The sequence below is a fragment of the Chelon labrosus genome, assembly GCF_963514085.1.
Source record: "Chelon labrosus genome assembly, chromosome: 2".
Classification (NCBI taxonomy): domain Eukaryota; kingdom Metazoa; phylum Chordata; class Actinopteri; order Mugiliformes; family Mugilidae; genus Chelon; species Chelon labrosus.
The window spans coordinates 4,507,163-4,636,015 of NC_140338.1; the positions used below are offsets into that span (position 1 = coordinate 4,507,163).

Sequence of the window (128,853 nt, forward strand, 5' to 3'; positions counted from 1 at the left end):
TAAAGATGCTCATGTTTGAGCTACAAGAGCTCCGGTTGTTGTGACTCCTCAGGCAACAGATGTTAGCTGGTGGCCCATGAATGTCACTTTTATATGTCCGTGGATCTCATTAAAGTTGACCTCCACCTGTCATAACTATAGATTTAAACATTTAAAAATCTCAAAATTAATTTGGAACTCGGGTCAAATCGTGTTTCTTTAACACAAGTGTCAGCCTGAACACACACAGACTCATCTATGCATCCAGACACCAGACGTCCTTCACAAAGCTGAGCTCAGCATTAGTCACGCTCCACCACAGTGTTATTACACAAAACATGATGGTACCGAGATATCTGATTACATTACAGTCTGAATACGTGCTATCAGCAATTTAACCTTGATTTAACATTAGATTCTCTTTGTGTCTACACATACAGTTTATTTTTTTTCCAATCATTTAACAAGAATATTGATGGATGTTATCAGAAGTTAGAATCGCCTCCATCAGAAGAAATTACTTCTTCAACAAGTTTTGCATTAAGTTTTCCTTCAGCCTCTGACACCAGTTTTATGAACTTTTTGACCACACTTCCTGCAAACGTCCTTCATGAAACATGATGTTTGAGGTTTTCTCTGCACGTTCTGCCTCCAACACATTTCAAGGGTTAAGACTATTGTTAGTAGCCTGACGAGCCAGACCCACATTAAATGTAGGGTCTGGGCACTCTCCATAGACAGGGCTCAACCGGAGGGGTGGGATAAACGGTTGTCTTTCAAACTCCCTCTCCACGCAATAGGATAGCGCTACAAGCAATCAGAGAAACGAAGAAGGTGACGTAGTCAGAGCGACGGAAAAGAGAGTTCCTTGCATGTGTTGTGGAAAAAACTTATTCTAATAGATATTAAATAGTTCTTGTTGCATCCTGTTTTGTTTTTTTTATGAGTTCGCCTACAGGTTGAGTTTCTCCTGCATTAATCATTTTTAAGCTGTGGATCAAACTTTTGCCGTATCCGGTTGGCAAAACTCCAAATACATCCTTCTTTTGTTAGAATGACCTCAGTGCAGTTTCTTGTTCTTTTCTCAGAGAAAAGCTTAACTTCAAGTCTTTCAGAGTGGCGGCCAAAGCCGATTCGAAAGAAAGTTGTTCACTAGCAGCAGCCATCGCTCTGGTAGTTCTTGCAGGATGGGGAATTCACGCGTAATTCACGGAACTTATGGTCGCAGGTCAGTCGTCATCATGTTAAGCCCGCCCACCGACTCGTGATTGGCCCGGTCCATCTTGGATTTTTTGAAATCTCAAGTCAACGGAGAGTAACTAGACTGCCCCTGGAAGCAAATGTAATTTGCTGCCGCTAGGGGCGCGTCTAGATTCTAGGCTATATTGTTAGTCCTTCTTTGGTGGATTTGTCGATGTGAATGTGTCCCGCTGAAAGCTCCACTTCAGGTTCATCCATTGGACTGATGGCCTCACATTGTCTTCATCTCTTTGATATGATCAGAGGTGGGTAGAGTAGCCTGAAACTGTACTTAAATATAATAGTACTTGAGTAGAAGTAAAAAGTAGCTATCCAATTTTACTCATGTAACAGTAAAAAAGCATGTGATGAAAAGACCAATCGCAATGTCAGATTTCCTTTTTAGAAATAATGTAATTAGGCAGACAGGAACATAAAATGATATGCAAATAATATACAATACACACTGTATACTGTATATTTACTAGCACTGGACACAGTTGCCTCTGCTATTCTACGTGTGATTTGATTCCCTGTCTGCTACATGTGAAGAGTTTGTGCCGCTAAGCCGCCACAATTTGTGTTTGGTTGTGTGACTGCATGGCTACGTCTGAGTCATGTAATTATTTTTGCTGTGTCTGGTGTCTTGTGGTAGATCTACTGGTGCCATTTCTCTGGCAAAAATAACACATATTTAATGTGCAGAATAGATGGTAAAAAAATAAAAAATAACAAGTAGTTAGTCCAATGTAGCAGAGTAAGAGTAACGTTTCTTCTTCACAAATCTACTCAAGTAAAAGTAAAATGTACAGTGCAGTAAAACTACTCTTCAAAGCACATTTTTTTCAAAACGTTTCTCAAGTAAATGTAACAGAGCAAATATAACTCATTACTACCCACCGGTGGAGAATTGAGAGTTAAGTCAGGAAGTGAACACCGTCCAGTCTCTGAGGCAGAGGAGCAACCACACCAGAATATTTCCACCACCGTGCTTCACAACTGCTCTGAAGTTCTTCTCCAGAAAAGCTCCTAACATGTCGACTGTTACTTCTGAACAAACAGGCCTGCTCCTTGTCTCCATGTAGACTTTTTGGACAGGACAGACTTCCTTCTCCTCAGGTCAAATTGTCAGAATCTCTTTCTGATTGTAGATGCAGCTCTTTGACACCAACTGCTGCTGTGCACATCCTGCACTGGTCTTATTTTAGAATCCTGGGCTGATCTTTTGCTGTAACAAACTGTCCTGGACAAACTGTCAGTCAGTTTAGATGATGGTTATACCACACACTTCAGTATCATAGAGCAGCACAGGTTCAAATAAAGAACTTTTAGCAGTTAAATGATAAACATGAGTACAGAATGTGGTTCTCGTGTTCTTGTTTTTAATAGGTTCCGTTTAACAGAGGGTAAAATGTCAGAAGCCTAAAGGTTCCATTGGATGTTATTTTTTTCACAGGATATGTGCTCTCTCCTCTCAAAGCCTCTGTTTGCATTGTCTACTTTTTATTGATTCAAGGGAGTCTGACAGGTTTTACAAAGAAGGCCATTGAACGACTGCCTTATGCCAACATTATTTGTTTGTCTTTAGCTTCATGAGCAAACTAAGATAAGTGAAGCAGACACAGTGGCAGCGGTTGATGCTATTCAAAGACGCTAGTGTGCAGTCGCACTCTATTAATTGCAACGAAATGTGGTTGAGTCTCAGAATATCACATCAGTAAAAACACATTTCATCTATGCAGGGATTGTTTTAGTTGCAGGGTTGTGTGAGCAAATATTTGCATGAGCAAACTGTCTCTAGGCCTGCTTGTCCTGACACATGAAGATCATCAATGTTTTTCATATCAGTCCACAGTCCACAGGGAAGTTGGGACTGTAAATCCCCCTCTTCCTGTTTTTAACCTGAACCACTGACTGCAGAGTGCAGGAGAGAGGAATCAAATGAGAAGGGAACACACAGCTCTCCCTTCTGTTCATGTGATGTCTTTACTGAGTCAAAGTCACGCAGGTAGAATTCACTTGTATTTTATTGACAAAAAAAATTACACATTTGAATGAATTCCTTTTCATTGTATTTATTTGTTAAACAGTTGTACATCATCGCCAGTTTTTCTGCAACTGCACTTCTGACCTCAGAGATTCAGAGTCTCCAGTCTACAGAGTGGACTCTTCTTAATATCATGCAGCTGCTTCACCACTGAATTCTGCAGCTTGTTTCCACTCAGGTCCAGATGTTTCAGATGGGAGGGGTTGGACTGCAGAGCTGAGACCAGAGAATAACAGCTGATCTCTGACACACTGCAGGACTCCAATCTGAATAAAGCATGAAAGATAAATCACCTATAGTCATTTGTGTTCAGGTTCATCATGACATAATCTCACAAAACTTTTTTGAAGACAAATAAAAAAAAAATAATAAAATAAACTAAGTTTTGAAACCTAGCAGAATGATTTAAAAGTATGAAACTAATTCGGATGTAGAAAGAATTCAGATGTCTATGGAATTTTCTTTCTCCACAGCTGCATAAGTCTTTTTCTAGTTTCTTCAAAATGTTTTCAGAGTGTCTCTGTTTTACAGAGCAGGAATTGTCCTCTTCTAATGAGTGACATTTTATTTTTTATTTTTTTTTTGTGTGTGTGTGTGTGGTGGGGGGGTAAAGACCATGTCCTTGTCTCTTGTTTTTTTTTTTTTCAGATTTCAGTCTAAAATGGAGCAGAGTGAGACGCTGCTAAAAATCACATGATCCAAACCTCCCAACTTTGTGGTCAAATGTCAACCTTTTAAGACAGAAGGGAAACTCTGATATAAAATAATATTTACAGGGCTCTGAATGTTTTACAGACTTTCTAAAACATTATCCAAGCTTTCGCTGAGTTTCAAACTTTTGAAACATTTGTCATATTTTCAGATTACAGCATGATTGCCATAGAAATTTACAGCTTTATGGATGAAAGTTCTGGATGAACATACATGAGGTTCACTTGGTCATTAAACATATCAGATCTACAACAGTAACAGACAGTCAGTGAACTGACCTCAGAGTCTCCAGTCTACAGTCTGGACTCTCCAGAAAATCACACAGCTGAATCACTCCTGAATCCTGCAGAGTGTTTTCACTCAGGTCCAGATGTTTCAGATGGGAGGGGTTGGACGTCAGAGCTGAGACCAGAGATTCACAGCTGATCTCTGACAAACTGCAGCCATTCAATCTGAATAAAGAATAAAAGATGTAGATAAAATCTAATCAGATATATTATTGTGGATCATCATCATGCCGTCTACAGACAGTAATATGTGACAGTGTGAAGAGTGTGAGCTCCTTCCAGCAGCTGTGGTTCAGTGAGAATGGACTGATACATGGATCACAGCAGGGTTCACTCCAAATCAAATGTGGCTGAATGATGATGAAACAACAGGAAGCTCAGACACTAAACACACCTCAAACACCTGCACCTGAACACATGATCTAATCTGTGTGAATTGGCCATGAATACAACGATCAACATTATAAAGTTATTTAAATGTGTTTGTATTTGTCTTCAGTCCGAGAAACAATAAAGTTATACATGAAAATGAATGAGGTTCAGTTGTGGAAAGAAGATGTAAAATCTAAAATAGTAAAAGTCAAAGAACTGACTCCAGAGTCTCCAGTCTACAGAGTGGACTCTCCAGAAAATCACACAGCTGAATCACTCCTATATCCTGCAGCTCATTGTAACTCAGGTCCAGATGTTTCAGATGGGAGGGGTTGGACTTCAGAGCTGAGACCAGAGAATCACAGCTGATCTCTGACAAACTGCATCTCTTTAATCTGAATAAAGAACAAAAGATGTAGATTAATCATGAATAGTTAGATGTGTTCAACTTTTTTCAAAAAGAAATCGAATTAAAAAAAGTGAACTAAGTTTTGAAGGCTTACAGAATGATTTAAAAGTATTAATAGAATTCAAATGTCTGTAAATGTTATTTTGTTTTAGAGTTTTCTTTCTCCACCGCTGCATAAGTCTTTTTCTAGTTTCTTCAACATATTTTCAGAGTGTTTCTGTTCTCCTGAAACATCATTTTGTTTTCCAGGTCAAAATCCTGAATCCTTGAAAATGCTGGCCTGAAAATGTGAGCAAAACAGTTTACATAGCTGGAATCTTCCTCTTCTAATGAGTGACTGTTTTTTTTTTTTTTGGGGGGGGGGGGGGGTGATAGAGATCATGTCGTTGTCTCTTATTTTTTTTCAGGTTTCTGTCTAAAATGGATCAGAGAGAGAATGCTGCTAAAAATCACATGATCCAAAGCTCCTAACTTTGTGGTCAAATCTCTGAAAAGTGTGTTTTGTAGTGAGCTTTGAAATATGACTGCAAATGTACTTGCTTCAGAGTTTCAAAATAAAATGTCAACCTTTTAAACAGAAGTTTACAGATTTCAGAACTTTTTATACTCATTCACAGCAGTTTTCAGATCAGAGTTTAAAACCTGGAAACAAACTAATGCACCAGGAGAACAGTGATGAATTTGAAACTCTGAAAACATGTTGAAGAAACACTGTAAAAAGAAGAAGGGAAACTCTGATATAAAATAATATTTACAGGGCTCTGAATGTTTTACAGACTTTCTAAAACATTATCCAAGCTTTCGCTGAGTTTCAAACTTTTGAAACATTTTTCATATTTTCAGATTACGGCATGATTGCCATAGAAATTTACAGCTTTATGGATGAAAGTTCTGGATGAACATACATGAGGTTCAGTTGGTCATTAAACATATCAGATGTATAATAGTAACAGACAGTTAGTGAACTGACCTCAGAGTCTCCAGTCTACAGAGTGGACTCTCTAGAAAATCACACAGCTGAATCACTCCTATATCCTGCAGCTCATTGTAACTCAGGTCTAGATGTTTCAGATTGGAGGGGTTGGACTTCAGAGCTGAGACCAGAGAATCACAGCTGATCTCTGACAAACTGCATCGCTTTAATCTGAATACAGAACAAAAGATGTAGATTAATCATGAATAGTTAGATGTGTTCAACTTTTTTCAAAAACAAATCGAATTAAAAAAAAGTGAACTAAGTTTTGAAGGCTTACAGAATGATTTAAAAGTATTAATAGAATTCAAATGTCTGTAAATGTTATTTTGTTTTACAGTTTTCTTTCTCCACAGCTGCGTAAGTCTTTTTCTAGTTTCTTCAACATGTTTTCAGAGTGTCTCTGTTCTCCTGAAACATCATTTTGTTTTCCAGGTCTGAATCCTGAATCCCTGAAAATGCTGGCCTGAAAATGTGAGCAAAACAGTTTACATAGCTGGAATCTTCCTCTTCTAATGAGTGACTGTTTTTTTTTTTTTTTGGGGGGGGGAGTGATAGAGATCATGTCGTTGTCTCTTATTTTTTTCAGGTTTCTGTCTAAAATGGATCAGAGAGCGAATGCTGCTAAAAATCACATGATCCAAAGCTCCTAACTTTGTGGTCAAATCTCTGAAAAGTGTGTTTTGTAGTCAGCTTTGAAATATGACTGCAAATGTACTTGCTTCAGAGTTTCAAAATAAAATGTCAACCTTTTAAACAGAAGTTTACAGATTTCAGAACTTTTTATACTCATTCACAGCAGTTTTCAGATCAGAGTTTAAAACCTGGAAACAAACTAATACACCAGGAGAACAGTGATGAATTTGAAACTCTGAAAACATGTTGAAGAAACACTGTAAAAAGAAGAAGGGAAACTCTGATATGAAATAATATTTGCAGGGCTCTGGATGTTTTACAGACTTTCTAAAACATTATCCAAGCTTTCACTGAGTTTCAAACTTTTGAAACATTTGTCATATTTTCAGATTACAGCATGATTGCCATAGAAATTTACAGCTTTATGGATGAAAGTTCTGGATGAACATACATGAGGTTCAGTTGGTCATTAAACAGATCAGATCTATAATAGTAACAGACAGACAGTGAACTGACTCCAGAGTCTCCAGTCTACAGTCTGGACTCTCCAGAAAATCACACAGCTGAATCACTCCTAAATCCTGCAGCATGTTTTCACTCAGGTCCAGATGTTTCAGATGGGAGGGGTTGGACTTCAGAGCTGAGACCAGAGATTCACAGCCGATCTCTGACAAACTGCAACCATTCAATCTGAATAAAGAATAAAAGATGTAGACAAAATATTGTGTTGAAATGAACAGATTGACTTTGTCCTTCTGTCTCAGAAACTTGGAGATACTGAACATACATGAACTAAAGAACATTTGACACATGATTTAAACTGGATAAATAAAGAAACTCTACAACAGCCCCAGTCAGTGAACTGACCTCAGAGTCTCCAGTCTACAGTGTGGACTCTCCAGAAAACCCCACAGCTGAATCACTCCTAAATCCTGCAGCTTGTTTTCACTCAGGTCCAGATGTTTCAGATGGGACTGGTTGGACTTCAGAGCTGAGACCAGAGCATCGCAGCTGATCTCTGACAAACTGCAGCTCTTCAATCTGAATAAAGAATAAAAGATGCAGATAAAATCTAATCAGACATGTTTGACTGACTTTGTCCTTCTGTTATTGTGGATCATCATCATGTCTTCTACACACAGTAATATGTGACAGTGTGAAGAGTGTGAGCTCCTTCCAGCAGCTGTGGTTCAGAGAGAATGGACTGATACATGGATCACAACAGGCTTCACTCCAAATCAAATGTGACTGAATGATGATGAAACAACAGGAAGCTCAGACACTAAACACACCTCAAACACCTGCACCTGAACACATGATCTCAATTGTGTGAGTTGGCCATGAATACAGCTATCAACATTATAATGTTATTTAAATGTGTTTGTATTTGTCTTCAGTCCGAGAAACAATAAAGTTATATATGAAAATGAATGAGGTTCAGTTGTGGAAAGAAGATGTAAAATCTAAAATAGTAAAAGTCAAAGAACTGACTCCAGAGTCTCCAGTCTACAGAGTGGACTCTCCAGAAAATCACACAGCTGTATCACTCCTGAATCCTGCAGCTCATTGTAACTCAGGTCCAGATGTTTCAGATGGGAGGGGTTGGACTTCAGAGCTGAGACCAGAGAATCACAGCTGATCTCTGACAAACTGCATCTCTTTAATCTGAATAAAGAATAAAAGATGTAGATTAATCATGAATAGTTAGATGTGTTCAACTTTTTTGTGTTCAACAAATCGAATTAAAAAAGTGAACTAAGTTTTGAAAGCCTGCAGAATGATTTAAAAGGCTTAATATAATTCAAATGTCTGTAAATGTTATTTTGTTTTAGAGTTTTCTTTCTCCACCGCTGCATAAGTCTTTTTCTAGTTTCTTCAACATGTGTTTAAGAGTGTCTCTGTTCTCCTGAAACATCATTTTGTTTTCCAGGTCAGAATCCTGAATCCTTGAAAATGCTGGCCTGAAAATGTGAGCAAAACAGTTTACATAGCTGGAATCTTCCTCTTCTAATGAGTGACTGTTTTTTTTTTTTTTGGGGGGGGGGGGGGGGGGTGATAGAGATCATGTCGTTGTCTCTTATTTTTTTTCAGGTTTCTGTCTAAAATGGATCAGAGAGAGAATGCTGCTAAAAATCACATGATCCAAAGCTCCTAACTTTGTGGTCAAATCTCTGAAATGTGTGTTTTGTAGTGAGCTTTGAAATATGACTGCAAATGTACTTGCTTCAGAGTTTCAAAATAAAATGTCAACCTTTTAAGACAGAAGTTTACAGATTTCAGAACTTTTTATACTCATTCACAGCAGTTTTCAAATCAGAGTTTAAAACCTGGAAACAAACTAATGCACAGGAGAAACAGTGATGAATTTGAAACTCTGAAAACATGTTGAAGAAACACTGTAAAAAGAAGAAGGGAAACTCTGATATAAAATAATATTTACAGGGCTCTGAATGTTTTACAGACTTTCTAAAACATTATCCAAGCTTTCGCTGAGTTTCAACCTTTTGAAACATTTGTCATATTTTCAGATTACGGCATGATTGCCATAGAAATGTACAGCTTTATGGATGAAAGTTCTGGATGAACATACATGAGGTTCAGTTGGTCATTAAACATATCAGATCTACAATAGTAACAGACAGTCAGTGAACTGACCTCAGAGTCTCCAGTCTACAGTCTGGACTCTCCAGAAAACCACACAGCGGATTCACTCTTGAATGCTTCAGGTTGTTGAGACTCAGGTCCAGATGTTTCAGATGGGAGGGGTTGGACTTCAGAGCTGAGACCAGAGATTCATAGCTGATCTTTGACAAACTACAGCCATTCAATCTAAATAAAAATAAAAGATGTAGACAAAAATCTAATCAGACATGTTTGACTGACTTTGTCCTTCTGTTATTGTGGATCATCATCATGTCTTCTACACACAGTAATATGTGACAGTGTGAAGAGTGTGAGCTCCTTCCAGCAGCTGTGTTTCAGAGAGAATGGACTGATACATGGATCACAGCAGGGTTCACTCCAAATCAAATGTGACTGAATGATGATGAAACAGCAGGAAGCTCAGACACTAAACACACGTCAAACACCTGCACCTGAACACATGCTCTCATCTGTGTGAGTTGACCAGAATACAGCTATCAACATTATACAGTTATTTAAATGTGTTTGTATTTGTCTTCAGTCCGAGAAAAAATAAAGTTATACATGAAAATGAATGAGGTTCAGTTGTGGAAAGAAGATGCTTTCAGAATGATTTAAAAGTCTTAATAGAATTCAAATGTATGTAAATGTTATTTTGTGTTAGAGTTTTCTTTCTCCACAGCTGCAGAACTCTTCTTCTAGTGTTTTCTCAACATGTTTTCAGAGTGTCTCTGTTCTCCTGGTGAATCAGTTTGTTTTCCAGGTCTGAATCCTTGTAAATGCTGGTCTGAAAACTGCTGAGAAAATGTGAACAAAACATTTTCGAGAGCTTGAATCTTTCTTTTCTAAAGAGTGACATGTTATTTTGGAAAAAAAATGATAAAGACCACGTCCTTGTATCCTGCTTTTCTCAGGTTTCAGTTTCAAAATGGATCAGAGAGAGAACGCTGCTAGAAATCACATGTTCCAAAAGCTCCTAACTGTGTGTTCAAATCTCTGAAAAGCGGGTATTGTAAAGTCAGCTCTGAAACACGACTGCAAATATACTTCCTTCAAAGTTTCAAAATAAAATGTCAACCTTTTAAAACAGAAGCTTCCAGATTTCTGAACTTCTTACACTCATTCACATCAGTTTTCAGGTTACAGTTTAAATCCTGGAAACAAACTAATACACCAGGAGAACAGTGATGAATTTGAAACTCTGAAAACATGTTGAAACATATCAGATCTACAATAGTAACAGTCAGTGAACTGACCTCAGAGTCTCCACTCTACAGTCTGGACTCTCCAGAAAACCACACAGCTGCTTCACTACTGAATCCTGCAGCTTGTTTTCACTCAGGTCCAGATGTTTCAGATGGGAGAGGTTGGACTTCAGAGTTGAGACCAGAGAATCACAGCTGATCTCTGACAAACTGCAGTTGAAATACTGGACATTTATCAACTAAATAACATTTCACACATCAGTGATTTCAACTGGATAAATGAAGAAAACAGTTACAGTCAGTAAACTGACCTCAGAGTCTCCAGTCTACTGTGTGGACTCTCAAGTCCAGCAGACAGCAGCTTCACTCCTGAATCCTGCAGGTTATTATCACTCATGTCCAGCTCTGTCAGATAGGAAGGGTTGGACTTCAGAGCTGAGGCCACAACTTCACAATCAGTCTCTGAGAGTCCACGTCCAGCAGGTCTGTGATTAGAAAACATATAGAATCTGTTAGTGTTGTAGTCAAGACCACCTAACCTGAGACCGAGTCAAAACCAAGACCAGGGCATACCAAGCAAGACAAGACCAAGACTTTGAGGGGGCGAGACCAAGTCAAGATTAAGACCGAGGAGGGGCGAGACCAAGTCCAAGACCAGGACCAAACGAAATAAACAGAAGCATTAGTCTATTTGTCATATTGAAAAATGAATTTATTTCAAACTGTTGGTAAGGCCATCTGGCCAATCTTCAAACACACTTCACCCCACTTCACCCCGTCAAAAAAAAACAAAAAGAAAATCTCAGTCCAAGCTAAATTCATAACTTGACAGCCCTGGATATAACCAAGTTTTTAAGATGGTTATACACACACTTAGCCTTATACATTGGTTGAACAATTTTAATTATCATTGCTTTGTATTAGGGATGCACCTAAATGAAAATTCTTGGCTTAAAGTTGCTGCAGTTTTGTTTAACGCTGACAAAAAAGTTTGGGAACCAGAACGTTTAGAATGTGTGGAACTCAGTGAACAGTTACAGTTGGAAACATGATCTCTCTTTGCTCCCTACTGCTGTCAGCTACAACTGTTCACGTCCATGTGCAGGAAAAGTCTGCTGAAATGAAACTAGTCACTGGACAATAAAGATTCTTCTGATATCATATGATTTAGGTTGAGGTTCTCGACTCTTTCTGGTGCAGATGGTCAGTGAACAGTCAGTGTTGGTGTACTTACTGTATTTCTTGGCTGACTTAAATAGAGCCCTGGTCTTGTTTGCAAGAAATCACTGCAGCGCGACCAAGATGGCTGCCGAGTGGTGAGACTGACCTGTGAGGACTTTGCTGGGATACCCTGAAATAATCTCTTCATCTTCTTCCATTTGCCGCATATCAGCGCAGACAGTTACTGTTTAATTGACAGAATAGTGATTGTCTCTGAGATTAGCAGAATACATTCCACCTCTCTCTTTACTGATGGACTTATATTTATTTGTCTCTTTATAGTTAAATTGTTCTTAAAATGAAACTAGTTGGTCAACATTTTAAATGGTAAAAAGGATAGAATTCTAATTTCTTATTTTTCATCTCATGTGGAGGAATATTTAAGTTGAGCTGGTTGTCTATGAACCAGAGGATTAGTGGTTCGATCCCTGGAACATAAACCACATGTTTACACGTCCTTGAGCAAGACACTGAACCCAGAGTTGGTTCCAGTTTTGGTACTGCTGTGTGAATGTGTTCGAACAGGTGAGTAGATGTGTCGGCTTGTCAACATGCAAGGCAGGGAACTGCTTGGAGCCAAAGGGCGACTTACACAACAGTGGTAGAAATGCTATGATTTCTATTCTATTCTTCAACTTCACATTAATTCATTCATCTTCTGTAACCACTTGTTCCTGTTAAGGGTCACGGGGTCTGCTGGAGCCTATCCCAGCTGTCATCGGGCGAGAGGCAGGGTTCACCCTGGACAGGTCTCCAGTCTATCTCAGGGCTAACACAGAGAGACAGACAACCATTCACACTCACACCTACGGCCAATTTAGAATCACCAATGAACCTAACCAGCATGTCTTCGGACGGTGGGAGGAAGCTGGAGTACCTGGAGAGAACCCACGCAGACACAGGGAGAACACGCAAACTCCACACAGAAAGGAACCAGTCGACCCATGGATTCAAACCTGAGACCTTCTCGCTGTGAGGCATCAGTGCTAACCACCTTGCCACTGTGCTGCCCATATTTAATGTTCAAACTGATAAATCTTATTGTTTGTTTGTTTTTAGTTTTTTTGCAGATATTCACTCATTTTGAATTTGATGCCTGCAACACGTTCCAAAGAAGCTGGGACAGGGGCAACAAAAGACTGGGAAAGTTGAGGAAAGCTCAAAAAAACACCTGTTTGGATCAGTCCACAGGTGATCAGGTTAACTGAAAACAGGCGAGTGTCATTATTGGGTGTAAAAGGTACAAGGTATAAAGTTAAAAGGTATAAAATCCCCAAAAGGCTCAGTTTTTCACAAACAAGCATGTGGCGGGGTTAACCACTCTGTGAGCAAATAGTCCGACAGTTTAAGAACATCGTTTCTATCTTAGTTTTATAGTAGTAGCAATTATTTATTAAAGTTTTCAACCACCACATTGTACATACAGAATGTTTTTATATTTCTATTTTTCTCTATATACTTTTCAGTGTTGTTATTTTTTGTATATATTCCTTTTCCCAAATTTGTATTTGTATTTTATTTTTTATAATTTTCCCATCGAATAAGAAATTTTTTTTTTTTTTTTGTATTTCTGTCTAATTCCACGCTACTGTGACAAGGAAATTTCCGATACGTGGGATAAATAAACTATGTCTTATGTACAATTGCAATGATTTTTGCACATCTGTGAAGGCTCCATTAATGCTGAAAGGTACTTACAGGTTTTGGAGCAACATATGCTGCCATCCAAGCAACGTTTTTTTCAGGGACGTCCCAGATTGTTTTATCGAGACCATGCCCAGACACATTCTGCACGTATTGTAGTGTATTCAATTTATTAGAAGTTGAGAAAGATTTGAAAATCATTGTATTCTGTTTAATTGTACGTTCAGAAACCTTGTTCTTAAACTGGACTATTTGCTCACGGAGTGGTGAACCTTGACCCATTCTTGTTTGCGAACCACTAAACCCTTTGGGGGAGACTTCTTTTATATCCACTTATGACTCTCGCCTGTTTCTAATTAACCTGTTCAACTGTGGACTGCTCCAGACACATGTTTTTTTTGAGCATTCCTCAACTTTCCTCGTCTTTTGTTGGCCCTGTCCCAGCTTCTTTGGAAGGGGTTCGTAGAACCTGATTTCACCTGGTGACTTTTAACGCCCTTTTAAAACCATTCTATTGAAATGAAAGAGCTCACATTCACAAAATGTCTTTAAGAATGAAAAATATTATATTTAACGTTAGTCTAATGTGTTCCTTTGGATGATTTTCCAGTAACAGACTAGTCTGATCAGAGTCACTCTGACTGAGAACAGAACAGGAAGTGACACACACTCACAGTTTAATGTAAGCAGCCAGAACTGAAAGTGATCACTCACGAGTTTGTGTGAATGTTTGAATTAAACTGTTCTGGATCTTCTTCTCTCTACAGTCTCTACACAAAGAAAATTAATGTTAACACTCACACTGCATCAGTCTACAGTTCTCCTCCTCCTGTTCTGTCTCTTAAAATGGAGTTTGAACAAACACACTGAAGACTTTCATTTCTGTAGCTCCTCCTTCACTTGGAACTGTGTGTGTGTGTGTCATTCTTTGTGCCCTAGAAGATTTGGGGGAGGAAAAGTCAATGTTGCATTAACGGCATCCCTGCAAACATTTCGACGTCTAATAAACGTTGAAACGACGTCTAAACGTACACGTCGCCAGGAGGTCTAAAAGTAATGCTGAAATGCAAATTGAAACGACGTCGCGTTGCAACCTCGACGTCTTTTGGTCGTAAACAACGTCTCCACAACGTCACGTTGTAACACAGATGTCTTCTAAACGCGCATTATTCACCTTCTAAAAATGATCCAGTGTAAATATTCTGATATATATATTTTTACAGCTGTAGCCTATGTGTCGAGTTTTAGATGTTGTTTCTGCAGTGAAGTGGGAGTTAAAAAGAGGTTGACAAATGCAGGTAGAGAAGATGTTGACGTTGCGATCTGACGTCTTTTCAACCTGCATTTCAGCATTACTTTTAAAGCCCCTGGCTGCGTCTAGGTCTCGACGTCGTTTTAACGTTTGTTCAACGTCGAAATGTTATCTGTTAAAATTGACTGATTAACTGTAAAAACAATTACAGTGTTTACATATAGATAATACATTCAATGAATAATAAATTATATTATAAATATTTTTTGCTATAAATTAACACATTTATATAAATACATTGTATTAACAGAACCTACCTTTGGGGGGAAATTATAAGTTTGAAAACACAAAAGTGCAATTTCTTTAAAGTTTTATTACACAATTAGAACAGTAAAAAATAATGAGACCAACATGATTCTTACACATACAGCTCTGGAAAAAGTTGAGACCACTTCAAAATGATCAGTTCCTCTGGTTTTACTATTCATAGCTGTGTTTGAGTAAAATGAACACTTTTGTTTCATTCTATAACCTACTGACAAAATTTCTCCCAAACTGGAAATAAAAATATTGTCATTTAGAACATGTATTTGCAGAAAATGGCAACAGGTCAAAATGACAAAACAATTCTGGTGTTTTCAGACGTTGTATAATGCAAAGAAAACAGGTTCATATTCATTTTAGAACACAACACTACTTTTCAAACTTAGGAGGAGTTTAGACATCAACATTGGTGGAATAATCCCAATTTTTAATCGCAGCAGTGGTCTTTTTATTTTTAGCTGTATGTGCAATAAACATATTAAAAAAAAAAATGAGACCAAAACTGTTAACACCAACACAGTTGAAAAACACTTTGTAGGCGATCACAATCTCCTCTGGCCCCCTCTCCCCCCTATCAATGGCTCCTTCACCTGGAGTGGAGATCCTCACTCTGTCATGTGAAGCTGGAAAAACATTTGAAGTATATTACTTAACAATTCTTAAACACATCTTGGGAAATTGTACACTGTTTTACCATCTAATTCACCTACGTACATACTACATACATCACATGAATGTTAAGTCATGAAACAGACATAAATTGCTTTTTGGTTATATTTACATAGGCCATAAAGTCCCAGATAATGATAAAATAAAAACATTACCTGATTTTAAATAGAAGAAGCATTGTTGATTAACAAAGCAGACAATTAGGCATTTCACTGGGAGTCAATTTTTTATATTCACAATTCGCTGAATGTTAACATTTTAACAGCTAATCAATAGATTAGGCTACCATTGTATTTTTATGAAGATAAATTCACATTTTCAAATTATCTTGGGGAAAAAATGCATTTTCTGGACACCTCCATGTCAGCTCGTCTGTATAAGTGCTTCACTGATTTATGTCTGGATTTCTAAACTCCAATAGTCCAAAAATATCAGAATATTAGACAGAAAGCACACTGCAGAGGCCTGTTTTATGTTAGCCGAGTGAGCAGCTAGCTTGAAATCCACTCGACAGTTAAACACATAACGCACGGTCGGTCAATGACACTTTTTAAAACACAGAAAGTTGCATATGAACCTACAGTCTATGATATGAACACATATAAACCGTCTCTGATGTTTTATGTCAATGAACTTACCGAAAAAACTGTTCGGTACGTGCCGTGCTTCTCTGCAGTCGTGTTCCGCTGCCAGGTTTGAAGTAGAAGGTCCCGCCCTTTTCGCCTCTGATTGGTTAGAAGGGCTCTCACCCGATTGGTTGTATACATTTATTTTTTTCATCTAGTTGGTTTGTGGTCGAGGCGCGACCTAGACCTATTTTAAACTCGTTTCACGGTAGAGGTCGCCCCTTAGACCTGCCGTCAACCCCCAGGTTGATGAAATGTTTGCAGGGATATTGTTATAACGCTGGATAAACTTTTTTGTAGTTGTTGATATCAGGTTTGGATGCCATGGAAACCACTCCTTGGAAATACCAGAGAATCTGTGCCATAATAATATAATAATGTTTAAAATGTCAGCTCACCCTGATTCTGAATCGATTTAATAGTTTCATAGTTTGAATCGTAGTTCTGGGAAAACATTTCCATCACAAACAGGACAAATTATAGGTTTACACTGAAAAACATATGGCATATCATGTTAATTCATTCCTTAGTGGTCAACCAAGGGAGTTCAAAGACTTCTGAGGACAAAGCTGGAGAAAGAAATAAGTATTCACCAAACCTTAGCAATCAAAGCACCTCTCGTACTTACAGTCTACGTACACGCTACTCTACTTAACAGCGTCAGACGTCCCGTCATTTCCATGTCCCTGGTGGTCTAGTGGTTAGGATTCGGCGCTCTCACCGCCGCGGCCCGGGTTCGATTCCCGGTCAGGGAACACACTTTTGGTTTGTGCAAATCTAAGTTTTAATTATAGCGTATAAATGTCTGTGAAGGTTCTCAGTCATCCAGGTCATGGTATATCCAAAAAAGGTTAAAAAAGGCAACTGGACTTGTAGAGTTTTTTCAGAAGACGTTTATATAGTGTATAAAAAAAATATTACAATGATTCGACCTTCAGTTTTTGTCGTCAATTGGGCCCTGGGGCGCGGCTGTATATATCATGGCTGTGCAATGAGGACTGGGACATTTACTGTTTTCATGAAGAACGTTTGTTGAGATTTTATTATTTATGGAAAAAACAAACGAACAACAACAAAAAAAAAAAAACCTATGGGAGGGAACGCAAAAGACAACCTCCTTCGAGCCGGATTCGAACCAGCGACCTAAGGATTCCAGCTTGTTAGCATCTACAGTCCTCCGCTCTACCAACTGAGCTATCGAAGGGGCACAGCTGCGAGTCCAGATTGTGTCCTTTTTGAACAACAGCGACCTCTCCTGTTTTGGTATTAATGTTGATAATATCCTTCAGGTTTCACTTTTTTTAGGATGAATACACAGAAAAAAAAAGTGTCGACAACACAACGAGTAAGTTTCATTCATTCTTTATTTTTCTTCTTGTATTAATCATTCACACTCCAGCAATTAATTTGCAGTATTTACACGTTTCATGTTTCTGCTGCTCTCTGTCTCGTCCCTGCAGGCATCTTCACATCTTCCCAACCCTTCACTTCTTATAAGGACAAAGAGGACGAGGCCACAGAAGGCCAGAAGGTGAAGGGGAAAGACATGTTGGCCTGGCTTCAGACACTGCACACGGCACGGATCAACGCCAACATTAGATCAATTCAGAAAGAAAAGTTTGACCACACGGAATCAATTTGTCCCCCAGGTCAGTATGCAGAGTTTGAGCCAGATTATGACTTTAAGACATTTAATTTTTCTTTTCTTTTGTTTTTTAATTTCCTGCTAAATGAGGAACGGACAAAAACCAACATGTCCGCCAACAGCTCTGCTGGCAGGACACATGATATGCGGAAAACAAAAAAGTGTATTTCTATTAAACTGTACCACTCAGATAAAAAGTCTACCATCGGATTCCTTTTCCAAAGAAATGAGGAAGTAAATCAGCTTAACTTCTGTACGCAGAGAAAAATAAAGACATTATTTAATAATACTGTCTTTGTAAACAAGTCATGAAAAACATGTACAAAATAATGGTGGGGGAGGGGAAAGGCAATTAACTCTATGATAGTGAGAGAAACAATGCTACTAGAAAGCAAAAGGTGTAACTAGATTTCATAAAAAACATAATAAAAGACGTCACCATCAGCTACAGGATGTGATCCCCACGGAGTACCAAAATAAAAGCCTAAACTGGGAGCGTGTTGGTAGTATACACAGTACACACACACACACACACACAGTCGTAACCTTAAAGGGGTCATTTAAAGACCCAACTCAGAGACTGGGCAGAATATGATCAGTCGGTGGAGGTCGATAAGAAGAGGTAAGATCAACGATCCAAGGTATTGACGACATTAAAGCTCTTGTATTCAGCTTCTTTCCTCGAGTTAATCGTCGCTGGAGTGTTTTCCCTTCTCTATGTTCCCATTAATGTACTCAGAAACACAAGATCTTATTTGGGGGGGGTCTCACGACTACAATTCCCATGAGCCTCTGTGGCCACCGGGAACGAGGGAAGCAAGAGGCCGCAGCTGCAACGGAATTTTTAGCCGCTGATGTTTTTGTAACAGATTTTTAATGTTTTGCGCCGCAGATTTAAGCAGGAGGGTGTCGACCAGAGGGAAACGCAGAGCAGAGTACGACGAGGGGCCTTTACACTCGTTTGCCAGTTCATTAGGTACACTAGTGAATGCATTCTAATCTAAATAATGTCCAGTTGATGTTGAAACGGCGTCAGAAAGGTGGTAATTCAAGTGCGATAATCATTTTGGAGGACGTAGTTTGTGGTGCTGTCAGACTTTATAGATCTAAGTGGAACTAATCCTGAACACCAGGACCTTCATGAAGACAAGATTCAGAGCAGGACTGTTTCCACTAGTGTACCTAATAACCTGGAAAGTGAGTGTAATCCAAGCACAAAGGTGTTTTGGAGTTTTTTATTTTTTTTTTTTACAAATCATTTTAAACGTTTGACGCTCTGAGGTTGGCTGTCTGCAGGAAAACAGCTGAGGGTGGGCTCCTGCCGAAAGCTGCATCAGACCATTTTGATGAAAATGGAGTTGAGCCGTAAGGTGTAGGCTTTCGATTTACCGGCCATTCTACGTTGCAGCCTTCACCGATGGTCACGAACTTTTGGTAGTGGCCGAAAGAACAGATAGCGGAGGCTGAAATTAGCCTTGGACTTAGGGGCGGGGACTCTTTTGTGTTGAAGGCGTCCAGTTGAGGTGGTTGATCTGGTGAGGACTCCTCCAGGGTTTACCAGGTACAACCGGATGGGAGGAGACCCAGAATTCATTATATACCTCAACTGGCCTGGGAAGGTCTTGGGATCCCCCAGGAGGAAATTAAATTTGTTGATAAGGATATCGCCAACGCAACCCTATCTCAGGTAAGTGGAGGAAAATGGTTGGGTGGCTGTAAGGATGGACTTTTGGCTCAGATCATTGGGATTTTCAGTTAAATTCATTCATTTGCCTCTTGTCCTCTCCACTTTCCCCAACCTTCTGACCCTCTATCCAGTCTGAGAATACAAGCGGCATGGCGAGCCATCAGACACAATTAGCATAAAGAACACTGGCACCTGTGCAACTAAGGTTAAACGTGAGCCACAGTGTGGCCTCGGCGGTAAGACTTCACAGAGGCCCCAACGATGGTGGGCCGTCAGTTTGGTCTTTTGTCATTTCAACACTCAATAAACAGTCTAGCTCATCTCATATTTAAAAAAAAAAAAAAAAACAACCATCAAGTTGGAGGTAAAGTACGGAATGACGTTAAATGAGGACTACATGACAAACAGGTGGATAACAAAGGTCGTTTTCTTTTCTTTTTTTTGTACCCACAAGGAGGCGCAACAGCACCACAATCAGGCAGGAGGTTTGTACCAAGCCAGCTCTCGGTCTGTCTCCTTCCACTCTTGGTTTCTTCTACTCCAGCGCCTAAGAAGTACCACACAAGTTAATTTTACTCTACTCCTATGCTATGCTACGTTCGTGCTCCATCCTCCACTCTTCCTGCGACACCCTTCCTCCTCTCTCCTCCCATCCCACCACTCACAGCTCCGTCGTCTTCCTCTCCATTGTCCTTCCTCTCCCAGTTTTTACTGAACTGCCCGAACATTTGACCATCTCATTTATTTCTCTCTCTCTCACTGTAAAGTAAACTTGTTTTTTTTTTAATTTGTCCTGAACATTAGTACCGATTCATTCTCACTTTTGTCATTTTAGTACCTATCGGATTAGTCGCTAAAACCACCTCCTCCTCCTCCTAACGTCTGGCTTTTCTTTCTTTCTCCTCAAACGTCCTCCCGCCTGTTGCTGTGCCGCTGGTTTGCATTGACAGGCGAATCCAGCAATGACTCATTCAACATCTCAGAAAGTGGTGAAAACAAAATGTCTCCCAGAAGCCAAAATGTTCCCCCGCCCCTCCTCTGCACCCCGTCTAAGTGCTGGCGGAGAGAGTCTCTTCCTCCACGGTAAGTCCCACTTCTCTTCATCTGCTCTTCCGTTCTCCTCCTCCTCCTCCTCCTCATCTGGTCGCTTCGCCCTCTCACTTTTCCATCAGCCCGTCGTCCTCCGTGATGCCCTGAGCTCGCAGCTCTTCCAGGACGTTGTCGAGGTGTCCGGGGTCGGGGAAGCCGTGGCCCGTCAGGTTGGAGCCAAACTCCGTCTTATGGTGGACCTTAAAGGGAGAGGATTAGTGAACCAACTGCTCCGCAAACCGAGTCAGATTTACTCCTAATCCCGGAGTCTGGAGTTACCTCGTTCCAGATGACGGTGTCGGACTCTCCCGTAGTGCTCGAAGTACCGACTGAGAAGATCAGCCTGCGATCCCACGCTACCAGGAGGAGCCTCAGAACCTGAAAAGAAAACGCTCATTTAGAGAAGAAAAGATCTACAGTGTCGCTTTTGCACTCCTTCTGAATTTTCTGTAAAACAGGTCGGCGGACTGCGTTCACCTTGCGTCCTTTCTCACTGTCGGGGAGGTAGCAGTGTCGGGGAAAGCCTCTGGCAGTGAAGGGCTTCCCTGGGTTCGGATGCTCTGTTCCCTGGAAGGTTAAAGGTCAGCGGGTTAAAGTCCTGATCACACGTTGGCATCAAAGCGTGACTTGGCGGCGCTGGACGTACCTGAATGCCCGGTGGTATGTTGTAGATGATGCGTATGGTTTTGCAGTCAGGGTGCCCCGGCAGAGAGTGAGGGATGACGTGGTACTCCATCTTCCCCGCCGGCTGGTTGCCCGTCTTCACGCCGTAGATGGTTTTACAGGTGGGACACTGAAGGCTGGAGACAGGGAGGACGACACGGATCCGTTTCAGACACGATCGCCTTCGAATGTGCGAGACAGCGAAGTGGACTCTCAGGTCCTGACCTACCTGCCGTCCTTGTTGCCGTTATTGTACATGGCCACCAGGCACTGGAAGTGATACTGGTGTCCACACTGTGCGAGACGGCCGACTGACTCCGCCCTGGAAACAGGCCCCACCCCCGGGCCCTTGTATCCAGACGGCCCCCCCAGAGGCTCCATGCAGATGGTACAGTCCTAGGAAACAGAAAAACAATATGAAACACTTGTTCTTTTATCTGGAGGAGGAAGAGGAGAAGGAGGAAATGACAAAGTAAGAGGAGGAGACAAGGAAGAGGAGGAGGAGGAGGAGGAGAAGAACAAGGAGACGAGGACGGAGATGAGGAGGAGAAGTAGGAGAAGACGGAGAAAGAGGAGGAGGAGTAGAAGAAAACAGGAGGAGAAAGAGGTAGATGAGAAGAACAAGGAGAAGTAGAAGAAAGAGGAGGAGGAAGAAATGAAAGAGTAGGATGAAATAACAAAGTAGAAGGAGGAGGAAACAATGAACGAGAAGGAGGTGGAGGAGAAGAAGAAGGAGAAGAAGAAGAAGGAGGAGGAAGAGGAGGAAATGAAAAAGTAGGAGACGGACAAGGAAGAGAAAGAGGAGGAGGAGGAGAAGAATGAGGAGAAGAAGAACGAGATAAGGAGGAGGAGAAGTAGGAGATGAAGAAAAAGGAGGAGGAGGAGAAGTAGAAGAAGTTGAAGAAAAAAGGAGAAGGAGGTGGAGGAAAAGAACAAGGAGAAGTAGAAGAAAGGAGGAGGACGAAACAAAACAGTAGGATGAAATCAAAAAGTAGAAGGAGGAGGAGGAGGAGGAGGAGTGCTTGTGTGAGTTGACAAAGACCTGGTCGTACCTCCTCTGGGGGGCTCTTTACTTTCTGCAGGTACTTCTTCACCACCTCCTCTGGAGTTTTACCTGCACACACACAGACAGACAGCGGTTGGTAATCGGTATCTGGAGCTCACCTCCTTCCCGACATGAAGGGTCAACGGCGCTGACCTTTACGAGCCTGTTTCTTGGTCGTCTTTCTGCAGCAGTGGCCGAAGCCCGGCACCGGTTTGATGTCGCTCTTACTGACGGGAGGAGGATGGAGGACGAGCTTCGGAGGTCTGGTCAGGCAAACGGGTAGAGCTGCAGCGCTCATCAGGATCCCCGTGATACCTGAGACATGACAGAGATAGTCAGGAGGAGGAGCGAGAAAAAGAGAAGAAGAAGAAGAAACAAGAAACATGAAACAAAAAGAAGAAGAACAACAACAAATGAACAAGGAGAAAAGAAGAAGAAACAATACGAAAAATAAGAAAAGCGAAGAAGAAAAAGAAAAAGAAAGAAACAAGAAGGAGAAAAAAAAAGAAAAAAGACAGGAAAGAAGAAAAGAGAAGAACAAATAAACAAGAAGGAGAAAAGAAGAAGAAACAAGAAAAATAAGAAAAGCAAAGAAGAAAAAGAAAAAGACAAGAAACCAGAAAGAAGAAAGAAAAAGGAGAAAAGAGAAAGAAGAAAGAAGAAAAAGGAAGAAGAAGAAAGAAGGAAGAAAAAGAAGGAGAGAAACAAGAAGAACATGAAATAAGAAACAAGAAGAAAAAGAAGAATGAGAGGAGGAAGAAGAAGAGTGTTCTTACCAGCCAGCGCTGGATGAACAGGACTGGATCCGTTGAGGTTCTTCACCGGGACGGTGGGAACGCTGCAGGAGAGAACATAAAACATGGTCAGTGTGTTTTAATTGGTTGCTGGATCTCAGGAGGACACCAGGAGGACACCAGAAAGGACTTACTCAGAAAAACGGATGATGGTCATTTTCACAGGCGAGTGAAAACCAAAAGACGGAAAAACTAATAAATATCACGAGTGAGGAAACTCCCGGGTGGAAGGAAACTGGAGCAGAAGTGTGGTTTCTCCTTCTCTGTCTGTCATGTATCTGAGAGTCTGAGCAGCGTCTGAGGGTTTATGAACGCTAATCCACAGAGTTTCCATCTGCTCAGTGACACCGACGTCACAGTAGCTGCTCTGTGGGGATTACCTGCCTCTTCATCACCATCATCATCATCATCACCATCATCATCATCATCATCTTAAGAGACATGGATCGCACGTACAGGTTCAACGTCTCTAGCTCTTACTGAGTCACGATGAAAGTTTCCCGGTTAAACGTCAGGTGACGAGTATCCTGAATGAACCGTTTCCATGGAGACCAGATCAAATGATGTGATCGGACACATTAAAACGTCAGTCACGTTACTGATGAAGAGGTTCTGATGATGAGGAGGAGCAGCACATCTACCTGAATGTGAACAGAAGTTTCCCCCTGGTGGGTCAAACCTCTCTACATCTCTACTACCTCGTCAGAGTCACGTCATGTTTCCATCGAGAGATTTCCCGGTGACACCGATGAACGTTAAAATAACCTGCGGGCTGATGACGGACAGGAAGCAGCTGACATTAGATCCATATTAGAGAGGATGACCCGGCTCTGCTGTGTTAGCATGGGCGGCTTTACGCCGAGAGGAGGACTGATCCTGGATAAAGCTCAGGGAGCTCACGTTATCAACACGCTCCTTTGTTAGCAACGGGAGACAGCTGTTGGTAGACATGTAGCACCCACCTAGACCAGACCAGGCACCCCCACCCCATAGCAATGACACTCCTTGATGGCAGCAGTGAAAAGGGTTTAGGAACAACTAAAAAAAAAACATGAAGAACAGCACAAGGTGTTGACCTGGCCTCCAAATTCACTAGATCCCAAACTGATCAAGTATCTGTGGGATGATCCGCAGAGGCCCCTCCCCTCAAAGCCCCCCCCACTAACAACATCCTGTTGCCAGACACCACAGGACACCCTCAGAAGGCCCATGTTCATTCTCTGATGAGTCACCACAAGGGAGACCTACACAATATTAGGTAGGTGGTCATAATGTTATGTGAATCATGATGGACCCAGGACAGACGTCTCTTTGTCTGGTATCAAGACGACACTTATGCTGGCCATTTCATTAGGAACACTAGTGAATGCATTCTAATAGAACAGTCTTGCACTAAATCTTGTCTTAGGAGTTCCACAGGGCTCTATTTAAGGTCCTCTTATTTTGTTTTACCTTTAAGATTATGTAGACTGATTCATCTGTCAGTTCCTTCCTTAAACTAAATCCCTTTGTCTCTTGTTCATTCTAAAGAAGCCAGTGTTAGCTGCTATGTTAGGATAAACAAGCTAATGTTAACTGCTATTTTAGGCTAAATAAGATAACGTTACCTGCTATGTTAGCAAAAAATCTACTCTTAGTTATTTAAAGGTCCCGTAGGCAGGATTGCGAAGATCCAGGACTTAGCCAAAAAATTTGAACATCGACAACTCAGTCCCTCCCCCCTTTCCGCTAAAGCCCAAAACGGTCTCCCAAGCCCCTCCCCCCACAAGGGAGAGCTGTGCACGATAGAGCGCGTGCATATTGGCCCTGGAATACTGTGCACGAGCAGAGAACCGAGAGAGAGCGAGTAAACAAACTAGCATTGAACACACCGACGTAAGATAGAACAACAAAATTGTTTTTATAATACCCTTCGTTATTGCTAAATAATTTGACCTAAAGTACAACGATACAGTCGTTATACTTTTAGGTCGCTATGAAATGCGTGTGCATGAGCAGTGATTGACACACTGTAGATACACCCCTGGGCTTGATTGGTGCATCTGAATATGGAGCGTTGGATGTCTTGCAAATCGTGCTACAGGCTCTAGGTGGGGCCAGAGGAGCCGAATTTTTTTTTAAAATGACCTGCTTCATGCAGTTATACTTGAACATAGGGTCTGTTTCAGCAAATATGACAGAAAGTTAGTTTTATAAGGCTTCCCTACTGCACCTTTTATTTAGCCTAAACAAACAGCCTGTTAACTTGAACAAGCTTATGTTAGCCATTTAATTAGCTTAAAAAGGATAACGTTAGCTGCTATATTAACCTAAACATGATAATATTAGCCACTTTATTAGCCTATAAAGCTAACAGTAGCCTGTAAAAGATGACATAAGCAACTATATTGGCCTGAACAGCATAAGAAAAGTCTTGAATCTCAAGTTGAGCGCATTTACATTATTTAAGATCAAGATTAGAAGATCGATATCGGATTGGGGTGCAAAAAATTGCTTTATCGGGACATCCCTATCACAAAGCTGTGAGGTCTAGGAACGACAAAATGGCCTCACAACATTAGTACTCCCTGAAAAAGTTGGCTCCCACACAAAAACCAAGACCACCCTCCCCCAACTCATTCATGCCCTTTGTCTCATTCCCATAATCCCACCCCGCCCCACTGGAGAGAGAGCGCTCATTCTTGTCTGCATCTCCTGCTCAGATCGTCAATATTTACTTTCACCGTGTGTGTGTGTGTGTGTGTGTGTTGGTTAAATGCCTCCACAGCCATGCAGCGCCATGCATGAGTGTGTGTTGGCCTCATTTCTTGCAGCACGGCGTGATCAATCTTTGACAGTTTGCTGACTCGTTTCTTTGTCTCGACTCCCCGCCACCCCTTTCCCTCGGCCCCTCGTCTCGGACGTCTGAGTCGGAGACTGTCTGCACAAACACACATATAAATATATAAATATACATCTACAGGCCCCTCCCGTCATGTCTGGTGGTGGCGGCCAATGACAATGCTTTCTGAAAAAAGGACTATTGTGTTTCACTCCCCCAACCTAAAAAATATTATGAATATGTGGTTAAATCAGGAGGGGTACATGAAGGGTCGCTCCACAACACCCACAAGATATTATTAAGTGTCTTTATTAAATGTGATCATTCTGTTTTAAATAGCTCAGAAAGTAGCCCCACTGTAGGATAATCATCTCATTGCATCTTATTTTATTTAATCTCATTTTATCTCATTGCATCTATTCTCATCTTAGTTTATCTTATCTCATCTCATTTCATCTTATTTTATCTAATCTAATTTTATTTTATCTTATCCCATCTCATTTTTTATATATATATATCTTATCTCATATTATTGTATCTCATCTCAACTCATCTAATTTTATCTCTTCTTATTTTATCTCATTTGATCTCATTTTATCTTATCCCATCTCATCTTTTTTTATCTTATCTCATCTTATTTTGTCTTAGCTCATTTGATGTTATCTCAGTTTATCTCATCTCAGTTCATCATATCTCCACTCATCCCATCTCATTTTATCTCATCTTAGTTTATCATATCTCCTCTCATCTCATTTCACCTCATCTTATTTTATTTAATCTAATTTTATTTTATCTTATCCCATCTCATTTTTTTATATATCTTATCTCATCTCACCTCATCTCATTTGATCTCATCTTATTTTGTCTTAGCTCATTTGATGTTATCTCAGTTTATCATATCTCTTCTCATCCCATCTCATTTTACTTATCTCATTTGATCTTATCTCATTTTATCTCATCTCAGTTCATCATATCTCCTTTCATCCCATCTCATTTTATCTCATCTTAGTTTATCATGTCTCATTTTATCTTATCCCATCTCATCGTTTTTTTTAACCTTATTTCATCTCACCTCATCTAATTTTATCTCATCTTATTTTAACATATCTCCTCTCATCTCATTTTATCTCATCTTATTTTATCATATCTTATCTCATCTCATATTATTTTGTCTTATCTTCTTTGATCTTATCTCATGTCACCTCACCAAATCTCAAAAAAAGCAAGAGAGACGAAAAAAGACAGGGGGAGAGCAGCAGAGGCTCAGCATTGTGCTGCTAATGCGGCCCAGGCTTGAGGAATCCAACAAAGGTTACTGTGGAGACCAACAATGAGGGGCCGTGAGGGGCCCAGACTGCCGAGACGCGACGATGGGGGAGGAGGAAGAAGAAGAAGGCGGCGGGGGGACAATCTAAAAAAAACAAAAAAAAAAAACATCTGACCTCTCTTTCAGACGGAATGTGAGTATCTGCGAGAACCGCCGTTTGCTGCCGAAGAACTGAAACTGAGAAGGCATCACTTCCTGAGCTTTATGACAGCACAGAAAGATGGAAAATGTCACCGAGTGGTTTCTGGTTCCAGGTCAGATGAAGAATCAGTTTTACAGAAAACTCTCAGTTGTTACTGGAAGAAGATTTAAAGCGCTGAGCAGCACTTTCCCTTTTTCTCGGCTCAACTCAAGCCCCCTGGTGGAAGTAGTTAATATTCAATGTATGACATGAAGGAGGAGGAAGAGGAGGAGAGGGAGAAGAAGAAGTTAGAAGAAGAGATGGAGAAGGAGGAGAAGAAGGAGGAAGAAAAAGAGGAAGACCACTTTCCCTTCATGACAGGAACCCTCAGTCAGCTCTGGGTGGAACTCGGTCTCTGATACTAATGTTGTGTTTTCAGGCAGTTTTCAATAGAAGCTGATGTGAAGCTAGTGAAGGTGTGGCCTAGCAGTTTAAGATGTGGACTTGTTTTTATTACATCTTGTGTAACTGTTGCATATTGTGCGACATGAGAGAACACCGTCACTGCCTCCATCTTCCTCAAACTTTTAAATGAATCTTGGTTTGTGTGCGCTTCATTTACTCACCCCGACGCTATGAGCGCTCTGGACTGCGCCATAGCAATCCTCTGTAACGCCGGTCGGCTCAGGCCGGCTAAGCTCGATCGCTGTGGTAATGGAGCGTGGCACACGGTCGACGCGGACGACGGCGTTCGCTGTGGCTTCATCACCACTTGGGATGGAGATGGCACCGGAGAAGGGGGAGTGGTCACATTGCTGGCGGGTGTGATTAGTGTGGCGGTTGGCACTGTATCGTTGGCTGAGGAGGAGGATTGCTTGGCTGGCAGGGACGGCGGGTTCATATTCGGGTTGGACGTGGGAGGCTGAGGGGGCGGGAGGGACGGCGGAGGCGGCCTGTTGGAAGACGCAGAGATGCCCAGAGAGGAGGTTCCGGCGGTGAGGGCGGCCAGCGACTGGGCAAAGAGCTGGGCGTTCCTTCTCGGAGAGGCGTTGTTTTTGGAGATGGCGAGGCCGTGCGGCAGCGTCTGGTAGTAGTTGGAGTTGGCGTTGGCGTTCTGCTGCGGTCCTCGTTCCAGAGTGGCCGATTTGGACGGACTCAGAGGTTTGGAGACCGCCAGTGTCAAGTTCTTGGGCCGCTGCATGGTTAGAGAGCGCCGACCCAGAGTCTGGATCCCTGCCCCTCCTGTGTTGGTCTTCACGCTTAGGACCAGCATGCATTGCTGGCAGGAACACGGCTGGCCTAGCCCAGAAGCCTGTAAACCTCCGTTGGGGTAGACGGAGCTTCCAATCCCCATACTGGCCCCTGATACCCCAACACCCAACAAGGCTCCTGTTAGCCCTCCACCTCCTCCCACGCCGCCTCCTTTGGGGACAGGGAGTGGACCGGACACGAGCGGGTAGGCCAGGTCAGAACGCCTCTGGATCCTCCGACACCTCTGGCTCTGTCTGTTCACCTGAAGGACAAAAAAACACATGTTAACAATGTTTGGAAGTCCTTCTTGAAATCTTAAAAATGTTTTGCTGCTAGCTTAGCTGCAGATGCAGCGACGGAGACAGGCATTGATTGGATCTTGTTGAAAAAAAGCCACTGTCAATTCTGCTCATCAGTTCAATTCACTATCGATCCCCTCCATCAACTCCCGATTAGTATTTTTGTGTACAATGACAACATAACGGAAATACGTCGTTAATTGAGACATGTAAATCTATTTTCGATTGGTTAGACTAAAAAAAGTGGACGCCATAACGGCTCCTCTGAAGTGAAGCCAAAGAAGTTGGGGTTCTTCCTGGTGGCTGGCTGCATTTTGGGCCATAAGCTCCGCCCCCTCCATGTTTGTAGGAAACTAAACCACTAAAACACATAAAATAATTCTTTTTTGTTTTTCAAACACGACTTCTGTCATTTTATTTAGTTAACATAATGCAGATGCATGTTCAAGAGCGCATCTTTCTGAAAGCAACTAAATGAGTGGTTGTGCAGTAAACTAACTGAACTCAAGGATCTGAAGGATTAACAATGTTAGCTCCTTGAGGAAAACTCTCTCGTAGCCTGTAATTCTAGCATCAGTCTGGAAGGAAGTGGAGACGTGTCCATATCAACAGCTGAAACAAACCTGCGTCATGTTCTGAAAATCGATGAGGTAGCAGAAACCGAGAGGTGTCAGGTCGAGGCAGGGCTGCTGCCGGTTGTGGGCGCTCTCGACAGCGATGGCCACCTCCATGTCATACGGCGTCCACGTGCCCGCATCGTTTTCCCACTCCCACTGCCAGCCCTGACCCGGGGCCGAGGTCGGATCATAAAAGCTCCTCCGCACCGGACGGATGGTACCTGAAAGAAAACGAGGGGTTAATAAATTTTCTCCACCAGATGAAAAATATGAAAAAGAATCGGGTCTTGCCAATAAAAACCCAGAGGTAAAGAATCACGTTGAGCAGCATGTGTCCGGATTATAATGAGGACGGACCAGGTCAGTGCTCAATGGCAAACTTAATGTCATCATATGCAGCAGTAGCCTGCAGCTCAGACCAGATGTCACGAGAATAACATCTCCTTTAAATACTTTTATGTGAATGTGCAAAGACAAATCAGTCTTTGCACATTCACTAGAATGGTTTGGGTTGGCTCCATGCTACAGTGACTGATCATGAAAATACAGTGTATACTCTAAGCGAATAGTCGTATCATTTTGACTTGTAGAGTTTCTTGTTGCATCCAAGTCTTTAGTTCTAAAACACTGGCTGGGAGTTGGGCTTTAAACAGGAACATGTGTGGGTGTTGCCCGCCGTAAAACAGCATGACTAGGCTCAGTTAACGGCCTGAAACTCATCTGTAATTAATCTGTTCAGATGCTTTTTACCAATGAGAAAAAGCTGGATCAAAACAGTTTCCTCCAGCTACAGGTTGGCTGAATGTAAGTAAAGAGCTTTTAAACTGTTCCCGCTTCTGCAGGAAGGCTGGTATCCACCTTCCCAGTGTGCCGAAACAAAGACAACTGGACTTGTTGAGTTTCTACAAGATGATTCCGTTTAAGTTTTCAGTTCTAAGTGACTGGATTTTGGTTTCAATAGAACAGAAAACGTGATCAAGATAACATCCTCCAACTACAGGTTAGTATCTGGTCTTTAACCACCTCTAAGGTCATGTGAGTTTCTGATGGACAACACCCACAGATGTTCCTATTTAAACCCCAACTCTTGATCAGTCTTTAAGAAGTGAAGACGTAGATGTAACCTCTTCAAGCAGCCATATGAGTCCAAAAGCCCTTGTTTCTGCAGCGCAACTGGACCTGTTGGGTTTCCAGAAGACCTTCTATCCAAATCTTCAGTTCTAAATGACTGTTGCAGAGTTCAGGTTCAACATCTGATGAAGCTGAACCAAAACCGAAGAAGCCACTTGCATAAAACGTCTTCTAGAAACCCAACAAGTCCGGTTTTCTTTGTTTCAGCACGAAGGGAAGATGGATGCCAGCCTTTCTGCATAGTGGTGGCAGTTTAAAAAGCTCTTTTCCTTAATTACATTATACTTGCATTTTCTCTTGCAGTCCAGCAAACAAGCTGCTAAACGGACTTAGCACAAACATTTAAAACTACTACTAAATAACCAGAACAATGTCTCTCTGTGTCCCGGTGGGGCGGAGGGCAGGCAGGAGGGTCCCTGAAGCAACCAACCAGAAACTACCTCTGTCTCCTGGGGTAACGAGCTATTCAGTGAATGAATGTGAATATGTGAGAGGGGGACTATTACAGAGAGAATATGTTGGGAGAGCGGCATGACTGCACAGACATCAAAAACTCAGGGATGAACAAATGGGAGGGGAGTTGTTGAACAGTTTGGTGGGGACAGATAGACGGATAGGTAAGAATTCAGAGAATGGATTATCAGTGCTAGAAACAATGCGGCTGTTACTGTGTCTGATTAATTTGTCATAAACTAAAGGAGAAAACCACATTTTTATCCCACCCTTAAATATCTTCCAGATTAGATAGTAGAACACACCCCGATAGCAATGATATCATGAACAGAGACGCCCCTTAACTCATTCAGCAACCCCTTGGCTAGAACTGGACCAAGAGTTTATAGAAATACCACAAAACACTCATATTCTACAAAGGCTTTAGTGAAAACAGAACCAGGCCGACTCTCCATTTGGACAGTTAGATAAAACTAAAGTACTGAAAGTGTGCCACATCGGGTTGTTACCTCTTGAAAGTGAATCTGGCTACAAAATACGACTGATTCCCACTACAGGAGGCACAGAAACAAATCACGGCATGTTGCATATTGTTGTAAAGGTCTCATTCCATACAAGATGGCTATATTATATTTGTTATCTGTAGCAAAAACCATTAGCCCACTAGACAGAGCTGTGTGTCCAGAGACCAGGGAGCACTTTGCATGGTTGCTCACTGCTCTAAGTGTGCTTACTTGGATGGGATAAACAAGGGCTTGAGAATTCCCACTTCAAAACAATCTTGATTTGAAAGAACTGATATCAATTCATAAAAGTGACTTTTTTTTTTTTTAATAGTCATCATTTCCTGACTGCTTAAAAGGTATGACGACAGAAAAAAACTGGACAAAAGACACATGAAAGATGAGAAATTAGAGGGGGAAGATTGTGGAGATACCACAAATCTAGTTTTAATTAAATTCAGTAAATCAGAAGCGATACCCAGCTCTAGTTAAATGCAAAAAACTAATTCCTTGCATGTGTGTACGAAGCTGATTCGATTTGAAACGTAATTTCTCTCTCAAACTGCCAAACAAATGAGTCCTTTAGGTGTCAACAAGCTGCATTTCCACCACCACCACCACCAGACGGCCCCCTAGCCTTAATTCAGAAGGCCTACTCTGTCTTAAGGCCACGTCTTGATTCTCGTGTTTGTGAGTCCTACTGACTGTCTATTAAGACGGATAAACCCTCCTTCATCCCGAAGAGCAGCACTGTGAATTCCTCAGAATGAATTCAAATACTATCAGGCATAACAGAGGATTGTGGGAAGGACAAACACACTCAAGGACGCATAATGGTTTCGGAAAGATGTGCAAGTGTGGGAGGGAGTGGTTGATAAGGTTTATTTATGCAAGTCCACTTGGATGAAAAGTCCTTGTTGGGGAAAAAAGATTTTAAAGTGAAAGAAACTGAAGCTTTGACAGAAATGAATTAACTAAATCTCCAAGAGCTTCAAATCAACATCTCCATTACACTAATAATAAAAGTAATAATGCTGAGCTCTATTGATCCTTGAAGGGACACGCTCTTCGTGTGTATTAACCATGCGAGATATTTTACTCGACTGAACAAGCAAAAAACGCCGCAACCCAATTATTAGAGCTCATGCGGACACACGGAGAACATGCAAACTCCATTCAAACCCAGAACCTGTGCAAGACCACGCCCTTGTGCCACCCATCACGTGATTAATTGCAATTAGATATATTAACTGACTGTGTAGTATAAATATTGAGGAACAAAATACTACTGATTCCCACTTCAGGAGTCAACGTAGCATTTGCCTGAACGTAGCATTCATATTGTTGTAAAGGACTCATTCCATACAAGACGGCTATATAGCATTTGTTATCTGTAGCAAAACCATTAGCCCTCTAGACAGAGCTGTGTGTCTAAAGGCCAGGCAGTGCCTTCCATTTAATTGGCTGAACATTAACGAGCAAAAAGGGTGTGACTGCTCAGTTAAATCAAATATTTAGTCTTGATAAATCACATTGGTGAGGAACCTTTTTTTTTTCGTCAACACAAATCGCATGTTTAATACATTTAAGAACAAAAAATTAAATACATTAATTGCCTGAATATTGCAAATATTAAGGAGATTGATTGTGATTTATTGACAGCCCTAGTGTGAATATTAAGGCGTAGTAAAAGAGTGTGAAGTGTATGAAAGAAAGCATAAAGAGGCCTAAAGCAGGTGGAGAAAGAGACCGGCCATCTGGACTTTATTGTCCTCTCTACCACTGACTCCCCCCTCCTCACCCACGCACACACGCACACACGCACGCACGCACGCACACACGCACGCACACACACACACACACACACACACATAGCTGCAGATTGACCAGCAGGTTAGCACATGTTAGGGTCAGGTCATGATTCATACATGGAAGGAAGGGGGTACTACTTCTCATGAAACATCAGCAGCTCTGTGGGAAAATTCGACATCTGTGATGAGCCAGCGCTTCCTGTTCCTCTTTCTAACCAATCGTAGACAAACTTTAATCTTTCTCACATTGTTTTGGCCGCAATTGTGGAATTTTCCCCCACCGCTGCATTTAAAAGTGTAACCAAGGCTCGTGTACAAAGAGTTAACGGTGGTGAAATGATTTTTTTTCAAGAAGCATTGGTTTGAGGGCTGTCCAACAGAGATTTTTTTTCCTCTGCATCGGCTGAAACACAAGCCACAATTAAATCAAAATGGCGTGTTACCTATGGCTCTGTATCACTGGTGACTTCCTGAATCGATTTGATTAATTTAGAGATATTTCAGTAGCATCGCCATTAGCATCTTCTCCAAAACGAATGCGGTCTTTGGTTCCAGAAGTCTGTGATATCTCCTCAATCTTCTCCCTCTACTTTCTCATCTTTCATGTGTCTTTGCTTTCGTCCTGCTTGTCTCTGTCGTCATACTTTTTAAACCCAATCAAAGTCGCAGCTTCGGTCATGTTCTGAATCTTCCTCACAGACGGATCTAATGATGCTAGCTTAATAATAGAAAGTCAGGTGTCTACCTGTCCAACCAATGGATCCACACAGAACCTACGTCATCAGTAAGGGCTTATACTTGCGTTGCTATGCCGACATTAATGGTGGGTATCACTACAGGTTTCCTGAATCTATTCTATTCCAATTCACAAGATCCCAATTTGAATCTATTTGTGGCACTTCCACGATATTCCACCTCTGTATTAGTGAAGGTTCTCCATCATCCAAATCATGGTATAGCCGAAATAAACTGGACTTGTAGAGTTTCTTGAATATGTTTTCATCCAAGTAGCTTCTTTAGATCTAAAAGACTTGTGGGTGGTTGGGGTTTAAACAGGAACATCTGTCATATGACTAGGATCTGTTTTTTTGGGGGATATTTTACTTCTGGTTTCACATTTTTATATCCAACCAATGTTCAGGCCCGACGGTGCTCTTATCAGAATCTGATAACTCTTCATCTGGAATTTCAAACAATGCATCTGCATCAACTGGAAAGTCTATTCTACCAACCAATCAGAGCAATTTAGTTGTAAACAAACTCAACTCCACAGCGCTCAGATGATGTGGATGACTACTGTCACTCTTCTATCCACCGGCACGTAAACCCCGTCCACATGAGCGGGTGGGGAGGAAGTTTGTCTGGCTTCCAGGCTACAGGGCAGTTGTTGAGGTGGTGTCGCTGGAGGTGAACGCCATGTTGTGACAACCATTATATCTAACAGAGCTACACAACACTGACTCTCTTAAATCAGCAGTGAATACACAGGGAAATATTGTGACCTTGTGGCTTCCCGGCTTTGGACCCAACCATTTCAGGGACGACAATGATCTTCTTTCTTTCTTAGTCATCTAATGTGAACCCAGAATGATTTCTGTCCTAACGTGAACCAACCCTGAGAAAAGTTCAGCTCAACTGCAGCAGTTCGACTAACGCTTACATAAAACACTGCTCAGAAACATTCCTGACCTGCACTTCAACTCATCTGCTGATATCCTCAAAACAGCCGCAGGCACTTTGCAGAAGGCTGCAGAGGGATGGTTGAGTAAAATTACCAATAACATTACCAATGTGACAAACCTGAAAAGGTAATACAAAGACTCCCAAGTCTCCCGTTCTCATTTACCTCATTTTGACTCATTTACTCTTAACCATGCATCAGAAAAAACCTTCAGCCATGACTTTTTATAATGGACCACCCCGTCTTATACACTTACTGCATAATGTACTGTCAACTGAAGAAACCAAGCTGAGTTTTGTTGATCCCAGCTGGGGAAAAAATGTAAATTTGATGTAGATAAAATACAAATTTCAAAACACTAATGGCAACGTTATTGGCTGCGCTAAAGACAATGCTAATGGTGATGTTAATGATGTCGCTAAAGGCAGAGCTAATGGCGATACTGGTCAAAAAGTCTGCCTTATTGTCAATTCTGCCTTATGTGCAGCACAGAGGATTGAAACTGTGTTACCCTCCTACTGTGCAACACTAAACTAGAAAAATAAACATCTGAGATTTAAAATAATTATAATGAGTCAACAAATACAAATATAAAATTAAGGCAAAATTAAGTCAATAAATAACATACAGTATACAGATGACAGATGAAGTGTTAAAAGGTATTTTTGTACAGAGAGCTTACTAATGGTGATGCTTAAGGTGAAGCTAATGACATCGCTAAAGACAAGACAAAGCTAATGAGATTGGTAATGGCGATGCTAAAGGCAAAACTAATGGCAACGCAAATGCGATGCCAGCGCTGATGCTAATGGTGACGTTAAAGACAACGCTAATGGCAATGGCAAGTCAGAGCTACGGGTTATACTAGTGGCGATGCTAAAGTCGATGCTAAAAGCAATTCTAATGTTGATACTAATGGAAAACACAGCTCCGTTCTCAGTTAGCAACTTTTAGCAGATCAATTATTAAATCAGACTCAACACCATGGATGCTAAGGACAGAATATAGTAAAGTTTGAATCCTTGTTCAGATATTTCATGTTGGAATAAAAAGTTTAATGGTGGAAGTCCTGTTTAACATGTATGTATGTGCACATGGAATTTGTTTAACTAATCTGAGAACTTGGAGCCGTTTTCTTTAGGTGCGCTAAGACACCCTAGCAATGGACATGGAGGGGACTGAACCTGTGACCTCATGGTTTAAAAGTTGCCTTTCTAATCTCTCATATATATATATATATATAGCGTTTAGTTAGTTTATGTTTTACAATGTCTGAACTATGCTGCTCAATGGGCTTACAAGCCAGCAGCTTTTACTTAGTTTATGTAGATTATAGGTTAATTGTCATATTATATGACCATAGGTTTGGTAGGGTCTCTTAGCTGAACAGGGCCTCTAAATGTGTTTTGCCTGGGATTTTGGCACAAGGGATTATAACATCTTATCCTGTGTATTACTGAATGTATATCCCATCCATCCCACACTTTTTCTCCGCCTCTTTTTTCATGTTTTTGATCTCCCCGTGATCTCCCTCTAAACCTAATCACATGACAGCCACAGTTTCACAACAACCCATTTAACTCCTTCATCTTTAGCCCCTTGCAGACCTCGAATTAACTCCCATCCTTGTCAATCAGATCACACCTGTCCATCTTTAGGTTCCCATCTTCACACCTGATATTCAGTAAAATGTGTCTCCACATGCGTCCCCAGCCAGCACTTGAGGTCTGATCTCAGTTTGTGTGTCTGTAAATAAGCAGCGCCATCATGTGGTCAGTTACATATTGCACCAGCTGCTGTCTCTAATGGATCTCTACCTACCGCTGGATCAGAACCATGAACAGCTGGTTGTTGACTTGGAGACAAGATCCAGATTTTGGAGCAAACTGTAAAGTCTCTCACACGTTAAGTTCTTTATCTTCTTTATTTTAGAGACAAAGCTCAGATTAGAACTGAACCCTGGAAGCTTCCATCCTTGAATCAAGAAATACCTCTGATAAAGAGAAATAACGACACCGTTATTGAGGGGATAAATGAATCATGAGTTGATTCTAGTTCAGATTTATTTCATCTTCAGTTCATTACCAGCACGAAGGACAGAATCTTTTAAAAGGCTCTGATCACTAATGAACAGACATCACTTATTTAGGTGATCGTTTCTAATAGATCAGCCCTATTGGGTAGGTGACCCAGGACTCATTGTGTGTTCACACTACTAAAGTGAAATGAGGTCAAATGTGTCCCAGACCACCTCCACATGTGGACTGAGACTAGATCAGTGTTCACACCTGGACTTTAAGATGGACACAGTGATCAGATCAGGACGGATGTTAATACTTGGTCTGAACGAGGCTTTTCACTCAGTCAACTCAGCTCGCTAATCAACTAGCAACCGTTAAAGCGTGACAGAAAATGTCTTTCACAGGACCAGTCAAATAAATATCGTCACACTGTTAAAATAATCGCGTCATTGTTTGTCAAAATTGTTTTTTTGCATAAATCATCTCATGACGGCGGCCACCTATGGTAAAATCGCCTACATCCTCAGTTGATCAGATCATGTGATTTTACCTCTTTTAAGATAATGGCTTATGTCAAGTGTGTGACACTTTTGGTGAAGTTTTTTGTGTTTCCTAAAAAACTTGAAAAAATTAGTTAGGCGATTATTTTCTGAAGCTGAACTATTGATCCTTTTCTTTTTCTCTGTCACCTTTTAGGCGGTGATATTCTACCTTTCTGCCCCCCTGACTTTGTCGTGCCGCCTACTACCTACTACCGTCTCTCGCTTTCTCTTCCCGCCTTTGTCTCTGCTTTTGTCTCACCTTGAAAGAGTCCCGTCCCCCCCTGAGTATTGGCTTCAGAGTTAATTTTCAGCTTCAGAGAGCGCGAGAGAGAAAAGCGGCGAAAGGCGAACGAGGAAAGAGAGAAAAACACCCAGTGAAGATTCAGATCAGGTGAACCAGAGGAAGTGGAACATAAAGCGGAGGCTTCGGAACAAAAGAAGAAGACACCCGAACTCAAGACGGAACAAAGACAGTTTCAGGACATGTGTGACATTAACACAATTTCCATGTGATGAAATGCAGGTGTACTGATTAAGGAAATTCACTTAATTAATTTCAAAACTATCCTGAGCTCAAATTAAGACAACCGACACGTCTCCGGTGTGGACAAATAAATCAGCAGTCCTACATTTACATGTGCTATATAACCAGGCTAACGTGTACAATGTGTGAGTTTTCACGAGTCAAACGCTTTCAGATTTCAAACACAAGAATATATACTAAATAATTAATAGTCTATCACTTTCAAAACCAGTAACCACCAACGTAAAGGCGGTCATAACTCTGTATAGAGCTTTAAAGCCTCTTTTAGCTCGTTGTTTTGGTTCCACTGTTTCAACGCTCTCATCATAACCTGAATATAGCTATTCAATGCTAACGTGCTGACCAGTATACGTTTGCTAGGTGATACCATAACAGTGTTCCCACACAAATGTGACAATTAATGTCTCAAACTTCACTGCGTTGATCAGTTGTAGGACTATCCAGTTGCATGCAGAGGTGTTTTTCTCTTTCTCTTTTAGTCACGTTGGACATGTTTACATTAACACCGCTATCACACCCCATAAGTTACCTTGCCACCCTTACCGTCACCTTCTTATCATATTTATCCAACCAGTGTGCATGGTTTCTGACATTACCGGGCTCCAACATGCAACCAAAATAGCTGTATAGTGTGGCCACTTTTCCCAACTACTCGTGCTTTTCTTTTCATGTCAAATCCAAAAGTGTGGATGGAAAACCAGCATATAATGGTTAAAACTAGGGAGGGACGTCCCAATCAAGACGTAAAATTAAGCGAGTCAGACAGCAGTTAGTGAATGAACCAATGGATGTTTGGTGAGGTGGTAGTAGTTGATCATCATTCAATGCTACCAACTTGATTCAACAGCTCCAATAAAATCACTAAACAGAACCCTTAGATTCCACTCAGGCAAAGGCTGTACCTGAACAACAACCACTGAGCGCTGCGTTTAAAAGAAGAGAAAAGTTTCCTGGGTTCCCTAACCCCTAACCCAGCGTCAAGGAGAAAAATCTTCCAGAGAAGGTTAGGGAGTTATGGATGACCAGTAGAGAACACAAGGAACAAGCCACCCTCTCCTACACGCTACATTAACTTTGACATTAACTATTGGATCGGCAGGTTAAAAAAAACTTGATAATGGGGGGAAATGTGAATATTTGCGTTGCAGGTTGACTCAAAGTGCAATCCTTACTTTTTCAATAAGTGGCCACGGTGCTCTAACATTTCAGTCGTAGGGTGAGGACCTCGCTTTGACAACACATCTGCACCATCAGCCCTAAGAAAAGCCTTCCTCTCAAACAGGGTTTTACTGCAGCGCACACAAACTGATAGTTTTGTTGTTGGGCATGTAAACTAAGTCAGAGCGAATGTTTGGTGACATTCCCTCCCCCCCAGTTTTCTTTCCCGTCACCAGTACCCACCCCCCAAGCCCTTCGTCTCGAGGGAGCCGCCACCCACCCCCTACCCAGCCTGTGCTGTGACCCCCACGCCCCGGGGCTTTGTGGGGGTCTGGGAACGTGTCTCCTTCAGCAGGGCCAGCTGCAACGAGAGGAGGAACATGCCCTCTCTGAAGCAACTGACGGGAGATTTCTTGAAAAGCCCAATGAAAATATGACGCCCTTCTCTCGGAAAAACTAAAGCTCCTTCTGTTGCTACTAGAGCAGATAAATATAAATAAATATTAACAGGAATCAGGACAAAAATACTAAACGTGAGCTTTCTGATTCAAACACCTAAGTGTACGAATCACTTCCGGTGCAGACTAACTCTAAGTGAAAAGTTCCTCGAGTGCGAAGATCCAAAGCTGAAGGCAACAGGAAGTTGATGTTTTGTTAGATTATAATCTTCCTTTTCATCTTCAGGAAGACTTGTGAGTTTCAGACAGAAACTACTATGTGCTACAAAGTCAACACAATTCCAGGTACTTCCTCAGCCAAGCCTGATCTTTTCTTGTTATTTATTTTAGCTCTGCCATAAACCAAAACCACGTCCATGTAGTGTCAAAACTTCTTCTTCTTCAGTTTCAGTGGCAGTTGGCGTCAAAGCTGACAAAGGTCCAAGAAGAAGAATCACAAGTCTAAACATGTCTGTCTTGTGAAAGACGTTTCTTGTGTAAAATGAGTCAGACAGCCGTTAGTAAATAGTGTGATGTGGATGTTTGGTGAGGTGGTAGTAGTTGATGATCTTTCAATACTACCACCTTGATTCAATGGCTCCAATAAAACCACTAAACAGAATCCATGGAGTCCACTCAGGCAAGGGCTGCAACCAAACAACAACAACAACAAATGCTGAACGTTTAAAAGAAGAGAAAAGTTTCCTGGAGACAGCGTCAAGGAGAAAAATATTCCAGAGAGGGTTAGGGAGTTTATGGCAGCGTTGGATGACCAGAACATTTTCTGGAGTAGAGAACACAAGGTATGAGCTACCCTCTCCACACTACATTAACTTTGACGAAAGATTCATTGGACTGAATCCAGTCGACTCTAGGAGAAGACAAGGAAAGACTTTATGAATCTACAGGGAAGGAACTTTAGGACATTTTATTTTGAATCTAGGATCGACCGATACTCAATCATCAAAGAACCTTTGTGTTTGGAGCAATATGGTGGGTAAAAGACCACAGGTGGTCCCTTCAATTAATACAAATTAGTACAGGTCCACGGGTAGAACTAGTCCTCTGAGACTGAAGATGTTGCGAAACTCGCATCCGTTTGGGAAACTCCACCGATAGCGCAAAAGTCAAAGACACAGAGAGAGTCTACAATCGTTCTATCTCTGCCACGTCGAAGCAAAGCCAGAAAAGGCCCTTGGGAGTTTTGCCTATTGACGAAACCAGAAACAAGAGAGGGGGAGAGGAAGGGTGGGAGAGACCAGACCAGAGCAGGGGGAGACGGAAAGGGAGGACAAGTGAAGTGAACTCTCTCCTCATTAGGCCTTGAGATATTCCATTCTTTCCACAGAAGCAAGGTCTCTGGCTTTCTTTTCTCTGTGCAAGGAGGCTGCAGCTGTTATGTGCTGCATGGGAGTGTGTGTGCGCTCTCGGTTTTATTAAGTTGTGGGGGCCAAACAACTCTTGCAGAATACTAATGCTGTGGGGCCACGTTGTCCTTATGGGGCCATTTTTCTGGGCGCCACAAACTTTTGGTTGTTGACACTTGTTCTGACTTGGTTTTGAGATAAATGTTCATGGTGACATGATACAGTCAGGTTTAGGGTTTGGAGCTAGGGAGTGCATCATGTCAGTGGAAGGTCCTCGCAAAAACAGAAACACAAGTACATGTGTGGATAATGACTAAAGACCGCAGCCAAGCAGGACGTGAGATGGCCATTTGCAGCTGTTGCAGATCATCACAGTTCATCTGGCACAGAAACCAAATGACTGCATAAGAACATTTGTTTTGCATCAGAGAATCACTGAAAGCCAGACAATCATAAAAGGCAGACTTTCCTCTCAAATGTTAAACTCTGAAATCTGAGAATAATATTTCAAACAATACTAAGAAAGTCCTGGATCGCGTGCAGCTTAGTCCAAACTCTAAATTACACATAAATCTATGTACAAACTTGGCAAAACTGGTCAAACTTGAGTGTAGCCAAGCAGAGAAGTCCACCAACGTCTTACGCACCAACAAAGCGGTTTGAAAACACAAATATGGCGTCTTGTGATTTCCCCACATCGCATATTTCCCCCCTCGTTTTGCCCCAAATAACTCCAACATCTGGCCTACAGCTGACAGACTGAGTGTAACTACTGCCAAAAATATCCTGAATTCCCTCCACGAGGGATCTGTACGGGAGAACTTGTGCTCCAGAGCCACACAGAGCGGTTTGTGATGATTTAAGACGTGAAGTTTGTTAAAATAAAAATCCAGATGTCAGTGTCAACATTAATGAACAATAAGAGAAGGTACCATAAAACCCTTTAAAGGACAGTAATTAATATTCTAGGGCTGGAATGACGCACCTAAGAGGCGTATATCGTCGTTGTTAATAATTTTATCCTGCAAAGGGCAAGTAAAAAAACAACCAGAAGATCAAAACTGCCAAGAAGAAGAAGAAGCTGTAGTTCAGCTGCTGAGTATCTGGACAGTTCCAGTGGGTTTAGTCTGATGGTTGGTTGGTGGTCTGAACCTGATGGTGATACTAATGGCAATGCTAAAGGCAATATAACAATGCAACTACTCTATTGTCGGCACTAAAAACAAATTGAACGGTGATGCCAAAGACAATGTAAATTGAAACGCTGAAACCGATGCTAGTGACAACGCTAAAAGCAATGCTAAAGGTAAAGCTGTTAGCAGAGACGAGACAACGCTAACGGTGACGCTAAAATACGATCCAAATGGAGATGCTAAGGGCTAGCATGGCAGTGCTGCTTTCCAGCAGATTGTTTCTGCACATACAGACCTCAATAAGTAACAAACCAGGTAGATTTCCATAAACGCTCCGCTCTAAGTGGGTGTTAGCAACCTTTAGCAGTGGTTAAAATCACAGCATGATGGTTTCGGCTGGTCTTTCTGTGCAGAGTTTCCATGTTCACCCTGTATCTGCTGTGTTTCCTCCCACACAGACATGTTAGGTTTATGTGAGTATGAATGGTGACTCTCTACTACAAGATAATACAGGTGACTTTACCACTACAGTTAAATCAAGTCCATGTTTTCAGAACCTCCCACCGACATCTGTCCTGGACAATTCAATCACAACTGGCAGGCTGTGGTTGAATTGTCACATTGGTGTAAACACCTGAAAATTAAAATTCAGCCAACACTGATCTCAGCTTCTCTGTGTGTAAATACACAGCGTCATCATTTTGGGGGCACATCTCTATTTACTGTCGGATCAGAACCATGAACGGTTGCTTTGTTGTGTGCGCACCATGACTTGGGGACATGATACGCATTTTGAAACAAGCTGTAAAGTCTCTCTCTCGCTTAAACCACACACCTCAAGTTCTTCTTTATTTATTTATTAATAACCGACCAGAGATTAGTTTAGTTCACATTTCCAAAGAAATCACGTCGAACGTGTCTCAGACCACGTCCACATGTCTCCTGTTCACAGCTGGACTTTAAGCTGGCCACTATTTCCTAATTTAAACATCCCAATTACACTGAATAACGTAGAATTAGGAAGTAACTTTTGCTGAGTAATATAATTTGGTAAAAGTTTGAATCTTCCTCCACAGATTTAATTTAAATATGTCCTAGTTATGGTTGAATAAAAGCCTATTAACAAAAGATTTAATCATGTGATTCAGCCCTGTGATGGTTTTATTACAGATTTACTACGAGCTCACCTGTGTCCTGTCTGAACTGGTGCATGGACTGGAGGTCTATGATGTACGGCGAGAGCCGGCTGTCCACCTGGCCGAGGACCACGCTCCCTCCGCGGGGGTCGCTGCTCCGGATGGCCGCCTCTATCTGGTGGGAGACGGCGGGGCTGTAGGGCCGCCACCGGCCGTGTTCGTTGAGCCATTCCCACACCACCACGGCCGAGGCCAGGAGCATGTTGTTACTGTTGGCCCTGGAGGGGACACGGAGAAACGGTTAGCCGAGAGCTAGGAGCAGCGTTGAGCCCCTGGAAGCAAACACAAACACCCCCTACGACCCCCACTCTCTCTCGCTCTCTCTGTGTGTGTCGGTACCGGCTCTAACCTGCCCCTCTCTGCGTCGTGATAGCCGGATAAAGACCGGCGTCTCGGAGCTAAAATCAAAGCCCGGTTCGGGGTCTTACATGGGGCCGCGGCGGAGCTAACTCCGGGAGAAGGCGACGCATTCCTCCGCGATGATCCGAGCTCCTCGCATGGTCCCCGGGGGAGAAGGAAATCACGGTCCTCGCTTTGTTATAACCCCGGTATTGAGACGTTAAAAACGGAAGTAAACAAACAATAAAAGCGGCCGAGGACGTCGGCTCCTGTTCGTGCCCCCCAGACGGACGTCTGTCTCCGGCCGCGGCCTTCCTCAAACCTCCTCGGCGTCGCCTGATAAAAAACAACCCGCGTATGTGGTTCCTCTTCACGGGCGTCTTGGAGCCGAACCTATCGGCGTTTAAGTCCCGCCCGGGGTGGGGTGCAGACGGCCGGTCAAAAGCAGGATAATGTCGGATAATGTGTTGTTGTTGTTTTTGGGGCGTAGCGGAGAAAAGTAGTCGCCTCCACCAGCGCACCCTCAGCAGGAAGGACTGCCCGACCAGAACCGGTTCAACTGGTCCGGATCATCCCGGGAAGAGTGCGCACAAACCCCGGGACGCTCGTAACAAACAAAGAAAAGCCTCCCGTGGCACTGAGCTACCCTCAAGTGTCTTAATTGGAGTTTTAATTAACCGATAATTGAACTTTTTCACCTGTTGATCTGATCTTCTGGGTCTCCGACACTTGTGGAGCAGACTCCGGGACCGTAACGAGCCTCTTCATGGGGTTAAATCTACCCCTCCGGCTCCACCATAGCTCCTGTGTGTCTGTTCACTCCTCCACCACACAGAAAAAAACAAAATCCTCCTTTTATTTGCGTGTTGTTTTTAAATCACAAAATCCACGCTTAGAGGAATAGCCCCCCTCTAGTAGTTGGAAATAAACTGTGCCATTTTTTACAAATTATTATTACTATTAGTCCAACTCTATCCTACCGCGTCCATCTTCGTATTTACGGCTGAAAAAACTTTGTGTGAAGCCTGTGGAGGAGAGTGGGAGGACCTCTTCCTCCTCCTCCTCCTCCTCCTCCCCACGTACCGTGGACAATAGAAAAAGAGGCTACCTCAAGAATTTCACTGTATTGACTTTGTCTTATTTACTCCGCCATTACTCGTTCATATGTATTTAATTATTAAATAAATGCCATTAAAATAAGATTAAAAAACAAAATAAAACTTATTTTATTGAGCGTGTTTGTCATTTGTTTTGGTCAAATGCTGCCGCCTGGTGGTATTGAATAGGATATATTTTTTTTTAATAAGACGCCACATTAAATCATTATTAAGTTATTTTTTGTGTAATGTAAATGTATCAATGTCTTAAATTAATATATATAAATATATTCTTTAATCTGTTCCTGATTTATTAGCCCCCGCTCCGTTTGTTTCTCTCGTTACTTCCTGTTTAGCGCAGTGAACTTCCGGTCAAGTGAGGCTGAGGCGCATCCCAGAGTGCATTGCAAAAAATATATACAGTTAGTGACTGCATAAAACCACAGAAAACGCGTTCAGATCAGGAAGTGATAAGGCAGCTATTTAGGCCGAAGTAAGGCCGTGCGTAGTCATCTCAGGCTCCATAGCTCAGGGGTTAGAGCACTGGTCTTGTAAACCAGGGGTCGCGAGTTCAAATCTCGCTGGGGCCTGAAATCCGCTTTTGTTTTTCTGTGGTTATATTTTAGTGTGTACTGATTTACCAAATAAAATAACGCTGAATTACACTTTTCTGGTGTTGTATCAACATCGATTGAACATTATTTAGACTGGAATGCATTCACTAGTGTACCTAATAAACTGCAGTGCGTATACTGGAATCACCACCAGTCCTGAAAGTAAACAATGAGAAACCAATCAAACAAATGAAACAGAAATATTATACTTGTGTATTTTTTTATTTAAGAAACTGAATCATTTGTTCTTACCAGTGATTTGTAAAAGTAAGTGAAGCCTTGTTTCCAGTATCTGCTGTGACCTCCTTGTAACTAAACGTTTCCAGTAACTGCTGATCAGTGGTCTACAGCAGCTTGGAGGAATTTTAGCCCATTCCTCAGAACAGAACCACTTCAGTTCTGAGATGTTGGTGGGTTTCCTCACATCAACTGCTTGCTTCAGGTCCTTCCACAACATTTCTATTGACTTGGCCGTTCCTAAACATTCATCTTGTTCTTCTTTAACCGTTGTTTTATAGAACCACGTGTGTTCTTGGGCTTGTTGTCTTGCTGCATGACCCAGTTTCTAAACATGACGCCTCTCATTTAAACCAAACTATTCTACTTTGGTCTCATCTGTCCACTAAACATTGTCCCAATAGTCTTCTGGCTTGTCCAGATGATGTTGATCAAGCTGCAGACGGGCAGAAATGTTCTTTTTGGAGATCAGTGTCTTTTTCCATCGCACCATGGTTGTTCAGTGGATTCATCAACATTAACATTAGCCAATATGAGGGAGGCCTTTAGCTGCTTAGAAGTTCCACTGGGTTCCTTTGGGACCTCTCAGACTATTATGGAGTAATCTTTGTTGGTGGACCACTCCTTTTGGAGGGTAACAGTCGTCTTCAATCTGTCTGACTGTGGATTATTTATGGGTTCCAAACTCTTTAGAGATGGTTTTCTAAACTCTTTCCAGCCTGATGTGCAACAGCAACTCTTTTTCTGAGCTCCTCAGAAAGCTCCTTTGTCCGTTGCCATCATAAACTTCCACAAACATGTGTTGTGAAGATCAGACTGAGACAAATCCCTGATTTATTCAAACTAAACCAGGAACTGAACCACACCTGAGTCTCATTACATTGATGGAAACACTTCTGAACACATGGACTCTGATTTGATCTTGAAATTAACTTGTAATCCTGGAGGTGAACTTCACTGATATGTAATATTGGCTTGATAACCCTGGTACGTCTCCAGGAAATGTAAGTAAGTGAACAGAGAAACGATGATCACACCACAGCTAAATAAATCGCAAACCTTTACGTATTTAATGACACCCATACATTTATACATATTTAAACACTGGAACATGTAACGAGAGAATGCCAATAAGGAAAATATTAGTTTTGGCTGTGCAGCCTACACATAGATCCAACTACATCCAAACACAAACACACGCAAACATGACTCTGTAATATATACTTTACATCTGTTCACAGTTCTTTGATATTTAATTGAGAACAATGAATGAATGATGTTACAAGAACGTTACACTCCAGATTTTTAAAATGTAAAATGTTGAGGAGGAGGGATTAAGACATCGCTTCAAACGAGCTTTGAACATAAAAAAAATTCAATCTTTTACACAACAGTACATTATATATATAATATATAAGAGATACTGATGATCGGCGTGACAGATGAAAAGGTGCAAGTCAACATATACGATCCAACACTTTCTCAGAGGAGACCGCTCATCAATGACACTTGATTTCTGGAATATTTAAAGTGCTTTAAAAGATTATCTGTTTGGAGATTATACGTGTCATCCTACTCACAGTAACAGAAGAAGATTTTACTCCAGCTTTTCTGTGCACACGGTCAAAGAGTGGTTTTCTTAGTAGGCAATCTATTCTGGTACAATTTGGTCAGAAATGCGTTGAGTCCAGAAATACACTCTTCAATGTCTTTTTTTTCTTTTACTTATTATGACACATATACGGGTATTTTCAAAAGGCACAACAGAAAGTAGGTAAAAGCCAAACCAAGTAATGGTGAGCAGAGAGTGCAATCACAGCTACGTGTAGCTGAAGATAATTCACGGTGGTTAAAATCCCATGTTCTGTAACTGAGCTATCATGTTTTTTATCATTACATAATACTTTTCCTTTAGTGCTCTCAACATTTATTTATTCATAGCAGGAAACAGATACCTGCTGCGGCTCATAGAAGACATCCGTCCGTCCTGATCTGATTACAAGTGTCCATCTTAAAGTCCAGGTGTGAACATTGATCTGGTGTCAGTCCACATGTGGAGGTGGTCTGGGACACATGTGACCTCCTTACTTTGGTAGTGTGAACACACACAATGAGTCCCGGGTCACATTAAAGACCACCTACTCAACAGCCAAAGAAGAAATAAATCTAAACTAGAATCAACTCATAAAATGATTAATTTATTTCCTCAGTAACTCCCGGTGTCTTTGTTTCCTTTATCATCAGAGATGTTTCTTTCTCAGCAGTGACTTTACGCTGAGGATGGAAGCTTCAAGGGTTCAGTTCTAATCTGAGCTTCGTCTCTAAACTAAAGAAGAACTTAACGTGTGAGAGACTTTACATCTTGTTCCAAAATCTGGATCATCTCCCCAAGTCAACAACCAGCTGTTCATGGTTCTGATCCAACAGTAGGTAGAGATCCATTAGACACAACAGCTGGTACAATATTCTGCTGACCACATGATGGCGCTGCTTATTTACAGACAGACAAACAGAGATCAGGTCTCAAGTGCTGGCTGGGGACGCATGTGGAGACACGTGTTAATTAACACCAGGTGTGAACACAGGAACTTAAAGATGGACGTTTGTTAATGGATCACCCAGGTCGGATGCTAATTCGAGGTCTTTGACAGTGGTGACAGCCAAATAAAGTAAACAATGAGCTGAAACTCACCTTAAAGCTCCATGAAGCTAATTGGAACTGCACATTAAGAAAGAAAAATCTCAGTGGGTCGTAAGCAAACACTAAAAGCTGGATGGTCCTTGAAATGTAAATCTGCTTTTAGAAATAACGTCAGAAAATGTAAACCAGGTCTGTTACAAAGACCATTGACTAACACGTGGATGTAATATTGTTTCAGGTACTCACTCTCAGTGGAAACCCATCTTACAACAGAACTCACAGATGACATTTATGATCTAGGACAAACATGAATTCTCCGCATTTTGATTTCACAGGATACAGTATTCTCTACTTTTCTCGAGCTAACATGAATTTCAAATATAAAAGGTATTCAATAAGTTACCATTCAGAGTCCAGACTTTACTCTGGCTGGTGTACAACAGTGATCACCCTACAGGCCACACTGAGACTGCTGCCGGTGTCTCCGAACGCTACACATTTGGCTGAAGGACTGTCCACAGCGTGAGCAGCTGTAGGGTTTCTCCTGTGTGTGGACTGTGCGGTGCCTCTTCAGGTGGCTCGACGAGATGAAACTCTTCCCGCAGAGCGAACACCGATAGCGTCTCTCCCCGGTGTGGATGAGGAGGTGGACCCGCAGGTTGTTGGGCTGGGCGAACCCTTTCCCGCAGTGGGGACAGGTATAGGGTCTCTCTCCCGTGTGAACTCGCTGGTGCAGCTCCAGGGCGGCGGCGCTCGGGAAGACACGCCCGCACACAGCGCACACCACAGGTTCTTTAGCGGCAGCGGCGGTGGTCCTGTAAGGCCGCCGCTGGCTGGTCGTGGTGGCAGAAGGAGCTGTGGGGGGAGGAGGCGGAGGAGGAGGTGGTGGAGGAGGAGGCGCAACCACGACGGCAGCGGCAGCGGCCGCTATGTCAAAGGAGGCGGCAAAAGCTGCCATTTCGTGAGCGCCACTTGTGAAGAGCATGGTCGGGGGTGCGTCAAGACTGTCTCCTCCCCCTTGCGAGGGAAAGGAGGCAGAAGGGTGTTCTGTGTTCCCCAAACCTAGTTGTGCTACGGCATATGCTGCACCAAGATGGCTGACGCGCTCCTGCATCCAAGCCAGATCCAGGCCCAGGCTGCTGAGGCGGTCGGGGCTGGGCTCGTCCGACGCCAAAGGAGCAGACAGCTGAGAGGAATGAAGTTCATCTTCTGTGTCATCTGTCTGGATTTCCGGCTTCAGGGCGCCGTCTGTTATTGTCCCTGTAAGGTCCCGGCGACTGGCGTCAGTGACCGGGACCCCCCCACCACCGACAGTCAGACTGTTGTCCAGAGGCTTGGCCGTCTTACGTTTGGCTCGAGGCCTGCAGGTTAGGTCCATTGTTGTGTCGGTGGGGGAGAAGGAGGGCTGGGTGGAGGGTGCAAAGTTGGCGCCACTGGTGTCAAGGACCACATCAGTGGGGGGGGTTTCCTCGCTGGGCTCTAAGGCTGAGAAAGGACAGAGGAAATGGGTGAGTGGAGTTGAAGAATAATGGTTTTACTGTAAATCCATGTAGCCACCAGGCCTACATCGGATTTTCTTATGTTTTCTTTATAAATAAAAGAAAAATTAGAAACATAAAGTACTCATTTGATTCTTGGTTGAAGAGGTTATTTGTACGAGAACTTTATTCAAGCAAATGGATGGATGTTTCTTTATGCTAAAACCTGAGAAAAGACTGCAGCCCAACTCACCAGAAGAGAGGCCACACTCTGCCCGGATGTTAACCTCCACCTTGAGGTCCAGGTTGCAGTCGTTTCTCTCTTCGTTTTCCTGCTTCACGCGTGTCAACACCTTGACCTCCTCCTCCTGCTGCTGCTGCTGCTGCTGCTGCTGCTGCTGCTGCTGCTGCTGCTGCTGCTGCTGCTGCTGCTGCAACTTTGAAGCGTGAAGGAAGGGTTTGTCTTCGGAGGTCACGGGAAGAGGCGACACCAGAGGCTGATGGTTGTCAGGTCCTGAGAAAAACACAGACGACAACTTAACTTACAGCATACGACAACAGTCTTCCTCTGCGTTATATCGCCAGTCCTGCTACCTGACTGTTTCATCTTGATCGGTGTATGAACTGGAGGAAAATGCAGGAAACACCCTTTACTCATGTCTATGTATTTGGACCACAGAGTGAAATCCTACATGCAACATTGAAAACCTGTAAACCAGTCAGATGCTCCAAAGGATTAAAGTCCTTAAAAGCTATGCCATGGTGTTGGAACGTGTCCACATGTCCAAAACAAAATGGTACCACGTTAATGTCCAATAACCAAGGAGAAGACCGTCCTCTTCATTGACGACTTCAAAATACAGCAATCTATCAAACCCTCATACGGCTGAGGTTTACATGCATGTTGCTTATACTCGCATAGTATTGTTTGTACAGATGAGCATGGTAGTTTCAGGCATTTGGAGAACGCTCCCAATGATGAACCAGGCTTGTCGTGGTCCACAATTTTCTTTCTGAGGTCTTGGTTGATTTCTTTAGACTTCCCCGTGATTATTTTTTTAGGGTTAGAAACCACAACCTTCATGCTGTGATGCCAAAGGCTTAGAGTGCAGCGTTCATCGTGATTTAGTTTTAGACGTCTGTATGGAAAGAAGCTCTCTCATGCTATCCGTTAGCGTCACCATTAGCCTGTTTTGAGTCTTTACTGTCCCAGTTTGGGCAATTTGATTTGCAACAGCAGTCGACAACCAAACTCATACCATAAAATAGTACAGTACGATACATAGAAACATAGATATAAATAATAAATGTCATCAGGGGAGTTATCATGACCATATATGTAGCCTACAGTGCAAGGACTTGTCTAAAGCTTATTTAGAAACCCTACCGCTGAGGGAACAAGTGACATATGTGCTTGATTGAGCCCTCTTAGGGATGGAACAACTCTTTCCAGATGGCAAAATTCAAAACTCAGCGCACAGAGGTTGATGTTTTTGGAAAAATCTTGACAATACTCCCCCAGTTGATTTTTTATCAGTGATGCTAAGGTTCCCGTACCAGCAAATCAATGCAAACGTTAGGACTGACTCAATAAAGGATAAATTAAACATTTTTAAAAGCGATCTGTCAACCTTAAAAGAACAGTCTCTGGCTGGTGTGGCGTGTACTGGCAAACACAAGTGGCATATACTGATGCCAGGGTCCAGCATGCTAGTGGCACAACAGTGGCATACTGGCATATACTAGTGGCATAAGCTGATGGCATAAGCTGACGGCATGCTGGTGGCATAGCGTGGCGCCTTTCAGTACATCAGCAGGACACAGAGGCACATTCATGCTGTGAACTCGCTTAACTGTCATCTCACAAACATCACACACATTCAGCATAATACTGTTTATGCCGCGGATGGTGGTGGAGTGGTATGCCATCAGCATGTCATGAGCCACTTTTCGATCTCGGCGCCACTGATGCTTTAATATGTGATAAATGACGTCTTCTGTGTGGTCTCGTGCAGATCAAAGGTCATATTCCCTAATCCTAATAGTGACACCTGCCGCCGCCTATTTATTTACCTCCGGCTGGTCCGAAATGAACGGCGCGCGTCTCGTCCCGCTGGTTTCGCCTCCTCGCCATCCTCCTCTCGTAGCTCCGCATCTTCACGTCCATGTCTCGCAGCTTCTGCCGCAAGGCATCGTTCTCCTTCTCGCTCTTCTCCCGCTCCTGCTCCATCTGAGAGCGCAGCGCTGCGTAGCCGTCGTCCACCAGCTTGCATATCTCCGCCACGGCGGAATTGGCCAGTATCTCTATTATCGAGGCGATCTGCGCCTGGAAGCCGACACAGTCCGCCATCATCGCCAGATCTGTCGGCGTGTTCCCGCAGCGGGCGCACGGGTGTCCCGCGGGTCCACGCGCACCGATGTGTGACTGGAAAGCAAAAGCTCCCGAGTTTAATTCACCCCGTCTGCCCGATCTTCCACTGTGCCCAGGAATGTTATGGTTCTCTAAGGTGCGAGAGTCGCCTCTTGATGACGTCGGTTCGTGTGTAACATCACTTTCACGCAGGAAACACGGCGCTGTCGGTTTAGCTCACCTGGCTAAGTAGGCAAACCATCAACTGGCGCTACTGTTCTCAGTATAAAGTCACTGGTTCGAGGCCAGGCTGTCACAATTCCATCTCACGTGTAATTAAGCATCTCTCTATTAATCTGTCAAGTATAGTATTGTTATTTTTAAAACTATTTCAAGAAAACTCAACTGATGTAATTTTTTCTGGGTTAGATGATTAGCTTTGTCATCACGTCTGCAGGGAAATAAAAACCCAACTTCAATTTAAATAGGTGACCATGAGGAGGTGGTTCTAATCAATAATTTGCAATTGCTCGTTGTAATATTCGTCGTGGAAGTGTAAGCGTCGACTCTGATCCAAATATAATAGAATTCCTTATCATTACCAATTATCAGACAGGTTGTTTATTTTATTATTTTACAGGTAAACAAAGGTTGTTTTTCAGCTACAAACTTTCAGTGTCTTATTTTTCACATTTCACAAATCATAAAAATTTTACAATAATTGAGGAGACTTTCTTTTCAATGAAAGATGTCAGAGTTAAAGCACCACAGCTGGAGTCCATTTCTAAGTATAGACGCTGAAAGGGCCAGTTCCCTCCTCTTCTACTTGGCGCTGTGCAGGGCTTGGTGTCTGATCAGGTTGCTGAGGAAGGAGAAGTTCTTGCCACATTTGGAGCAGTGGAACCTCTTCTCCCCGGTGTGGACGCTCTGGTGGACCTTCAAGTTGGTGGACGTGGAGAACTGCTTCCCACAGTGGGGGCAGGGGAACGGCCTCTCGCCCGTGTGGACCATCCGGTGGCGTTTGAGGCTGCAGAACTGGCCGAAGCTTTTCCCGCACTGCGCGCACTGGTACGGTTTCTCCCCCGTGTGGACGCGTTCGTGGATGCGCAGCTGGCACTGGTGGGCGTAGCGCCGTGAGCAGAAGGTACAGACGTAGGGGAGGTCAGACTCGGCTGAACCAGAGTCCTGCTTCCGACTGTTAGCTGGTTGGTTTTGACTTGACAAGTTTTCCAGGTGCTGGTTTCGAGACAACAAATGCTGGATTTGCTGGGGCTGGGAGTCACTGGGGCGGCTGTTGAAGGTAGAAACGCAGCTACCAAGGGCAGCATTACCTTCAAACATCACACAATTGCCCGGATCTTTAACCTGATTACACAGTAGTGGATGATACCGTGAACCAACGGTCAGGAGAGGTGCTGATTCATCTGTTCGGGCATCTCCACCTTGTGCATGAGGGGGAAAGTTGATTGCAGCGAAGTCAAGGTTGGACGCTTGAGGCGTTGTAGAAACAGCAGCAAAACCAGAGACCGACTTTGTTCTGTTTTGACTCAGTGATGAGTTTTCTGCGTCGTATATGGAACATAATGGCTGCTCCGCATCTCCAATCTTGCAGCTCTGCTGCCATTCCTGCTGCCTTTGGGAGGTGTCACCTGAAAAAACTACACAAAGACAGAAAAAAATGGTGTTAATTTACATCTACAGTCCTGAAAGTAGACAAAGAGAACCCAATCAACCTAATGAAACAGAAATGGTATGTATACTCATGTGTTTGTCTGGTCAGGGCAATATTAGGCCATTATTACATATCTGAGAGGTGCACTCACTGCTATAATTAAGAATTCATTGGTCCATCAATGATGACAAGCCATCCTGGACATTTTACCACCTACATGTTTCATGGATAGTCAGGGAAATAAGCAAATATTATGTACTCGTGAGCTGTAGAAGTAAGTGAACCCTTGTCAACTGCTGATCAGTCATCTGCAGCAGCTTGGAGGAATTTTAGCCCATTCCTCAGAACAGAACCACTTCAGTTCTGAGATGTTGGTGGGTTTCCTCACATCAACTGCTTGCTTCAGGTCCTTCCACAACATTTCTATTGGATTAAGGTCAGGACTTTGACTTGGCCGTTCCTCAACATTCATCTTGTTCTTCTTTAACCTCTCTTTTGTAGAACCACTTGTGTTCTTGGTTCTTGTTGTCTTGCTGCATGACCCAGTTTCTCTGCAGATTCAGCTCATGGACAGATGTCCTGACATTTTCTTTTAGAGTTCACTGGTAGAATTCGTTGGTGAGTTACCAGAAACATTTAGGTGCTGCACAAGTGAGTCACAGCAGATATTGAAAACAAGGGTTCACTGTGGGTTCATTGTGATTTCCTGTTTTGATTTGAATAATCACCACACAGTTACAAGATAACAAGATACAAGATAAACACAGGATGAGGGATATTTAATTCATTTAAAATAAGATTTAAAAAAAAAAAAAAAAAAGCCAGTGAGGGATTTAGCTTGATGAAGAATACAATGTTTTTAATGGGATTCCCCAGAAAAACGGTCGATACCTTGCACTTCATCCATCTTTTCCTCCCGGCTTTGAGCGCTGCTCGAATTTTTCAGACATCCCCCGCCCTGGAAAGAGGAGGGAGGTGTTTAGAAATTCACAAGACTATGAAACAGTAATGATTTTTTTTCCTCAGTGTTGATGTGGTAGAAAGATCCAAATGATGTCATGGAATCATGTAAGTTATTCACTTTGTGCAAATAGTTTCAAGTGCTGCAGAGATCTGGATCCTAACGTTGTTGACATGAAATGACAAAATACAACATAACTCTTGGAAAATATACTTTACTGGAATATTTACAATTTACTTTTAATACATGTCAACAGATTGGTGTAAATGAACACGTTGAAATTGTTGAGCATGTTGTTTGTTAAACAAAATAAACCCCTAACAGGATAAGAGAGAAGAGTGAACGATGGACTAAAGGGTGAACTTCTCAAACATTTTCGTCCACAGAAAAAGACAAAACAATGCAGTGAATGTTCAAATGACAAAGATAGGCACCATCCACCTACCAAAACATGTTTTCGGTATGCTTAGCCTTTGTTGTTCTTCAGCCGTATGTGAATACTGTGTACATGTTCACATACTATATTTAGAAATACAGTATAGAGCTGTGATTATTGTAAAATGAGTGAAATTCAAAGAGGAAAGCTGACGCTAATTAAGATAACAAGCATCACATAGCTGGGTCTGACCAGCTAGCTTCAGTTAACAGTCAGCATGTCACAAGAATTGCAATTGATACTGTTTTTTGTTTTTTGAAATTACTTTTAGTGGTCTTTTTGAGCCTATCCACGTGATTCTCCACCACACCACATGGTGAGTTGCCTGTCAGAATCTGAGCCCTGTGCATCAATACCATACATGTTCTTTGCTTCCATCTATAGGGCTAATGGTGGTACTACAGATAAACAGCATTTTCTAGGCACAGAGACCTTTACAACAATGTGAAACTTTCCTTGGGTGTGCAACAAGCATTTGTAGGAAATATAAGTATTTTTATGGATTCTATAATGTGCACAATGTTAGAATTTTATGATGTACAGGCTAAATAAAATGTCCAAAAGTTTAATTGTACCTACAATGCCTCCTGTAGTGGGAAGGAAAGGCCTGCAAGAGAACTAAGACTTGAGATTTATTTTCCATACAGCGACGGCGACATGGTTTGACGACAAAGCAAACATGTCGGACTTGAGCTTGACAGTTTTGCAAACAAGGACGGAATAAAACTGAAAAAGATGCAGTGGCAAGATGTGCAAGTCTGACTGAGACCAATCATAAAAGACTAAATACAGATCTGACAGGGGTGACTATTTATGCAGTCTCTTATTTTACTTAATATATATTTTAATGAATTGATATAGTATAAATCTGTTGGCAGGAAAGAGATTTTGTGCAAAAAAACATTTTATTCATATATAAAATATATATATATATTTAGACATCCAAGGGGAGGTTTGGTAACGGGATAGAGCTCTGATCCAAACATCATGGAGTCAGTCTCGTCTTGGTCAGGACGAATCCTGTCCTGTTGCTTTTTCACGGTAGTGTACATTCATATGCCAAAACATTAGGTACACTAGTGAATTGGTACCGACCTTCCCTCCATCCAGGACCTGTACCGGTCCAGGGTCAGGATGCGGCCCAGTAAAATCTCCACAGATCCCTCACACCCTAGTCATAATCTGTTTAGACTCCTCCCCTCAGGCCGGCGTTACAGAGCACTGTACGCCAAAACCACCCGCCACAAGGACAGTTTCTTCCCCCGGGCTGTCGCTCTGTTGAACTCTGAGCAGTCACAAAGTGTGTGACCATTCACCTGAACAATAGACAATAACTTTGCACTATTGTATATACTCACTGTACAAAACCCTGGATCGTTGTATATACCTGGCCTTATCCTTTATTCTATGTGTACAGATTGAGATTTATTTTTTTCACTTATCTAACTTGTGTGTGTTTCTATATGAGAGAGCAAAGTTACCGGAGTCAAATTCCCTGTATGTGCACACATACTTGGCTAATAAAGCTGATTCTGATTCTGAATGCATTCTAATATAACATTAAGATAATTCAACTGGATGATCATTTTGGAGGATGCACCGACTAAAATGTGAAAATAATAGGAACATGTGTCAGTTTAGTAGTACCACAAAATGAAAACTCAGCAGAATCAACAGCTCTCTCAGGTATTAGAAACTAATGCTGAATACAAGAACCTTCGTTAAAGTCAAGATTTACAACAGGACTGTTGAGATTAGAATGTTTTCACTGGCGTACCTAATGAAGTGGCAAGTGAGTGAGTAAGTCTCTAATTTCTTCCAGCTGTAAGTGATGCCAAATCATGAAGGGTCAGAAATTGCCAGGTCAGTGTTTGACTTCTTTTACACCCTTGTTCAAATATGTATCCTGATGCTGATCAATGACCGTTGGACCTTTTCTGGTGGAGGAATTGTGTATTAAATACACTATATTGCCAAAAGTATTGCCTCATCTGCCTGTACACACACATGAATTTAAGTGACATCCCATTCTTAATCCACAGGATTTAATATGACGTTGGTCCACTTTTTTTCAGCTATAACAGCTTCAACTCTTCTGGGAAGGCTTTCCACAAGGTTTAGGAGTGCGCTGATGGGAATTTTTGACCAGTCTTCCAGAAGTGCATTTGTGAGGTTAGACATTGATCTCCACTCCAATTCATCCCAAAGGTGTTCTATCAGGTTGAAGTCAGGACTCTGTGCAGGCCAGTCAAGTTCTTCCACACCAAACTCTCTCATCCATGTCTTTATGGACCTTGCTTTGTGCACTGGTACGCAGTCATGTTGGAACAGGAAGTGGCCGTCTTCAAACTGTTGGGAGCATGGAATTGCCCAAAATCTCTCGGTATGCTGAAGCATTCAAAGTTCCTTTCACTGGAGCTAAGGGGCCAAGCCCAGCTCCTGAAAAACACCCCCACACCATAATCCCCCCCTCCACCAAACTTCACACTTGGCTCAATGCAGTCAGACAAGTACAGTTCTCCTGGCAACCACCAAGCCCAGATTCGACAATCAGATTACCAGATGGAGAAGCATGGTTCATCACTCCAGAGAACACGTCTCCACTTCTCTAGAGTCCAGTGGTGCTTTACACCACTGCATCCGACGCTTTGCATTGTACACTGTGATGTACGGCTTGGATGCAGCTGCTCAGCCATAGACACTCATTCCATGAAGCCGTCTACACTGTCTTCATCTTTGAAGACACTACACTGTTCTTGAGCTCATCTGAAGACCACATGAGGTTTGGAGGTCTGTAGCGATTGACTCTGCAGAAAGTTGGTGACCTACTCAGCATCCGCTGACCCCGCTCTGTCATTTTATGTAGCATGACACTTTGTGGTTGTGATGCTCAATCGTTTCCACTTTGTTATAATACCACCGACAGTTGACTGTGGAATATTTAGTGGCAAAGAAATTTCACGACTGGACTTGTTGCCCGGGTGGCATCCCATCACAGTACCACGCTGGAATTCACTGAGCTCCTGAGAGCGACCCATTCTTTCACAAATGATTGTAGAAGCAGTCTGCATGACTAGATGCTTGATTTTATACACCTGTGGCCATGGAAGTGATTGGAACACCTGAATTCAGTTATTTGGATGGGCGAGTAAATACTTTTGGCAATCTATAAACCACAAAGAGCTGTGTTTAAAAAATGAATAGATTTTCCGAATCATATGGATCTTGATATGAATACATAAAAACCTCAGATTTTTTCTTATTTATATATTTTTTTAATATGCACCATTTCCTGCATGGCTGCTTTAATGACTGAAAGCTGATAGGGTTTAAAATCCTACGAGGACAGAGAGGAGATGGACAAAAGCAAAGACAGAAGAAAGATGGAAACTTGGGGGAGAAGACTGAGGAGAAACCACAAATCTCTAGAACCAGTGACAACACTAGTTTTAGTTTCAAGTAAAAACTGTTTTGAAATCTCTTCATCTCTAAATGAATCAATATTAAATTGTATCAGTAATGTAGTAAAAAGGTTTTTTTATTTAGCAAAACATATTCAAAAAACACTTATAAGTAGTAGAAAAACATCTTAAAGTTGTAGATTTTCTCTGAAAATCCAAAGGCAGTCACATCCAAACTTGAGGAAAGATGTAGGAATTTGTCATCTGCCCCCTGGTGGATTTATTCATGCACTGCAGTCAATATCGGGATTTTGGCGGCCATTTCCAAAATGGCTTACTGCATGCGCTTTCTAGTTTTTTGCAGGGGGAATCTTTGCTCATTTTGAAAAGTTTAAGACATTGGGTATGTTTGCATTGTGTCATCAGACTGTCTAAACCGCAACATTTCTTCCAACTTGTTGCGTTAAAAACAGTAACATCAGTTCTTCATGGAAGGCTTCGGCCCAGCAGAGCTTTGGGAGGTCTGTTCATTTGTTTCTGTGTTCAGTGTTTAACCTTCTGGTGCGTCCTGAGACTGCTGGGATGGGAGAAGCGTTTGTTGCAGACCGAGCAACTGAAGGGTTTTTCCCCGGTGTGAACATTCTGGTGGATGTCTAGGCGGCTCTGGCGCTCAAAGCTTTTGCCACACAGCTGGCAGAAGAGGGAATTCTTTCTTTTGTACCAAGTGCGGCGGCGGCGCCGCTGGGTGTTGCCGGGCTTGGGCTTGTGGTGGGCTTTGCCGGATGAGTTGCTGCTGGGAACTCCTTGGGGGTCCTCGTGACTGAGAAGATGAGACGCCGCCTGAACCACCTGGTGTCCCGGAGATTCTTGTCCAACACACTGAATCATGGATGGTGTCGTTTCTTCACGCCTGTCTCTTTTGTTTGTCCTATCTACGTCTGACCACTCGTCTCCCTCCTTGTCAGATGTCCCCCCTCCATCAATGACTATCACCTCTGACAGAGAAGACTTGGAGGTGTCTAAAGCAGCGTGATTATATTCGCTGCCATCTTCTACAGGCACCACAGCATCCATGCGTGTTGCAGTTTCGGCATCCGATTTCAGACGCGGCAGCTCTGAACCGTGGGTAGCATCGTTGCTGTTGCCGTCAGTTTCAGCTCTCCTGGCGACAACAAAGGTGACGGCGTCAGATCCACTGACCTCCGTTTTGCCGCTGTGTGTGACCGAACGGCTGCCGTCGTACCCCGAGATGGCAGGAAGCAACGTGGCGGCGCCTGCTCCTCCCCTGCCACCGTTGCGGGCATTGACTGGCACCGGGAGGTCTCTGGGTCTGGACGCCACTGCTCCCTCTACCTTCACTATCAGAAGACCCGCCTCCTCGAGCTCTGCCGACTGAGAGGACAAGCTGACATTATCTTGTTGCTTAAACTGGAAAAGCCTAATCCGTGAAGGTTCTCGGTCATCCTGGTCTGGATATGAATGCTTCACTAGAGTACCATTCAATGGAAACAGAATCCAAACAGTTTCCTCCAAGGGTACGTAAGTATCTGGTCATAGTCATGTGAGTTTCTGATGTACATCACCCACAGAAGTTAATATTTAAACCCCAACTTCCCTCCAGTCTTTTAGAAGTGCAGATTTAGATAAAGGTACCTCGGTTTTGGTTGTGGTGATGACGTCCTGATCTGAATCCTGGTCCAGGTGGATTGGGCTGGTCTTCTGCACAGACTGCTGAGTCCCTGAACCTCGGCTCAGAAACCTGGTCCTGATCTGCAGAGAGGAACCTGATGGGAAAAACAGAAAGCGTAAGAATAACACAACGTGCTCGGCCACAGTCGACCTTCGTTGCCGGTAGTTCTTCGATGTCATTTTGGTGTGTCTGGGCCTTAAATCCACTGTATGTATATACATACTGTATATTTCTACATTTTCACATAAAAATTACTCAAAATATGAGCAGATTCCTGAAAGTCTTGAAAAGTAGAGTAGAGAGAAAGTGTAGAGTTTGTAATCACCAAATCCAGGCAGACTGAGAACAAATGGAGAATATTCTAGAAGACTGTTCCCCTCCACAGGAGTGGTCCACCAACAAAGATCACTCCATAATAGTCTGAGAGGTCCCAAAGGAAACCTGGGGAACTTCTAAGCAGCTAAAGGCCTCTCTCACATTGGCCAATGTTACTGTTACTGAATCTAAACGGGCTAAAATTCCTCCAAGCAGCAGTAGACGACTGATCAGCAGTTACCAGAAACATTTAGGTGCTGCACAAGGGGGTCACAGCAGATACTGGAAACAAGGGTTCACTGTGAGTTCACTGTGTTTTTCTATGTTTTGATATGAATAATCACCACACAGTTACAAAGATAAACACAGGATGAGATATACTTAATTAATTTAAAATAGAATTAAAGCCAGTGAGGAATTTAGCTTGATGAAGAATACAATGTTTTTAATGGGTCTCCCCAGAAAAACGGTCGATACCTTGCGCTTCATCCATCTTTTCCTCCCGGCTTTGAGCGTTGCTTGAATTTGTCAGACATCCCCCGCCCTGGAAAGAGGAGGGAGGTGTTTAGAAATTCACAAGACTCTGAAACAGTATTCTTGTTTTTTTTTTTTTTTTCTCTCAGTGTTGATGTGGTAGAAAGATCCAAATGATGTCATGGAATCATGTAAGTTATTCACTTTGTGCAAATAGTTTCAAGTGCTGCAGAGATCTGGATCCTAACGTTGTTGACATGAAATGACAAAATACAACAAAACTCTTTGAAAATATACTTTACTGGAATATTTACATTTTACTTTTAGTACATGTCAACAGACTGGTGTAAATGAACACATTGGAATTTTTGAGCATGTTGTTTGTTAAACACAATAAACCCCTAACAGGATATGAGAGAAGAGTGAACGATGGACTAAAGGGTGAAATTCTCAAACATTTTCGTCCACAGAAAAAGACAAAACAATGCAGTGAATGTTCAAATGACAAAGACAGGCACCATCCACATGACATATATTTTTAAAAAAAGCTGAAGTGTACAAAATTTTTTATTTTGGTATGCTTAGCCTGCTTTGTCATTCTTCAACTATATGTGAATATTGTGTGCAAAAGGTTATTAAACAACTCTTTGCATACATGTCCACATGCTGTATTTAGAAATACAGCATACAGCTGTGATTATTGTAAAACGAGTGAAATTCAAAGAGGAAAGCTGACGCTAATTAAGATAACAAGCATCACATAGCTGGGTCTGACCAGCTAGCTTCAGTTAACAGAGAACACGCGCAGCAAAACTTCAAAGTTCAGTCAGCATGTCATAGTCCATTCTTATGTCTCAATATTTTATAAAATCCAAAAATACTAACAATTGCAACTGATACCGTTTTTTTCAACTATGCACCACGTGGTGACTTGCCTGTCAGAATCTGAGCCCCGTGTCTGATTACCATACGTGATCTTTGCCTCCATCTAGAGGGCTAATGGCGTCACTACAGATAATGAACAGTGTCAGTATTTTATAGGCACGGAGACCTTTATAACAATGTGCATCTTTCCTTGGTTGCACAGCGTTACATGGGTACACAACAGCCATTTGTAGGAAATAGAAATATTTTTATGGATTCTATAGTGGGCAGAATGGTAGAATTTTAGGACGTGCAGGCTAAAAGAAATGTCCAAATGTTTAATTGTGTGTACATTTCCTTCTGTAGTGGCAATCAGTAGTATTTTGTGACACCAACAAGACATCTATGACTACTCTAAAGGAGTTAAAATGTTCATCAGCTGTTGCACCGGTTCTTCACCACCCAAAACTTTATGGAAGCGCAGTAAATAGAAATTCAGTCTCTACTAGAGTTCAGCCAAAGACATGTGGGAGACTCCTCTGTAAACTGGAAGATGATTCTTTGGTCTGATGAGATAAGATCCGGTATCCTAGAACCTCATCGCAACAAATATCCCCAGAGTGAAGCATGGTGGTTGCAGCATCACACTGTGGGGACGCTTCTTGGCAGCAGGCTGTAGACGGCTCAACATCTACACAGACGTGGTCCGAAGACAAACAGGTGAAGTCAAAGCCTAGGACTTGAGCTTGACAGTTTTGCAAACAAGGATAGAGTAAAACTGAAAAAAATGCGTGTCTAGATTTGCAAGCCTGACTGAGACCGATCACCAAAGATAAAAAAAATAATGCATCGACTAAATATTTAGTTTAGTCTGTTTTTTTGCAGGGGGAATCTTTGCTCATTTTGAGGTTAAGGTTAAGACATTCGGTATGTTCGCATTGTGTGATCAGACTGCCTAAATTATATAGATAAATCAGAAGTTTGACAATATTCTCGATTTTTCCCGCCACATTTCTTGTTGCGTTAAAAACAGTAACGCTGTTTATGGAAGGTTTTGGCCCAGCAGAGCTTTGAGAGGTCCGTTCATTTGTTTCTGTGCTCAGTGCTGGATCTTCTGGTGCCTCTTGAGATTGCTGGGATGGGAGAAGCGTCGGTTGCAGACCGAGCAGCTGAAGGGTCTCTCTCCGGTGTGAACGTTCTGGTGGATGTCCAGCTGGCTCTGGCACACAAAGCTTTTGCCGCACAGCCGGCAGGCGTAGGGTTTCTCTCTGGTGTGCCGGGCCATGTGCTTCAGCAGGTCTGACTCCTGGAAGAAGCGCTTAGTGCAGTTGGTGCAGCCGTAAGGACGCTCCATGGTGACGGCGTGGTAGAAGGCCCGATGGAAGTTGCCGGGGATGGGCTTGCGGTGGGCTTTGCCGGAGGAGTTGATGCTGGGAACTCCTTGGGGGTCCTCGCGACTGAGAAGATGAGACGCCGGCTGAACCACCCGGTGTCCCGGAGATTCTCGTCCAACAGACTGAATCAGGGATGGTGTTGTTTCTTCACGTCCGTCTCTTTTGTTTGTCCTATCTACGTCTGACCACTCATCTCCCTCCTTGTCAGATGTCCCCCCTCCATCAATGACTATCACCTCTGACAGTGAAGACTTGGAGGTGTCTAAAGCAGCGTGATTATATTCGCTGCCATCTTTTACAGGCACCACAGCATCCATGCGTGTTGCAGTTTCGGCATCTGATTTCAGACACGGCAGCTCTGAACTGTGGGTAGCATCGCTGCTGTTGCCGCCAGTTTCAGCTCTCCTGACGACAACAAAGGTGACGGTGTCAGATCCACTGACCTCCGTTTTTCCGCTGTATGTGGCCGACTGGCTGCCGTTGTCCCCCGAGATGGCAGGAAGCAACGTGGCGGCGCCTGCTCCTCCTCTGCCACCGGTGTGGGCATCGACCGGCACCGGGAGGTCTCTGGGTTCGGACACCACCGCTCCCTCTACCTTCACGATCAACAGACCCGCATCCTCCTCGAGCTCTGCCGACTGAGAGGACAAAATGAGGGTTTATGATAAAATTCACAAGAATTAAAGTCCAATCATGGTTTGTACATTGCTGTGTAGTTGGGTTATTGTTTAAATGACCGGTATCGGTCTTCAGCCAAGACCGTTCTCTTGTATTTATTTGTCACAAACTAAAACCATGATCTTGTAGTATCTTCTTCTGGTTTAGTGGTGGCTGGCTAGCTTCAAAGTTGCCAAAATGCCAATAAATTAAGGCAATAAAGTAAAGTTGTCATCTTTCTCGGGCTACGGTTGGCTTGCTTAGCCAAACATAGCAGCTAACATTAGCTTATTTAGGCTAACATACAAGCTACCATGATATTGCTAATACTAATTACATAACAGCCACGCTGGGCCTAAACCCCAACTTCCCGCCAACCTTTTAGAAGTGCAGATTTAGATGAAGCTACCTCGGTTTTGGTTGTGGTGACGACGTCCTGATCTAAATCCTGGTCCAGGTGGATTGGGCTGGTCTTCTGCACTGACTGCTGAGCCCCTGAACCTCGGTTCAGAAACCTGGTCCTGGTCTGCAGAGAGGAACCTGATGGAACATTAAAAAGGAGAATTACTGAAACAATGCAGTGAATGTGTAACCATCATTAGAAGAACACTGAACAAGCATGGTGTGATGGACAAAGACGCTGCCCTACAAAAAGAACCTTTCTGGACGTCTGCAGTTTGATCAACATCACGTGGACAAGCCAGAAGACATACAAGACCAAAGTAGAATAGTTTGGTTTAAATGAGAGGCGTCATGTTTGGAGATGAAACAACACTGCATCATTCCAGCATCAGAACCTCATCCCTCCATGAAACATGGGGGTGCTAATGTCCTGGTTTGGGCCTGTTCAGCTGCATCTGGACCAGGACGGCTTGTCATCATTGATGGACCAATGAATTCTGAATTCTACCAGTGATTGTCAGGATATGTGTCCATGAGCTGAATGTGAAGAGAAACTGGGTCATGCAGCAAGACAACGAGAACCAAGAACACAAGTGGTTCTACAAAAGAACGGTTAAAGAAGAACAAGATGAACGTTTAGGAACGGCCAAGTCAAAGTCCTGACCTTAATCCAATAGAAATGTTGTGGAAGGACCTGAAGCAAGCAGTTGATGTGAGGAAACCCACCAACATCTCAGAACTGAAGTGGTTCTGGGCTACAATTCCCCCAAGCTGCTGTAGACCACTGATCAGCAGTTACCAGAAACATTTAGTGACAAGGAGGTCACAGCAGATACTGGAAACAAAGATTCACCTTTACTAGGTATAAATAAACGCACAAGTATAATATTTCAGGTTTTATGTGCAAAATGCTGATGTTTTTAATAATTTTTATGCAAAAAGTAGAAGATTCTGTAGCTAGATGAAACTTTATCGACTCTGTAAATGTGTGTGTGCGTGAATCCTCCTACAAGCGTCACCAACCCACCAGTCAACACATTTTAAACAGATTTAAACACGTTATTCTTACGAGTTTTTGTGTTACACACCCGCCAGAGGGTCCCTGCTCTGCCGGCTGAGGAGGCGGACCCCCGGGAAGCGGCTGCTGATGGAGCCCTCCGCTCCCTTCACCCTCTCCGCTCGGTACCTGGACACCTGCAGCTCCAGGAGTCTGATTTTCCTCCGCAGGAAGTCGTTCTCCTTCTGGCTCCGAGACATTTCCAGATTAACCACCGCGTAACCGTCGTCCACAACTTTGCAGATTTCGGCCACGGCCGCGTTGGCCAGGGCCTCCATGATGGAGGCGATCTGAGAGTGGAATTCCACGGCAGTCGACATCGTTAACGGTTTCGAACAGGCGGTAAATATTCGGCCTTTAAAAAAAAAAAAAACGGAAGAACCTAATGTAGTCTGAAATGCATCACAAGCTGGCTCTGCTTTAACACAATAAAATAAAATTAAAATAACAGCACCACTCGGACAGCAGGACAGCGTTGTTGACAACGAATAAACGGAAGTAGTAATTCAGCAGGGAACAGCGAACACAAGCCAGCAGCGCCCCCTACGACCAAGGGCAGAACTACAGCGGCCCCTTTTATTTTTATTTACTTGTTTTAAAAAAACTTTATTGATCATTTACCATAGACAGTATAAAGATTAACTGCTCATCAATGGACTATCCATCTGCAAAAAATAAAATTCTATATTATTGATTTAATTATACATTTAGTCACAAATGTCGATACACTAATCAAAAAACATTCTCCATCTTTGAAAATGAGGTCAAGCAATATATTAAAACTATTAGACATTCCACGAATATTAAATCCATTAAGACTTTGGATTTATTCGCTCTTTTCATTGTATTTGTGTAATATGATATTCTGAAATGTTTTTCGCTGTATAAAGTTAATTTAAAAAAAAAAAAAAAAAAAAAGCAGAGCTCCCCCTTGTGGCTGGCTCCACTATAGGTAATAAGCCCCGCCCCCTCCATGTTAGTGGATGGGATTTAGGCCAAACTAAAACACTAAAAATACGCGTCAAATAACTTTTGTCAAAGATAGTTTCTGTCAATTTAGTTAGTTAATATAATGTTGGTGAATGTTTAAGTGTCGTTTTTTGGATGTGGTTCGTTTAAGTTAGTTATTTGACGCTATGGACAGAGGATGAGACATAATGGTGACTACCAGTTGCCATGCCAACCACCGGTAAAGCTGTGCAATGGTCCTGTGAGATCGCGAGATTTAAAAGACAAACAACATTTTAAAAAACAAATTAATAAATAAGTACAGTGTATAATCCAACATTCCGTTATTTTATCATGTGTACATATAATATAGATTTTTTTGGTTCCTCCACTCCAGCAGGTGGCGGTATGCTCAACCTAAATCTAGTCAATGACCTAAAACCAACTGACACAGTTTTGTAAACATCTCGTTTAGTCTCGCGACATTTGCGTAACGCCACTGCGAGCAAGGTCAGCGCCGCATGTAGTGACCGTCTGCTGTCAGAGGGAACTGACCTGAGCGGAGGAGCTTCTTTCTAGAAAACACCGACTCCCTCACGTCCGATACACCGACTAATTAGAAAGTTTAACTTTGTGTCACTGCAGACATGGCCAGAGGAAGCCGCAGTCGTCCCTCAGCTCCAGCCAGGTAAATATTCTTTGCAATACATTCACTTTAAATAAGCTTAGTGTGTGGCGCAGGAGCAATCAGTGTGGTTTAATGTTTAAACTGGAAGACCCCCAAAAAGTTAGACGTTGAAAGTAAAGCCAAGATAGTTTGTCTGTAGTCAGAAAATTAGGCTACTTTATTTAAAAAGGACAAATACTGTTTATATATCTATACTTACACAAGTTTGTTAAACAATATAAAAGAGCATTGTTATACAACAGATGAGAAACAAATGCTAGGGGGAATAAGGCTTTAATTTTATATAAATGTATAATACATTTTTCAATAAATTTAGAAAATTAAATTAATGCATAATATTGAATAAACTTAAATGTAATGTTCAAGTGGGAAAACAAACAAGAAATCAGTTTTATTTCAGAAATTTACCAAAACAAATGTTCATCAGGTTCTGGACATTTTGAACAAAAACTTTATTTATTTATTTATTTATTTTTTATGGATCAAAACTGTGAATAAGTTTGAAGGAAAATTCTTTAAACTTTTTTAAAATCCAGGCCTTCTGTTGCATCATATTTTCCACAAATTGGTTAGTAAATAAAATCACACACGTTTAAGTGGAGTCATTTGTCTTGGGATCAGAGCTCGTGTATATATTTATTATTACCTGACTAACTGTAAAACCAAGTTTCTCCTGTTGGAGTTTGAGTTGGAGACAAGGGCTGTTATTAGATCCATCCACCAGATGGCGCTGTGATGACAGAAACTTCTAGAATCACAGAACTATGTCAACAAAGAAGCAACAAAGAAAATGGAAGTTAATACCTGTAGAAAATAGTATTAAGATTTCCAGATTATTATGTTTTTAAAAAAAAAAAAAAAAAAATGCTTTTCTTTAAATTAATTAAAATAATAAACAAATCTGACTTCCTCCAGGGGACTTTTTTATAATAGTGCAAAATTAGAGGTGTGTCATATTTTTACAAAGCACGACTCACCAGTTTGTTGTAGCTGGCTATATTTCATTGACCTCTTTGGTGGAGTTATATGTATACAGTTAAAGTTGCATTTGTTCATTTCTCTGCAATGCATGTAAGAAAAATGTTGTTCAGCATATGCTGTGTCCTCCTTCTGCAGCAATTCCAGTAAATGCTGATCAGCCGTCCTCAGCCGTCTTAAATCTCTTCCATTTGATCTTAATCTGTCTGACTGTGGATTATTTGTGGATTCCAAACTCTTTAGAGATGGTTTTCTAACCTTTTCCAGCCTGATGAGCAACAACAACTCTTTTTCTGAGCTCCTCAGAAAGCTCCTTTGTCCGTTGTCATCATACAATTCCACAAACATGTGTTGTGAAGATCAGACTGAGACAAATCCCTGATTTATTTAAACTAAACCAGGAACTGAACCACACCTGAGTCTCATTACATTGATGGAAACACTTCTGAACACATGGACTCTGATTTGACCTTGAAGTTAACGTGTAATCCTAGAGGTGAACCTGTCCGATATGTAATATTGATGATTGGTGAAGTTGTCACCGCAAATGATCTAATGCCCTGTCAAGTCTCAAGTCAAATGCGTTTGTTCTTGTAGCCCAGCACCGTCCCATGCCCCAGCCCCCTCTCATCCACCTCCGGCCTCCCTGGCCCCGGCTCCCGCTCAGTCCCAGGGGCCGGGCCTCATGGCTCAGATGGCTACCACAGCTGCTGGTGTTGCGGTAGGTTCGGCTGTGGGCCATGTCCTCGGCGGTGCCCTGACGGGAGCGTTCAGCGGGGGAAGCAGCAGCAGCAGCAGCAGTCCAGAGCCAGCCAAGCCTGCTTACCAGGTAAGCCATCATAAGTCAATAACATTAGGATGAACAGGACAACTGAACCAAGCAGGACATTAAAGTTTGCTTGCTTCAGGTCCTTCCACAACATTTCTATTGGATTAAGGTCAGGACTTTGACTTGGCCGTTCCTAAACATTCATCTTGTTCTTCTTTAACCGTTCTTTTGTAGAACCACTTGTGTTCTTGGTTCTTGTTGTCTTGCTGCATGACCCAGTTTCTCTTCACATTCAGCTCATGGACAGATGTCCTGACGTTTTCTTTTAGAGTTCACTGGTAGAATTCAGAATTCATTGGTCCATCAATGATGACAAGCCGTCCTGGTCCAGATGCAGCAGAACAGGCCCAAACCAGGACATTAGCACCCTCATGTTTGATGGAGGGATGAGGTTCTGATGCTGTATTCAGTGTTGTTTCATCTCCAAGCATGTCACCTCTCATTTAAATCAAACTATTCTACCATGGTCTCATCTGTCCACTAAACTTTGTCCCAATAGTCTTCTGGCTTGCCCACATGATGTTGGTTAAAGTGTAGATGGGCATAAATGTTCTTTTTGGAGAGCAGTGTCTTCGTCCATCACACCATGGTTGTTCAGAGTTCTCCTGATGGTGGATTCATGAACATCAACATTAGTCAATGTGAGAGAGGCCTTTAACTGCTTAGAAGTTCCCCTGGGTTTCTTTGGGACCTCTCAGATATGTAATATTGGCTAATTTTCTCTAAAAAACAAATACACAAGTATAATATTTCAGTTTTATTTGTTTGATTGGCTTCTCTTTGTCTACTCTCAGAACTTGTGTGGAAACCCACTGATGTTTTGAGTCATATTTATGCAGAAATGTAGAAAATTCTGTGCAAAATCATATATAGAAAAAAAACCACAGCACTAAAGGAATACATGTTGTGTTTAAACCAAAAACCTCCCACCAGGACTGACTTGAACCGCTCAACTCTTTACTTCCTTGTGGCTCTGGTGGTTTGAAATGTCTTTTCTAAACGTTGTATGATGTGACTCTTTCCTCGTTGATGTCCTTCCAGGAGCCCCCCCGGCCTGCCTCCTCCCAGCCAGGCCCTTGTCATTTTGAGGTCAAACAGTTCCTGGACTGTGCCACCAACCAGTCTGACCTGACACTGTGTGAGGGCTTCAACGAGGCACTCAAACAGTGCAAGTACTCTCACGGTGAGTCCGTGTTGAATAATGAACAAAGCTAATGCTACGGCAACAAACACCTTTTACAGAAACAGTATTCTTATTCCTCTTTTGTTTTCACTTGATCTCTGTAATATGAGTTTTGTATTTTTTCCTCATGGCTGCTTCCTTCCTATTGTGCAGGCGTGACGTCGCTGTTGTGATTTGAAGGATGGATGCCAGCTTTCCTGGACGTCCCATACTGTTGTAAACTTCACATATGAAAGCTGTGCCTCAGGATGTGAGCATGTTGGGTTTGTGAAATGTGTGACTGTATCTATGGTAATGTACAGCGTTGAACCTTTTAATAAATAAAGCTGCTATCTATTGGCCCGTCCCCTCACCCCATGGGTGTCTTTATTTTTAGCAACAAAAATAAAATGTCTCTGTCTGGAACCTTTTTTTATTGATTATTTTCCAGTAATGTTTGTGAACCACCATCGGCTCTACACATTCTACACTCACTGATCAGCCACAACATTATGACAACTGACAGAAGAAGTCAATAGAAGTGAAGTGAATCTGCTGGGAAACTTTTGGACCTTGGATTCATTGGTGTCTACATCAAAGCCATGCTGCTGTACGAATCCGAAACATGGAAGAACACCGCAAGCATCATAAGCAAGCTGCAGACATTCATGAACCACTGCCTAAGACGCGTCCTTGGGATCTTCTGGCCAAACACGATCAACAACATCGCTCTGTGGGAACACACCAACCAGGAACCAATAAAAATACAGATGACAAGGATAAAGTGGATCTGGATTGGTCATGCACTGAGAAGAAACAACACAGCAATAACCAAACAGGCACTGACATGGAACTCACAGGGTAAACGGGAGAGGTCGTCCTGGAGAATAAGCACAGAGCAAGAGTTCAAGAAGGAGGGTCTGTTGTGGCAACAGCTGGAGAAGATGGCCTTAGACAGACATGAGTGGAGGCGATTCATCAATGGCTTATGTTCCAAAAGGAATTCAAAGGCCTTAGAAGAAGAAGATTCATTGGTGTGGATGTTCCTTAGACATGTAGCACCCACCTAGACCAGACCAGACACCCCCACCCCATAGCAATGACACTCCTTGATGGAAGCAGCCATCCCCAGCAGGATGCAGCCTGACACGGGAACAACTCAAAAAACCATGAAGAACAGCACAAGGTGTTGACCTGGCCTCCAAATTCACTAGATCTCAAACTGATCACTTATCTGTGGGATGATCCACTGAGGCCCCTCCCCTCAAAGGCCCCCACTAACAACATTCTGTTGCCAGACACCACAGGACACCCTCAGAAGGCCCATGTTCATTCTCTGATGAGTCACCACAAGGGAGATCTACACAATATTAGAAAGGTGGTCATAATGTTATGCCTGATTGGTGTATGTGCACATAAATTGTGTTCTATGATTTAGTATATCAGAAAGTCTCAGAATACAGTAAAGCTTAAAATTTTTTGCGGAAGACAGATCAGCAGTTACCAGAAACATTTAGTTGCTGTTGTTGTTGTTGCACGAGGGAGTCACATGAGATACTGGAAACAAGAGTTCACAATTTAATTTTTAAGTTTGATCCTCTTCACATTCATTCAACTTTGTTTATATAGCCAAGGCACTACACTCAGGAATGGTGACAAGAAAGAACTCCCTCTTAAGAGGAAGAACCCTTGAGCAGAAATCGGCTCATATGGTGCAATTAACCAACCAGGTAGAGACAAGTTGTGAAAGTAGACAAAGAGAACCCAATCAAACACATGAAGCAGAAATATTATACTTGTGTATTTGTTTATTCAGGAGAATGAGCCAATATTACATATCTGAGAGGTTCACCTCTACGATTACGAGTTAAGTTCAAGGTCAAATCAGAGTCCATGTGTTCAGAAGTGTTTCCATCAATGTAATGAGACTCGGGTGTAGTTCAGTTCCTGGTTTAGTTTAAAATAAATCAGGGATTTGTCTCAGTCTGATCTTCACAACACATGTTTTTGGAAGTTTATGATGACAACCTTTGTATTTGTTCATTTTTCCTTGCTCAGTCAAAGACGGACCAAAATACTAATGTTTGAATTCCTTCTCTTAATTATTAAATATATATTATTTAGGTTGTAATAGTTTGATTGTGTTGACAAAAGACAATAATTACCCACCTGAACTTCTCTGGTCCTTTAGATACTACTACTTCCGGTCCCTTTTTAGGGATTTATGTTCCCTGAATGGTTGGAATATTTGCACACAGTATGTTTATCATAATAAATTTCTTTTACATTTAAATTTAATATCGTGTTACGAACCTTTAATAATAATTTTACGGAATAACGAGTCCGGCAGGTATTTTGAAAGGTTCAACCGGAAGTAGTCCTTCCAGCCTCGTTCACGGGTCGCTCGTCCACAGGTCGCTCGTCCACGTCCTCTTGCAGAGATCACTCTCCGGCTTCAGTGCAGTTTCTTTTTAAAATGCCTTTCGTCGACCTGCGGACTAATTTACCGGCCAGCGTCTTCTCTGAGGACTTCCTGAAGAAGCTGTGCAGCAGCGTCGCATCGGCTCTGGGGAAACCAGAGGACGTGAGTAACTCAGAGTCTGAGGAGTTGGTTCTGACATTGATCAGTGTCGGAGAGTTTGTCTTTTTACCCTCATGACTGTCTGATCATTAACTCAACGTCCTGTCCCACTGTAAGCACATGTGTCCACATCTGGCGATAAAACGTGTCTCTGCCTTCCTTCTTTCCTTACGTCTTTACTTCCTTCCTTTCCTTCCCTCCTTTCCTAGCTTCCCTTTTCTTTCCTTCCATCTTTATTTCTTTCTTACAATCCTTCCCTCCCTCTATCCGTTCTTTCTTTCTTTCTTAACTTTCTTTCCTTCCTTCCTTCTTTCTTACCTTCTCTCCCTCCTTCGATCCTTTCAGCGTTCCTTCCTTCTTTCTTACCTTCCTTTCTTCTTTCCTTCCTTCCTTCCTTCCTTCCTCCCTTCCTTCTGTCCTTCCTTCATCATCTTTTCTTTCTTCCTTCTTTCTTTCTTATCTTCCTTCCTTCCTTCCTTCCTTCCTTAATTCCTTCCCACCGGTCTTTCTTTCTTTCTTTCTTTCTTTCTTTCTTTCTTCCTTCTGTCCTTCCTTTCATCATCTTTTCTTTCTTTTTTGTTTCCTACCTTCTCTCTTTCTTTCCTCCTTTCCTTCCTTCCTTCGTTCCTTCCTTCCTTCGTTCCTTTCTTCCTTCCTTCTTTCCTCCTTTCCTTCCTCCTATCTTCCCTTCCTTCGTTCCTTCCTTCCTCCTTTCCTTCCTCCTTTCTTCCCTGCCTTCCTTAATTTTTTCCTTCCATTCTTCCCCCCTTCTTACTTTCCTTCCTTCCTTCATTCCATCCTTAATTCCTTCCCACCTTTCTTCCTTCTTTCTTTCTTTCTTACCTTCCTCCTTCCCTTCCTTTGTTCATTTGTTCCTTCCATCCGTCTTTCTTTCTTTCTTTCTTTCTTTTTTGTTTCCTACCTCCTCTCTTACCTTCCTTCCTCCCTTTCTTCCTTCCTTCTCTAAAACAACTGACACCAAGAATAAATATAAACTTAACAAAATCTGGATTATGTCTCCAAGTCAACAACCAGCTGTTCATGGTTCTGATCCAGCAGTAGGTAGAGATGCATTAGAGACAGCAGCTGGTACAATATTCTACTGACCACATGATGGCGCTGCTTATTAACAGACAGACAAGCTGAGATCAGATCGCCTCTCATTTACACCAAACTATTCTACTTTGGTCTCATCTGTCCACTAAACATTTTCCTAACAGTCTTCTGTCTTGTCCACACAAATACACAAGTATAATATTTGTGTTTCACTGGTGCATTGGGTTCTGTTTGTCTACTTTGTGTGTTTATGCAGAAACGCTCGAGTCAAGTGTTGCTGTTTCCAGGAGGATGATCTTTGTCTTTTGTAGGATTCCTCTCTAATGCTACTCGTGCTTCTTGTTTTCCAGAGGATGAACGTGGTGGTGAGTCCCGGGCTGCCGATGCTGATCGCCGGCTCTTGCTCTCCGTGTGTGATTGTCTCGGTGTCTGCCATCGCTGTGACGGACACCGCCGACAAGAACAAGGGGCACAGCGCCAAGATCTTTGAGTTTCTGACCAAGGAGCTCGGTCTAACTGAAGACAGGTGAGCCTACTGTTTTCATATTTCTGTTGTTTTTTAGGTCATAGATCCAGCTGCTGATTCGACTAAGGGAGTAGAATGATCACATACAATGATACAATGACATATTAAATAAAAGTATTTTTGAAGTGTTTACAGGACCTTTAGACAAAAATACCAAAAAAAGATAATAATAATAATTCATTACCATGTCTTTGACTTGACTTTAACTACAGCAATACATTCAGGGAGGTTTAAAAAAGGGAGGGGGGTATAAGTTATAAGAGTAAATTAAAGTCAGATTTCTGAACTCCATTGTTGTTTGTCTTCTTGTCCCACTGTTTGGTCGTTATAAAGTGCACAAAAGCTGATGAGATGTAAGGGCACTACTGTGGGAATATTGTGTCGTTTTAATCTTTTACATAATCAGATTAATGCTGTATCATATCCGCCCCTCAGCTTTTTAAACACAATTTTACTATAACATAAAGTATAAAGTAATTAAAGGCAACTTGACTAAAGTAAATATTCATGTGGTAATGTCAGTAACAATTCCTAACACAATCAAAATTGACAAAAAACTAGAAAGCTCACGACAGCGGCCATTTTGGAAATGGCCGACAAAAGCTCCTGGCTGCAGAGCACGGATAAATCCACCAGGGGGCAGATTGTCTATTTCTACGTCTTTCCTCCAGTTTGAACCATAGACTGTAAATATGGACAACTGACGCTATTTTCCCGGGGATACGGGCGGCGCCATCTTGTGACTTTGTAGAGTCTGATTAGTACGGTCCGAGAGTTGCGCAGAGTCGTGATATTGATGCGCCGCCCACACTTCCTCCAGACTCACTCCCCTTTTTGTTTACAAGGAAATGTTGGATTATGCACTGAACTTATTTTAAAAAAATAAATTTTACAACTCGCCATTATGTCACATCCTGTTACTATAGCGTTAAATAACGAACTAAAACAAAACTTATCCAAAGAAAGAAGAAAGATGGAGGGGGTGGAGCTTATGACATATACTGCAGCCAGCCACCAGGGGGAGCTCTACTTGCTTTGGCTTCACTTTTGAGAAGCAGGCGCTGCCATTCATCTTTATACTGTCTGTGGACTTGACTACGTTTTAGATTTCTTCAGAAAATCTACAGTTTAAAATATTTGTTATCTTACAGTTTTGTGAACATTTCTTTTGTAAACGGTTAAAACTAATGTCGGGTATCGCTACTGATCTCCTGAATCGATTCAGAATCATTTCAGTCTGCAGACAATTTTACTTAAAACTGAAACTAATGTTGTCATTTGTTTCCAGAAATTTCTAACAGGAAGATGCAGGATATGGCGTGTGTTAAATGAATTAATATCAAAATCTTTCAAGTCAAGATAAGTTTGAATGTGAAAATCTTTATTTTCTTCAGTGACTGACGGTGAGGTTGTCGTTTTACAGGGTTGTTATTCAGTTCCACGCTCTGGAGCCTCACCAGGTTGGGAAGAAGGGAACCGTCATGAGCTTCTTGTGAAGGACACCATCATCTCACAAGTTCATTCCTAAAAGAAGAAGAGGACTCGGTTAAAGAGTCGGTTCAGTTGTCACTTCATGTATTTTCATTTGATTTTAATTTCCACTCACTGTGAAGCAGAGTGATGATTAGACCCACCACGTTCCCACCTGGATCAGACCACACTGGGACCACATGGAGGAAAGAGAACCGATCTCATTTTCTTTTTATTTTCTAATATTTTCTCCTCAAGAACTAATGTTAAAAAACATATTTTTAATTACTAAATAAATTATTCAAATACCTAAGTATGGATATGAAGTTGCTGTTTTAGCTGCTAGATCAAATAAAGATAGTTTGATTCTAATTGTGTTTGTCTTCCTTTACCTATATTAAAAGTGCTTATAGGACATTTTAACTAACTAACTAAATAAAAGGAACATTTCCACATAAGAATTTTGTTTTTATTGTTATATTGTTACAATTGTTCATGGGTGCAAACGCAACAAAACTATTTCCTTGAAGGACTAATAAAGTAGTCTGATGACAGATTTTCATTTTAGAACAACAAGACATTCATTGTAATTGTTTCAAACATTTCTTTTGGTTTGATTTTACTTTTTTCCACAAGCAGGATCCTGTTTTACTTTTGCCTTTGAATCTGTCCTTGTTCAGGCAAAACATTAAAAAATTAAAAAATTATTGTCTCTGAATTTATTCTCTAAATTGTTAAATATATGTTATATAGGTTGTAATAGTCTATTAATTGTGTTAATAAAAAATGAAGACGACAAAAAAAAAGTGAACCTCTTCTAAATATCTAAAAATTTGCTAGTATGAATAAATAATGCATCTTTTAAGATGGCATTTAAATATTTTAATAACTTAGAAAAGTTGTCATTATGGCAGAAATAATGCAGATTGTATAATGAAATGCATTACAGAGAGTATTGAAGTAAATGACAATATATATCTGCTGTATCGTATTTGATCCACAACTTTTAACACAATTTTATGACAATATGATGAATAAAGTATCATGTAATTGTAGGTTGCTTCAATGAAGGAAATATTAATGTTGAAAAATCAGCAACAACATAAATTATATTGTTATCGTAACCTTTTCAAAATTAACTAAGATTTCCCTGCAAAAGTTCGCAGAAACTCATGTATCAAGTATAATGTGATAACGTCAGTGGCATTACGTAGGTTATAAGGTTGTACATGAATTAAGTGCATTTTCATTATGAGTTAATTCATTTTGTGGATAAAAGTTTAAAAAGCAGGCTGACATGTTAAAAGGTCTTGTTTTATTCTCAGTACAACCCGAGAATCACATGGCACCTACATTTCACCTTTTTAATTGGACGATGACAAACATGATAAAAACTAGTTCATTTTACTTATTTTGTTCTACATAATTTATTTATTTTTCTGTCGATGGAAGTTGTTTAGTCACAACGATTTGATTACAATAAAACTTTCCATAGAAATAATCAGTCCAAACAGAAAGCAGGATCATGTCCATAGTCCAGAACTACATTCACAAACAAAGGCATAAAATCTTTATTTTATCAGAGCAGAGTCGATTATACAATAAACTGCTACTGTCTCGGTCTCCAGTAATCTCAGTAAGATGGTATTGCAAAAGAACTTTTATTGACACACATATCAATGGACCTTTTCAGGTCTGGTAAGCGGTTATGATAACTCCTTTATTACCCCTTGTTACGGTGATTGTATTTAGGACCTGACACAAAGAAAATAGGTCATGAAGAGCACGGGAAGCTTCCACGCTCACGTTACCAAATCTGACACTGATTTAAATCAACCCTTCAAACGTGGCTTTGCACTTGCTCTTCTTTTGCTGTTTATTCCTTCAGAACTGAAAACTCATCACCTCATTGCGTCATGGTGGAGATAACACAGTACAGTGGGGAAACTGGAGATAGGCCTCGTTCAGACCTCACATTAGCATTCATTCTAGGTGATCAGATCCCAAGTTTCCATCTTAAAGTCCAGACGTGAAAACTGATCTGGTCTGTGGAGGTCCACATATGGAGGTGGTCTGGGACACATGTGACCTCATTCCTTTGGTAGTGTGAACACACAGTGAGTCCTGGGTCACATTAAAGACCACCTACTCAACAGGGCTGATGTGTGGAAGAGGAGTTTAACTCAATCATTCAACCACTATTAGAAATTATCACCTGAATAAGTGATGTCTGTTGTCAGAAAAGATTCTGTCCTTGTTCAGGCAAAACAAAAAATTATTGTGTCTGAATTTATTCTCTAAATTGTTAAATATATGTTATATAGGTTGTAATAGTCTTTTAATTGTGTTATTAAAAACTGAAGATGACAAAAAACAATAATAACCAAGTGAACCTCTGCCTAAATATCTAAAAATTTGCTAGTATGAATAAATAATGCATCTTTTAAGATGGCATTTAAATATTTTAATAAATTAGAAAAGTTGTCATTATGGCAGAAATAATGCAGATTGTATAATGAAATGCATTACAGAGAGTATTGAATTAAATGACAATATATATCTGCTGTATCGTATTTGATCCACAACTTTTAACACAATTTTATGACAATATGATGAATAAAGTATCATGTAATTGTAGGTTGCTTCAATGAAGGAAATATTAATGTTGAAAAATCAGCAACAACATAAATGATATTCTTATCGTAACCTTTACAAAATTAACTAAGATTTCCCTGCAAAAGTTCGCAGAAACTCATGTATCAAGTATGATGTGATAACATCAGTGGCATAGGTTATAAGGTTGTACATGAATTAAGAGAATTTTCATTACGTGTTAATTCATTTTGTGGATAAAAGTTTAAAAAGCAGGCTGACATGTTAAAATGTCTTGTTTTATTCTCAGCACAACCTGATTATCACATGGCACCTACATTTCACCTTTTTAATTGGACGATGACAAACATGATAAAAACTAGTTCATTTTACTTATTTTGTTCTACATAATTTATTTATTTTTCTGTCGATGGAAGTTGTTTAGTCACAACGATTTGATTACAATAAAACTTTCCATAGAAATAATCAGTCCAAACAGAAAGCAGGATCATGTCCATAGTCCAGAACTACATTCACAAACAAAGGCATAAAATCTTTATTTCATCAGAGCAGAGTCGATTATACAATAAACTGCTATTGTCTCGGTCTCCAGTAATCTCAGTAAGATGGTATTGCAAAAGAACTTTTATTGACACACATATCAATGGACCTTTTCAGGTCTGGTAAGCGGTTACGATAACTCCTTTATTACCCCTTGTTACGGTGATTGTATTTAGGACCTGACACAAAGAAAATAGGTCATGAAGAGCACGGGAAGCTTCCACGCTCACGTTACCTAATCTGACACTGATTTAAATCAACCCTTCAAACGTGGCTTTGCACTTGCTCTTCTTTTGCTGTTTATTCCTTCAGAACTGAAAACTCATCACCTCATTGCGTCATGGTGGAGATAACACAGTACAGTGGGGAAACTGGAGATAGGCCTCGTTCAGACCTCACATTAGCATTCATTCTAGGTGATCAGATCCCAAGTTTCCATCTTAAAGTCCAGACGTGAAAACTGATCTGGTCTGTGGAGGTCCACATGTGGAGGTGGTCTGGGACACATGTGACCTCATTGCTTTGGTAATGTGAACACACAGTGAGTCCTGGGTCACATTAATGACCACCTACTCAACAGGGCTGATCTGTGGAAGAGGAGTTTAACTCATTCATTCAAACACTATTAGAAATGATCACCTGAATAAGTGATGTCTGTTGTCAGAAAAGATTCTGTCCTTGGAGCAGCTTTAACGAATTAAAGAAGAAACAAACTACAATCAACTCATGAAATTATTAATTTATCTCCTCGGTAACTCCTCGTGTCTTCGTTTCCTTTATCATCAGAGATGTTTCTTTCTCAGCAGTGACTTTACTCTGAGGATGGAAGCTTCCAGGGTTCAGTTCTAATCTCAGCTTTGTCACTAAAATAAAGAAGAGTTTGACATGTGAGAGACTTTACAGCTTGTTCCAAAATATGGATCATTTCCCTAAGTCAACAACCAGCTGTTCATGGTTCTGATCCAGCGACAGGTAGAGATACCAAGTGTGAACACAGGCACCTAGAGATGGACAGGTGAGATCGGATTGATCATATCAGATGTTCATACAAGGTCAGAGGATAAAACTATACTTGAACTAAGCTGTTAATAATAAACTGTTAATAATAATAAAATAAAATAAAAAGTTCACAGAGAACAACCGTATCATAAAAAGTAAGCTGTCGGGTCAAGTAGACATTGACATGAGTGGCGTTATCACAAATCATATCAGTCCAATCAATGTAAATGAACAACATTTCCTTATTGGCATCGAGAAGAATTTAAAGCTTCTATTTCGTGATCAGGTCAAAGGGCATTATTTAGTTGCCGATGTATTTAAAGGACGGAGCAGCCTCCTCATTGACACTGCATCAATCAACTGACGCCTGAATATCGCTGCTGCACATTTGACTGCCAGGTAAGACACCTGCCATTGTTCTTTCTCCTTCTTAGAATTTAAGGGCCTAGATCCATCTTCTCTTACAATACTACCCCAATAGATAGGTACGCTCTCAAAGTTCAGGCTTACTTGTGGTTCCTAGCATTTCTAAAGTAGAACAGGAGGTAGAGCATTCAGCTTCTAGGTCCCTCTCCTGAGGAACCAGCTCCCAGACTGGATTCAGGAGGCAGACCCTTTACTTAACCTTTTTGACAAGGCTTATAGTTAGGGCTGGCTCAGGTGACGCTCAACCATTCCTTAGTTATGCTGCTATACGTCTAGGCTCCTGGGGGATTGTCTCTAATTTCTTCTCATGTGCTGCTACTGTAAAGATTTCTGGTGCTATTGACGATATATAAATTATTTTTAGTAGAATTCACTGTCTGCTCTGTGATTCTGTTTCCCACCAGACATTAAGCAACGTCATTATTCTCCATCCTCACCATCATCATCATCTTCATCATGAAGGCTCTCCTGATTCTGTCTGTTTTGCTCGCTGGTGTTCTTGTGGCCACGGCTGCAGCAGGTTAGAGCATTTCTTTTCACTTGTACAGTTTGTTAACCTCTTAAGCCCTAAGATACTGGGAGGTGAAGCTGGCCTAACTAAAGAGACAAACCCAAAATAAATCAGGAACAGCTCCAGAACTATCAGGTCTATATTCATGACTCTGGTCTCTATGGATAGGTCAGACTTCAGAGAATGGATTCCTAGTGTTAGAAACATTGTGGATGTTACTTTACCTGATTAATTAGTGATAAACTAAAGAAGATATTTTTAACGTCTTCTCGATTAGATAGTAAAAAACATCCTGATAGCAATGATATCATGAACAGAGATACCACCGACTAGAAGTGGACCAAGAGTTTATCAACATACCTCATTGCACACATATTCTACATAGGTTTTAGTGAAAATAGAACCAGGCTGACTCTCCATTTGGACATTTGGATAAAACCAAAGTACCCAAAGTTTGACACATTGGTTTTTACGTCTTGAAATGGAATCTGGCTACAAAATACTACTGGTTCTCACTACAGGAGGAAATATGCTCACAATTCATTTTATTTAGCTTGTGCATTGTCAAATTGTACAATTGTGCACATTATAGAATCCATAAAAATGTTCATATTTTCTCCATGCAGCTGTTGTTCACACATGTAACTCCAGAGGGAAATGTGTTATTGTAATTGTTATATGTAGTACCAACATTAGCCCACTAGATGGAGGCAAAGGACCATTTATGGCATTGCGGCTCAGGGATTCAGTCAGGCAAGACACCATGTGGTGCATAGCTCATTGAGAAGTGTCTGAATAGTCTCAAAAGGACCATGAAATGGAGTAAAAACAATATCAGTGGCATTTGTTTCCGTTGTTTTGGGATTTGATGAAATATTGAGACATACAAAGAAATTGTGACTCACCCTGACCTCCACTTTTTACCAAGGCAGTTGGGTTAGACACACACACGGGCTCATACCTTCTCTCTGAATGAATTGAAAGCACAATAATAATAATAACAATAATAATAATAATATTCTCTTAGTTGGAGCTGCTGAAGCTGCACCACAGGAGCTGCAGGAGGACAACCAATGTAAGTTGAGTTCACATGAGAAACAACTGTGCACCAAAGTGCTTTGACTTTTTTAACCAGACTGTAACTCCAGTTTTTTTAGTTTGTTGTATATACTTTGACACTTACAATCTGCCCCTGGTCCTCTACAGTCAGTAGCAGGCTTTTGGCAGCCATTTCCAAAATGGCTGATTTGATGATTTTCCATTGCTAATTTTGAAAAGGTTACATTAAGAATGGCATTGATGTTATTTCTGATATTAGCATATGAATATTAAATTTATTGGATCAACCTCTAATTACTTCATAGTTTATACATTATGTTGTAGTAAATTCATTCATAAATTTATAGGATTTATAGATATTTATGTGGTTTTTCTTCCTAATGTTACAGAGGTTTACTTGGTAATGATTGTCCTTTGTTGTCCTCAATTTTCACTGACATAATTAAATGACTATCAGACTGTTTGAACTGTTTTTTTCTCTCTGTTTGTGTCTCAGTGATAGAAGAGGAAGCTGCCGATTTTGTTCCTGAAGGTAAAATCATATTGTGACTTGTTATATCATCCATATCAGCGTAAAGAATATGATTATAATGTGACTTGTTTTTTCTCCGTTTAGCAAAACATTCTGAGGAGTTTTCTGCCGGAGAGGTGGCCTCATCACCCCAAGGTTTATTGTCTTAGATGAAACCCTGAATATTATATTTCTGTATTCAATCTATTCACATTAAATTAATCTATTTTCTGGTCGTCTCTCTGCTCTACAGGACGGTTCTTCACATGTCCCACTGGTTGGGTCAACTACAAGGGCGACTGCTATCTGTTTGTGTCCTCCCACATATCCTGGACCAGTGCTGCGGTGATTTACATTTGTTACTCAAAGAAACACTTTCAGCTTTTACAGTGTGTACAATACATTTTGTCATATTAACACAACATTTGTGCGTCTCCCTCCAAGACCAACTGTGCCAATTACGGGGCCTCCTTGGCTTCTGCCCGTGACGTGTTTGATTACAGTTTCCTGCAGGACCTCACCAGTAGAGCAGGATATACTTCTGCCTGGATGGGAGGATTCTACTTCCAGGTTATTAAACTACACAGAATTTTCTACATTTTTGCATAAAAATGATTCAAACCATCAGCGGATTTTCATACAAGTCCTGAAAGTAGACAAAGACAACCCAATCAAACACATGAAACTGAAATATTTATTCAAGAAAATTAAATTCTCGTTCACATCTGTGAGTTGCAGAAGTAAGTGAACCCTTGTTTTCAGCAATAACATCAACTAAATGTTTCTGGTAACTGCTGATCAGTGGTCTACAGCAGCTTTGAGGAATTTTAGCCCATTCCTCAGAACAGAACCACTTCAGTTCTGAGATGTTGGTGGGTTTCCTCACATCAACTGCTTGCTTCAGGTCCTTCCACAACATTTCTATTGGATTAAGGTCAGGACTTTGACTTGGCCGATCCTTAACATTCATCTTGTTCTTCTTTAACCGTTCTCTTGTAGAACCACTTGTGTTCTTGGGCTCGTTGTCTTGCTGAATGACCCAGTTTCTCTTCAGATTCATCTCATGGACAGAATTCCTGACCTTTTCTTTCAGAGTTTACTGGTAGAATTCAGAATTCACTGGTCCATCAATGATGACAAGACGTCCTGGCCCAGATGCAGCAGAACAGGCCCTGTAGTGGCAAAATTTCAGTTTTAGTTTTCGTTCCTTTATCAAGCCACTTCCCTCAGCGTTCGCAGCAGACGGTTCCTGACTCGTATTCAACCCATAGATGAAAAATAATTCACTGAAACATGATTGCGTTCATTTAATAAGGCTTGGACACGGTAAAAAGCTGTTAGAATCCAAAACAGCTCACACTGTCTGAATCACAGCACACACCTGACTCAAACAAAACTGCACACCTGTCTAATCATTGAGAACAACAGCGTACGTCATCAGGCATCAGACATTTGCAAAAAAAATCATATTAAATAATAAACTGTCATAATCAAATTAGATTTTAATTCTAAGTGTTCAAATGTTAAACTTCTGAAAACAACATTTTCACCTGATTTGGCTCTTACAGGCCCAAACAAGGACATTAGCACCCCCATGTTTCATGGAGGGATGAGGTTCTGATGCTGGAATGCAGTGTTGTTTCATCTCCAAACATGACGTCTCTCATTTAAACCAAACTATTCTACTTTGGTCTTATCTTTGTTTTTTACTGGATTGTCTTTGTCCACTTTCAGGACTTCACTGATGTTTTGAGTTAACTTTTATGAAAATATATATATTTTATTATCTTACACTGTACATTACCAACACATCTGACTGCCTATAATAAATGATTTAAGCACTGATGACCAACACATGTCTAATTAACATCTACTTTTTATGTCCAGACCTGGAGATGGTTGGACCAGAGTCCCTTCAGCTACTCCAACTGGTATTCATCACCCTCTGCCACCTCTTACCCGTGTATCTACCTCAATACCGCAGGTGAGACAAAACATTTTTGTCTCTCATTCAACTCAGCTTCCTATTACATAATATGTCCCCCCCCCCCCCCCCCCCCCAAGTGACTAATCATAGGAAAAGCCTGAACTTCAGCAAAAACTAAAAAATAATAATAATAATTTGCTTTAATTTTTAATGCTGTTTTTATGCACAAGAGGCATATTAGTAATAAAATCTATTTGTTATGGACATAATAGATAATTGATTAAATACTTGATCAAAGTTTTATCTTGTTGATTTTGACACAATCAAACATGAATTTATTCATAAAACCATTTTTCTTTTTCTTTGCAAAATACTTTTCAAATGTATTTCAGCACTATATAAAAAACTATTGCAGGTCTGTGAGATAGATTTAACTTTCTACATCCTGTATCCCGTTTCTTTTATTATTATTTATAAATAAATGAATCAATACTTTTCTAAGAATATTTGCAGCGAGAAAACAGTTAAAATTTGTCAACTGGTGATTAAACAAGAAACAAGATTCCTTAAGATTGTACACATGATTTTCCGTTTTTAATGTTTGTAATGGGATTCCAGTTAAAAACTTAAAGTAATTTATGTAGTGACTCGATAGATAGATAGATACTTTATTTATCCCGTGGGATATTCCAGGTTTTTGTTTTCAGGAAGGTTTTTGCTAATGAAACAGAATTTAATATGTCAGACTTAACGAATCAACGTTTTCTCTTGCAGTGGGCTGGTCCAATAATGTATGCACTACTGGACGTCCTTTTATCTGCGTGAAGAAAACAGACTGCTGAACCATCCAACATCAAGAAGCTGTCATGTCAACTCATCTTAACGCTTCACAATCGCTGGAATATGATGCTTTACACGTGTACTGTAATAAACGTGTTTTGCAGAAACAATAATAAAATGCATTTCATAAATAACTAATGTTTTGTGTACTGTACTTTGTGTAGAAATGTGGAATATGTTTAGCTCCTCGTCACTTTGGTTAATGGAGTTCAGCTTCAGTTTTATAGTTTTTACCAACATTTATTTTGTAAACTACCACAAGGTACATTCATCTATTGTTTATGGATGTTTTAATCATTCATAATCCAATGTGACATAAACCACATGTGATAACCCCGTTATTATCATTCTTCTAACCAAAATTCATTTAATTAATTCAGCTTGAATCGTTTAACGTAGAAACTTCATTCAACTTTTAAGCTATCAACTTTTAAACTACAGTGGGTGCAGCTAGCTAGCTGGCTGGCTAGTTTACCCCCTACAATTGCAAATAAACGAACTTTTTAAAACTGAAATGAAAACAAGTAGCAAACTCAATAACGCTATATATTCACGATTTTATTTTGACAGATGGAAATAGTGCGATATATCGCAACAGATAATTAGCAGTAGCTTAGTATTAACCCTATGGTATTACTGTAACTTCGCTCGCCAAATATCCGCATGGGACTGACCTAAAATCCTTCGATGCACAAGTATAGTCTTAAAGCGCTGTCAATCACGACGAGTTCCAGCCACGTTAACAGTTCATCCAATCATCATACAGAAGCTCGGCGTCCTGATACATCCCACTGCCCATTCACTCCCTGAGACGCTCGGCTTCCCTGGAAGTGACGATTTTGGAGCGTTTGTCCAATAAATGTCGAGCTTTTTTGCCCTGAGATCGGCCCATTCTGAAGCCCCATTGAAAGCCGAGGCTCAATGGGTTTTTAAACGGACCGTGCCATTACAGCAATATGAGAAAAAAAATCACGATAGACGAACGGCTAAAACTTATTAACGATTGTGTTATTATAAGAAGTAGCCATGAAGTCGATCATGTTCTAGCACATTTTAGTTTGAGTAGTAATGTAAATTCGTAGTATTTGACGAAATTGAGAGTGATATTTTAGGGGAGGCTGAGCTTCCCCTGTAGTCTTAGAGCAATCGCCTCTGAACCCCGTTATTCCCACCATTCAGTGACTGTCATTATCCCAGAAATTAACCTAGCCCTTTTTATGCAGCAATCAGAGCTTCATTGAACCATTAAGGTCTTGTTATTCGCCCCGTTGATGCAGACTGAGTCACGACTCAACCACACACTTAACCAGACAGCCATTATGGTCCTATGATTTGCTTTTTCTCACTTACATACAAACATAATGTGTCTATTCTCTTTGTCAGCAGCTAAGGAATTTACTTTTAATCATTTTTCCTCATTTGCAGCTGCTAGTGTTAGTGATGGGTAGATGAGGCCTCGTGAAGCGTTGCGGCACATTACCCAAATGCAGGGGCGATTCTAGTGTCAGAGCTTTAGGGGTGCTGAGCACCCCCCACCAAAGAATGGAAAGACAACAATAAATGAGAGAACACATCTTCCTTTAATGTCAAACTACTGTACTGTATCACAAAGCTATCATTTGGTTTAAAAAATAAAGAAAAGAAATTGCATTTAAATGAGAAGATGAGGTTGGAACAATAAGTGCAAAACAAACGTTAAAAAAGCAACCCCGCCTAACCTCCTGACTAACAGGAAAAAAAATTAAATTATCCAATCACATTTTTTTTAAATTCCCCAATCTGTATAAGGTAATTAGAATGCTGAAAAAAATAAAAAATTAATAAGTTTTTATTTTTAAGATTTCATATAACTGATGGACGACATTTTCCTTAATGAGAAAGAGAAAGGTACCAAAGCCCCACCCCTTTACATTTGTTATCATTGCAAAAGCTGAAAATGTCCTCTGCAGATAGGCAGTATTAGTCTTAAACCTTGGCTTTAACATCAACACATATGCACAAACCAAAAGCTTAATATAAACTGTGGACAGTGGTTGATTGACAACCTGCACTATTAGTTTACCAGAGAGAGAGAAACAACATCAGCTAGTAAACTCCTACTGAACAATAACAACAACAGTAAAAGTTAGGGCTGTTGATAATGACTGGAATGTGTTGGTGCTGAGTGATAAAGTAAATAGATCGTTTGGTAACTCATAGGAGCCACGCCCCTCAGGTTGTCAGACAAACCTAAGGTGTGTGTGCGCGCACTGCGTGGGGGAGGGAGGGAGGGGTAAGCGAAAATATTAAAAATATTATTTTTAAAGCACATACTTTCTTCGATTGTGCTATTTACGTACAATATCATAAAGTAATAATAATAATTATTACTTTGTGACAAAGGCAAAGATGGACTGAAAAACATTTGTGTCTCAGTGTTTTTTCTCTGTTTTGGTAAATATATATTATGGTTATAACCACATATACCTGCTGGATCATGTACGATCCACAAATCTTCAACATGATTACTCTAACATAATGTAATTATAGTTTCATTCAGTTTCAAACTATATTATTATAAATAACAACACAAATTATATTCTTAACGTGAACTTTTCAAAAAGATTCTGATGCAAAAAACTGAAAAGCGACTGACTGCAGAGCATGATGAATCCACCGACGACAAGTTTCAAGTCATATACAGCAGGTTTTACAGGTAAGTGTTGATAATGTGGAGCAGACGTCGCCATAATCCATAATCAGTCCAAACAGAAAGCAAGACTCTGTCCATAGTCCAGAACTACACCCACTAACAATGGCCTAAACACCTACAAACTTATTTCTTATCAGAGCAAGAAGTCAGTTATACCATAACTGTTATTGTCACGGTTTCCTTTAATCTCATTAAGATGGTATTGTAAAAGAACTTTTATTGACACACATATAAACAGACCTTGTCAGTTCTGGTTAGCGGTTATGATAACTCCTTTATTACCCCTTGTTACGGTGATTGTATTTAGGACCTGACACAAAGAAAAGACGTCATGAAGAGCACGGGAAGCTTCCACGCTCACGTTACCTAACCTGACACTGATTTAAATCAACCCTTCAAACGTGGCTTTGCACGTGTTCTTCTCTTGCTGTTTATTCCTTCAGAACTTTATCAAGAACCTCATGAAAACCCGAGAATCACATGGTACCTACATTTCACCTTTTTAATTGGACGATGACAAACATGATAAAAACTAGTTCATTTTACTTATTTTGTTCTACATAATTTATTTATTTTTCTGTCGGTGGAAGTTGTTTAGTCACAACGATTTGATTACAATAAAACTTTCCATAGAAATAATCAGTCCAAACAGAAAGCAGGATCATGTCCATAGTCCAGAACTACATTCACAAACAAAGGCATAAAATCTTTATTTTATCAGAGCAGAGTCGATTATACAATAACTGCTACTGTCTCGGCCTCCAGTAATCTCAGTAAGATGGTATTGCAAAAGAACTTTTATTGACACACATATCAATGGACCTTTTCAGGTCTGGTAAGCGGTTATGATAACTCCTTTATTACCTCTTGTTACGGTGATTGTATTTAGGACCTGACACAAAAAAAACAGGTCATGAAGAGCACGGGAAGCTTCCACGCTCACGTTACCTAATCTGACACTGATTTAAATCAACCCTTCAAACGTGGCTTTGCACTTGCTCTTCTTTTGCTGTTTATTCCTTCAGAACTGAAAACTCATCACCTCATTGCATCATGGTGGAGATAACACAGTACAGTCTGGAAACTGGAGATAGGCCTCATTCAGATCTCACATTAGCATTCATTCTAGGTGATCAGATCCCAAGGTTCTATCTTAAAGTCCAGATGTGAACCCTGATCTGGTCTCAGTCACCATGTGGAGGTGGTCTGGGACACATGTGACCTCATTCCTTTGGTAGTGTGAACACAGTGAGTCCCGGGTCACATTAAAGACCACCTACTCAACAGGGCTGATCTGTGGCAGAGGAGTTTAACTCATTCATTCAACCACTATTAGAAATGATCACCTGAGTAAGTGATGTCTGTTGTCAGAAAAGATTCTGTCCTTGGACCAGCTTTATCGAATTAAAGAAGAAAGAAGCTAGAATCAACTCATGAAATGATTCATTTATCTCCTCATTAACTCCCGGTGTCTTCGTTTCCTTTATCATCAGAGATGTTTCTTTCTCAGCAGTGACTTTACTCTGAGGATGGAAGCTTCCAGGGTTCAGTTCTAATCTCAGCTTTGTCACTAAAATAAAGAAGAGTTTAACATGTGAGAGACTTTACAGCTTGTTCCAAAATATGGATCATCTCCCTAAGTCAACAATCAGCTGTTTATTGGTTCTGATCCAGCGACAGGTAGAGATCCATCCGAGATCAGATCTCAAGTGCTGGCTGGGGGGATGCATGTTTAGACACATTACCAGGTGTGAACACAGGTACCTAGAGATGGACAGGTGAGATCGGATTGATCATATCAGATGTTCATACAAGGTCAGAGGATAAAACTATCCTTGAGCTAAGTTGTTAATAACAAACATGGGGGAACTTCACGGAGAACAACTGTATCATAACAAGTAAGCTGTCAGCTCAGTTGTTTCTTTGGAAGTAAACATTTACATTAGTGGCGTTATCACAAATCATATCAGTTCAATCCATGTATGTTGCTGATGTATTTAAAGGACGGAGCAGCCTCCTCATTGACACTGCATCACTCAGCTGACGCCTGAATATCGCTGCCGCACATTTGACTGCCAGGTAAGACACCTGCTATTGTTCTTTCTCCTTCTTAGAATTTCAAGGGCCTAGATCCATCTTTTCTTACGATACCACCCAAACAGATAGTTTTGCTCTCAAAGTTCAGGCTTACTTGTGGTTCCTAGCGTTTCTAAAGTAGAACAGTAGGTAGAGACTTCAGGTTCTGGGCCCCTCTCCTGAGGAACCAGCTCCCAGATTGGGTTCAGGAGGCAGACACCCACTCTACCTTTAAGGTTAGAACAAAAAAAATCCTTTTTGACAAGGCTTATGGTTAGGGCTGTCTCAGGTAATCCTGGATCATCCTTTAGTTACACTGCTATAGGCCTAGGCTGCTGGGGGACTTCCAATACACTGCATGTCTTCCAGTTGGTGTTCAGGAGGCAGACACCCTCTACTTTTAACCTTTTTGACAAGGCTTATAGTTAGGGCTGGCACCGGTGACGCTCAAACATCTCTTAGTTATGTTGCTATATGTCTAGGCTGCTGTCTCTAATTTCTTTCTTCTGTGCTGCTACTGTATAGATTTCTACTGCTATTGATAATATATATATACTTTTTAATAGAATCGACTGTCTGCTCTGCGATCCTCGCCATCATCATCATCATCATCATGAAGGCTCTCCTGATTCGGTCTGTTTTACTCACTGGTGTTCTTGTGGCCACGGCTGCAACAGGTCAGAGCATTTCTCTTCACTTGTACAGATTCAGTTTGCTAACCTCTTAAGACCTAAGATGTTGGGAGGTGAAGCTGGCCTAACTAAAAAGACAAACCCAAAATAAATCAGGAATAGCTCCAGAACTATCAGGTCTATATTCATGACCCTGGTCTCTATGGATAGGTCAGACTCCAGATAATGGATTCCTAGTGTTAGAAACATTCTAGGTGTTACTTTTCCTGATTCATTATCGATAAACTAAAGAAGATATTTAAATGTCTTCTAGATTAGATAGTAGAAAACATCATGATAGCAATGATATCATGGTCAGACTCTGAACTTATTCAGCAACCCTGTGACTAGAACTTACCAAAGGTTTATAGAAATATCACAAAGCACACATTTTCTAGAAAGGTTTTAGTAAAAATAGAACCAGGCAGAGTCTCCAATTGGACATTTGGATGACTTCAAAGTACCCAAAGTGTGCCACATTGAGTTTTTACCTTTTGAAAGTGAATCAGGCTACACAATATGACTGATTCCCACTACAAGAGGCATTGTACACAGAATTCAACCTTTGGACATTTTATTGAGCTTGTACATTGTCAAATTCTACAATTGTGTATATTAATAATAGTAATAACAATAATGATATTCTCTTAGTTGAACCTGCTGAAGCTGCACCACAGAAGCTGCAGGAGGACAACCAGTGTAAGTTTAATTCACGCACGAAACAACTGTACACAAAAGCGCTTTGTCTTCTTGAACAGACTGTAACAGAACTCCAGTTTTCTTAGTTTGTAGTATATAATCTGACACTTACCATCTGCCCCTGGTGCTCTGCAGTCAGTAGCAGGCTTTTGGCGGCCATTTCCAAAATGGCTGCTTTGTTTTCATGGCTAATTTTGAAAAGGTTACATTAGGAATGGCTTTGATGTTGTTTCTGATATTAGCATATGAATATTTACTTTATTGGACCAACCTCTAATTACTTGATAGTTTATGCATTATGTTGTAGTAAATTCATGTTGAAAAGTTGTCCATGATAGAACAGGTGTATATGGTAATTTCATTGAACAGATTATTTAAGAGATATTTAAGAGAGAATGTCATCTTAAAATATATAATAAAAAATATTGATAGTCACTGAATGGTGAGAAAAACGGAGTTTTGCAGTGGCAGCATGGAGGGGGGTGACTCCAGGACACTGGAATTCCTGTAAAGAATTTTCGTTCGTTGTGGCACATTACCCAAATGGTACTGATACTGTGTCACTGTGTTACTCAATGCGGACACCTGCTGGATCGTAAACATTATTGCAGGCAACCTGGTTGAGAGACTCCACTGACATATTGATTAAATGACCTAGTACTATAAACACAATAGTATTGTTTGTCACTGTATTTTATATTGTATTATTTTATATTTTAATCGAAGTGTAAAATATCTTTGATATTTAAAATATACAGTCAGTAAGATCAAAATGGTCCCACACAGCGGACACTTTTCTCTTTCTTTAGGGCTACTTTTCTCCACACTCTCCTAGTTCACCCATTGTCCTTGCTTATCCTGTGACAAGCCTTAGTGCATCGTACTGCTTCCTCTTGTTTATGTATCTCTTTCTCTTTTCTACCAGTGATGCCTTGCTCCACAGAGGTTTCCCTGCACATAGCCCTGCCTGTGCTTCCTGTACTCCCTCATTGGTTCCACTTCCTGCCTGTTTTAACTGTGGGCCCTGCACTCCTTACAACTGGCTCCTTCGACTGAGTGAGAGTCATTTCCATGCTAACCTTGGCACACTTAAACTCCAGTATGCCTTTCCCATACAAGGAGGCCCCACTTAATCAGCGTGGGACACCAAGCCATTTTCTGATAAATGAATTAATCATCCTTTCTACTTGTCTACCTTTGAAAGAGGAACCTCATACACTGTCAGCGGCCATATTAACCAGGGCAATAAAACAAATTGCAAACACCCTAATTTTAACTGTCCAGGGAGCCCTAACTGTTCTATGCTTGAAATGCCTCAACCCTTCAAACTGCTCTTTATCACTGAGATTTGCATCATACCATTTCCCCAAGCTCTTCACTGGGTCCTCTAGCACTGTGGCCACCTCCTCATCATTTATAACAAACTTATTATCTACTACTTTCCTTTCCTTTACCCGTTGAAATACTCCTATATTTACTTGGCTTCACTTTCATCCTAGCCCACTGAAAGCTGCTGTTTAACTTAACCAGCAATCTGAAACATCTCGTCATTCCTCCTAAGGTCATGTCTTTGTTTTTCTTTCATCCATGAAGGAAGGACTCTGTCCATCGTCCAGAACTACATCTACCAACAAAGGCATAAACACTGTTTTATTTCTCTTATCAGAGCAAGAAGTCATTGATTAAAAAAAGTGTTCTCAGTAAGATGGTATTGCAAAAGGTCTTTTATTAACACACATATAAATTGACCTTGTCAGTTCTGTTAAGCAGTTAATTTTTTACCTCTCGTTCCAGTGATTGTATTTAGGACCTGAAACAAAGATAAGACATCATGAAGAGCATGGAAAGCTTCCACGCTCATGATACCTAACCTGACACTGATATGTCTGTTCATTAGTAATGAGAACCTTTTAAAATATTCTGTCCTTGGAGCAGTTTTAACGACATAAAGAAGAAAGAAACTCGAATCAACTGTTGAAATGATTAATTTATCTCCTCAGTAACTCCCGGTGTCTTTATTTCCTTTATCATCAGAGATTTTTCTTTCTCAGCAATGACATTACTCTGATGATGGAAGCTTCCAGGGTTCAGTTCTTATCTGAGTTTTGTCTCAAAAATTTGTCTCAGACATTTGAGAGACTTCACAGCTTCCAAAATCTGGATCATCTCCCCAAGTCAACAACCAGCTGTTCATGGTTCTGATCCAGCGGTAGGTAGAGATCCATTAGAGACAGCAGCTGGTGCAATACTCTACTGGCACATGATGGCGCTGTTTATTTACAGGCAGACTGAGATCAGATCTCACGTGCTGGCTGGGGACGCATGTGGAGACACATTTTAATTTAATACCAGGTGTCAAAACAAGTAAAACCTAAAGATGTACAGGTGAGATCAGAATAATCATATCGGATGTTCATGCAACGTCAGAGGACTAAACTATCCTTGAACTAAGCTGTTAATAATAAACTGGAGGTAAGTTCAAAGAGATTAGTGACGTTATCACAAATCCTATCAGTCCAATTCATATCAACATTTCTTTATTGACCTCGGGAAGGACTTAGAGCCTTTATTTGAGGAGTAAAACACAGTAAAACAAAGCCTTCGTGATCCGGTCAAAGGGCATAATTTAGTTGCATTTAAAAGACGGACCAGCCTCCTCACGACACGGCATCAATCAGCTGACGCCTGAATATCGCTGCTGCACATTTGACTGCCAGGTAAGACACCTGCCATTGTTCTTTCTTAGAATTTAAGGGCCTAGATCCATCTTCTCTTATGAAAACACCCCAATAGATAGTTTTGCTCTCAAAGTTCAGGCTTACTTGTGGTTCCTAGAGTTTCTAAAGTAGAACAGGAGGTAGAGTCTTCAGCTTGTAGGTCCCTCTCCTGAGTAACCAGCTCCCAGATTGGGTTCAGGAGGCAAAAAAAAGTTAGGAAATAAAAAATTTTAAAAAATTGCTTTTTGACAAGGCTTATAGTTAGGGCTGGCTCAGGTGATCCTGAATCATCCTTTAATTATGCTGCTATAGGCCTCGGCTGCTGGGGGACTTCCAATACACTACATGTCAGTTTGTGTTTAGGAGGAAGACATTCTCTACTTTTAAGCTTTTTGATAAGGCTTATACTTAGGGTTGGCACAGGTGACACTCAACCATTCCTTAATTACGCTGCTATACGTCTAGGCTGCTGGGGGACTGCCTCTAATTTCTTCTCATGTGCTGCTACTGTATAGATTTCTATTGCTATTGACGCTATATAAATACTTTTTAATAGAATCTACTGTCTGCTCTGTGATTCTGTTTCCCCCCAGACATTAAGCAACGTCATTATTCTCCATCCTCGCCACCATCATCATCATCTTCATCATGAAGGCTCTCCTGATTCTGTCTGTTTTGCTCGCTGGTGTTCTTGTGGCCACGGCTGCAGCAGGTCAGAACATTTCTCTTCACTTGTACAGATTCAGTTGGTTAACCTCTTAAGCCATAAGATTCTGGGAGGTGAGGCTGGCATAACTAAAGAGACAAACCCAAAATAAATCAGGAATAGCTCCAGAACTATCAGATCTATATTCATGACCCTTGTCTCTATGGATAGGTCAGACTTCAGAGAATGGATTTCTAGTGTTAGAAACATTGTGGCTGTTTTTTTTTCTGATTAATTAGTGATAAACTAAATGCGATATTTTAAATGTCTTCTAGATTAGATAGTAGAGAACATCCTGATAACAATATCATGAACAGAGAAGAATTTATAAAAATACCTCAGAGCCCACATATTCCAGGAAGGTTTTTAGAGAAAACAGAACCAGACCGACTCTCCATTTGGACATTTGGATAAAACCAATATATACAAAGTTTGACACATTGGGTTTTACCTCTTGAAATGGAATCTGGCTACAACATACTATTGATTCTCATTACAGGAGGAAACATGCACACCATTCATTTTATTTAGCTTGTACATCGTCAAATGGTACAATTGTGCACATTATAGAATCCATAAAAATGTTGATATCTCCTCCATGTAGTGGTTGTTCTCCAGAGGGAAATTAGTCAGTACAAGGTGGCTATATTGTAATTGTTATATGTAGTACCACTATTAACCCACTAAATGGAGGCAAAGGACCAATTATGGCATTGTGGCTCAGGGATTCAGTCAGGCAAGACACCATGTGGTGCATAGCTGATTGAAAATAATAATAACAATAATCTCTTCTCCTAGTTGAACCTGCTGCTGAAGCTGCACCACAGAAGCTGCAGGAGGACAACCAGTGTAAGCTGACTTAACACACAAAACGCTGACTTTTTGAACAGACCTTAACCACTATTTTTAACTGACTATTTTAACTGTTTTTTTTTTCTCTGTGTCTCAGTGGTAGAAAAGGAAGCTGCAGATTTTGCACCTGAAGGTAAAAACATAAACATATTGCCACTACAGCAGGAAGTGTACACACAATTCAACCTGTGGACATTTTATTTAGCCTGTACTCGTCAAATTCTACAATTGTGCACATTGTAGAATCCATAAAAATGTGTTGTTCACACATGTAACTCCCCAGTGAAATGACTCAGTACAGAATGACAGATATCAGTCTAAAGTAAACTTGCAGTACAAGGTGGCTAAATCGTAATTGTTATATGTAGTAAAACAATTAGCCCACTAGATGGAGGCAACGGACCATTTATGGCATTGTGGCTCAGGGATTTTGTCATGCGAGTGACCAAGTGGTGCATAGATGATTGAGAATTGGGTAGATAGACAAACAGTGTAAGTTGACTTCACACACAAAACAACTGTGCACAAAAGTGCTTTGACTTTTTGAACAGACTGTAACCACACTCCAGTTTTTTAGTAAATAATCATTGTCCTTTGTTGTCCTCAATTTTCACTGACATAATTAAATGACTATCAGACTGTTTGAACTGTTTTTTTTCTCTCTGTTTGTGTCTCAGTGGTAGAAGAGGAAGCTGCAGATTTTGTTCCTGAAGGTAAAAACATATTATGACTTGTTATATCCTCCATATCACTGTAAAGAATATGATTATAATGTGACTTGTTTCTTCTCATTTTAGCAATAGAGTCTGAAGAAGAGTTTTCTGCCAGAGAGGTGGCCTCATCACCCCAAGGTTTATTGTCTTAGATGAAACCCTGGATATTACGTTTTTGTACTCAATCTATTCACATTAAATTAATCTATTTTCTGGTCCTCTCTCTGCTCTACAGGACGGTTCTTCACATGTCCCACTGGTTGGGTCAACTACAAGGGCGACTGCTATCTGTATGTGGCCTCCAGCACATCCTGGACCAGTGCTGTGGTGATTTACATTTGTTACTCAAAGAAACACAGATTTTACAGTGTGTACAATACATTTTGTCATATTAACACAACATTTGTGCGTCTCCCTCCAAGATCAACTGTGCCAATTACGGGGCCTCCTTGGCTTCTGTCCACGACCTGTTTGATTACAGTTTCCTGCAAGACCTCACCCTTAGATCAGGAGGTTCTACTGCCTGGATGGGAGGATTCTACTTCCAGGTTATTAAACTACACAGAATTTTCTACATTTCTGCATAAAAATTATTCAAACCATCAGCGGATTTTCATACAAGTCCTGAAAGTAGACAAAGAGAACCCAATCAAACACATGAAGCAGAAATACTTATTTGAGAAAGTTAAACTTTGGTAGAATTCACTGGTAGAATTCAGAATTCATTGGTCCATCACTGATGACAAGCCGTCCTGGCCCACATGCAGCAGAACAGGCCCAAACCAGGACTTTAACACTCTCATGTCTGATGGAGGGATGAGGTTCTGATGCTCAAATGCAGTGTTATTTCATCTCTAAACATGTCACACCTCATTTCAACCAAACTATTCTACTTTGGTCTTTGATCTTAGTTTTTTACTGGGTTGTCTTTGTCCACTTTCAGGACTTCACTGATGTTTTGAATTAATTTTTATGAAAATATGTTTTTTTTTTATCTCACACTGTACATTACCAATATATCTGACTGTCTATAATAAATGATATAAGCACTGATGACCAACACATGTCTAATTAACAACCACTTTTTATGTGCAGAGCTACTGGAGATGGTTGGACCAGAGTCCTTTCAGCTACTCCTACTGGTCTTCACAAAACTCTGTCAGCTCTTACCCGTGTATCTACCTCAATACCAGAGGTGAGGCAAAACATTTCTGTGTCTCTCATTCAACTCAGATTCTTATTATATAATATGTATTTTTTGACAATCACAGGAAATAATAATAAATGATTTGCTTTAATTTTTAAATGCGAATCTCTTTTATGCACAAAAGACATATTAGTAATAAAATCCCTTTGATATGGACACAATAGATAATTAAAATTTAATACTTGATCAAGGTTTTATCTTGTTGATCAAACATGAATTGATCCATAAAACCATTGTGATTTTTTTCTTTGTAAAATACTTTCCAAATGTAATTCAGCATTATATAAAAAACTATTGCAGCTCTGTGACATAGGTTTAACTTTCTACATCCTGTATCACGTTTATTTTATTATTATTTATAAATAAATGAATCAATACTTTTTTTTACTTTTCTAGGAATATTTGCAGCAAGAAAAGAGTTAAACTTTGTAAACTGATGATTTAACAAGAAAAAATATTCCCAAAGATTGTAAGTTGTAGTTTATGTAGTGACTGTATTTTAAATTAATATTTACTTTATTTACGCCACCTATAATTACTTCAGCCAAACTTGACCCATCCTTCCAACTTTCTCAAACCACAAGCGCCAAATGTAGAAAAGATAGATAGATAGATAGATAGAAATAGAATTTAATATGTCAGACTTAATGAATCAACATTTTCTCTTGCAGCGGGCTGGTCCAATAATGTATGCACTACTTCACGTCCGTATATCTGCATGAAGAAAACAGGCTGCTAAACCATCCAACATCAACATCGTCATGTCAACTCCTCTTAACGCTTCACAATCACTGGAATATGATGCTTTACACGTGTACTGTAAAAAATGTGATTTGCAGAAAGAATAATAAAATACATGTCATAAATAACTAATGTTTTGTGTACTGTACTTTGTGTAGAAATGTGTAATATGTTTAGCTTCTCCAGCAGTCAACTTACTCCTTGTGATCTGTTTTCCCAGTTTTTGGATTATTTGCCTGTTTGCTGACTGCTGCTTTTGCCTAACCCTTTGGATTTGTTTGCCTGTATGGACTGTTTATTGTGTACTGAACCACCCTGTTGCAAGTAAACTGTGTTTGTTTGAAACCTAAACTGTCTGTTGGAGTCATGCTTTTGAGTCCTGCTTTTGTGGAATTCCACTCATACCACAGTCTGCTTGTACATGGAGCCCTTGCAGCCCTTATACTGACCTCCACTGCCATTGTAAAAGCTAGTGGAGGGATTGTACACCTTGCCATAATGCCTACCTCCAGCTGCTGCCACGCTGTAGTGTACTCTGTTGTGGTAAAGCAGAGATGTATATCTGAAAAGTAGACTTTGACTAGGCTTTTTATACTACCTGGAACTCTAAAGAGCACACAAAAATAGTAAGTAGTCACTTAACACCAATAACGATATTGCTACTGAATGGAGGAAGGACTCACACTCACACCTACAGCCAATTTAGAATCAACCATGAACAATGGTCAGATATCTAATGGTTAACTCCTGGATATCTGTGAAGCCATATAACAGTGACATTCCTAATGTATTATCCCTACATAACTCTTAACCCTTTATAGGGTGAGGAACCAGATACCACGGTACCACCTATTAAAGGACATATCCTTGTCAAAGTGATTAGATAATGAGTCTCTGAGATGTTCAGGGCCAAATACAATGACTCATGTTTAGTCTGAGTTTAAGAGTAGGAAGTTTCATGGATAAATACAGCTGTGTGTCATCTGCATAGCAATGGACATTTGTGCAGTATTACCTAAAAATATCATTAATATTATTTTTATAATATTAATATATGTATTATAATATATTAATATCTTTGCCTTTGTTATAAAAACATATTATTATTATTACTTTATTACTTTATGATTAATAATAATAATTATTACTTTGTGACAAAGGCAAAGATGGATAGAAAAACTTTTGTGTCTCAGTGTTTTTTTGGTAATATATATTATGGTTATGACCACATATACCTGCTGGATCATGTATGATCTACAAATCTTCAACGTGATTACTCTAACATAATGTAATTATAGTTTCATTCAGTATCAATAACAACACAAACTAGACAATTCCCCTGCGGGAAATCGCGAGAGTGATGCAGTGGCCGCAGCAGTCTGCGATACCATGCTATATTGCTGTGATAGTACGATGCTACGATGCTATGATGATGCTACTATGCCAAGATGCTACAATGCTATGATGCTAAGATACTAAGATGCTATGATACTAAGATGCTACAAAGCTAAGATACTATGTTGCTACGATGCTAAGATGCTACAATGCAATTATACTAAGATGCTATGATGCTTTAATGATCACCTGTTCATATAGTCATAATATAATCCTGGTGAAAATATTTGCGATTTACGTTGCAAATAATTTCATGTTTGACTACAAAAAGTAATGGTCAGGTCAAGACAGGTCGCGAATGTCTTTACTAAGTAGCATGTCTTTACTACCATGAGCAGCAGCTATAACAAAAAGCACAACTCAAATAGTCATTTAAGGCCTGGTTCCTTCTGACTGGATGGGTGTGAGTTTGATGTCATGCAGGGTACAACAAACCAAACAGGATGAGGAGGATGCAGTAGGCCTGGCTGAGAGAGAGAGACACTGAGAAGGGTCGTCCTTTACGCCCTTCTACAAACTGCAGGGCAGGTACAGGCAGCAGACCCCTCCCAGCTCCACCTGAAAGCCAGCATCAAATAAGGAAGAGAGTGGGAGGGCTCTCACTAGGATCCCCAGACAAAGAACGAGCAAATCGTAACAATTGATCGTTAATCATAATAATTTTAACAATAAAACTCATTACTCCTACCTGAGCAACAGTTTAACAGTTTACGGCACAGTCTTACAGTTAGAAAAACAATAATATTAAACTTAACACATCCAGGCTGTAACAAGGAATCAGCGATGAAGTGAAGACCTTCAAATTGTCCTGCGAGTCCAGCTCTTTGTCTCATGTTGGACGTCACTGCAGTCTGTCTGGATCAGCTGGAGGAAAACTATAGGCAGACAAATAGACATGTCAAATAATGTTATGTAACATACTTAATATAACTCTTATGAGTGTTCAACAGCTCATTATTTATTTAATTAAAAACATCATATTATATTAAATTACTCCAATTATATATATACTGTCATTAATGTTGTTGGAAGCCATAAATGTTTCCTACTTTATGTGGTGGAATAATATATTTTTCAGTTTGACACAGTTTAAAAATATCTTCCCTTTAAATTGTAAAACTTCAACATTATTACTGTGATAAGCACCCGCTAGCAAGGCGGCGAATTAGCCGGCGGCTAACCCCACTAGCCTCCGCGTTAGCTCACGGCTAACTGCCGCGGCTAATTCGTGTTTAACTCCCGCGGGTCCGCGGTTAAATCCCGGTTAGCTAGCGGTTAGCTCGAGGCTAACTCCGCGGTTGAGTCCGCGGCGTTAAGGTAGCGGCTAGCTAGCTCCGTTAGCTCCGCTAGCTTGCTAACATACATGAGCTATGCTGGAAGGCTAGTCGTCGGCTAAATCACTGGGCGGCTAGTCGTTAGCGTCTGTTAGCAGTTTAGCTATTCACTGACCTAATAAGATGAAGGAAACGGGTCAGGGATGTTGTGTCAGGAGTTTCAGCAAAGCAGCCAGATATAATTTGTGTTTGAAAGAACTGTATAGAAGCACACCGAGTCCGATCGAGACGCACGTTTTGATGTATTTTGTGTCTGTGTGCGACGAACGGTATTTGAGTTGAAAGGTTTCGAAAATCTCGTAGGAAAAAGTTTAATAAAAAGAAAAAACGTAGTGAAGAACAATAGTTTGCAGTGCTTCGCACTGCAAACTATTGACTCCCATAGCTTTGCTATGAGGGTCAATAGTTTGCATTGCGTAGCACTGCATCACTAATTAGATTCTGTTGCAAAAAAATGAAAAGCTACTGACTGCAGAGCATGATAAATCCACAGACAACAAGTTTCAAGTCATATACAGAAGGTTTTTCAGGTAAGTGTTGATTATGTGGAGCAGACATCTCAGAAACTCATGTATCAAATATGATGTGATAACATCTGTAGCATTGCGTAGGTTATAAGGTTGTACATTAAGAGCATTTTCATTATGAGTTAATTCATTTTTTCAAGTAAAGAGTTTTTGAATAAAAGTTTAAAAAGCAGGCTGACATGTTAAAATGTCTTGTTTTATTCTCAGCACAACCTGAGAATCACATGGCACCTACTTTTCACCTTTTTAATTGGATGATGACAAAAACTATGAGAATCATTTCATTTATTTTGTTCTACATTATTTATTTATTTATTTATTGTGGAAATAAGTTGTTTAGTCACAAGAATTTGATTAGAATAAAACTTAGAAATAATCAGTCCAAACAGAAAGCAGGACTCTGTCCATAGTCCAGAACTACACACACTAACAATGGCCTAAAAACCTACAAACTTATTTCTTATCAGAGCAAGAAGTCAGTTATACCATAACTGTTATTGTCTTGGCCTCCATTAATCTCAATAAGATGGTATTGTAAAAGAACCTTTATTGACACACATATAAATGGACCTTGACAGTTCTGTTAACCAGTTATGATAACTCCTTTATTACCTCTCATTACAGTGATTGTATTTAGGACCTGACACAAAGAAAAGACGTCATGAAGAGCACAGGAAGCTTCCACGCTCACGATAGGTAACGTGACACTGATTTAAATCAACCCTTCAAACGTGGCTTTGCACGTGTTCTTCTCTTGCTGTTTATTCCTTCAGAACTTTATCAAGAACCTTGTGAAAACTGAACAACTCATCACCTGGAGAAAACACAGTACAGTGGGAAAACTGGAGATAGGCCTCGTTCAGACCTCACATTAAAATTCGTTCTAGGTGATCAGATCCCAAGTTTCCATCTTAAAAGTCCAGATGTGAACACTGATATGGTCTCAGTCCACATGTGGAGGTGGTCTGGGACACATGTGACCTCATTTCACTTTGGTAGTGTGAACCCACACTGAGTTCTGGGTCACATTAAAGACCACCTACTCAACAGGGCTGATCTGTGGAAGAGGAGTTTAACTCAATCATTCAAACACTATTAGAAATAATCACCTGAATAAGTGATGTCTGTTGTCAGAAAAGATTCTGTCCTTGGAGCAGCTTTAACGAATTAAAGAAGAAACAAACTACAATCAACTCATGAAATGATTCATTTATCTCCTCGGTAACTCCTGGTGTCTTCGTTTCCTTTATCATCAGAGATGTTTCTTTCTTAGCAGTGACTTTACTCTGAGGATGGAAGCTTCCAGGGTTCAGTTCTAATCTCAGCTTTGTCACTAAAATAAAGAAGAGTTTGACATGTGAGAGACTTTACAGCTTGTTCCAAAATATGGATCATCTCCCCAAGTCAACAACCAGCTGTTCATGGTTCTGATCCAGCGACAGGTAGAGATCCATCCGAGATCAGATCTCAAGTGCTGGCTGGGGATGCATGTTTAGACACATTACCAAGTGTGAACACAGGCACCTAGAGATGGACAGGTGAGATCGGATTGATCACATCAGATGTTTATGCAAGGTCAGAGGATAAAACTGTCCTTGAACTAAGCTGGTAATAATAAACTGGGTTAATTTCACGGAAAACAATCACATCATAAAAAAGTAAGCTGCTAGGTCAGTTGTTTCTTTGGAAGTAAACATTTACATTAGTGGCGTTATCACAAATCATATCAGTGCAATCCATGTAAATGAACAACATTTCCTGATTGGCATCGAGAAGAATTAAAGCTTCTATGTCATGATCAGGTCAAAGGGCATTATTTAGTTGCTGATGTATTTAAAGGACGGAGCAGCCTCCTCATTGACACTGCATCACTCAGCTGACACCTGAATAACACTGCTGCACATTTGACTGCCAGGTAAGACACCTGCTGTTGTTCTTTCTCCTTCTTAGAATTTCAAGGGCCTAGATCCATCTTTTCTTACGATACCACCCAAACAGATAGTTTTGCTTTCAAATTTCAGGCTTAGTTGTGGTTCCTAGCGTTTCTAAAGTAGAACAGGAGGTAGAGCCTTCAGGTTCTAGGCCCCTCTCCTGAGGAACCAGCTCCCAGATTGGGTTCAGGAGGCAGACACCCACTCTACCTTTAAGGTTAGAACAAATAAAATCCTTTTTGACAAGGCTTATGGTTAGGGCTGTCTCAGGTAATCCTGGATCATCCTTTAGTTATGCTGCTATAGGCCTAGGCTGCTGGGGGACTTCCAATACACTGCATGTCTTCCAGTTTGTGTTCAGGAGGCAGACACCCTCTACTTTTAACATTTTTGACAAGGCTTATACTTAGGTCTGGCACAGGTGACGCTCAACCATTACTTAGTTATGTTGCTATACGTCTAGGCTGCTGGGGGACTGTCTCTAATTTCTTCTCATGTTACTGTATAGATGTCTATTGCTATTGATGCTATATAAATACTTTTTAATAGAATCGACTGTCTGCTCTGTGATCCTCGCCATCATCATCTTCATCATGAAGGCTCTCCTGATTCTGTCTGTTTTGCTCGCTGGTGTTCTTGTGGCCACGGCTGCAGCAGGTCAGAACATTTCTCTTCACTTGAACAGTTTGCTAACCTCTTAAGACCTAAGATGCTGGGAGTTGATGCTGGCCTAACTAAAAAGACAAACCCAAAATAAATCAGGAATAGCTCCAGAATTATCAGGTCCATATTCATGATCCTTGTCTCTATGGATAGGTCGGACTCCAGATAATGGATTCCTAGTGTTAGAAACATTGTAGGTGTTACTTTCACTAATTAATTAGTGATAAACTATAGAAGATATTTAAATGTCTTCTAGATTACATAGTAGAAAACATCATGATAGCAATGATATCATGGACAGACTCTGAACTCATTCAGCAACCCTGTGACAAGAACTTACCAAAAGTTTGTAGAAATATCACAAAGCACACATTTTCTAGAAAGGTTTTAGTAAAAATAGAACCAGGCAGAGTCTCCAATTGGACATTTGGATGACACCAAAGTACCCAAAGTGTGCCACATTGGGTTTTTACCTCTTGAAAGTGAATCAGGCTACACAATATGACTGATTCCCACTACAAGAGGCAATGTACACACAATTCAACGTTTGGACATTTTATTGAGCTTGTACATTGTCAAATTCTACAATTGTGTATATTAATAATAATAATAACAATGATATTCTCTTAGTTGAACCTGCTAAAGCTGCACCACAGAAGCTGCAGGAGGACAACCAGTGTAAGTTTAATTCACACTCGAAACAACTGTACACAAAAGCGCTTTGACTTTTTGAACAGACTGTAACTGAGCTCCAGTTTTTTTAGTTTGTTGTATATACTTGGACACTTACCATCTGCCCCCTGGTGCTCTACAGTCAGTAGCAGGCTTTTGGTGGCCATTTCCAAAATGGCTGCTTTGATGGAGTTTTCATGGCTAATTTTGAAACGGTTACATTAAGAATGGCTTTGATGTTGTTTCTTATATTAGCATATGGATATTTACTTTATTGGACCAACCTCTAATTACTTCATAGTTTATGCATTATGTTGTAGTAAATTCATGTTGAAAAGTTGTCCGTGATAGAACAGGTTTATATGGTAATTTAATGGAACAGATTATTTAAAAGATTAAAATGTCATTTTAAAATATATAATAAAAAATACTGATAGTCACTGAATGGTGAGAAAAACGGGGTTTTGCAGTGGCAGCATGGAGGGGGTTGACTCCAGGACGCTGGAATTCCTGTTAAGAATTTTCGAGGTGTCGTGGGCCTAACTTAATTTTCACTGACATAATTAAATGACTATCAGACTGTTTGAACTGTTTTTTTTTTCTCTGTTTGTGTCTCAGTGGTAGAAGAGGAAGCTGCAGATTTTGCTCCCAAAGGTAAAAACATATTGTGACTTGTTATATCCTCCATATCAGCGTAAAGAATATTATTGTAATGTGACTTGTTTTTTCTCCTTTTAGCAAAACAATCTGAGGAGTTTTCTGCCGGAGAGGTGACCTCATCACCCCAAGGTTTATTATCTCAGATGAAACCCTGAATATTACGTTTTTGTATTCAATCTATTCACTTTAAATTAATCTATTTTCTGGTCCTCTCTCTGCTCTACAGGACGTTTCTTCACATGTCCCTCTGGTTGGGACAACTACAAGGGCGACTGCTATCGGTTTGTGGCCTCCAGCACATCCTGGACCAGTGCTGTGGTGATTTACATTTGTTACTCAAAGAAACACTTTCAGCTTTTACAGTGTGTACAATACATTTTGTCATATTAACACAACATTTGTGCGTCTCCCTTTAAGGCCAGCTGTGCCAGTTATGGGGCCTCCTTGGCTTCTGCCCATGACGTGTTTGATTACAGTTTCCTGCAAGACCTCACCAGTAGATCAGGATATTCTGTTGCCTGGTTGGGAGGATTCTACTTCCAGGTTATTAAACTACACAGAATTTTCTACATTTCAGCGTAAAAATTATTCAAAGGATCAGCGGATTTTCATACAAGTCTGAAAGTAGACAAAGACAACCCAATCAAACACATAAAGCTGAAATATTTATTCAAGAGAATTAAACTTCTGTTCATATCTGTGAGTTGCAGAAGTAAGTGAACCCTTGTTTTCAGCAATAACATCAACCAAATGTTTCTAGTAACTGCTGATTAGTGGTCTACAGCAGCTTGGAGGAATTTTAGCTCATTCCTCAGAACAGAACCACTTCAGTTCTGAGATGTTGGTGGGTTTCCTCACATGAACTGCTTGCTTCAGGTCCTTCCACAACATTTCTATTGGATTAAGGTCAGGACTTTGACTTGACCGTTCCTAAACATTGGTTAGGTTCATTGGTGATTTTAAATTGGCCGTAGGTGTGAGTGTGAATGTGATAGACCTGAATGTGTTAGCCCTGTGATAGACCTGTCCAGGGTGTACCCCGCCTCTCGCCCGATGACAGCTGGGATCGGCTCCAACAGACCCCTGCGACCCTTAACAGGAATAAGCGGTTACAGAAGATGAATGAATGAATAAATGGTAGAATTCAGAATCCATTGGTCCATCAGTGATGACAAGCCGTCCTGGCCCAGATGCAGCAGAACCGGCCCAAACAAGGACATTAGCACCCCCATGTTTCATGGAGGGATGAGGTTCTGATGCTGGAATGCAGTGTTGTTTCATCTCCAAACATGACACCTCTCATTTAAACCAAACTATTCTACTTTAGTCTCATCTTAGTTTTTCACTGGGTTGTCTTTGTCCACTTTCAGGACTTCACTGATGTTTTGAGTTAATTTTTATGAAAATATATATATTTTTTTATCTTACACTGTAATTACCAACACATCTGACTGCCTATAATAAATGATATAAGCATTGATGACCAACACATGTCTAATTAACATCTACTTTTTATGTGCAGGGCTACTGGAGATGGTTGGACCAGAGTCCCTTCAGCTACTCCTACTGGTCTTCACAAAACTCTGCCAGCTCTTACCCGTGTATCTACCTTAATGCCAGAGGTGAGACAAAACATTTTTGTCCCTCATTCAACTCAGATTTTTATGATATTATATTTTTTTCCCTTTTTTCCTGAGGTGACTACTCATAGGGAAAGCCTGAACTTCAGCAGAAACTAAAAAACAATAATCGATGATTTGCTTTAATTTTTAAATGCTAATCTCTTTTATGTACAAGAGGCATATTAGTAATAAGATCCCTTTGATATGGACACAATAGATAATTAAAATTAAATACCTGATCAAAGTTTTATCTTGTCAATTCTGACACAATCAAACATGAATTTATTCATAAAACCATTCCGCTTTTTTCTTTGTAAAATACGTTCCAAATGTAATTCAGCACTACATAAAGAAACTATTGCAGCTCTGTGAGATAGATTTAACTTTCTACATCCTGTATCCCGTTTCTTTTATTATTATTTATAAATAAATGAATCAGTACTTTTCTAGGAATATTTGCAGCGAGAAAAGGGTTAAAATTTGTCAACTGGTGATTAAATAAGAAACAAGTTTCTTAAAGACTGTATAAATGATTTTACTTTTTGAACGTTTGTAATGGGATTCCAGTTAAAAACTTCAAGTAATTTATGTAGTGACTGCATTTTAAAATTAATATTTACTTTATTGAATCTACCTATAATTACTTCAGCCAAACTTGACCCATCATTCCAACTTTCTCAAATCACTGATGCCAAATATAGAAAAGACAGATAGCTAGATAGGGGAGGGGGAATGAGAGAGGGAGATAGATAGATAGATAGATAGATAGAATGTGCATTTATTTATTCCATATTAGTGGAATACTAGATACTTTATTTATCCCGTGAGATATTCCAGTTTTCTTCAGGAAGGTTTTTGCTACTGAAATAGAATTTAATATGTCAGACTTAATGAATCAACATTTTCTCTTGCAGCGGGCTGGTCCAATTATTTATGCTCTTATTCATATCCGTATATCTGCGTGAAGAAAACAGACTGCTAAACCATCCAACATCAAGACGCGGTCATGTCGACTCATCTTAACGCTTCACAATCACTGGAATATGATGCTTTACACGTGTACTGTAATAAGTTCAAGTTCAAGTCACTTTATTACGTCTCCCCAGGGAGAAATTTGTATCGGGTATAAGGGAAGTTACTGCATCAACTAACAATACATACACATACCACAGACAGCAAGCAGCATTGTAAAAAAGAGACAGTCAGGGCATAAAAAGTCCAAACATACAACAGACATTTGGGTTTCTGTGCAAACTCGCCATTCATGTGCGTGTGCAAAGAAGCTATACAACATTCACTCCATAAACGTGTTTTGCAGAAACAATAATAAAATACATTTCATAAATAACTAATGTTTTGGGTACTGTACTTTGTGTAGAAATGTGGAATATGTTTAGCTCCTCATCACTTTGGTTAATATAGTTCATCTTCAGTTTTATAGTTTTTACCAACATTTATTCTCTAAACTAGCACAAGGTACATTGGCCTGTTATTTAAATCATTCGTAATCCAATGTCATAAACCCCGTTATTCCCACCATTCAGTGACTTTCCTCAACCCAGAAATGAACCTAGCCCTTTTTATGCAGCAATCAGAGCTTAACTGAACCGTTAAGGTCTTGTGATTCGCCCCGTTGATGTGGACTGAATCACGACTCAACCACACACTTAACCAGACAGCCATTATGGTCCTATGATTCGCCTTTTCTCACTTACATACAAACATGATGTGTCTATTCTCTTTGTCAGCAGTTAAGGAATTTACAAACGCTAGTGTTAGTGATGGGTAGATGAGGCCTCGTGAAGCGTTGCGGCACATTACCCAAACGGTCCTGATACTGTGTCACTGTGTTACTCAATACGGACACCTGCTGGATCGTAAACATTATTGCAGGCAACCTGGTTGAGAGATGTGAGGGAAATTCTTAAATGTCCCTTATTATTTTAATATTATATATGAAACCTAACATATTTGGATGCAACATTAGATTGTATTTAGGGTGGAAGCTTGTGGTATGGTCAGAAGCTCTGCCTTATGATAATCATGTGGTTGCAAGGTATGAATGGATATGTTGTTGTATGCTCCATTGTGTAATATGTTGTGTGAATTAACATAAGGAACTCACTTTAAGGAGTTCATCCTGAAGGGGAAATTGAGGTACCTCTTCCATGTATATGTGTTCTGGAAAAAGGTCACTGTATATCATACAATGATGGTTAAAGTGAAGGAGAGGTGTTATGTATGTCATGAGATGTACGCTGTGATGTTAGTACAATGAGTTGTGTCAAGTCATATGCAATCTTATGATGTGACTACAGATATGAACATTGTTTAGGATAGTATAAACGCTGAGGAGAGACTGCCTCTCTTCAGTCATCATCCGTTGCTGATGAGTGGCTCTTGCTTGCAAGCAATAAAGGTTTCGAGAAACTAAGTATTGTGTCATAACTTGGTATTTTGACCAACTCTCATCTGCACTCGACAAGTGACTGATTTTCAGTTGCCACGACAAGAGACTCCACTGACATACTGATTAAATGACCTAGTAGTATCTACACAATAATATTATTTGTTACTGTATTTCATATTGTATTATTTTACATTTTAATCTAAGGAAAAAATGTCTTTGATATATTTGAAATGTACAGTCAGTAAGATCAAAATGGTCCCACATGGCTGACACCTTTCTCTTTCTTTCGGGCTACTTTTCTCTACACTCTCCCAGTTGACCCATTGTCCTTTCTTAGCCTGTGACACTGCCTTAGTGCATCGTACTGCTTCCTCTTGTTTATGTATCTCTTCCACTGCCATCTTTCTCTTTTCTACCTCTGATGCCTTGCTCCACAGAGGTTTCCCTGCACACAGCCCTAGGCCTCCATGCCCTTGCTGTACGTGGCCTATGATATCCCTGTGCCTAAGGGCTGCCTGTGCTTCCTGTACTCCCTCTTTTGGGTTCCACTTCCTCCCTGTTTTAACTGTGGGTGCTGCACTTCTAACCACTGGCTGCTTCGACTGAGTGAGAGTCATTTCCAGGTTAACCTTGGTACACTTAAACTGCAATATGCCTTTCCCATACAAGGCGACCCCACTTAAGCAGCGTGGGACACCGAGCCATTTTCTGATAAATGAATTAATCATCCTTTCTACTTTTCTACTTTTGAAAGAGGAACCTCATACACTGTCAGCGGCCACATTAGCCGGGGCAATTAACCAAATTGCAAACACCCTAACTTTAACTTTCCTGGGAGCCCTAACCTGTCTATGCTTGAAATGCCTTCAATCATTTCCTGCCTCAACCCTTCAAACTGCTCTATCACGGAGACTTGCATCATACCATCTCCCCAAACTCTTCACTGGCTTCTCTAGCACTGTGGCCACCACCTCATCATTTATAGCCAACCTCTTATCTACTGCCTTTTCTTTACCAACTGAAATACTCATAGATTTACTTGGCTTCACATTCATCCTAGCCCACTGCAAGTTGCTGTTTAACTTAACCAGCAATCTGAGACATCTTGTCATTCCTCCTAAGGTCATGTCTCTTTGTTTTTCTTTCATCCACGTGTCATGCCTCTTGTTTTATTGTGAAAACTTACCTCTCCTCTTGTTTCAGACCGCTTCACCTCCTGCCCCTGTGTTTTTCCCTCCAGTTTTGATCGTCTGCCCTGCCCTCATTTGTTGCACCTGTGTCTCATTATCTTTCCCCTCTCTTGTGTATTTAGTGCGTGTTACTCCTCCTCTCTGTGCCAGTTCGTCTTTGTACCTCAGTGTCAAATGTTCCAGCAGTCAGCTTACTCCGTGTGATCTGTTTTCCCAGTTTTTGGATTATTTGCCTGTTTGCTGACTGTTGATTTTGCTTCACCCTTTGGATTTGTTTGCCTGTATGGACTGACTATTGTGTACCAAACCGCCCTTCTGAAAGTAAACTGTGTTTGTTTGAAACCCAAACTGTTTGTTGGAGTCCTGCTTTTGAGTCCTGCTTTTGTGGAATTCCACTCATGACATCATAACACAATCTGCTAGTACATGGAGCCCTTGAAGCCCTTATACTGACCTCCATTGCCACTGTAAAAGCCAGTGGAGAGATTGTACATCTTGCCATAATGCCTACCTCCAGCTGCTGCCACGCTGTAGTGTATTCTGTTGTGGTAAAGCAGAGATGTATATCTGAAAAGTAGACTTTAACTAGGCTTTTCATACTACCTGGAACTCTAAAGAGCACACAAAAATAGTAAGTAGTCACTTAACACCAATAACCATATTGCTACTGAAATATAGCGAATATAGGAAGGATTCACATTCACACCTACAGCCAATTTAGAATTAACCATGAACAATGGTGAGATATCTAATGGTTAACTCATGGATATCTGTGAAGCCATATAACAGTGATATTCCTAATGTATTATCCCTACATGACTCTTAACTCTTAACCCTTAATAGGATGCCGTGCCGAAGTGATTAGATAATGAATCTCTGAGATGTTCAGGGCCAAATACAATGACTTATGTTTAGTCTGAGTTTAACAGTAGTAAGTTACAGGTCATCCTTTATGTCTTGGAGTTCAACCAGCTGATTAGTTTCATCTGGTTTCATGGATAAATACAGCTCTGTGTCATCTGCATAACAATGGACGTTTATGCAGTGTTTCATAAAAATGTCATTAATATTATTTTTTAATATTAATATATTATAAAAATATATTAATATCTTTGCCTTTGTCATAAAGTAATAATAATAATTATTACTTTATGACAAAGGCAAAGATGGACTGAAAAACATTTGTGTCTCAGTGTTTTTTCTCTGTTTTGGTAAATATATATTATGGTTATGACCACATGTATCTGCTGGATCATGTACGATCTACAAATCTTCAACATGATTACCTTAACATAATGTAATTATTGTTTCATTCAGTATCAACAGCAGCACAAATTATATTATTAACGTGAACTTTTCAAAATTAGCAATGATTCTGATGCAAAAAACTGAAAAGCTACTGACTGCAGAGCATGATAATCCACAGACGACAAGTTTCAAGTCATATACAGAAGGTTTTTCAGGTAAGTGTTGATTATGTGGAGCAGACGTCTCCATAATCCATAATCAGTCCAAACAGAAAGCAGGACTCTGTCCATAGTCCAGAACTACACACACTAACAATTATACCATAACTGTTGTAGTCTCGGTTTCCTTTAATCTCATTAAGATGGTATTGTAAAAGAAATTTTATTGACACACATATAAATGGACCTTGGACCTTACCTCTCATTACAGTGATTGTATTTAGGATCTGACACAAAGACAAGACGTCATGAAGAGCACAGGAAGCTTCCACGCTCACGTTACATAACCTGACACTGATTTAAATCAACCCTTCAAACGTGGCTTTGCACGTGTTCTTCTTTTGCTGTTTATTCCTTCAGAACTTTATCAAGAACCTCATGAAAACTGAACAACTCATCACCTCATTGCATCATGGTGGAGATAACAGTACAGTGGGGAAACTGAAGATAGGCCTCGTTCAGATCTCACATTAGCATTCATTCTAGGTGATCAGATCCCAAGTTTCTATCTTAAAGTCCAGATGTGAACACTGATCTGGTCTCAGTCACCATGTGGAGGTGGTCTGGGACACATGTGAACTCCTTCCTTTGGTAGTGTGAACACACAGTGAGTCCCGGGTCACATTAAAGACCACCTACTCAACAGGGCTGATCTATGGAAGAGGAGATTAACTCATTCATTCAACCACTATTAGAAATGATCACATGAATAAGTGATGTCTGTTGTCAGAAAAGATTCTGTCCTTGGAGCAGCTTTAACGAATGAAAGAAGAAAGAAACTAAAATCAACTTGTGAAATGATTCATGTATCTCCTCAATAACTCCCGGTGTCTTCATGTCCTTTATTATCAGAGATGTTTCTTTCTCAGCAGTGACTTTACTCTGAGGATGGAAGCTTCCAGGGTTCAGTTCTAATCTCAGCTTTGTCTCTAAAATAAAGAAGAGCTTAACATTTGAGAGACTTTACAGCTTGCTCCAAAATCTGGATCATCTCCCCAAGTCAATGTAACCCACCTGGTGTGTGTTTCACCAACCTGCAGGTATATCTAATATCTAGGCTCTAAGAGGAGACTGGTGTAAAAATAGTGCAGTAAAGTACATAAACACTTTAAATCCTTCCTGTAATAATTCACACCAACAGCGGAATAGTTTGAATTCACTGTATTATTTATTTTGAAGTAATGAATTTTCCAACCATTCTTGCAATGAATTGTAACTAAGAAACTTATGTTCCAAGATAGTATATTCAATTTCACAAATGAAAAGTTGGGACCCAACCAATATAAAACAACAACCTAAAAAAAAAATAAAAAAATGAGATCTCAATAAAAAACAAAATACAGACTCTGTGCAGACTCAACAAGGTGAATATAAATCAGTCTTTGGTTACTCAACCCAGAGTTGTGAAAGTTTCAGTTGGTTTGAGTGCACTCAAGTTTCCTACCACCCTTTATGAGAACGACTGTCCATCCTGGTCGACAGATGAAGAAGCAATGGTATGAGTTAGAGAGATGAGACTGACGAGGGTGAAGATGATGGCGATGATCCACTGGCGAATGATGGAGGAGAATGATGGGATGGAACCAGAAGGCGGCTTGTGCAACTCAATCCGGTCTGTAGATCGGCTAAACAAAAAACCAGCCTGCACAAAATGTGCAGAAAAATCAATAATTGTCCTTTTCAATAGTCCATGTGTGTTTTTTATCTCTCTCTCAAATTGTTACACACAGTATCGCACAACAATCCCTTATACTGCATTTAATAACATTTCACTCGCATATTTATGCTTGAACTGAATATCATACACCAAGCTTGCATTAATCACATAACACTAAACATTTCATTCTCAAGTTAGCTGAGTTAGCTGACCACTACATAGCATTTCTCCCACAATATTCAACATTTCCAAATAAACCTACCGTTTATAATATCAACCGGATATGAGTTTATCCCGACTGTTTTTTTAAAACATACATACGCAACCTACAACCTCAAAGTTATAACTTATTTAAAGCTATCAATAACCAGAGTGCTAATTCAACATGTTAGCTAGCAGCTAACTCACCGGAATATTCAACAACCACGTCGTTCGGACCGGTCGGCAACTCCGTGGCGGTCTGACGACTTATATCTTCTTATGGTCAAAACAAACTTCTGCTAATGTAGCCTTGCTACTTTATTTAGCGACAAGTGATAACTGTCTCCTTTCCAGTAACAACTTTTTGCAGACGCTGCTACGCTCCGACCTCCCCGTTCATCTCTTTTTTTGAGTGGAAAAGTCAAGTGCACTATATTGCCTATTGCTCAATTACACCACTAGGCGGCAGTGGCGGACACTATTCATGGTTCTGATCCAGCGGTAGGTAGAGATCCATCTGAGATCAGATCTCAAGTGCTGGCTGTGGGTGCATGTTCAGACACATTACCAGGTGTGAACACAGGTACCTAAAGATAGACAGTTGAGATTGGATTGATCATATCAGATGTTCATGCAAGGTCAGAGGATAAACCTATAAACTGGGGGTAAGTTGGAGAACAACCTTATCATAAAAAGTAAGCCGTCGGGTCAAGTAGACAATGACATTAGTGACGTTATCCCAAATCATATCAGTCCAATCCATGTAAATGAACAACATTTCCTTATTGGCATAGGGAAGAATTTAAAGCTTCTATTTCGTGATCAGGTCAAAGGGCATTATTTAGTTGCCGATGTATTTAAAGGACGGAGCAGCCTCCTCATTGACACTGCATCAATCAACTGACGCCTGAATATCGCTGCTGCACATTTGACTGCCAGGTAAGACACCTGCCATTGTTCTTTCTCCTTCTTAGAATTTAAGGGCCTAGATCCATCTTCTCTTACAATACTACCCCAATAGATAGGTACGCTCTCAAAGTTCAGGCTTACTTGTGGTTCCTAGCATTTCTAAAGTAGAACAGGAGGTAGAGCATTCAGCTTCTAGGTCCCTCTCCTGAGGAACCAGCTCCCAGACTGGATTCAGGAGGCAGACCCTTTACTTAACCTTTTTGACAAGGCTTATAGTTAGGGCTGGCTCAGGTGACGCTCAACCATTCCTTAGTTATGCTGCTATACGTCTAGGCTCCTGGGGGATTGTCTCTAATTTCTTCTCATGTGCTGCTACTGTAAAGATTTCTGGTGCTATTGACGATATATAAATTATTTTTAGTAGAATTCACTGTCTGCTCTGTGATTCTGTTTCCCACCAGACATTAAGCAACGTCATTATTCTCCATCCTCACCATCATCATCATCTTCATCATGAAGGCTCTCCTGATTCTGTCTGTTTTGCTCGCTGGTGTTCTTGTGGCCACGGCTGCAGCAGGTTAGAGCATTTCTTTTCACTTGTACAGTTTGTTAACCTCTTAAGCCCTAAGATACTGGGAGGTGAAGCTGGCCTAACTAAAGAGACAAACCCAAAATAAATCAGGAACAGCTCCAGAACTATCAGGTCTATATTCATGACTCTGGTCTCTATGGATAGGTCAGACTTCAGAGAATGGATTCCTAGTGTTAGAAACATTGTGGATGTTACTTTACCTGATTAATTAGTGATAAACTAAAGAAGATATTTTTAACGTCTTCTAGATTAGATAGTAAAAAACATCCTGATAGCAATGATATCATGAACAGAGATACCACCGACTAGAAGTGGACCAAGAGTTTATCAACATACCTCATAGCACACATATTCTACATAGGTTTTAGTGAAAATAGAACCAGGCTGACTCTCCATTTGGACATTTGGATAAAACCAAAGTACCCAAAGTTTGACACATTGGTTTTTACATCTTGAAATGGAATCTGGCTACAAAATACTACTGGTTCTCACTACAGGAGGAAATATGCTCACAATTCATTTTATTTAGCTTGTGCATTGTCAAATTGTACAATTGTGCACATTATAGAATCCATAAAAATGTTCATATTTTCTCCATGCAGCTGTTGTTCACACATGTAACTCCAGAGGGAAATGTGTCATTGTAATTGTTATATGTAGTACCAACATTAGCCCACTAGATGGAGGCAAAGGACCATTTATGGCATTGCGGCTCAGGGATTCAGTCAGGCAAGACACCATGTGGTGCATAGCTCATTGAGAAGTGTCTGGATAGTCTCAAAAGGACCATGAAATGGAGTAAAAACAATATCAGTGGCATTTGTTTCAGTTGTTTTGGGATTTGATGAAATATTGAGACATACAAAGAAATTGTGACTCACCCTGACCTCCACTTTTTACCAAGACAGTTGGGTTAGACACACACGGGCTCATACCTTCTCTCTGAATGAATTGAAAGCACAATAATAATAATAACAATAATAATAATAATATTCTCTTAGTTGGAGCTGCTGAAGCTGCACCACAGGAGCTGCAGGAGGACAACCAATGTAAGTTGAGTTCACATGAGAAACAACTGTGCACCAAAGTGCTTTGACTTTTTTAACCAGACTGTAACTCCAGTTTTTTTAGTTTGATGTATATACTTTGACACTTACAATCTGGCCCTGGTCCTCTACAGTCAGTAGCAGGCTTTTGGCAGCCATTTCCAAAATGGCTGATTTGATGATTTTCCATTGCTAATTTTGAAAAGGTTACATTAAGAATGGCATTGATGTTATTTCTGATATTAGCATATGAATATTAAATTTATTGGATCAACCTCTAATTACTTCATAGTTTATACATTATGTTGTAGTAAATTCATTCATAAATTTATAGGATTTATAGATATTTATGTGGTTTTTCTTCCTAATGTTACAGAGGTTTACTTGGTAATGATTGTCCTTTGTTGTCCTCAGTTTTCACTGACATAATTAAATGACTATCAGACTGTTTGAACTGTTTTTTTTTCTCTCTGTTTGTGTCTCAGTGGTAGAAGAGGAAGCTGCTGATTTTGTTCCTGAAGGTAAAATCATATTGTGACTTGTTATATCATCCATATCAGCGTAAAGAATATGATTATAATGTGACTTGTTTTTTCTCCGTTTAGCAAAACATTCTGAGGAGTTTTCTGCCAGAGAGGTGGCCTCATCACCCCAAGGTTTATTGTCTTAGATGAAACCCTGAATATTATATTTCTGTATTCAATCTATTCACATTAAATTAAGCTATTTTCTGGTCCTCTCTCTGCTCTACAGGACGTTTCTTCACATGTCCCACTGGTTGGGTCAACTACAAGGGCGACTGCTATCTGTTTGTGTCCTCCCACATATCCTGGACCAGTGCTGCGGTGATTTACATTTGTTACTCAAAGAAACACTTTCAGCTTTTACAGTGTGTACAATACATTTTGTCATATTAACACAACATTTGTGCGTCTCCCTCCAAGACCAACTGTGCCAATTACGGGGCCTCCTTGGCTTCTGCCCGTGACGTGTTTGATTACAGTTTCCTGCAGGACCTCACCAGTAGATCAGGATATACTCATGCCTGGTTGGGAGGATTCTACTTCCAGGTTATTAAACTACACAGAATTTTCTACATTTTTGCATAAAAATGATTCAAACCATCAGCGGATTTTCATACAAGTCCTGAAAGTAGACAAAGACAACCCAATCAAACACATGAAACTGAAATATTTATTCAAGAAAATTAAATTTTCGTTCACATCTGTGAGTTGCAGAAGTAAGTGAACCCTTGTTTTCAGCAATAACATCAACTAAATGTTTCTGGTAACTGCTGATCAGTGGTCTACAGCATCTTGGAGGAATTTTAGCCCATTCCTCAGAACAGAACCACTTCAGTTCTGAGATGTTGGTGGGTTTCCTCACATCAACTGCTTGCTTCAGGTCCTTCCACAACATTTCTATTGGATTAAGGTCAGGACTTTGACTTGGCCGTTCCTAAACATTCATCTTGTTCTTCTTTAACCGTTCTCTTGTAGAACCACTTGTGTTCTTGGGCTCGTTGTCTTGCTGAATGACCCAGTTTCTCTTCAGATTCATCTCATGGACAGAATTCCTGACCTTTTCTTTCAGAGTTTACTGGTATAATTCAGAATTCACTGGTCCATCAATGATGACAAGACGTCCTGGCCCAGATGCAGCAGAACAGGCCCTGTAGTGGCAAAATTTCAGTTTTAGTTTTCGTTCCTTTATCAAGCAACTTCCCTCAGCGTTCGCAGCAGACGGTTTCTGACTCGTATTCAACCCATAGATGAAAAATAATTCACTGAAACATGATTGCGTTCATTTAATAAGGCTTGGACACAGTAAAAAGCTGTTAGAATCCAAAACAGCTCACACTGTCTGAATCACAGCACACACCTGACTCAAACAAAACTGCACACCTGTCTAATCATTGAGAACAACAGCGTACGTCATCAGGCATCAGACATGTGCAAAAAAATTCATATTAAATAATAAACTGTCATAATCAAATTAGATTTTAATTCTAAGTGTTCAAATGTTAAACTTCTGAAAACAACATTTTCACCTGATTTGGCTCTTACAGGCCCAAACAAGGACATTAGCACCCCCATGTTTCATGGAGGGATGAGGTTCTGATGCTGGAATGCAGTGTTGTTTCATCTCCAAACATGACGTCTCTCATTTAAACCAAACTATTCTACTTTGGTCTTATCTTTGTTTTTTACTGGATTGTCTTTGTCCACTTTCAGGACTTCACTGATGTTTTGAGTTAATTTTTATGAAAATATATATTTTTTTTATCTTACACTGTACATTACCAACACATCTGACTGCCTATAATAAATGATTTAAGCACTGATGACAAACACATGTCTAATTAACATCTACTTTTTATGTACAGACCTGGAGATGGTTGGACCAGAGTCCCTTCAGCTACTCCTACTGGTCTTCACAAAACTCTGCCACCTCTTACCCGTGTATCTACCTCAATACCGCAGGTGAGACAAAACATTTTTGTCTCTCATTCAACTCAGCTTCCTATTACATAATATATATTTTTTTCCCCCCCAGAGGTGACTAATCATAGGAAAAGCCTGAACTAAAAACTAAAAACTAAAAAATAATAATAAATAATTTGCTTTAATTTTTAATGCTGTTTTTATGCACAAGAGGCATATTAGTAATAACATCTATTTGTTATGGACACAATAGATAATTAATTAAATACTTGATCAAAGTTTTATCTTGTTGATTTTGACACAATCAAACATGAATTTATTCATAAAACCATTTTTCTTTTTCTTTGCAAAATACTTTTCAAATGTAATTCAACACTATATAAAAAACTATTGCAGCTCTGTGAGATAGATTTAACTTTCTACATCCTGCATCCCGTTTCTTTTATTATTATTCATAAATAAATGAATCAATACTTAAAATAATTAAAATTTGTCAACTGGTGATTAAACAAGAAACAAGATTCCTTAAGATTGTACACATGATTTTCCGTTTTTAATGTTTGTAATGGGATTCCAGTTAAAAACTTAATTTATGAAGTAATTTATGTAGTGACTCGATAGATAGATAGATACTTTATTTATCCCGTGGGATATTCCAGGTTTTTGTTTTCAGGAAGGTTTTTGCTAATGAAACAGAATTTAATATGTCAGACTTAACGAATCAACGTTTTCTCTTGCAGCGGGCTGGTCCAATAATGTATGCACTACTGGACGACCGTTTATCTGCGTGAAGAAAACAAACTGCTGAACCATCCAACATCAAGACGCTGTCATGTCAACTCCTCTTAACGCTTCACAATCGCTGGAATATGATGCTTTACACGTGTACTGTAATAAACGTGTTTTGCAGAAACAATAATAAAATGCATTTCATAAATAACTAATGTTTTGTGTACTGTACTTTGTGTAGAAATGTGGAATATGTTTAGCTCCTCGTCACTTTGGTTAATGGAGTTCAGCTTCAGTTTTAGAGTTTTTACCAACATTTATTCTCTAAACTACCACAAGGTACATTCATCTATTGTTTATGGATGTTTTAATCATTCATAATCCAATGTGACATAAACCACATGTGATAACCCCGTTATTCCCACCATTCAGTGACTGTCATTATCCCAGAAATTAACCTAGCCCTTTTTATGCAGCAATCAGAGCTTCATTGAACCATTAAGGTCTTGTGATTCGCACCGTTGATGCAGACTGAGTCACGACTCAACCACACACTTAACCAGACAGCCATTATGGTCCTATGATTTGCTTTTTCTCACTTACATACAAACATAATGTGTCTATTCTCTTTGTCAGCAGCTAAGGAATTTACTTTTAATCATTTTTCCTCATTTGCAGCTGCTAGTGTTAGTGATGGGTAGATGAGGCCTCGTGAAGCGTTGCGGCACATTACCCAAACGCAGGGGCGATTCTAGTGTCAGAGCTTTAGGGGTGCTGAGCAACCCCCACCCAGGGCCGTTTCAATGAATTTAGGGGCCCCAAGCAAAATGGTCATGGAGGCCCCCCCCCCCCCGCCCCACGCAAAGCCTACAGGAACCACAGCATAGCCATACAGTTTAAGTTCACCCACACTTTATATAAATAAAATAGTGAAAATACTGCTGTTGCATATTCTGTGCAAAACATTTGAACATTTGCAAAAAACACCACAAAAAAGTGCACAATAACTAAATCCAACATACTTAAACACACACACACACACACACACACACATATATATATACATACATACATACACTCACATTAACATTTGTCAGTTCTCACAAAGTGAGAGAATAAAACACTGCCATCTTGTTCACAAACAACCTATAAAGAGTGCAGGTTGTAACATAAATAGTTACACTGACTGTTCTAGTTTGTTACAAGCAGCATTGGCCGTCAGGCAGGTAGCTAACATAACCATTTTTTTGCTAGCCTACAGTACCTGCTGCGAAATTACACCATTTGTACAAGACAAGTAGAGCTATTTTATCCAGTGTAATTATCACTTACCACTATCTTGTTTTTTCTTATCCTCCTCTTCCTTTTTCTTCTTCCTCTTTTGGCTTCCTGACGGATAATTCCGCTTCATTGTGACTCCCGAGGTTTTATATTTTGCCGGCAGCAGAGATCACGAACCTGGCTGGCTGGCTGCTGTCAGCGACGACTGAGAGGGGCCTTGAGGGGGATCCCGATAACAGTGTCATTGCACTTTACTGCATTAAAGGGGAACTCCGGCGCAAAATGAACCTGGGGTTAATAACACATGTGTACCGAGTTCGACCGTTCTCTGGTATTTGTTTTCATGTATTTGTTTTGTTAGTCAAATGTGACCAGTTTTCTTGCAAACCGCTATTTAGCGTATAACGCTAGCCTTCGGGGCACACCGACACATAAAAAGAATCGCTATTTCTATACCACTAACAAGGCTCACAATATCACCACACTTACACGGTAGCATATATAGAAATAGCGATTTCTTTTTATGAGGCCAGCTCGGGGCCCCAAGCAATTGCTTGGTTTGCTTGCCTTCTCGCGACGGCCCTGCCCCCACCAAAGACTGGAAAGACAACAATAAATGAGAGAACACATCTTCCTTTAATGTCAAACTACTGTACTGTATCACAAAGCTATCATTTGGTTTAAAAAATAAAGAAAAGAAATTGCATTTAAATGAGAAGATGAGGTAGAAACAATAAGTGCAAAACAAACTTAAGGTCAATAAACATTAAAAAAGCAACCCCGCCTAACCTCCTGACTACCAGGAAAAAAAAAAAAATATTATCCAATCACATTTTTTTTTAAATTCCCCAATCTGTATAAGGTAATTAGAATGCTGAAAAAAAAAAAAAAAAAATAATAAGTTTTTATTTTTAAGATTTCATATAACTGATGGACGACATTTTCCTTAATGAGAAAGAGAAAGGTACCAAAGCCCCACCCCTTTACATTTGTTATCATTGCAAAAGCTATAAATGTCCCCTGTAGATAGGCAGTATTAGTCTTAAACCTTGGCTTTAACATCAACACATATGCACGAACCAAAAGCTTAATATAAACTGTGGTTGGCGGACAGTGGTTGATTGACAACCTGCATTACTAGCTTACCAGAGAGAGAAAACAACGTCAGCTAGTAAACTCCTACTGAACAATAACAACAACAGTAAAAGTTAGGGCTGTTGATAATGACTGGAATGTGTTGGTGCTGAGTGATAAAGTAAATAGATCGTTTGGTAATTTATAGGAGCCACGCCCCTCAGGTGGTCAGACAAACCTAAGGTGTGTGCGCACTGCGTGGGGGAGGGAGGGGTAAACGAAAATATTAAAAATATTATTTTTAAAGCACATACTTTCTTCGATTGTGCTATTTAGGTACAATATCATAAAGTAATAATAATAATTATTACTTTGTGACAAAGGCAAAGATGGACTGAAAAACATTTGTGTCTCAGTGTTTTTTCTCTGTTTTGGTTATGGTTATGACCACATATACCTGCTGGATCATGTACGATCCTCAAATCTTCAACACGATTACTCTAACATACTGTAATTATAGTTTCATTCAGTAAACTATATTATTATAAATAACAACACAAATTATATTCTTAACGTCAAAATTAGCAAAGATTCTGATGCAAAAAACTGAAAAGGGACTGACTGCAGAGCATGATGAATCCACCGACGACAAGTTTGAAGTCATATACAGAAGGTTTTACAGGTAAGTGTTGATTATGTGGAGCAGACGTCGCCATAATCCATAATCAGTCCAAACAGAAAGCAGGACTCTGTCCATAGTCCAGCACTACACACACTAACAATGACCTAAAAACCTAAAAACTTATTAACTTATCAGAGCAAGACGTCAGTTATACCATAACTGTTATTGTCTCGGTTTCCTTTAATCTCATTAAGATGGTATTGTAAAAGAACTTTTATTGACACACATATAAATGGACCTTGTCAGTTCTGTTAACCAGTTATGATAACTCCTTTATTACCTCTCATTACAGTGATTGTATTTAGGACCAGACACAAAGAAAAGACGTCATGAAGAGCACAGGAAGCTTCCACGCTCACGATAGGTAACGTGACACTGATTTAAATCAACCCTTCAAACGTGGCTTTGCACGTGTTCTTCTCTTGCTGTTTATTCCTTCAGAACTTTATCAAGAACCTCATAAAAACTGAACAACTCATCACCTCATTGCATCATGGTGGAGATAACACAGTACAGTCTGGAAACTGGAGATAGGCTTCGTTCAGACCTCACATTAGCATTCATTCTAGGTGATCAGATCCCAAGGTTCTATCTTAAAGTCCAGATGTGAAAACTGATCTGGTCTCAGTCACCATGTGGAGGTGGTCTGGGACACATGTGACCTCATTCCTTTGGTAGTGTGAACACACAGTGAGTCCTGGGTCACATTAAAGACCACCTACTCCACAGGGCTGATCTGTGGAAGAGGAGTTTAACTCATTCATTCAACCACTATTAGAAATGATCACCTGAATAAGTGATGTCTGTTGTCAGAAAAGATTCTGTCCTTGGAGCAGCTTTATCGAATTAAAGAAGAAAGAAGCTAGAATCAACTCATGAAATGATTCATTTATCTCCTCATTAACTCCTGTCTTTGTTTCCTTTATCATCAGAGATGTTTCTTTCTCAGCAGTGACTTTACTCTGAGGATGGAAGCTTCCAGGGTTCAGTTCTAATCTCAGCTTTGTCTCTAAAATAAAGAAGAGTTTAACATGTGAGAGACTTTACAGCTTGTTCCAAAATATGGATCATCTCCCTAAGTCAACAATCAGCTGTTCATGGTTCTGATTCAGCGACAGGTAGAGATCCATCCGAGATCAGATCTCAAGTGCTGGCTGGGGATGCATGTTTAGACACATTACCAGGTGTGAACACAGGTACCTAGAGATGGACAGGTGAGATCGGATTGCTCATATCAGATGTTCATACAAGGTCAGAGGATAAAACTATCCTTGAGCTAAGTTGTTACTAACAAACATGGGGGAACTTCACGGAGAACAACTGTATCATAACAAGTAAGCTGTCAGCTCAGTTGTTTCTTTGGAAGTAAACATTTACATTAGTGGCGTTATCACAAATCATCAGTTCAATCCATGTATGTTGCTGATGTATTTAAAGGACGGAGCAGCCTCCTCATTGACACTGCATCACTCGGCTGACGCCTGAATATCGCTGCCGCACATTTGACTACCAGGTAAGACACCTGCTATTGTTCTTTCTCCTTCTTAGAATTTCAAGGGCCTAGATCCATCTTTTCTTACGATACCACCCAAACAGATAGTTTTGCTCTCAAAGTTCAGGCTTACTTGTGGTTCCTAGCGTTTCTAAAGTAGAACAGGAGGTAGAGACTTCAGGTTCTAGGCCCCTCTCCTGAGGAACCAGCTCCCAGATTGGGTTCAGGAGGCAGACACCCACTCTACCTTTAAGGTTAGAACAAAAAAAAAATCCTTTTTGACAAGGCTTATGGTTAGGGCTGTCTCAGGTAATCCTGGATCATCCTTTAGTTATGCTGCTTTAGCCTAGGCTGCTGGGGGACTTCCAATACACTGCATGTCTTCCAGTTGGTGTTCAGGAGGCAGACACCCTCTACTTTTAACCTTTTTGACAAGGCTTATAGTTAGGTCTGGCACCGGTGATGCTCAACCATCCCTTAGTTATGTTGCTATATGTCTAGGCTGCTGGGGGACTGTCTCTAATTTCTTTCTTCTGTGCTGCTACTGTATAGATTCCTACTGCTATTGATAATATCTATATATATATACTTTTTAATAGAATCGACTGTCTGCTCTGTGATCCCCGCCACCATCATCATCATCATCATGAAAGCTCTCCTGATTCTGTCTGTTTTGCTCGCTGGTGTTCTTGTGGCTACGGCTGCAGCAGGTCAGAGCATTTCTCTTCACTTGTACAGATTCAGTTTGCTAACCTCTTAAGACCTAAGCTGCTGGGAGGTGAAGCTGGCCTAACTAAAAAGACAAACCCAAAAATCAGCTGTAGCTCTTGAACTATCAGGTCTATATTCATGACCCTTGTCTCTATGGATAGGTCAGACTCTAAATAATGGATTCCTAGTGTTAGAAACATTCTAGGTGTTACTTTTCCTGATTCATTATTGATAAACTAAAGAAGATATTTAAATGTCTTCTAGATTAGATAGTAAAAAACATCATGATAGCAATGATATCATGGACAGACTCTGAACTTATTCAGCAACCCTGTGACTAGAACTTACCAAAGGTTTATAGAAATATCACATAGCACATACATTCTAGAAAGGTTTTAGTAAAAATAGAACCAGGCAGAGTCTCCAATTGGACATTTGGATGACACCAAAATACCCAGAGTGTGCCACATTGAGTTTTTACCTTTTGAAAGTGAATCAGGCTACACAATATGACTGATTCCCACTACAAGAGGCACTGTACACAGAATTCAACCTTTGGACATTTTATTGAGCTTGTACATTGTCAAATTCTACAATTGTGTATATTAATAATAGTAATAACAATAATGATATTCTCTTAGTTGAACCTGCTGAAGCTGCACCACAGAAGCTGCAGGAGGACAACCAGTGTAAGTTTAATTCACGCACGAAACAACTGTACACAAAAGCGCTTTGACTTTTTGAACAGACTGTAACAGAACTCCAGTTTTTTTAGCTTGTTGTATATAATCTGACACTTACCATCTGCCCCCTGGTGCTCTGCAGTCAGTAGCAGGCTTTTGGCGGCCATTTCCAAAATGGCTGCTTCGTTTTCATGGCTAATTTTGAAAAGGTTACATTAGGAATGGCTTTGATGTTGTTTCTGATATGAGCATATGAATATTTACTTTATTGGACCAAACTCTAATTACTTGATAGTTTATGCATTATGTTGCAGTAAATTCATGCTGAAAAGTTGTCCATGATAGAACAGGTGTATATGGTAATTTAATTGAACAGATTATTTAAGAGATATTTAAGAGAGAATGTCATCTTAAAATATATAATAAAAAATATTGATAGTCACTGAATGGTGAGAAAAACTGAGTTTTGCAGTGGCAGCATGGAGGGGGGTGACACCAGGACACTGGAATTCCTGTTAAAGGGGAACTCCGGCGCAAAATGAACCTGGGGTTAATAACACATGTGTACCGAGTTCGACCGTTCTCTGGTATTTGTTTTCATGCATTTTGTGCATTTGTGCATTTCTCTTTCCTATGCTCTCAGTGCTTTCTTCCGGCAACAGACAGTTCAATTTCCCCAAGATGGCGCCCGCCTGGATATGCGAGCCCGACGCGAACGGTACTGTATTCCTTTTTTAATAAACTGCCTGTATACTTGCAAAGTTCTCAATGCTTCGGTTTACATGTAGAGACCCTAGTTATGCTACCGTGTAAGTGTGGTGATATTGTGAGCCTTGTTAGTGGTATAGAAATAGCGATTTCTTTTCATGTGTACGTGTGCCCCGAAGGCTAGCGTTATACGCTAATTAGCGGTTTGCAAGAAAACTGGTCACATTTGACTAACAAAACAAATGCATGAAAACAAATACCAGAGAACGGTCGAACTCGGTACACATGTGTTATTAACCCCAGGTTCATTTTGCGCCGGAGTTCCCCTTTAAGAATTTTCGTTCGTTGTGGCACATTACCCAAATGGTACTGATACTGTGTCACTGTGTTACTCAATGCGGACACCTGCTGGATCGTAAACATTATTGCAGGCAACCTAGCTGAGAGACTGATTAAATGACCTAGTACTATAAACACAATAGTATTATTTGTCACTGTATTTTATATTGTATTATTTTATATTTTAATCGAAGTGTAAAATATCTTTGATATTTAAAATATACAGTCAGTAAGATCAAAATGGTCTAGAAGCTAGAATCAACTCATGAAATGATTCATTTATCTCCTCATTAACTCCCGGTGTCTTTGTTTCCTTTATCATCAGAGATGTTTCTTTCTCAGCAGTGACTTTACTCTGATGATGGAAGCTTCCAGGGTTCAGTTCTTATCTGAGTTTTGTCTCAAAAATAAAAAAGAATTCGACATTTGAGAGACTTCACAGCTTGTTCCAAAATCTGGATCATCTCCCCAAGTCAACAACCAGCTGTTCATGGTTCTGATCCAGCGGTAGGTAGAGATCCATTAGAGACAGCAGCTGGTGCAATACTCTACTGGCACATGATGGCGCTGTTTATTTACAGGCAGACTAACTGAGATCAGATCTCATGTGCTGGCTGGGGACGCATGTGGAGACACATTTTAATTTAATACCAGGTGTCAAAACAAGTAAAACCTAAAGATGTACAGGTGAGATCAGAATAATCATATCGGATGTTCATGCAATGTCAGATGACTAAACTATCCTTGAACTAAGCTGTTAATAATAAACTGGAGGTAAGTTCAAAGAGATTAGTGACGTTATCACAAATCCTATCAGTCCAATTCATATCAACATTTCTTTATTGACCTCGGGAAGGACTGATCCTTCGTGATCCGGTCAAAGGGCATAATTTAGTTGCATTTAAAAGACGGACCAGCCTCCTCACGACACGGCATCAATCAGCTGACACCTGAATATCGCTGCTGCACATTTGACTGCCAGGTAAGACACCTGCCATTGTTCTTTCTTAGAATTTAAGGGCCTAGATCCATCTTCTCTTATGAAACCACCCCAATAGATAGTTTCGCTCTCAAAGTTCAGGCTTACTTGTGGTTCCTAGAGTTTCTAAAGTAGAACAGGATGTAGAGTCTTCAGCTTGTAGGTCCCTCTCCTGAGGAATCAGCTCCAGATTGGGTTCAGGAGGCAAAAAAAAGTTAGGAAATAAAAAAATTTAAAAAATTGCTTTTTGACAAGGCTTATAGTTAGGGCTGGCTCAGGTGATCCTGAATCATCCTTTAATTATGCTGCTATAGGCCTCGGCTGCTGGGGGACTTCCAATACACTACATGTCAGTTTGTGTTTAGGAGGCAGACATCCTCTACTTTTAAGCTTTTTGATAAGGCTTATACTTAGGGTTGGCACAGGTGACACTCAACCATTCCTTAATTACACTGCTATACGTCTAGGCTGCTGGGGGACTGCCTCTAATTTCTTCTCATGTGCTGCTACTGTATAGATTTCTATTGCTATTGACGCTATATAAATACTTTTTAATAGAATCCACTGTCTGCTCTGTGATTCTGTTTCCCACTAGACATTAAGCAACGTCATTATTCTCCATCCTCACCACCATCATCATCATCTTCATCATGAAGGCTCTCCTGATTCTGTCTGTTTTGCTCGCTGGTGTTCTTGTGGCCACGGCTGCAGCAGGTCAGAACATTTCTCTTCACTTGTACAGATTCAGTTCTTTAACCTCTTAAGCCCTAAGATTCTGGGAGGTGAGGCTGGCATAACTAAAGAGACAAACCCAAAATAAATCAGGAATAGCTCCAGAACTATCAGATCTATATTCATGACCCTTGTCTCTATGGATAGGTCAGACTTCAGAGAATGGATTTCTAGTGTTAGAAACATTGTGGCTGTTTTTTTTTTCTGATTAATTAGTGATAAACTAAATGCGATATTTTAAATGTCTTCTAGATTAGATAGTAGAGAACATCCTGATAACAATATCATGAACAGAGAAGAATTTATAAAAATACCTCAGAGCCCACATATTCCA

General features: G+C 40.5%; 6 protein-coding genes across 12 annotated transcripts; 2 read left to right on the forward strand and 4 right to left on the reverse strand.

Annotated features, from left to right (window-relative positions):
* Positions 1-2,252: 2,252 nt before the first annotated feature.
* Positions 2,253-16,484, reverse strand: LOC311507338 (uncharacterized protein). Of its 4 annotated transcripts, XM_084571643.1 has the most exons (13): positions 16,250-16,484; positions 15,533-15,565; positions 14,168-14,301; positions 10,813-10,986; positions 10,553-10,711; positions 9,309-9,482; positions 8,145-8,318; positions 7,521-7,694; positions 7,170-7,343; positions 6,015-6,188; positions 4,857-5,030; positions 4,255-4,428; positions 2,253-3,531 (listed from the first exon to the last, which is right to left on the reverse strand). In XM_084571643.1, the coding sequence occupies exons 4-13, from the start codon at positions 10,896-10,898 to the stop codon at positions 3,351-3,353; spliced, it is 1,644 nt and encodes a 547-aa protein (XP_084427769.1). In that variant the 5' UTR covers positions 10,899-10,986; positions 14,168-14,301; positions 15,533-15,565; positions 16,250-16,484; the 3' UTR covers positions 2,253-3,350. The 4 variants fall into 4 exon arrangements, with proteins under 4 accessions (XP_084427769.1, XP_084427770.1, XP_084427768.1 ...); XM_084571644.1 differs by lacking the exons at positions 15,533-15,565; positions 16,250-16,484 and having other exon boundaries at positions 14,081-14,184; XM_084571642.1 differs by lacking the exons at positions 14,168-14,301; positions 15,533-15,565; positions 16,250-16,484 and having other exon boundaries at positions 10,813-11,985.
* A 1,099-nt stretch (positions 16,485-17,583) lies between these two features.
* On the reverse strand, positions 17,584-44,930 carry LOC311503579 (E3 ubiquitin-protein ligase DTX4-like). 2 transcript variants are annotated; one of them, XM_084566385.1, is made up of 12 exons: positions 44,611-44,930; positions 43,565-43,791; positions 29,603-29,817; positions 28,056-28,942; positions 23,143-23,204; positions 22,520-22,681; positions 22,374-22,435; positions 21,551-21,717; positions 21,305-21,458; positions 21,136-21,225; positions 20,938-21,036; positions 17,584-20,858 (listed from the first exon to the last, which is right to left on the reverse strand). In XM_084566385.1, the coding sequence occupies exons 2-12, from the start codon at positions 43,773-43,775 to the stop codon at positions 20,727-20,729; spliced, it is 2,241 nt and encodes a 746-aa protein (XP_084422511.1). In that variant the 5' UTR covers positions 43,776-43,791; positions 44,611-44,930; the 3' UTR covers positions 17,584-20,726. The 2 variants fall into 2 exon arrangements, with proteins under 2 accessions (XP_084422511.1, XP_084422510.1); XM_084566384.1 differs by lacking the exon at positions 44,611-44,930 and adding an exon at positions 44,002-44,599.
* Positions 44,931-47,081: 2,151 nt separating this feature from the next.
* Positions 47,082-52,748, reverse strand: LOC311507432 (uncharacterized protein). The gene is made up of 4 exons (XM_084571760.1): positions 52,053-52,748; positions 50,397-50,493; positions 50,233-50,354; positions 47,082-49,986 (listed from the first exon to the last, which is right to left on the reverse strand). The coding sequence occupies exons 1-4, from the start codon at positions 52,330-52,332 to the stop codon at positions 48,953-48,955; spliced, it is 1,533 nt and encodes a 510-aa protein (XP_084427886.1). The 5' UTR covers positions 52,333-52,748; the 3' UTR covers positions 47,082-48,952.
* A 157-nt stretch (positions 52,749-52,905) lies between these two features.
* On the reverse strand, positions 52,906-65,992 carry LOC311502246 (uncharacterized protein). 2 transcript variants are annotated; one of them, XM_084564381.1, is made up of 7 exons: positions 65,684-65,992; positions 64,603-64,733; positions 63,980-64,174; positions 61,282-61,348; positions 60,453-60,583; positions 54,893-54,959; positions 52,906-53,987 (listed from the first exon to the last, which is right to left on the reverse strand). In XM_084564381.1, exons 1-7 carry the CDS (start codon positions 65,970-65,972, stop codon positions 53,152-53,154), a joined length of 1,716 nt encoding a protein of 571 aa, XP_084420507.1. In that variant the 5' UTR covers positions 65,973-65,992; the 3' UTR covers positions 52,906-53,151. The 2 variants fall into 2 exon arrangements, with proteins under 2 accessions (XP_084420507.1, XP_084420508.1); XM_084564382.1 differs by lacking the exons at positions 52,906-53,987; positions 54,893-54,959 and adding an exon at positions 56,367-60,191.
* chchd10 (coiled-coil-helix-coiled-coil-helix domain containing 10) lies at positions 65,910-70,677 on the forward strand. Of its 2 annotated transcripts, none has more exons than XM_084564401.1 (5): positions 65,910-65,994; positions 67,246-67,288; positions 68,864-69,095; positions 70,137-70,278; positions 70,432-70,677. In XM_084564401.1, exons 2-5 carry the CDS (start codon positions 67,248-67,250, stop codon positions 70,449-70,451), a joined length of 435 nt encoding a protein of 144 aa, XP_084420527.1. In that variant the 5' UTR covers positions 65,910-65,994; positions 67,246-67,247; the 3' UTR covers positions 70,452-70,677. The 2 variants fall into 2 exon arrangements, with proteins under 2 accessions (XP_084420527.1, XP_084420528.1); XM_084564402.1 differs by lacking the exon at positions 65,910-65,994 and adding an exon at positions 67,102-67,110.
* Positions 70,678-72,641: 1,964 nt separating this feature from the next.
* On the forward strand, positions 72,642-76,531 carry ddt (D-dopachrome tautomerase). The gene is made up of 3 exons (XM_084556321.1): positions 72,642-72,841; positions 74,245-74,420; positions 75,844-76,531. Exons 1-3 carry the CDS (start codon positions 72,734-72,736, stop codon positions 75,914-75,916), a joined length of 357 nt encoding a protein of 118 aa, XP_084412447.1. The 5' UTR covers positions 72,642-72,733; the 3' UTR covers positions 75,917-76,531.
* Positions 76,532-128,853: the final 52,322 nt, after the last annotated feature.

Bases quoted from the DNA above. Each gene is read 5' to 3' on its own strand.
- LOC311507338 (XM_084571642.1), bottom strand. From the start codon at position 11,003: ATGTTTTCTAATCACAGACCTGCTGGACGTGGACTCTCAGAGACTGAT. The intron at 10,712-10,812 runs GTCAGTTTACTG...TTTCAACTGCAG, and splicing joins AGTAGACTGGAGACTCTGAG to TTTGTCAGAGATCAGCTGTG. The intron at 3,532-4,254 runs GTCAGTTCACTG...TGCTTTATTCAG, and splicing joins TGTAGACTGGAGACTCTGAG to ATTGGAGTCCTGCAGTGTGT.
- LOC311503579 (XM_084566384.1), bottom strand. The intron at 23,205-28,055 runs GTGAGTAAATGA...TCTCTCCTGCAG, and splicing joins AGAGCGCTCATAGCGTCGGG to CGTTCCCACCGTCCCGGTGA. The intron at 21,718-22,373 runs GTACGACCAGGT...TCTGTTTCCTAG, and splicing joins TAAAGAGCCCCCCAGAGGAG to GACTGTACCATCTGCATGGA.
- LOC311507432 (XM_084571760.1), bottom strand. From the start codon at position 52,332: ATGATGGCGGACTGTGTCGGCTTCCAGGCGCAGATCGCCTCGATAATA. The intron at 50,494-52,052 runs GTAAATAAATAG...TGTTTTTCTCAG, and splicing joins TCATTTCGGACCAGCCGGAG to GACCTGACAACCATCAGCCT. The intron at 50,355-50,396 runs GCAGCAGCAGCA...GCAGCAGCAGCA, and splicing joins TTGCAGCAGCAGCAGCAGCA to GCAGCAGGAGGAGGAGGTCA.
- LOC311502246 (XM_084564381.1), bottom strand. From the start codon at position 65,972: ATGTCGACTGCCGTGGAATTCCACTCTCAGATCGCCTCCATCATGGAG. The intron at 64,734-65,683 runs GTGTGTAACACA...ATGTTCCATCAG, and splicing joins GAGCAGGGACCCTCTGGCGG to GTTCCTCTCTGCAGACCAGG. The intron at 64,175-64,602 runs GTAGCTTCATCT...TTGTCCTCTCAG, and splicing joins TCACCACAACCAAAACCGAG to TCGGCAGAGCTCGAGGAGGA.
- chchd10 (XM_084564401.1), top strand. From the start codon at position 67,248: ATGGCCAGAGGAAGCCGCAGTCGTCCCTCAGCTCCAGCCAG. The intron at 67,289-68,863 runs GTAAATATTCTT...TTGTTCTTGTAG, and splicing joins CGTCCCTCAGCTCCAGCCAG to CCCAGCACCGTCCCATGCCC. The intron at 69,096-70,136 runs GTAAGCCATCAT...ATGTCCTTCCAG, and splicing joins CAGCCAAGCCTGCTTACCAG to GAGCCCCCCCGGCCTGCCTC.
- ddt (XM_084556321.1), top strand. From the start codon at position 72,734: ATGCCTTTCGTCGACCTGCGGACTAATTTACCGGCCAGCGTCTTCTCT. The intron at 72,842-74,244 runs GTGAGTAACTCA...CTTGTTTTCCAG, and splicing joins CTCTGGGGAAACCAGAGGAC to AGGATGAACGTGGTGGTGAG. The intron at 74,421-75,843 runs GTGAGCCTACTG...GTCGTTTTACAG, and splicing joins CTCGGTCTAACTGAAGACAG to GGTTGTTATTCAGTTCCACG.